At 42.0% G+C, this 121,896-nt stretch overlaps 1 protein-coding gene across 2 annotated transcripts; it reads right to left on the bottom strand.

Annotated features, from left to right (window-relative positions):
• Positions 1–330: 330 nt before the first annotated feature.
• On the bottom strand, positions 331–59,842 carry POLR3A (RNA polymerase III subunit A). Of its 2 annotated transcripts, XM_063434197.1 has the most exons (32): positions 59,689–59,842; positions 56,393–56,528; positions 55,107–55,244; positions 54,405–54,576; positions 54,063–54,217; positions 53,435–53,674; positions 49,623–49,785; positions 46,929–47,065; positions 46,429–46,532; positions 45,786–45,927; positions 45,395–45,535; positions 44,721–44,790; positions 44,487–44,614; positions 44,260–44,398; positions 41,749–41,913; positions 41,235–41,407; positions 40,841–40,952; positions 40,131–40,249; positions 38,936–39,073; positions 33,215–33,385; positions 28,989–29,102; positions 26,241–26,276; positions 19,541–19,627; positions 18,074–18,156; positions 17,817–17,987; positions 16,431–16,524; positions 14,897–14,989; positions 13,743–13,907; positions 12,925–13,089; positions 12,609–12,740; positions 2,391–2,523; positions 331–1,869 (listed from the first exon to the last, which is right to left on the bottom strand). In XM_063434197.1, exons 1-32 carry the CDS (start codon positions 59,727–59,729, stop codon positions 1,718–1,720), a joined length of 4,209 nt encoding a protein of 1,402 aa, XP_063290267.1. In that variant the 5' UTR covers positions 59,730–59,842; the 3' UTR covers positions 331–1,717. The 2 variants fall into 2 exon arrangements, with proteins under 2 accessions (XP_063290267.1, XP_063290268.1); XM_063434198.1 differs by lacking the exon at positions 26,241–26,276.
• Between the last annotated feature and the right edge of the window lie 62,054 nt (positions 59,843–121,896).

The raw sequence follows: 121,896 nt of genomic DNA, 5'->3' as shown, positions 1-121,896 counted from the left end.
TCCTTAAAAAACAAACAAAACAAAAAAACCCTATCCTTTATTTATACAATCTTTTTTTCATTGTGCTGGTTCCTAATATCTGATTCCTCTGACTGATGGATTAAAGGTAACTTAGCTAAGCAACTGTGCTTAAGCTTTACCTATTGCCAAAGATCATGCAACCCATCATACCATTTCTTATGTATAACTGAAAAGTGCAGGTGAATTTCCAAGTAATAAAAACAATGGAATGTAGAGGGAAAAATGATTTAAAAACAAAACCTGCAAAGTGACTCGTCAATAGAGAAATTAATGCTGCTCAGGTATCTCAATAAAAAAGGACAAAATGTTATTTTTATCTTACTTTTTATTTACAGTAACATAAGTTAACTTTGCACATCCCAAACCAAATTAAATAAAGAACTTTCCTTCCAAAGTAATCTGTCATTTCTATTAGCTGTCTAACCAAGGCACAGCCCTGTGACCTAGGAGGAGAATGAAATAAGTCCTACACTACAAGGCAAACTGAAAACATTCAGGTGATATAAGAAAGTCAAATGATTTACACCTTAATCAAGCTTACATGCCATTCTCTCCATGAATGGTTTGAAACTCTGTTCCGATCTGCTGTACAAGGGTTAATAACTTCAGTTCTCTAGTGCAATGATAAGGCAGTGCAGAACATAGGGATGATCTTTGAAGCACCAGTCATTAGTGGACAGGTCGGTTTACATAAATTATTTAGAATCACGTAGGTGGCAAATGTACTACTTTTCTGGGTGGGAGGCCATTCAGTGCACACACACTCCATCACACATCATCTTTGGAAACCCACAGGGCCTGTAAATATTGTTGCAGCATCACTGGGTAATTTATTCTGCCAAGGTTATCTGTTTAAGAACCAACGATGGTCTAAGCTATCATAACAATGTGGTTTTTAACTAGTGTAATCTAAAATGGAATGTTTAACTCAGTTACTGCAGGTAGTAACAGAGCTACCCCCAGTTTTAAGTATAGAAGGCAAGACACGCAATCCTTCAATGAGGGCTAAAACTCTTTCTCTGCCTTTTAAACAAGGTGCATTTAACAAGCTAGCTACTACTCAAGTGCTTCCAACAAAGGCTACTTTTACAGTTCTTAAAAATACGAAACGAACATTGAAGATTATCTCACCAACCCAGCCATCACTTTGTACAGTTTAGATAATAAAATGCCTATAAAGAGGGCGAAAGCGCACGGATGTGTTGTGTCCTGTATAAACACACTGTTAGGCATGGTCTAAATAGAAAGACCTGTTACAACACAGTTTTATGTATGTTTAGGTTACAGTGTGCCATTTATATTTTAACACACAGTAGTGTAAACAAATATATAATTATAGTTTCAGACGAATTGATTTGTTCCAACAACCAGTGTTCAGTCAGTTCCCTCCAACTCCATAACGTCACAAGTGTGAAACGGCGTATTCAAGATCCGGAGAGTGCAACTAAAGTTATGGGACAAGATATGTGCTCTGCAGCTTCTCATCAACAACCACAGTTTTGTTTGAAGCGTAGAAATACAATACAATATATTTACAACACAACTACATAGAATATAGTTTTTCATTTCACCATCACGTCATGCATCACAGGTTTCCTGGCATTAAAAGGGGCTCAAATGAAAATGTCACCCTTAGTAACCATAGTCTCCCAAGAACACCAGGGACAAATGTTGGTCTTCGATCACGATTGACCAGCTACGTGCTGATGACAGGGATGTGAAAATCCTTATGGTCAAAGATAAGAGGTCTTTTGGGAGGATTGGGGTCCTTGTCTGCTCTATGGAGAAGTTTGAAGAGGCCAGTTCCAATGTTCATTGGGATACCCATTATGATGCATTCTGAGACCCCTAAATAGTGAGAGAAGAGGGTCAGTGAGCGCTCATCAATGACAAATTGAAACACTTACCTCAGTACATAGAATTTAAATGCTGCAGGAAGAACATCTGTTATCGTATCAATACATTTCCTTTGGAATTAATCTGAGTAAGTGACTTCTCCCCTGCACCATGTGATATGTATCTACTGCTTAACATTATGAAGAAATGTTGTATCTAATAATATACACTTTTACTAGGGGACAGAGAGTGAGAAATGCTCAGGCATGGAAGGTTTAATGCACACGGACATTTAGCTTACAAATAAGTACAGAATTGTTTGGTTTTACATAGTTAATAATTTACTCTAATTTACTTGATATTGATTTTATTGTGCATTTGGCTAAGAGATTAAACATCACATTTAGGTGCTGAAAAAATGCAAAGAAATTAAACTTAAAAACACAATGCTTTACATGTTTACAATATACAATATTTAAGCAGCGGATATTAGAGTATAGTCCAATATAGGTAAAATACATAACCACACTCACCGCACACAGAATCCTTCTGTCCAAAATAGGCCGCATCAAAAAGATGATCAGCGGTCTTCTCAAAGGAAGCCAACATCAAGACGCTTTCCTTCATCTTTGCCAAGCCAAAGCGAGTGATGCCCAGGACTTCACCCTAAAAGAAAGAGGGCAGAAAAGGGAATGGTGAAATCTAGAAGCAAAATCAGAGTAGTTTGGGAGCATATATGTAGTAAAAAACAAACAAACCTGCAACCCAAGGGTTGAACAGATTCTACTGATGATGCATTATCCCACTGAGCTATCTAACATATGCTCTAAAATATGATTTTACCAGAAGGACACCTTACAACCAACCAATCTTTACTACGTAAGGAATGCACTTTACCTTTCGTGTAATTAAACCCATCCCCCTTAAAACTGTAAATCTGTTTGAGCAGGGTCTTCATCACCTTTTTCTTCAACTTGTCTTGTCCCAGCTGGTTGTTTTCCCCCACATCTTACCATTTATCCTGGTAGTCTAAAAAGGCATGACCCCCATCCACCGCTGATGTACATTCTATCCTAATAATTAGTAGATCTCAGTTTTCACCAGATGTGCTTTACTATGGTTCATAAAACATGAAGGGAATGTGTGTGTGTGTTTAAGGAGGCTTTTAAACACAACCCGATGTGGGATTTAACACTGCCATACTCCAGATGGTGCATAATTATCATTACACCTGCCCTATATCTGACAGAAATCCGCATTTTAACCACTTAACGCTGTGAGAGCGTTCTATGCCATCCTACATAAAGTAGGACTGCATAAAATACCCTGCATATTTAGTGTGAGCAGGGTTAAATCTCACACCAGGTAGTACAGACATCAATGGATACCTGGGACGGCTCCTCTGTCAGCTGGAATCAGTTTTAGTGGCACAGACTTTTTGATGGGCTGTTTGCTGTGCCTGAAGTTAGCAATACAAAGTGCTTTTTAAATAGGCATTTAAATGCATATAACTAGATTGCAGTGTGAGTAGGGTTAAAACCCTGCTCACACCAGGAAACCCAGGTATCAATAGATACCTGCGGCTCCTCTCTGTCAGCTGAAGCTATTTCTAGTAGCCCCAGACCAGGGGTCGGCAACCCGCGGCTCCGGAGCCGCATGTGGCTCTTTTGAACCTTTGCCGCGGCTCTGGGGCGGATACTAGGGAGGGGAGGAGGCGCATTGTGCGCCCTGACACTCCCCACTGTGGCGGGCGCTGTAGTTACGCACCGTCCTGACGTCTCCTTCCCGCCCGCTGTCAGATCGGAGGGCAGCGGCGCGCATGCAGGTCTACGACTGCGAGGAGGAAGATGACATCCGTCCAGACTCCCGTCAGCAGCAGCAGCAGCAGCAGCAGCAGCGTGCCAGGCACCAGTGTGAGGTAAGTGAAGTGATGCCTCAGGGGGGGAGGGGGGGGAGCCCGGCCCACACACTTACACAGACAGAACTTAAATACATTTTTATCCAATTTAATGTGCCACTAGTGTACAATGTATTTTTTTTTTTTTTTTTTGTTAAAGTGTAATTTATATCATATAATAAAACATAAATCCCAAGTATTCCTATTTAGGAGGAGAAGTCCCTATTTCCCAAATTCCTTTGTCACTCATTTCTATCATCATTGCCCCTCTTTTCTAGGAGCTCCATTTTGTTGGTGAGTCTACAGCAGAGCTCCACCAAAATAATACTGACAGTAGTATGTCTTTAAACTACAATAAATGTGTCTGAGTGTATAACAGAGCTCCACCGCAATAATACTCCCAGTAATGTGTCCGAGTTTGTAACAGAGCTCCACAGTAATAATACTCCCAGTAATGTGCCTGAGTTTATAACAGAGCTCCACAGCAATAATACTGCCAGTAATGTGTCTGAGTGTATAACAGAGCTCCATAGCAATAATACTCCCAGTAATGTGCCTGAGTTTATAACAGAGCTCCACCGCAATAATACTCCCAGTAATGTGTCTGAGTGTATAACAGAGCTCCATAGCAATAATACTCCCAGTAATGTGTCTGAGTGTATAACGGAGCTCCACCGCAATAATACTCCCAGTAATGTGTCTGAGTGTATAACAGAGCTCCATAGCAATAATACTCCCAGTAATGTGTCTGAGTGTATAACGGAGCTCCACCGCAATAATACTCCCAGTAATGTGTCTGAGTGTATAACAGAGCTCCACAGCAATAATACTCCTAGTAATGTGTCTGGGTGTATAACAGAGCTCCACAGCAATAACACTCCCAGTAATGTGTCTGAGTGTATAACAGAGTTCCACAGCAATAATACTCCCAGTAATGTGTCTGAGTGTATAACAGAGCTTCCCAGTAATAATACTCCCAGTAATGTGTCTTTAAACTACAATAAATGTGGTTAGAAATCGGTCTGTATAAATAAGATATATTGTTCTTCAAGTATTCCTTTGTCCATTTGAAATGTTAGGAGGCATGTTAATACTTGTTAATAGATACTACTTGAAATCTGCTGTAGTAAACTGTATGATCAGTCATAATAATGAAATGAAATGTGTTACGCATAACCAGCTTTTGTGGACAATTGTGACCATAATACATAAAGGGTAACTGAGCATAGCGCAGCCATAATCCTTAGTAGCTGGGTTACTAATACTTTGTTGTCATCTTTTTAAGCAATCAGAAGGAAAAAAAAGTGACAAAAAAAGTTCTTTTTATAATGACGAGGATGACATTGGGCCCTCATTATTAATTATTATTTACATCAGGCACTGATTATGATTTATAGTAGACTGGGGCCCTGATTAATTTTCTATGTCATTTTGGGGCATTGATTTTGCTATGGGGCCCTCTGATTTCTAATTACGCCCCTGTTTTGGACCCCCGGTAGGCCAGCCATGGATAAAGGCAAGAAAAGAAAAATTGTTTTAAATGTCGCAATGGTTTTGCGGCTCCCAGTTTTTTTTTTTTCTTCGGAAACTGGTCCAAGTGGCTCTTTTTGTCTTAAAGGTTGCAGACCCCTGCCCCAGACTGACAGCCTAGCTGCATGCAAAGCTCAAGATCAACAGTGAGATCAACATGCAGTTCTTCCAATGGGGATTTAAATCCCCATAGACAGCAATGTAGTGTGAGCAGGGCTAAACCCTGCTCACACCAGGAAAACCAGGTACCTGGGGCTTCCCTCTGCCAGTTGTGGCCTTTTTTGTGGCCCCAGACTTTTGATGAGCTGCAGGCTGAAAGTCAGCATATGTCACATCAAATTAAAGCCCTTTCTGTCCATATGTACTGGGGAATTTGAAGAGAATCCCTTAAAGGACCACTATAGGCACCCAGACCACTTCAGCTTAATGAAGTGGTCTGGGTGCCTGGTCCAGCTAGGGTTAACCCTTTTTTATATAAACATAGCAGTTTCAGAGAAACTGCTATGTTTATAATAGGGTTAATCCAGCCTCTAGTGGCTGTCCCATTGACAGCCACTAGAGGGCTTGCGTGCTTCTCACTCTGAAAATCACAGTGAGAAGATGCAAGCGTCCATAGGAAAGAATTGTAAATGCTTTCCTATGAGACCGGCTGAATGCACGCGCGGCTCCTGCCGCGCATGCGCATTCAGGAGAGGAGGAGGAGAGCTCCCAACCCAGTGCTGGAGAAAGAGGTAAGTTTAACCCGTTCCTCTCCATCCAGCCCGGCGGGAGGGGGTCCCTGAGGGTGGGGGCACCCTCAGGGCACTATAGTGCCAGGAAAACGAGTGTTTTCCTGGCACTATAGTGGTCCTTTAAATTGCAGTGGAATAAATCTATAGCTCAAATACAAGGTTTTGCTTTTGGTTCTAGTTAAGATGCAAAGTCAACTAAATTACAGGGACTTTATAGTCCCTGTACACCAGAACAAATATGGCTTAATGTTTCAGAGAAAAGGAGGTTTATATTATTACAGCCTAGGGACACTTCAACTGGCCTCAGATGGCTACTAGAGGTGCTTCCTGAGGAAGTGTTGCACAGTGTGCAGCACTGCCATTCAGTGTCTCCACCCTCTGCATGGAGACACTGAACTTTCCTCATGAGGAGATGCTGATTGGCCAGGGTGGCGTTTGGCTCCACCCCTGGCCAGCCACCCTGGCTGAAGTCATCAGAAATGACAATCTCAGCCAATCCAATGCTTTCCTAACATGATATCAGTCAAGGCAGCAGATCAGGAGCAGAGCCAACACCAGCAGACTGGAATAAAGGTAAGGTTTTACTAGATTTAGGGAGGCAAGAGAGGGCAAGGGGGTGGGCTAGGCAGTGATTTTAACACTATAGGGTCAGCAATACATGTTGGTTCCTGACCCTAAGGTGTTCTTTTAATGTATTCCTCCACTGCCACAGACAACATAACAGGAAAATGAAACTTACCAATCAGGCCCTGCACCCCATTGTGGCAAGTAAAGGCTCTCACTTCTCATTTCAATGACCCCTGTCAACAGCAATGCTCACTAAAAATTGCTGATATTCAGAGGATGTCCTCTTTTAGCTATCCTGATTAATCCAGTAGGATAATTCCTGTCTGGTACAGTAAGATGCATGGATATGTACAAGCACCCAGAGAGAGTAGGCATGCTTTACTACAATATTTACTGTGGTTTGTGAGAGATACAAGTACTGGTACCTGAATACTCACACTCTCCAGGAAATTTAGTTCCTGCAATGTCTAACTTAAAAAAAAAAAAAAAAAAAAAAAAAAAGTGACCCAACACAAATACCTATTCCTGGCTATTCTATGTCAGCATCACAACAGGGTTAGCTCTGCCCACTTGGCTGTGTAGGACGGGATATTAATTATAGATAAGACATTTTCCATAGGTCTCCATTTTTTGTTCCTGCTCTCTTGGCTGTGTAAATTTATTATTACCTAACTTTTTATTTGAGCTTGTTTAGGAACAGCCAATGGGAAGGGGGAGTTAAGGGCTATCCTTAGTTACAGGAAATCTATCAAATTCGTAGGGATCCTTCGCGTAGTGTTATCGGAGATGAACTTTTACTGCAACTTTGTTTTCGTTATGGAGACCTCCTTATTGGCATTATATGGCTTTACATTAATGCTCTATGGTTATATAAATGTTTGTCAACAGCAGTTTATTCTCCTCGTCTCTCCTGCGCTTTCCGATCTTGCAGCATCTTCAATTCTGTTCAGCAAATGCGCACATTCTTCTGATGTCCAAATGATTCTTGTTCTGCTGTCTGAGCATGTGTGCTGGCACTATCTGGATTGGAGAATTCTCGATCTCCTGCAGGGCACATTATTTTTTCAATCTCTTCTATAAATTCTGTTCCCAACATCTCCCGTTCTCCTGGTCCTGCTTTTCAGGCTCTTGGCTCATTTGTTTCTGGCGGAGTGTTGGTGGTAACCTTTTTTTCTTTTGCCAATGTAAGTTTATTCCCATAGACATTTTTGCTTATTCTATTTTTAGCTGTCCTTGGGTCTGCCTCTAGATCATCCATGGGGTCTCCTTCAAGGCACTAAAGGTAAGCTCCTTTAGCTTTTTAGCCAGGGAAAATAGTACTTATATCAGCTAATTCATCTCTGGACCATTTGCATTTTTTTGCAGTGTCCCTGAACATGTACCTCCTGGAACATCTAGAGGAAGAGGAGGTAAAAAGTCCCACAAGTCTGACAGAAGTGCATGCCTCCACATTAGAGGGGAATAAACTTAGCTCCTGTCAATATGATGCAGCAGGCCATGCTAAGGAATCTCAAAACCTAAGTATGGAACAACAATGGTCCCAACAAGTGTACTAGGTTTATAAGATATAGATAATGAAAAAATGCACTGATATTTCTGAGGCTGAACTTCTTATTGAAAAATATGAAGGGATGTATTCTCAAGATGATACAGATTCTGCAGAAGATCGAATGGATGTAAAAACTGAAAAAAATGATAAAGGCAGTGAGATACACATTAAAATTTTAAGAATCTGACCAGGAAAAATCGTCCTCATCCAACATTTTCCCAGAGTTGAAAATGAAGAAACCCTCATTTCCAGGCCATGAGGTACTTAAGGAGCTTTTTTCATTAGAATGGAAGAAACCACAAAAGCATGTAACCATTTAAGGAAAACATTAATCACTTTACAGAAGAAGAGGACTTCATGGGATTTAGCACACAAATTAATGCTACCATTATTAAATTGGTTAGAAACATAGCTTTACCCCTAGATGTGGGCCACATTTTGAGACCAAATGGAAGAATTGATATAAAAATGATGTACCAGCAGGTGCGGCCTGTAGAAGCCTTATCTTATGTGGCTAAAGCGCTTATAAGATGGCTATCCCTTCTAGAGGAAGATATTGAAAAAGGAGTTCGCAGAACCTCTTTGATGGAATCACTTTTTGAGCTCAAGAGTGCAGCAGAATTAATTTAATTTGCAGCCGTTGATCTGGTTAGTGCTCTTGCTAGAAACATAGCATGTAGGCCTCTGTGACTAAAGTCATGGAATGCAAATTTGTTTTTAAAGAACAGCTTGTGTGGTATGCCCTTTCAAGTACAACTCGTATTCGGAAAGCTTTTGGATGAAGCTATTAAGCAAGCTTCGGAAGGAAAGAAGGTTTTTCTACCTCAGTTTCGTAAGGACAAGAAAGTTTCCTGGACTTGGCAAGACTGAAGATCCTTTCATGGCAGACAGTCCTTTTGTGAGTCTAGATCATACAGACCAAAAAAAATTATTTTTCAGGACATCAGCTTGGAAAGTAGGACAGTCTTCCAGAGGTAAATCAAATTTTCACCAAAGCATCTAAATGTCCTTTCTAAAGATGTGGGTCCCCAGATTCCAGAAGTTGGAGGTCTTCATCACTTTTGAAAAATCTGGAGAAATTTATTTGGAAAGTCAAGAGAAATGCTCGGATAAGAGACATCTCAAAGCTTTTTAAGGGCAAAGTTATAGCAAGAATAACAATTGAAGAAAGACTCAATGGAATCTATTCCATCCTCTTTCTGGTTCCAAAGCCATCAGATGATTGGTGTCTATTTGTACACCTACACAGGCTTAACCTTTTTCTCAAGATCTGAAAATGAAGGATGAAATCCCTATCTCCAACCATCTCTGTAGAGCGTCAAGATGATTGGTTAATCTCCATAGACCTATAGGATGCCTACTTTCATATTCCTATTGCACATTATAAAAAAATTAAAAGGGTTCGCAATTCTGAGAAATCACTTCCAGTTCAAAGCTATGCCCTTTGGGTTAAGCACAGCCCCAAGGACCATTTCAAAAGTCCTACTAGCTCTAAGACAACAGTGTCCAAATCGTTTTTATAATTCGGATGACATTCTTTTGGTGGGAAAATCAAAACAAAATCTGCTCTTTAAAAGAGATAAGGCCTTTCTATCGCTCCAGAGGTTTGGTTGGATCAATTACTAACAGAACCAACTAGTTCAATTCCAGAGGATCTGCTTTCTACGAGCTTCATTTAGTACAGTTCTGGGTATGGTATTTACATCTCAAGAAAGGAGAGAACGTTTACTGCTGAAGGGTTGACAAGTTGTCTCAAGGAAACCAGTCTCAGCAGATGTATTCATTAGCATGTTGGGAAATTTGACTTCAGCAATTGGATTGGTAAAATGGTCTCTTTGGGACGTTTGCCCTCCCCAGAAGTCCTTTTTTCAGAAATTCAACCCAGTCAGGTATTCTTGGTCCAAAAGAATCATAGTCTCAGAAAGTCTTTGAAAATATTTGAAGTGGTGGCAAACTGCTTCAAATCTCAGTAAAGGTTTATCCTCTTAGAAAGATAAATTGAATATTCCTTGCCACATATGCCAGTGGATTAGGATGGGAGCTTATTTGCATTTTCATATGAATGCCCAAGGGAGATGGAACAAGAGGGCTTCTAAGATTACGGCAACCTTGTTAGAACTCAGAGCTGCCCAACACTGCTTCATTGTCAAGACTTCCTGAAGGGGACATGGGTGAAACTCAGGATGGACAATGTGCAGCAGTGGCTTACATAAACTGACAAGTAAGTACCCACATCATCGACCTGGATCTTAACGAATGGCAGCTACATCCTCAGATCTTCGATCGTCTGACACATCATTGGGAAATGTCGGAGTTGGATCTAGTAGCATCTAATACCCAGCTCCAAACATTCTTTTCCAGAGGCTCCACCCCAAAGTTATGGCCATCGATGCCTTATCCAACCCATGGTCTTTCAATATAGCTTATACTTTTCCTCCATTTCCCCTCACCTAGAACACCCTGAGGAAAATCATAACAGAAGGGCTTCAGGTGATTGCAATCATTCCGTATTGGCTTCAAGGGCCCTGGAATTTCCATGGGAACCTCACAGGCTTCGAAAGTTGCTCACCTTGACAGCACATCCATCTTAGTCAACAAGCATGGAGCTTGAATAGAGGAGCTTGATTTCAAAGGGATTTTATTTATTTTTTTTTTTTTTAGAAGACAGTCTTACTACAATCAAGAAGACAGTCTTCCACCTATTATTGTATTTTGATCGCCTTCGTGGACTGTTCACATGGTGAAGATGTCACTATATATTCTGCTATAGTTTCCCATATTTTACAGGAAGGCAGGCCTGGACAAACACCTCAGCTTAAATTCTATTCGTGTGCAAGTGCCTGCATTTGAACTCCTCTCAGATCTCTTATAGTTACACTTAAGTGTCTTTTATTGGTAACCATTACTTCTGGCAAAAGAATCGCTGAAATCCAGGTATTATTGGCAGAGGAACCTTTTACAGTGTTCCTCCCAGACAGAGTTGAGCTTTGCACAATTCATCTCAAATTTTCATCTCAATGAGATGATTATCTTGCTGTCTTTTTTCAGTCTCACAAAAATCTTGAGGAGGAAAGATGGAATACACTGCAGGTAGCTTGATGTCTATCTTTCATAAACCAATGGGTGGAGACAGTATTTCCTGAATTTCTCTGGACAACACAGGGATCTTGCTGCATCAAAACCTACATTGGGTGGTATTAGCAATACCAGCTGCTTATCAAGTTCAGGATGTTCAGGTTCAACCTGGTTTGAGACAGCACATTGCACTAGATCTATGGTTTCATCTTGAGAAGCTGTGACTAACACACTGATTGAGACCACATGTAGAGCAGCTACATGGTCATCAGCCAATAGTTTCATCAGGCACAATGCACTAGATGTTCATGCCCAGAAGTCTGCTGAATTTAGAAGACGTATTTTGTCTTCAGCCTCTTAAGTTATTTAGTGATTAACTTTTTTAGTGGCATTAGAATTATTATATCTTCTTGCCTCTTTTTCTTATTTATTTATAGTTTCCCTACCATTCCCCTTCTATTAGCTTGGTATTACCGCATTGTGATGATACCATGATACCCCACCGTGATGATACAAAACACATAAAATGTAGTATTTTTAACACTGGTTCAAATTACTATTTTGAGTTTATGAGACATGCATCAAGGTACAATCCTGCTTGCGTTTCCTGGTGTTCCTGACGGTTCTTTGTGCTATTGTCTGCTCAGGCAGTAAATATTGCACAACAGATGAAATATAAGATAGTAACCATTCTAAGAACGGAATCATTGTAGGTTTATTACAGTTCTTCTCATGAAAAGAAGGTTTACCACTAAATTCACTTTTTACCTGTATCTATATCAGAAAATTGTAGATTTTCATTTCTGCTCATATTAGTGGAAAATAACATTGAAAGGGGCTCTCAAGGCAACATAAAAACTATAGCGGTTGTAATTACTTGACACAAACAAAAAGTCCCTCAAACACACGCACGGCCCCCTGGCATGTCGCCTCACTGCTTATGCAGAAATTCCACACCTGCAATAAAAATGTCAATATCCAAATCTGGATTTGCTGACACGCTCAGCAAATCGATGCGGTCTAAATTGAGACAAAATTAACATTGCTAATAAGGAACTTCTGAATTAGCAAGTTGACGAGAGGGGGACTGCTGAGCAGACCTCGTGCCACATCCACTACATCAGCTTGCTTCGAATATGTATTGTAAATATATTTTGAGAAGCTGTTAAAAGAACGTACATTACTTCTAAGTGTAAACTAAATAAGGCAAGTTGGGCACCAGGTTGCAATAATAAATTATGTTACATTAGTACTGAGCTATAAAGATTCTTATGGCTTTTCATAAAACATACACGCAGACATATTTCTCGCTCTCTCTATTTTTATCTAGATATCTAATGACTAACCAATCATTTAGTAATATTTAAGGTACTGTTTTCATGACCCTGTCTACAATGCTCACCTTGTAAGTCATCAGGTCTCCCAAAAGCATAACATGGCGTCGATCAATACTCATACCGTGGTTCACCATTGTGTACTGTATTTCATTGATAATGGTGGAGCGGGAAGCTTCAATCCCCAATGTCTTTTCCACCTGGTTACGAGAGTAAAATATAGTTGGTGACTGTCTAATATGTATTTGAACCGTTTAATTTCCTGTTATCACAAGTCTCTTTGTTAATAAGAGCGGCTTGGTTCTCTCATATAGGAACCCGTCATGTAGGAATGGCAGCAGCTACAATCAGGGCTCGGAAAGGCAAACAGGTAGTTCAATGTACCTCATAGGTGTTGTTGGACGTTGTATGGGAACCTTTAACTCCATGAGTTGCCATAACAGAGCGAAGGTTGTCCCCTTCTACCAACAGCTTGTATTTTTCCTTGCCACTTTGCTCATCGATGTGTATTACAGCACGTGAAACTTCAGGGATCCCCTGCACCACCACCTTAAATAAAAGGACAATGAGATCACAATTATCAGAGCTTACATTAGCAAGGTACAGCTATACAGAGGCAGGCCTCCCAGAGGTAATGGTGGAATGGTACATTGAGTAAGTACCATGCTAGTCACGATACACATTATCCTTCTATTTTTTCAGCTTTAACATTTGGGTTCTGTGCTCTCTGCCTGCTGTGCCAAGTATGTATATAATTTAAATATTTTTTGCACTGTCCTAAAAAGGACAGATTTTCTTCTTCCCTTCATTTAGGGTGGAAGTTTGACGTACTTGTTATGCTTTACAGTTTGCGGAGGGTGACGATCCTCCCTCAACCATGTGAATGTCCTGCTGCAACCAAAGTAAACGCCAGACATATTTTCAGAAATGCGGTGGCATTGTGCAAGTGATTATGTGTTACGCCCGAGACCAACAGAAGGAATAGCATTCCAGCTTTTGACAAGCATCAATATCAAACAAGTGGTGGTGAATGCGGAAGTAATATGCAACAGAACAGAGGGTTAATTGCAAGAGAGGGAAATACCGGTAATGGTTGCTGAAAAATTATGATTAAATTGGTCATTGGGAAAATGCAGTGTTGCCCTTTGTATTGTCTCTGTATTTAACTATATGTCAATTATGGAAAGTACCCTCATACCCACCTTTGGGAGTTCCTCTTTCAAGGTCTGCAAGACATAGTACATCGAGCTCTTGTTGTTTTCTCGTGGGGTAACACACACTACAGCCTCCCCATGCACGGCAATATCCCCAGGTTTCACACGCAACTTGGACATGCATATGGAGTATCTGACAGTCTCAGCATTAACCTGGGTGGCAAATAAATAAATGAAGCACCAGAGGTTAGGTATATGTCCACTGCGTGGTGATGAAAATGTGGAAATAATGTGGACCATTGATGAAGACCAGAATGATGTGCTGAAGTAATGTTGCATATCTTGTTAAAAGTACATAAGCGGTTTTAGTACCACAAATACTTTGTCAGCATTTAGAATAGCAAAGCATGATGGAGTTCTAAAACATCTCAGAATCTTTGGGTACCTAAGTTCACAAAGCCTGCTTTGTTGTGACAGATGAAACATTTTACAAAAAGGCAAACTTAGGATCCACCAATGCTATCAAGGGGTACGTAGGTTGCAACGTTAAAAGGAACACAACAATTAAAAATAAATCAAAAGACTTTTATTGCAGTGCTGGGATAGTTTCCTCTCGGACGTTGTCAATACTGATGACTTGTATACAATTAGATGTTTCTCATAGAGAAGTATCTGGAAACACGGTGCTGGTGCAGTCTATCACCACAATCTGCTAGAAAGGCTTCTTTTAGAGGAGCATTTAAACTATGATAAGCATTCAAGTCAACTTCGAACTATAGTTTTAAAGCAAGTGAGGCAGGAAACCCTCCTGGACACCTGGTTGACATTTGTTTGAATGGGTTTATAAAAGTACTAATATCTCTTCAAATCTGGACTTTTATATATAAAAAAAAAGAATAATAAATAAAGGGACACTCCACTGCACAAATAAAAAATAAAATAAAAAAATAACTATTTAGTAGATATACCTCCAACGGAAAAAACATGCATGCATTTATTCATGAGCAATTGCCTGCATCTTGCGTGAAACTCTTCACACATAAAGCACGTCGTCCAGTTAAAGTGCTTTAGTTGTTTGGAGTGTCCCTTTAACCCCTAAAGCAGTTCAACAAGCTAAAGAACTTTAGGGAACTGTATTGTCCATTTAGGTGCAGGGTAACAAAGGCTATTAATCTCAGTTTTAAAGTCTCCGAATCCCTTACCTCCAGCCTCAACAACCTTATGCGTTCTAGAGAAAGCTTCACCAGCAGAAAGCAGTCATCAGGAAGAAATACTTCTTCGATGTATTCTGATATCTGTGAAAATAAAAAAAATGACTGTCATAAACTCCCAAAAGCCCCAAAAAGAAAACACTGAGTACCCCTGAGTAATAAGCAGTGAATTCCTTAATACGCATTTTATTTTAACGCAGAGCTTGAATTCATTTACTTTAGATGCTTTTCATCAAGCATTTTTCACATTCATTCTGTACAGAAGAACTCTGCTTTCATTGGATCGCTGCATTTATTTGACCTGTCTTCCAGTAGTAAGGAGCTAAGCCAATACTAGACGTGTCCATTAAAGGTAAATGTAGGATTCTGATAAGGTACTTGCAATGAGATTTTTCCATCTGTAGATCTACTGCGTCTATCGTGTTCAATCAGCTGTTGTGTAGGAAGATTGGCAATGATGTGCCTAACTATACAAATGGAATTCATGCCAAACAGCCTCTGTCTCCAGGAACCTATAAAATCTACCCTGAAAAAAACAGTTTTAATAGAAGGAGCCAACAATCTTTGCCCAGAATATTGACGAGCTACATTGGGACACCAAGAGGAGAGTTACAACTGCAGGCTTTTCTGACGGCCTTAGATACAATTAGAAGAGGTTTCGGACTGTTGCATTTCCTCATAAGATTTAACTTACTGCACTCTCAAGCAAAAAGTATATGACAGAAGTGAGATGGCCTAAGCTACCATCATAAATATTAACTTTTCAGAAAACAAAAACAAAAACCTCATAGACAGTTCTTAGTTTATCCAATGTTTTGTAAAAAGGAAGAACAAAGTGCAGGTCTTTATTTTAAAGAAGCACCCCTAGCACCATAAACACTACAGAGTGCTGGAGTGACTGTGGTGCCAGGATTAACCTGGCACCACTCTCAATTTAAATAGTGGCTTGTATAAATCACACAAATAAACCTCAAAAGAATGTATATTGTCCAGTCTCAGGCCATGGATAAATAGAAGTACTTTCTTCACACACGGACAGCCCTAACTCAGAGATTGTAGATTTCCCACTGCTCGCTCACTATCTCCAATCAACTAAATCATGTAAAAACTGCTCACGGCTATCTGTGTTTTATAACTTTGAATAATAATGTTGTATTGCTTGTGAATTCCAGAACGTACTTAAAACCAAGAGACATCTCCATGTACTTATCCCGGTAAAACACGGTCTAAATAAAACTAGGCAGGAATATGTAAATGGTCATCGTAGGGATATGGTCATCCTAGGGATATGAGCAGTTTGGACCAAGAGCTAGAAAGCAGGATTCATGAAGGCTATACATACGACAATATAGGATGATAATATCAATTGTATTAACTCTGAACTTTTCACTCCTTCACATAATTTATTTTTCCATGTCAGTGTACTAGGACGTTTATTGCAATAGTGTATAGCAAAACAGTCAAAAACAGGGGAAGAAGTAAATACTAACAGAATTTAGCCAGAGAGCTTATTTTGTCTGCCTACCTCCCCCAACAATGTCTTCTCGATGCGGCCTTTCACAAGACGGGCAAAGTCAGAATCGTCATCAACATCCAGGTGGGCTGTAATGATTGGCGTGCTGCAGTGAAATACTGGGTGTTATATATTAGCAGACCAGGTATGGATGACCTGACTACAGACTACAATTTTGAGTAAAAAAATAAACTAAAAATCCAGCTCCCTCTTCTTCAAAATTTAAAAACTCCATGTCTATTGGGTAAAACACATAGTAGAGGCAATGTCTTGAGCCCTTGCAGGGGTCTTTATCACATTATGGCTGGTCTCATATCTATTTTACACATACATAAATCGAGAGGTAACCTATAGTAGTAAAGCAGTTACAGGTACATGCAATGCTATGACATGGTCATACATAACTTGACATACTGCCATCACAAAGCGGCATTCAGCATAAAACATGTGCCTGTTATCAGCATGATGGCTCTGGCATCTGTATACAGTATCTGTTTTTGGGAGGCCTCGTGGAATCTACACACAGTGCCACAGCAGGTCAAACAAAGCTACAAGTCTCAAATAATGTGGGACTACCTACCAAGGGGGCAGCTGCCCTCCTGCAGATTTGGAATCTAATGAGGAGATATCCCTGGCTAGCGCCTAGCAAGGGTGGTGTGGTTTTTCTTTCGCTTAATTTTGTTGCATTTTTCAAAGGTGGACCCCTGATCCTTATTAGTTTATTCTCTTGAATTGCTGTTCAACTCGACACTCTATCCACAATAGTAGAAGCATTTCTCACATTTTAACAAGTCTATATTCTGACCTCCCTGTTATATATGCAAATGCCATGCATGGTTGTCTGCTTTAGGTTTATCTCAAAAGAAAATCGCTCACATTGCAAGTTTCATGCATGGATATTTGTTTCCTATTCTGACTCTGATAAAGTGTTGTATTATGTGAATTAAATCTATTGTGAAGTGAAAAAAAACAAAAAACAAAGAAGAAAAAACAAAAAACTTCCAATGACAGTTACACTTGACGGGAGGAGAAATATTCTGTAAGAAAAGTTCAAAAATATAATTTTAGGCTCACTGGCGGAATTTTTTTTAATGAATTACAGTAAGAAGAGTGTGGTTTTATGATTTATTCAAATATATGAAGCAGCCATATCAAGTAGCGGTATATTTCTATGTATATGTATGCATTTCTCAGGTGTTACAGTCAGAGAAGATAGATCTTTCTTCGACAATAACGATGCACCTCATTCTATAACAAATCTCAGCCCCTTTGAGTTTCTTTGACACAGGAAACCACTTCACTAACTTTATGGCCAACAGACAAAGATACCAAAACATCAACAATCTAGTTAAAAATAAGTTTACCACAATTCATTCAAAGAAATGTATAAGAACACACCTGATATTCTTTGAAGCATTTATGATCTCCTTAATGCGAGGAACTCCTAAGGTGATGTTCATGGAAGCAACTCCAGCAAAGTGAAAAGTTTTTAGAGTCATCTGTGTGCCTGGCTCTCCAATACTTTGTGCGCATAGGGCACCCACTGCTGAGCCCGGCTCCATCTGTGCTCTGAGGACACAGAAGAGGGTTGATTTGCGTGTTTTCAAGACTTCTTCAATCTACAATGATGGTTCGAGAGAAGCAAATGTGCTTACCTCATGTACTTATCTCGACAAGTCTCCAAAAACTTTTCAAGCTGTGTAGGGGTGATTCGATCCAGCTGGTACAAGACTCGTGGCTAAACCAAAATTATAAAAAGAGATCACACACTCATATTAAAACACAGTGAATGGGTATTCAAACCAAAAGAATAATGAACGTGTTTGGCATGGTTATTGAAGAGATTGGTGGTAGGTATTTAAAAAAAAAAAAAAAACCCCAAAAAACATCAACCTCTTTATTCAATATTACAAAAATAAAACAAATACAAACAATCTATAGAAGAGATGATTAAACAAATAAAAGCTGAATCAGTCTAAGAGTGCTCTTTCGAACTTTATATTTAAAGGGACAATAGGGCACTCAGACTATTTCAGCTAATTGAAGTGACCTGGGTGCACTCTCCCGGTCAGTTTAACCCTGCCCTTGTAATTATTGCAGTTATTGAGAAACTGCAATAATTACATTGCAGCGTTAACTCCACCTCTAGTGGCTGTCTAACAGGTCACTAGACTAATTTTGGTTGCCTAACTGACATTGGACATCCTCACGCTATGCACAATGACATCCAGCGTCTGCTAAAACCCCATAGGAAAGCATTGATTGTTCTAATGCTATCAAGGTACTCACAAAGTCGCGGGAGCGGAGAGAAATTAAATGAATTAAGGGTTTCTGCGCTGAGGAAGGGGGGCAGGGGGGGAGGTGAGCAAGGATTTCCCTTTAAATGCCCTTACTTATAATTCTGCAAACTAAACAACTATATTTAACCGATCATATTTATAAACATTTTCTGATGAAATTGCCAATTTCTGCAAAATATACATAAAATATCATAAACTACCGTATGTATGTACCAAAACAGTGCAATGCATCTGATCTAGATTATCCCCACATTGCACATATTAAATATCAGTTTGCAATGCAGTTTTGAAAGGAGATACCTTCCAGTTTTGACTGGCTTTCTGCCCCTCAGCTACCGCTAATTTCATCAACAATGTGTTTCAGAGTCACTTCTCATTTTTCTTAAGTTTAAGGAAAGAACAAATGTCACTTAACGCCTTTAGGTCTGCGTTAAAGCTTTTCGAAAATAACTTGTCTTATGTAAGGAGAGAATCTGGACGATTACAGCTTTTACAATGAACCCACATATTCCGAATAACTAAATTTACCAGTCCGACAATAAACACATCTAATGTCACATCCAGTTTTCTCTGTCAGATGAGAAAGACTAAGTGAAGTCATGCAGCGTATTTGCCCTCAGAAAGTGACCTCAAATACTTGGCAGCATATCCACCGAGTGAATTAAGCGTATTCACCTCCCTGCCAGCTGTGAAGACTGTCAATTCCTGGTTAAGTATTGAACTGTGAATATTAAATGCTGTGCCACTGATATAGTAATAGCAGAAGGAAATGTTACAGTCAGAGAGCCTGGCCTCTATGGTGGGGCCCCCTCTTGCACGTACCTCTGTGGTGCCGTTATCATTGATACCGTATTTATCACGGGTCTTCTTAATTTGTTCGGAAACTCCCTTCACAAATTTCCTAATTTCCTGGAGGAGAACGGAGAAGAGGAGATCGGAATTAAACCATCCTGAACTAGCCCACTGTCAAGAATCTCATACACAGAATAAGCAATATGCTTTCTCTTTATGTACGCTTACATTTTACCCATTATGGCATTACGTGTATTAAAAGTCTAAGTTTTTGTACCTGTGGATTTTTTCCCCCCCTATGGATCAGAATTACCTACTCGTCACAGAAAAAAAAAATTAAATAAAAATTTCTGCCATAATAATTTTTTATTAGTCAAATGTACAAGGTCCAGAAAGAAATTGTGATTGCATCTGTATAGCTTGCAAAAGCATGTTTAGTTAAAAACAAAACAAACAAACAAACAAAAAAAAGCATTAGAAAGCAAACATGCAGCCGGTTTAAAGCGTAGCATAGACATCTATAAATATATGTTGACGCTATAGAAAGATGGTGCCTCGAGGCAATATCTGTTTAGCACACAGAGAATGCTGAGAGCCTGGTGTTCTCACAGGAGATCAGTTAATGGTAAACAAGCAGAAACATGTTCTGGTCGCAGTGGTTTGAGTGAAGTTAATCACTTTCTTATCCATTCTTAAAACTGACAAGATTCAGTATGGGGGGGGGATATAGCTTTTTTTTTTTTTTAGGTAAAAGATCTTCCACGTCAACAGCTTTCATCTTAGTTACTCAAGGAAATGATAACCTAAAAGCTAATTAGTAATTAAATAAAACAGCCTAGGCAACTAATTACTACGGTTACTTAGCTACAACTTCACTGCACGCTCTCTGATTGCATCTCATTCGCTGCCAACACCCAGTACACACATATGCAGTCATATCCAAACCCTGTATAAAAACACACTTTATTTTGATAAACATAACTCCAACTTTTTGTTTTAAATATTATCCTTCATACAGTGAGTTTTTAAGGGACACAGAACGAAAATAACTTTTAATGAAGTGGTTTTGGTGACATGCCTCTGCAGTCTCACTGCTCAATGCTTTCCCATTTAGGAGTTAAATCACTTTGTGACTCATACAGCCTCTCTACTCGCTTTCTGTAAAGAGATCTAATTGTTAAACTTCCTGTATTGCAAAGTATATTTAAAGGGACACTTTAAGTTCAAAAGAAGCCCAGGCACATCCAGTAGTTTCCTCAGGTAGGCAGACTTTATTTGGGGAAAAATGCACAACAACGTTTCCACTCTCAAATGGGCCTTTGTCAAACCTTGAGGAGGTGTGACCAGGCCTGCATGGACAGAAACAAAAGCAATAAATACAACTCCTAAATGGCAGATAATTGAGCAGTGAGACTGCAGGGACGTGATCTATACACAAAAACAACTTAAGCTAAAGTTGTTTGGGTGCTTGCCTTAGCATATTTAATAAAAGACCTACCAATGCATAGCATGTTTTCAGATTAATGTGTATATTATGCTGATAAACCTGTTCACTGCCTTGATAGGGAATCATTAGAAACATCTGACAGCTCACTGCGATTGATCCTGTGGTTGATCCAGAATATTCCTGTATATACTACAAGCAGTAAGGTTTTCTTTTGTTTGGGATACTGCTTTTCTTTCATACCTAGCCTGTAACCGACTCCAGTCTGTCAGATAATGTATTGTTCTTGCAAAAACTGCCTACCTGAAGGCACTTACCCAGCATCAGCCAGCTATACACACTGTGAGACCCAGTGGATTATACTTGGATAAGTTCAGGTTGCACATTAAGGAGGTGGTAAGTCAAGGCTACTACACCACCAAACTTTAATTTTGCTCCAAATTCTCTAAGAATGTTAATTCTGGTGAATGGTGTCGGGAGCAAGGATTTGGCTTTATTGCTCATGGTAGCTCTGTTTGGAATGGAAATACACTGTACAATAAAAAGGTTTGCTTCTTTCTTAAAAGGGAACAAATGTTCTCAGTGAGCAGTTCAGAGGTTTTGCTAGGATGTATTTAAACTAGGAGTGGGGAGGGGGCAAAAGGATGATAAAACATCAAACCAATTGCCCCCCAAAACAAGGACAGAAGGTGCCTGTAGCAAGTGTGTTGAAAATGATAAGCTTAGAGTCATGTCTACAAATGCTTGTAGTTTAGGGAAAAAGATCCATGAACTTGTGGCTATAATGGCAACTGATGGTGTAGATTTAGTCGCTGTTACTGAGACATGGTATAATGAGAAAAATGACTGGGACATAGCAATACCAGGGTACTCTTTATATAGAAAAGACAGGGAAGGCAAGAAAGGGGGAGGGGTGGCCCTGTATGTGTTAAGGATAGCATAAAATCTAGCCTAATAAAAGTTAGTGAGGCGAACATAGAGTCCATTTGGGTAACATTAGAATTTGGTAATCACACAGTAATTCGTGTAGGTGTGATTTATAGGCCCCCGGGACAAATAGAAGAGTTAGATATTTTACTAGTTGAGGAAATAGCTAAAATGACAATGAAGGGGGAAGTTATCATCGTGGGTGACTTTAATCTTCCTGATGTGAATTGGAAAGCCAAAATAGCTGCTTGTGCCAGGAGCACACATAATCTAAACTCCCTACAGGGAGACTTTTCTAAAATTAGAATATGTGTAAAGGAGTCATTATCAGACTGGAGCAATTTAAGTGTCCATGAGAAATGGGATTATTTAAAAGTTGCACTACTGAAGGCAACAGAAAATTGCATAAGGCTTGTCAGTAAAAGCAAAAAATTCAAGAAACCACTGTGGTACTCCGCAGATGTGGCCAAAATAGTAAAAAAAAAAAAAAAAAAGTTAGCATTTAGTAATTATCAGAGTGAGGAAGACAGAATGATCTATGAGATTAGGCAGAAAGAGGCTAAGCAAGTTATAAGAGCTTCCAAACCACACACAGAAGAGAAAATAGCACAGGGGACCAAAAGGGGACAAAACATTTTTTAGATACATAAATGAGAAAAGGAAAGTAAAACATGGATTAGTTAGATTAAAAACAAAAAAAGTAAGGTATGTAGAAGAGGATAAAGGTCTAGCTGACTGCCTCAATGAATATTTTTGTTCAGTATTTTCAGATGAAAATGAAAGAAAGGGGCCTCAGTTAGGAAAAAGGGGCAAATGAGTTTACAGAGGAAGAGGTTCTATTTCAGCTTCTGATTTTAACCACAAACACGAAATTTATTTTATTCGGCTATATACATTAATAAAGGCTAATACCACAAACATTAAATTTTTTAACTTTTTGTAGGTTCTCCTTAGTGGAGTGTGGACCGCACACCTCAGCGTGAGTGGTTATTCCCACCCCACCTCATCATTTACTTTCCTCTGAGGTTCTATTTCAACTGTCAAAAGTAAAGACAAATAATTTAATGGGACCTGGTGAAATACACCCAAAATTATTAAAAGAGCTTAGTGGTGTACTAGCAAAACCATTAGCAGATTTATTTAACCAATCATTGTTAACAGGAGTAGTCCCAGAAGATGCAACGTTGGCAAATATTGTGCCCATTCACTAGAAAGGTAGCAGGGAGGAGTCGGGCAACTATGGGCCTGTAAGCCTTACTACACTATTGGGGAAAGTAATGGAAACCATGTTAAAGGATAGGATTGTTGCACATCTAAAAACACATGGATTTCAAAATCAGAGGCAACATGGGTTTACTTCAGGGAGATCATGCCAAACTAATCTTATTGATTTTTTTGATTGGGTAACTAAAATAATAGATCAGGGTGGTACAGTAGACATTGCTTACCTAGATTTCAGTAAGGCTTTTGACACTGTTGCACATAGAAGGCTTATCAATAAACTGCAATCTTTAAGTTTGTACTCCAATATTGTTGAATGGGTAAGGCAGTGGCTGAGTGACAGGCAACAGAGGGTTGTAGTCAATGGAGTATATTCGAAGCATGGGCTTTTCACCAGTGGGGTACCTCAGGTATTTGTTCTTGGACCCATTCTCTTTAATATTTTTTATTAGTGATATTGCAGAAGGCCTTGATGGTAAGGTATGTCTTTTTGCTGACGATACTAAGATATGTAACAGAGTTGATGTTCCAGGAGGGATAAGCCAAAAGCCAAATGATTATAGGTAAACTAGAAAAAGGGTCAGAGTTGTGGCAACTGACATTTAATGTGGATAAGTGCAAGATAATGCATCTTGGACGTAAAAACCCAAGGGCAGAGTACAGAATATTTGATAGAGTCCTAACCTCAACATCTGAGGAAAGGGATTTAGGGGTGAATTTTTCTCATGACTTAAAGGTAGGCAGACAATGTAATAGAGTAGCAGGAAATGCTAGCAGAATGCTTGGTTGTATAGGGAGAGGTATTAGCAGTAGAAAGAGGGAACACTGGTGAGACCTCACTTGGAGTATTGTACTCAGTACTGGAGACCGTATCTCCAGAAGGATATTGATACTTAGAGAGAGTTCAGAGAAGGGCTACTAAATTGGTTCATGGATTGTAGGTTAAAACTTACAAGGAAGGGTTAAAGGATTTTAACATGTATAGCTTAGAGGAAAGACGAGACAGGGAGATATGATAGAAACATTTAAATACATAAAGGGAATCAACACAGTAAAGGAGACTATATTTAAAAGAAGAAAAACTACCACAACAAGAGGACAGTCTTAAATTGGAGGGGCAAAGGTTTAAAAATAATATCCAGAAGTATTACTTTACTGAGAGGGTAGTGGATGCATGGAATAGCCTTCCATCTGAAGTGGTAGAGGTTAACACAGTAAAGGAGTTTAAGCATGTGTGGGATAGACATAAGGCTATCTTAACTATAAGATAAGGCCAGGGACTAATGAAAGTATTTTAAAAATTGGACAGACTAGATGGGCCGAATGGTTCTTATCTGCCGTCACATTCTATGTTTCTGCGCATGCACTCTCTTGGAGTATTGGTTTATTGGTTACAAAACTTTTCAGTAACTTTCAAAGTCATTTCAGCTGCTGGATTTAAGTCTGAAGGGTATGTAATGTATTGATAAATCTTCAGAAAGAAGACAAATTACTCCAATTCGACTGTTTGATATAAGATATAAAGGCGTTTATATAGTCTATGTTTCTATGTTTCTATTCTGCCATCATTAGACTTCAGTTATTGCATTATCAAGCAGAATAAAAATTAAGCTGCTAAAAGTTGTCTGTCAGTGTGGGTTTCTTCCATTAGAGAATATCTTCTATAGTGTGAATATAGCAATAAACCAAAACAAACATTAAAAAGGACAGTAGTCACCAAAACAACTTTATAATGAAGCAGTTTTGGTGTATAGATCATGCCCCTGCAGTCTCACTGATCAATTATCTGTTATTTAGGAGTTAAATCACTTTGTTTATACAGCCATAGTCACACCTCCCTGCGTGTGACTTGCACAGCCTTCCTAAACACTTCCTGTAAAGAGAGTAATCTAATTTTTACAGTTTAATTAAGAATTTCCTATCTACTGCACTGTTAATAGCTTGCAAGACCCTGCAGGAGCCTCCTGTATGTGATACAAGTTAAACTTACAGAGCAGGGAATAAAAACTTTTAAAGTAATTTATATCTGATTGAAAATAAACCTTTTGTTTACGTGCAGGCTGTGTAAGTTACATGCAGCGAGGTTTGCCTAGGCTTCACAAACAGAAACAAAAGTTAATTAACTCCTAAATGGCAGTGAATTGAGCAGTGAAACTTGGGGGGCATGATCTATACAGAAAGCTGCTTCATTAAGCCAAAGTTGTTTTGGTGCCTATAGTGTCCATTTAACCCCTTAAGGACACATGACATGTCTGACAGATCATGATTCCCTTTTATTCCAGAAGTTTGGTCCTTAAGGGGTTAATGTGCTCTATAGTGTGCATTTACATAAAACATACAAATTATACAACGAGCAAACAAATCGTGACTACATACATCTTACAGGTAAAACTCATCCAATGTACTAACATCAGTACGGATTTCTAAACTCATCTGCATTGTTATGCTTGTTAACCAGATAATTTCATTTTTAAGAAAACTCTTTTGTTCATTTGTTGATATGACATGTGGGAGTGCCAGTTCATATATTCATGTGAATTACAAATCTGTAGATGCATTTCTTGTTAGGGGACATACGGCAAAACACATTGCGCTTTCAATAAAGCACCTACACATAATTACAAAAAATAAATTTAAAACCATTTGACATGCTCTCAATATCTGTAATTTGGATAAGTAACACAAAATGTAAATATAACACAATCTTGGTGCCAAAGTGAATATTCAGTTGCCACATCAACAGAAAACACTCATGACTGACTCAGTGGTTGCTCATAAAATATAGAGAATGCGTAGGTGGATTCATAGTATCACAACGCATTATTAAAGCAGTGTATAAAGCCATTAAATATAATAACAAGTCGGACAACGTCAAACATTAGCTGCTGTTGGCGTGAATGTGCTGGCATGCATTAAGATGTGGAGATGGTGAACGCCATTTTTGTAGCCTCAAACATGTAAGGGGTTGATTAATTGCTGCCCAGTTGTGGCTCCTGAGCTATTAAACCACAAATCCCACAAACCTCCAAGGCCTTAAAAGCTTGCAGTTTAATTTCGGAATGTACTTTAAAGTCTGAAGCCGCGCACAGATGTAAGCAAAGTGTAAGTACGCAAGTCTCAGTCTCATGCTGCCGTTACCTCGTAGTATCTTCTGTACCCTGTATCAGTGAACGACTTACAACGTGGGAAATGGTGAGAAAGACAAAATAGAACAAACACAAAAAAAGTGTAATGTTTAAACAAAAGTGATAAATATTCAGTGCTAGTTTACACATTTCAGAACATTGTGAAGATTTGCAGCTATTTTTTTATTTTATTTTATTCACCTGCCTAGGAGATCAGTACTGTTGACCCTTCTGGACATGAAATAATGATATAACAAATCCTTTAAATCCTCACTGTTGAGATGCTTGCAAAATCACTTGTGTACATTTAAAAACGTAACTGTTAACCCACTGCAGAATGCTGGCAATTTGTCAACAAGGGACGCATTGCCTTGTTTTCGCATAGTATAAAGAGTAGAGTGACCACAATTCATGTACAAAAAGGCTGATAAAACATAATATTGGTGCATTCTTAGACAGTCATTCCTCACAGTTTAGCAGCTTACACAGTCATGCACTGCAGCCATAAATATCATAAATGACATTCTACCAAGCTTGCGAGTGGAAAATCCATGGGCCATCAAGCCGGTTTCTTCTACTATGCTACTTATAGAGGTAATGAATTGTGTTTCCACAATCCCATCTTGCATTGTATTGTATTACACACAGAGAATAGGGGAAGTAAATCAAGCAGGTTGTTCAGTTTGTGTTAAACCTCTGATCTGCTAAGGTGAGGCTAAAAAGGTTTGGACATTGAAAACAAAAATGTGTGATACAATGGTTTTCATTGGTATTAATAGGCTAAACACACCCATCTTTTTAAGAACAGTTCTGAAGAATGCGACGGCCGTAAAAAATTTTTTCCAGACGTTCTAAATTAAGCCATACAATCTAGTTAGATCGAAAAATATCTCTTTAATCCCAGACAGTGGAAATTTGAGTCAAATCAGTGTACTGATTCATCCAAGATGAAGTTAGGACTACTTCTCAGTCAATGTTTGAGAGGAATGAGACTTTGGGTCAAACAGCATTTTCTTGATATTGAACCAGGATAGGTCCTTCCATGGACACATACCTTTTACTCAAACTCTTTTGAATGAAGGAAACAATTTAAATGACCGTGGCTTGTTGTCCGTGGAATACAGTCATTCAAAAGAGTTGTACTGGAATTGTGTTTGACCTAGCACACCTTTTCCAAGGAACCTTCCCATTGTAATTAGGCAAATCTTTTTAGACCTGCCTGACTACTTACCTTGTGTCAGGCAGGCACTGCTTGCTGCCTCCACTATATCCAACAGAGCTGAAAGCTCTCTGTCTGGGCTACATAAAGTGGTGAAGGGTAAGTAAAATAAACAAAGACAAAGCCAGGTAAAATACCAAAAATGATTGGATACAATGTAATGTTCTACTGCGAAAAGAGGGTACTTTTATGCAGCCAGGATGAATGGCTTTCCTTTTAACCAGTCTTAAGTTTCCTGCAATGTCAGGAAAAATGTAACTTCCTAAACGGACTTTCTTTATAACTTATGACGTTATGAAAACCGACCAGCCAATTTCCCCTAAATAATGTCTTGTACGAACTAAACAATTAAAAACCTGATTCTCTAAATGTCACTTAAGGCAATATCATGCCTGTGGTGGGCTTCAACAATGATCACAGTGCTAGGGAGTCAAATTGGTGGTTATTACTGAACTGGCTTCACTAAGCAAGCAATAACTCAATACATGTTGAATCCGGGCATGCATCAGGTAGAAAGATTGCTTACTGCCCTGTAGCATGAGTGGAAGCATTCAATCACTGTGAAAGCCTATCACAGTGATACGAAACATGAAGAAACATTAAACATTGTAATGCAGGACTGATATAGGATATAGATCTGCGCTCACTCCCATCACTCCTGGGCGGCAGCAACGACCACAGTGTACAACAGCCCCAATAGACAGTAAAAAACAAAGAAAAAATGACCTGCGCTCTCTCCTGAATCCCTATGCATGTTTAAATAAATGGAGGTCATTTAGTTACTCCAATGGCCATTGGAAGGAATGCCCGCCTGCCAACGTTAAATGACCTCCATTTGTTTAAATATGCATAGGGATTTTCAACGGAAGCATTAAAAAAAAAAAAAAAAAGAACCGTGTCAAGGATTCTAACCCATTTTGCAATACATTTGAAAATTGTAACAAATGTGATGACTTCACATAGGGCTTTGACGGTCAAGGTAGAAAAAAAAGAGTTAAAAAAAAAAAAAAAAAAAAAAAGTAGAGAAAATAAAGTGTACATTTTGCAGTAAATATAGTCATTCTCTTGGTTATTAGTCCAAAACCCAGTCAACCCATATTCATAACATTAGGAAGTACAGCATCATATAAGCATTGGATGGCTATACAGCATTAACCTCAATGAGTTATTAAGAACTACGTACAAGAAAACATTAAAATGACTAACCTACTTATAAGTAGCCTAAACAGGGATGTATAAAACATAAATACACAAATGTTGCAGAATGACAACTCCCATACTGCCAGCCACCAAAAGGGGTACACCATCATGAAAAGTTTTTGTTTTAGAATGTCCAGGGAAACAAAAGTGCCCATGCTGCTCAGTAATCTTGAGCAGGTCCTTAAAAGATTAACAATAATGCAATTAGGAACATCTAACAGCACAAGTCCCAAATGCTGACCTCATGATGAATCAAAAAAAAAAAAAGTGTGCATTATGCAATATGAAAGCAAATGAGAAAAGATGAAAAATGCTTACAAATAGGTCAAAAGGATAGATTACCTGAAGGTAGGCATCCTGACAGCAGAGGAACTCTGACTTCTTCATTATGGACTCCGTGGTGAGAACAAGCTCATTTCTACTAAGTGCTGGTTCATCTGAACAGGGGTACACAGCCTAGTGAAAAGGAAGACAAATAGAGCACTGTTACTCCATATTACATAGTTTAAAGAGGCACCGTTGCCACCCCCCTGAAAAAACGAGTATTTCATAAAGATATTATTGCCAGTGGAGTTGTCACAGTCGAAAGGTCTTTGCGAAGTCTGCCATGTCCCTGGACAGTGACAGTGCTGCTTTAAGGTATTTGAAATAGTTATTCTGCGATTGTACTTGGGTATTTGCATGATTTTCTACTGCTTTTCTGCTAGTATGCCTAATTATATAATCAATAAAGTGTACAACCCATCATCTGAAATGTTGCTGCATCTGCCTCATGGATTTCCATCATGATGGTCACTAAAACCCCTGAAGATGCAAATGTTTCTCGTGCACCATACCTTGGCTGATTGCATACTCTAGTCTCACTGATCAGGACCCACTGTAGCCTTAGCCTTGAGAGTTTGGCACTATGTGACTTCTGACACAATATTTGCAAAATGACACAAAACCAACAGTGATTACATTCGATCCACTCTTATAGTAACTTTAGCCATTCTAACGCTGCTCTGTCCATGCAAGGAGTTTCTTTGATGCTATAGGTAGGGGTCGACTACCTTTTTGTGAAATAGGATCTACATTACTGTTAGTCATGCTAATATAACCAATCAGAAAAAGAGAGGGCGTATACCGCGCTTATTGTTTTAAAAGTAAAATATACAAACATACATACATATGTTCTTGGATATTCCAATTAATCGTGACCTCAAAGAGAAATAGAAATAAAAAGATAATAGCGCAATACAGCAAATATAGTTTAAGAAATAGATGATAAGTAACTAAGTACAGTCCACTCACATGAAGTAGAGCTATAACAGAGCTCTACTGTAAAGCGCTTGGACGGTACAATCCCCGTCTTTGGATTTGTGGTGGTTGCCGCAGATGTTTTCAAGGTGCCAAGTGTATAGTTGGTATAAAAAGAAAAGATAGCAGCAATATGGTGAAGTAAGTCCAAATGGTAAAATAAATAGTAAATAGTAATGTACTTACACTTTCCAGAGCATGTAACCTGCTCTAGTGTAAACAGCTTAGGTGGTATGATCCCCACCAAGGATATACAGGATACCAGGAAATGAAGATTATAAAAAAAAGTAACTTAAAAGTATACTTTAATATAAACAAACTAAACAATGAAATCTAAAATATAGATAAAAATATAGATATATAATATAGTCCCATTTAACGCGTTTCGCCTAATAGGCTTCTTCAGAAGTGTGGTGTGGAGTTCAAACAGTCCGTTTTTATATCTTCATTGATGAATAGATGATTTCCTGGTGAGATGACTTCCGGGTCTCGGCTTTGTGCTGATACGCATGCGTCAGACCGGAAATGGCGCGACATCCGTGTCGCACCGGAAGTGATGCGTTGTTCAGATTCAGGCCGGATTTAGTGACAATAGCTTATACAGATAAGGCTAGTTATCATACACAATTCACTGGATACAAATATTGGGAATAAGTGCACCCAATTTATAGATATTGGAGCATATTCTGAGAAAGGATGGACAAATAATAGTGGAGTGAGGACAATATGTGGGCAGAACGATCAGACCACTAAAAAACAGAATTGCAGAAATATAGAAAAAGGTGTACAAAACCACTCAATACCAGCACACTTCTGCATGCACAACAATGACCCTAAACACCTTACTTTTATTGGAATTAAAATAGTGAAAAACCACTGGAGAGGGGGAGATATTATAAGAAAGATTGGACAAACTGAAATGCAATGGGTATACCAACTAGATACCCTACACCCCAAGGGGTTGAATGTGGACTTTGATCTGTTTCATTTTTTATAATTATATTCCTAATTAAAGTTTTTAAAGATAAAGTTTAATTATATATTTTTTATATTCTATATATTTTTTATGTTTATACTTTTTATCTTTTTATTTTTTCTTATCAGATATTTATAAGTATACCCGTTTTTATAAAATACACAGTTTTAACGAATATTATTTTTTATTCTATGGTTTTAAGCCATATGTTTTGATTTGTATACTTCTCCTCACTCCACTATTATTTGTCCACCCTTTCTCAGAATATGCTCCAATATCTATAAATTGGGTGCACTTATTCCCAATATTTGTATCCAGTGAATTGTGTATGATAACTAGCCTTATCTGTATAAGCTATTGTCACTAAATCCATCTTAGAGATTTTCACCATTTAGTGAGGCTGCCCCTTTATCCCTGTGTACATTCTAATTATGATTCTTGCTTTTATGATTTTTATCAATGTTAATATACATTATTATAGTGTTTACCGCCCTTGTAATCATTGCCTGTATCACTACTACCATCTAACATTGTGTTATTATGTGTTTTCTTTATATATCCACGGACTATTGCCCTTATCCAATATGGCCGCCACGCCATAATATTACTACAGCCCATACTCTCTTTTAGATTGGACTTTGAGGTGAGTGACGTCTGGAACGCTACGCACACCACTTCCTGGTAATGCGTGCGTCCCAAGAGCGTCACGATACCACGCTCCCCCCTCCCCTTATGGATACGCCGCGGCCATTCCCGGCCTGAATCTGAACAACGCATCACTTCCGGTGCGACACGGATGTCGCGCCATTTCCGGTCTGACGCATGCGTATCAGCACAAAGCCGAGACCCGGAAGTCATCTCACCAGGAAATCATCTATTCATCAATGAAGATATAAAAACGGACTGTTTGAACTCCACACCACACTTCTGAAGAAGCCTATTAGGCGAAACGCGTTAAGTGGGACTATATTATATATCTATATTTTTATCTATATTTTAGATTTCATTGTTTAGTTTGTTTATATTAAAGTATACTTTTAAGTTACTTTTTTTTTATAATCTTCATTTCCTGGTATCCTGTATATCCTTGGTGGGGATCATACCACCTAAGCTGTTTACACTAGAGCAGGTTACATGCTCTGGAAAGTGTAAGTACATTACTATTTACTATTTATTTTACCATTTGGACTTACTTCACCATATTGCTGCCATCTTTTCTTTTTATACCAACTATACACTTGGCACCTTGAAAACATCTGCGGCAACCACCACAAAACCAAAGACGGGGATTGTACCGTCCAAGCGCTTTACAGTAGAGCTCTGTTATAGCTCTACTTCATGTGAGTGGACTGTACTTAGTTACTTATCATCTATTTCTTAAACTATATTTGCTGTATTGCGCTATTATCTTTTTATTTCTATTTCTCTTTGAGGTCACGATTAATTGGAATATCCAAGAACATATGTATGTATTTTTGTATATTTTACTTTTAAAACAATAAGCGCGGTATACGCCCTCTCTTTTTCTGCTATTTCACTCACAAGGTTGGGGAATCCTTGTCCTGTATACTGCTGCCTGGTTACTATAGTGAGCGCCTATTACCCTTCCTTTTTTAATATAACCAATCACCTTATCTTCTCTGACAAATCAGTAGAAAACAGTCCAAAGAATGGATTGAAGCCTCATGGTCATGGATATGAACAGCCACATGTTTCATATATCCATGGGCCTTCAATTAATTGCTTGAAATACTTATTTCACAAACGTGTTGTTTATTCTGCGCCCATAGGAAATCATTAATCCCATGGAAAATCTTGGATGTGTGTTTGGCACATGCCGCGCGTGTACATCAGGTCCTCCATGCTCTTCTATGAGGAGAATTGGATTGGACCATCGCGGAGGTGACCAGGACATTGTGGGAGAAGGAGAGTAAAGCAGCGCTGACTGAATCATGTCGCAGGAAAAGGGTTTATAAAAATGATTATTTCATAATAAGGGTCGGCGCACCTATATGGCTAGGGACAGGGACACCTAAGTATTAGGAATAAAGATTTCTATTTCTTAACATTTTAGTGTTGCTTTAACCAACTGGTACTCTAGCATAAACTATTGCTCTTTTCTCTATGTTTTTTCTTAAAAGTACAACAAATAGAAATTTCAATTGACATGCATCAGCAAGTAGAACTTGTCAATATCAAGTTTCCTACAGAACATTAAATACAAACGGTATCATTTACAAAAGTTATATAAATTTGTTGTTTTGTCATTTTTTTCACTTATTACAACACTTACTTTAACATTCTCAAGGACACGTTTAAACTCCAAAGGTTCATCTTTTCCTTCCATGGCAGCAGGGTCAAGCCCATCTCCCCCATAGATAAACTGGATGACATCACCAGTGGAACTCCGGACAGTGAGGTCATACTGGGAGCAAAGGTCTTCAAGAGATTTCACCAGACGCCTCTGGGTATAATAAGTACAAAAACAGTTAAGCTGGTAAAACTAATAGAGTGTGATTATGTCACTATCAGTTCTCTGATTTTGATTGATTAAGAGATTCACGTCTTTACCAAGTAGTACATTTAAGAAATTAGTGACTTAAAGAAGATGCAAAGTTTACAAACAAAATAAAAATATATAATAAATAAAATGTCAAAATAATGTATACACATGGCTCAATGTTTTCCATTTTGAGTTACTTGTAAACTATCACTAGTTGTTTTTTTTTCAAGTATCTCTACAACTTCACTATATGTACATGAAGGTGTGGATTCGTATGAAGTGAACATGTGAATGCATGTACATATTTGTATGTAGTGTCTTGGTATGTATGAAAAGGAAAGGACAGTGTATGTAGAGTGGCATACGTAAGGAGAGAGAGAGAGAGAGAATATATATGTATATACACACACACAGGGAAGTATGTGTACGTGAGACATGCATGTAAGGAGGGTCATTTTATGTATGCCTGTGTGTAGGCAAAGGCGTATTGGCATGAAGTATCTGCATGAACACAATGGCATATTGGTATAAAATATCTGGGGAAGGGGGTGGGGGGTGAATGTGGGGACATACTGGGGGATGGGGAGATTGAATTTAAAAGTGTATGTGGGCTTCCGGTTGGCGTATCGAGGTGAACAGTCGCACATCTCAGGAGCTTAAATCGTTAAAACTTACCACCGCTGACCGCAGCCTGCACGCAGGTATCCCACACGACAAATGGGTCGCAAACACAGGAAGAAGGCGACAGAAATGACAGCCCCAGGACTCACAATCAGGGAAATGTGGAGGCGAGCACGCGGCCCGAGCGAAGCCAATATGGCGGCGCTCCACGGAGGTTGTACGGACTTCTCGGACGAGTATTCCGATGAAGCAGAAGAAGACTACCCCCTAACTCCTGACCCGAAGCCAAAGCAAACCCCAAGCACTGCAAAGAAGGACCCTGATGCCGAGCTTGTGACCACTGGGGTGCTAAAAGCCCTGCTGGCGGACCTACAACATAATATCCTCACTGATACCGCGGCCTTGAGGGGCGAACTACAAGGCCTGACAGGCCGTATCATGGTGCTAGAGGCCTCCACCCAAAAGCACGAGAGCACTATCGCCACGCTGCGGGGCGAGCTGAAAGAGCTGCACCATAAACACGCATTGCTGGAACGGCGCTTAGATGCCCAGGAGGATACGAAAAGGCAATGCAATGTTAAAATCAGAGGGCTTCCGGACGAGCTGCCGGAGACAGAAGTCCCGCGTAAAATCGATCGCCTCCTAACCAGCATACTCCCTTCAGGTAACCGTACCTCTGTCATACCCACAAACATCTTCCGGATCCCAAAACCAGCCAAAGCCCCTAAATCAGCCACCAGAGACACTATACTTACCTTTAAAAATGGAGCAGACAAGGCAACGGTCCTAACCGCCCTCCGGGGAAAAACCCCCTTACAATTTGAGAGCGCAAAGCTGACATTCTTCGAGGACCTGTCAGGGGGCACCCTGGCGTGGCGAAGATCACTCCGACCCCTCACTACCACACTCCAGCAACATAACATTCCATACCGCTGGCGGTTCCCCAGCTCACTCCAAGTGCAGCGTGGGGAAACAATCCACCAAATCCACGACCCACAGGATGCTGCAGACCTGCTACAGACTTTGGGCCTAACATGCGACTCACTTCTCCAGGCGGGCCCCAAAGCCACTACCACTCCGACTCACAGTTGGAACCCGGCAGCCAGCGCCCCGTTCGTTCCTCGGAACCTCACGCCAGTCACATATGCCGCGGTCACCACCTAAACAGAGGACATTTATGGGGTACAACCTTGAAGCCTCTTTTTCTATGGACGCTGTCCATGCTACACTGCAACCTCTTAAAAAGAGACTTTCCGACGAGATTGAACTTTCACGTAATATACACTGTCAACTAAATGTTTACTGCTAACTGCCAATTGTTTCAGCACCTCCATGAGTCATTATACATTAGTATAGCGCCCCAAAGCACGCATCAGACCTGCTCTTAGATTACCTGCCACCTATTTTGCATGCCTACATGGCACCCAACTTGTTTCTCCCTCATGTTTATTTCCTCTCCCTCTCTCATGTAGGCATAATTTGTGTTGCTCTCAGCCTAATTCACACGTTGTATATACCTAATATTGGAGCATAGACTAGGTGGAATTCCTGTCATACACCTGCCGTTACTGTTAGAACAGCAACCATGATCGGCGATGCCAAGACCCCAGGGGACTTTTCGGTATGTGCCCGGCCAGAGCCGAACATTGGTGTAGGCTGACACTCACTAACTCTCCCTGCCGCACGGCGGCCTGGACTGCTGTCATGCTATCACATCAATGCAGCCATTGAGGACTATGTCCTGCCAATTTTTAATTTTAATTTTGATTTTTCATGCCCCACATCCCCACGACAGGCGAATGATAGAAAGTTTATGATCTGTTTTTGTAACGTACTGTTTAATTAGCCTACCCACACATAACGGCTTAGCTATATCACACTCCGGCTAGACACCTCTGCAGGGGACCCGTTCAGATATACGCTGATTTTTCATGGGCTAGGTGATAGGTGTCCGGCTCCTCTCTGAGGGTTACCTCTGGGCCTCGCGCACATCGCTACTATAAACTTGGCGCTTAGCACTAGCCTGGGTAATCAACTAGTGTTACCTGAGTAAGCCTGTCTATCCCATGATATTACCAAATCGACGAATAGATCTAGCCGGTTTGCAGCTTAATAAAACACTTTAAGCCGAAGTTATGCTGCATAGTAGGGCTTCGCCTGTTAATATTAAATATTACAGAATTGACATGTACACTTATAATCACTCAGGTATTGTTTAGCCTGCCTAGCTTGTTTAGCCTATGTAACACTGTTTTGTCTTCCCTAGGCCCATTTTGTGTGAGGTCTCAATCGTGCATAGTGGACAGTATGCCACAAATGTAGGCAATAGGTTTCTTATTTGGGTTTTATTTTCTGTGTACCGTACCTACTCCACCTGAATATCCTGGCCTAACCTACTTAACCATCATCACACTCAGACCGCTGCTGTGCTTAAATATGTTTGCAGATTGGATTCCTCAAAAATTGAGTGTGCCTGATTATTAGCTACTGGTACAACTATGAAAACCTGCATGTTCATAGCATATCTACTAACATAATCGAGGCAGGACAGATTAGGAACTAACTGAACATACTGTGCTAACTAGCAGCTCTCTAAACACCATACTGCCGGACTGTCTGACCTGACGTATTTACTTACCTGCCCTCAACACAACGTCTAAGTTAGTGTATAACATTGAATTTATAAAGCCTATGACTCTTAGCATATATGATTGTTTCTACCAATGTTGTGAGTTCAACTTTTGAAATAAGCCTGTAATCACAAAAAAAAAATGCGCTAATGCCCATGCCACTGTTTTGAATGTTTGGTATACACGAGTGCGCTGTTGTGGCGTCTGTATTGTTATTGTACTCACCTGCGCAACCAAAATAAAGAATTAAAAAAAAAAAAAAAGTGTATGTGAATGCAGGATTGTATTTGCAACCCTCAAATCTGTAGCCCATATTCCCACCTCCCCATGGTCTGTAGTCCATTCTCACTTGAATACCCAGTGATATACATTGTATAGTCACACTGAAAGGACACTAATCAGTCCACAGGATTGGGGGTGGGGTGGGAGGGGAGGGGACATGGGAATTTTCTGTCGTGTGATGGATACTAAATTTAGATTTTATCCTTATTATGCATGTTCTGACAAGTTTATTAACCTCTAAAGGACATGACAGAAATATTCCGTCATGATTCCCTTTTGTTCCAGAAGCTGTGTCCTTAAGGGGTTAAATAAACACATTTGATTAAAGTTACACTGTTTGCAACTATTTAAATCCTAGGTTATTAAAAACAAAGTGGAAATGTATGCTCTGAAAGTAAAGTTCAACTGTAACTTTGAAGTGTTCCGTCATTAAAAAATGATTTAACTACAAAGTTCCACTTTTTTGCGATGTGTTTAACTGCGCACCGTGTTATGTTAATATCTCACTTTCCTGTCAGAAGCAAAGAGGCCCTTTTTAAAAATAAATAACGGTATTAGAAGACTTCATTTTTCCCCAAATGGCACACGTATTTCTAAATAAAATAAAAAACAACAAAACATAATGCAGCCAACTCTAAGAAGGGTTGTCAAAAGTTTATATATTATTAAAGCCAGGCATACAATTTTAATTTGAAACGTGTCCATGGAAATGTATGTTAAACCATCAAATGGATTGGGTCCAGCAATGCAATTATAGCAGAGTGGTGCTTGTCCAAACATGACCATGTTTAACCTACACTGCCCATTTAGAATTATACTGAAAACCTGTAGAGATGTAAGCCCCTTAGGGAATGAAATTGGACAGTAATCTTCTGAGATGGGATTGTACATTGACAAGTTCATGTCATCCCTGAACCAGTGCTGTAAACAATTATGCAGCTGTATTCCTTAACAGGAGAATTTACTTGGCTCCACTATGAGTTAGGCTTGCCAAAACAGACATTTAAAAATGGACCCTTGTGAATTTTACACTGTATGTGGTAGCACAGAATATACACAGCCCCGCTGATTTGAGTCAAACACAGCCAGAATGGAGTAATAAAGTTATTCATAAATTATATATATACTGCTGCCCTGCACTTGGTTTACTTCATTTAGCACATATTCATTTGCATTGTGAGTATATTCATCCACTTTAATTGTATAGTCTTGACACGGTTTTTAATTGCTTTACCACATTAATTTTGTATACTCACAGAGCTCTTCCAATAGATTAACTTAATACACTTTGGCTTATTTTGTACTATTTAATTTGTCTGCCACATTAGGAATTAGTATAGGACCCACCGATATTGGGTTTACTGTGACATAGTTGTGGGCTTAACACAATATGGCCACGTGGTGGAAGTGAATCCCCATATTTGTTTTCTTAGATGGGCGAATTAAGTAGCCTGATAACATTATTAGTGTATTTTTATGTGTGTGCCGTAACTTAATTTGTATCACGTATGAATATTGGCCACAACGGCAGCACCATTCCTGTAGAATGCCTTTTTCGGGTGTGCCCCCAATCTTTTTTGTTATTGCTCTGCACTTGGTTTATGACATCTCGTACTGGGTGGAACATACAATTTAATATGGTCGGGAATCATTCTAAAGACCACTTTTCAGCTCTAGAATTTCGTTACTGAGCCGAAGGGATTTGAAAGTGGAAAAGAGGCCGATAATTTGAAAACAAAAGCATTTTCAGCACCAAATTTAAGGGAATGGTTTCTTTTCTTTTTTTTTTAATGATTTTTATTGGTCACTGTGCTTGAAGTAGAACAAGTGCAGAGTATGCAGAAATTTACAGTGAAACCGTTTTTCAGGAATTACATTGGAAAGTAGACCACCAAGCAGGGTTGAGTAGACATAACATGTAGATAAATAAGGACTCCAAAGTCCGTAATCCAATTTAAGGGAATGGTTTCTATCTTACCTGCATGTATCCAGTTTCTGCTGTCTTGACAGCAGTGTCCACCAGACCCTCTCGTCCAGCCATGGTGTGAAAAAAGAATTCGGTAGGAGTCAAACCTGAATAGAAACTGTTGGCCACAAAACCTTTGGCTGCTGGAAGCTACAAATTAAATAAAAGTAGGTTTCAAAAACAAAGAAGCAAAAATAAAATCCTCAGGTGCGAATATGGAATAAATGATTACTTCAAGCCCATTCATTAACAAACGGAGATTAAATCAGAGCTTGCTGAACGTGAAACTTCCAGTTGCTAAGGTCTATGACTAATATTCAACACTATGGCTCATTGAAGTAGTCTAGGTGCACTGTCCCTGTCAGCTTAAGCCTGCAATGGCAATTTTTACAGGTATTGATAAACTGCAATAATTACCTTGCAGGTTTAACTCAACCTCAGGTGGCTCTCTACCAGAGAGCCACTAGAGGCACTTGCAGGTGGCTAGGCGACTTTTTGTCACCCAACACTGGACCTTTTCTTTGTGTAATTTTTAGACTGTACTACAACAAGATAAGGGGAGCATAGTATGATGTACCTTCTAAGGGTAAATTATGTCAGAAAGTAGACAGTAACGTGAATATGAACAAATGGTGTCATACATGCTACAAAACAACAGCTGTTATATGAAAGATTAAGTGCCCCATAAGATGGTGTATAAAGAAGTCTCCCAAATACTATATACGAACAATGTTAGTCAAATAAATTGTAAACACTGTAAAACTGTGAGGTTATTATACTAGATATCAGGAACCATGAACTTGAATGAGATTGGGAGGAAACCTCACAGGTAAGTTACAGGTAGACTAGAAAATATGTGCTGATATTCAAATATGAATGGGAGCTACACGTGTCTGTATATATTCTGCCATGATTGAAGAACTTCTAAATTCCAAATGGTCCAAACAGCTAAATGTTATCATATCTATGACGGATTATAGAAATTCGCTCCACCGGTTTTCTAATCTCTTCTACACAAAGACACCACTGAATTATAGTAGAGGGTTGTGTATGTATAAGTATATCACTTTAACACTATTATATACACAGCTTGAGGCTTACCAGACCAGATTTATCCTGATCTCATTCTAGATTTTTTAACAACAACAAAAAACCAAAAACAAAACAGCTGTTTTAAAGAACACATTAAGCAGTGTTATTGTGTCACCTTTGAATGTTTCTCAAAGTGTGGGAGGGATCGGTTCTCAAAGCCATCAGGGACACGAAAGCCACTGATGGCCTGCTGGCCAACACAAGCAATCATCTGGGATATGTTAATGAAGGAACCTGTGGAGAGAAGACAATGATATCGTCAAAGTGAAGACAATGACATCCACATGCGAATTTAAATAAAAATGCATGCTATAAAATGTATATAATGAGAAACTATTTACAAAGAACTAAAACTGCACCGTGATAATCCCCGATACGAATGATATACATGTGAAACTTTTCAAAATGTTTTACCCTACAGTATTCTGTTAAGTTGTATCACAGATACCTTAACCATCATATAGGGTTTAGTCCATCACACCTTATGATGCCAGTGATTCAATTGTTAAATGGAACCTTAAGTTAACCAACTTCAAATTTTTTTTTGAAAATCTGAGCATAGATCCCACTATAAATCGATAGGCACTCTGTTCAGGCAAAGGCATGAAAGATTTGGAACAAAATACGTATGGTATCCTTAGTTTTCAAATAAATCTATCAGGGGCATGCTTTAGCTGACATGCGCAAAAGTCTGTACAATCAGTACAATCATAAATGGTCCGTTGCAGTTATTCATAAAGGATTCGTTTTTCAGAAAACTTCAGTTACGTTTCTATCTTACCACAAAAGCTGTGCATTTAATTGAAGAAGAACCTACGATACTACCTTTGGAGCCACAGAGGGCCATGATGAGTGGGCTGTTGCTCTTATCCAGTTCCCTTAGACAGGCGCTACCAGCATGGTCTCTGATTACTGATAACTCTCTCAAGATCAGGGCCTAGGATAGAGGAAAGAAAAACACAAACAAGCAGAGCAAAAATTATTCACTTAAAAGACTTGCAGGAGTAAAAGGTAAAACACACACAATATTGCAACACAGTAACTACTAACTACTATGCTCTAGTAACATGGCAGGAAGACTGTAACAAAACATTTCCCTGGAATCCCCCCAACATAAACAACAAATATATTTTAATTTAATATATAGGTTGTCTTAAATGCCAGACCTACACTGAAGAATGGATATTGGATCTGTAATGTTATTTAACAAATCACGTACCTCCAAAGTTTCCTCCGCACTGCACCCAGGTTGCTGTTGCAATTTGCCTGTGTTTAGAGCCTCTATATATTCATCACATTTCTTATATCCAGCATCTAGAAGATCCTGTTTGGCCTTCAACAGCCCCTGTCCTGGTGTGACATCCCCAATACCAATAGAAAAACCACGGTTGGCTGCGGGATCATCAACAATGACATCATCAGAGCTTTTCCAAAGTGAACGAATCTACTCATTGGTGTATGTAAACACTTTCAAATTTAGCAACACTTCAAAACACAGTTACATCGTTTTTGAAAAATTCTTTCATTGTTACACAGATCTACTGGTAAAGAGCCCTTATAATAGTAAATAGAAGAGACTTCCACTTATACCTTATCACTGAAATATTAGAATGTAAGCTCATTTGAGCAAGGCCCTCAACCCACTCTGTTCCTGTCGTCCAACTTGTGTTGTTGCAAATACTTGTCTGCAGAATGCAAGGAAAAAAAAATTAAACATTCTATTGCATACTCACAAAGGTAAACTGGTGCCAGTCTTGCCAAGCGTGACATTGAATTGGCAGCTTCCATCTGCCCCCAGTCTCGCAGAAGGATGTAGAATATGTTGTTCTTGGAGCCAGATCCCAGCGTTCCCTTGTCCATGGTGCCACACATCAGTTCACTGTTATGAATATTCACGTCTGCAGAAACATAAAAGACAACCGTGAACAGATCTGTTCCAAAGGCATTTCTAAATTCATATCAATGTGAAACGTGTCTGGTTCAAACCATACCTAGATTGATTCATCCTGTTTATCAAATAGAATAAGAAAGAAGAGAAGAGAAAGGAGCAATAAGGTAAATTTCGGGAAATGTGGTACAACTGATGTATAACTCAAGATATCAGCATCCAAACAAAACAAGTACAAAAAAAAAAAAAAAACAGAAAATGTTTTTACTGCCAAGTATACAATTTTTTCCTCTAATTTAAATGGTCATCAATATCCAAAACGTTATTTACACACATGGCATTAAGTACTTAAAAGGATACTGTAGTCACTAAAATAACTTTAGCTAAAAGGGAAAATGTAGTGTTAGGATTACAAATCTGTATCCCCAACACAATAGTGCCCTCTGGCCCCCACCATCTGGCTGATTCCATCACTGATTAGATATCCGATGGCTGGGATCTAATGTGCATGCGTAGCGAGGGTCGCGCACAATTAGGCCTTCCCTTATGGGAAAGCATTGCCTCCTACGGGGTTTTCTCTGACGCTGGATGTCCACATGCAGGCTCCAGGAAGAGCCTCTAGTGGCTGTCTGTAGTACTAAGAATTCCACTAGCGTTTATCAATGCAAATATTGCAGTTTCTCAAAAAAACGCTATATTTACATTGCAGGACTAAGAGGGACAGGGTCACTGCACCCACACCACTTCAATGAGAAAGTGGTCTGGGTGCCTATAGTGTCTCTCTTTAGTGAAGCAGTTTTTGTATATAGATTATGCCTCTGCCATTTATGAGATAAATCACTTTTTGTTTTGGTTTATACAGCCCTAGCCATGCCTCCCCTGGCTGTGACTGACACAGCCTGCATGAAGACGAAATGGTTTCATTTTCAATCAGATGTAAACTTACTTTAAACATTTTTATCTCCTGCTCTGTAATTTGAACTTTAATTACATACAGGAGGCTACTACAACATTTAGTTAGCTATTAACAGAGCAGGCGATAAGAAATTGAACTTGAAGAAGAAATTTAAGAAACAGAACTTGCAATAAAGGAAGTATAAACATTAGATAATATTTTACAGAGAGTGTTTAGGAAGGCTATGTAAGTCACATGCAAGGAGGTTTGGCTATGGCTGTATAAGCAAAGTGATATAACTCCTAATAGCAGAGAACTGAGCAGTGAGACTGCAAGGTCCTGATCTATACACCAAAACTGCTTCATTAAGCCAAAGCGGTTTGTTGACCATAGTGTCCCTTTACACCGAAAAAGGTCAAATGGGTGGATTTAGAGCACGTCTATACAAAGAGAAAAAAAGTGGAACTTTTCCAGGCAAAGTAATGTAACAAACATAACATTAAACACATTGCCAAATGGTTGATAGATCTATTCAAAAATGGAAAGTGCAGAAAAGTTGACAGTACTCTAGTAGAGTGGGCCACAGTCCTGTCCAATAGTGGCTTATCAAAAAAAAAAAAAAAAAAGTCTATAGTTTTCTTGTTTGAGTAAAGATGTTAATAATATTGTCTAATTGCCAAACATATTTTACCTTGCCAAGCTATGCACATGTGGGCCATACTATAAAAGACAGGATCTCAAGATTCAGATCTTGAAGTACAAAGTAAAGCTCAAGAGAATGTTGAAGGTTTTCACTTGGGCATCCTGATCATATCCAAGTGTCAAGAACTGTGGGGCTATGACAGAGTAATAAAGATAATCAGATTTCTGGTGGTTCCATGCCATGAACTGAGTGAGTTTTTAGATAAATTAGCCTGAAGTCCCATGGAACCATTACGGCATCTATCGAAGGGTACCAACTGATCCAGCGAACATTATCTGGCATAAAACTATGCTATGAGTTATGTCCACTGTGGCCCACATCTGGACAAACATGTTTGGGTGGTCACTCCACTCCCTCATGTTACACTATTGGCAGCCTGACATCTGCGTCCCAATATTCCCCTTGAAAGCAACAACCTGAAAGAGTCAGAGGTTTCATTCAGAAGAGGATTACTCAGGCTGGTAAGTAAAAATAATTTGGAAAAAAATATATCCCTTAATCCCATGTCACCATTCTTGCCAAAGATGGCACCAAGCTAGAAAACTATAATCAAACAATCTCACTTAATGGAGAAGATATTTGGGGGTCCAGCTTGTTCAAGCACCTTTATAAAAGGACAAAACTAAACTGGAAATTCCAGTAGGAGAAAATATTTAGTGAGTGTGTTTTGTTGCAACAGATTTTATGCAATAAAAGTATATCAAACATACCTGCATATTAAATGTTAGGTTAAGAACAAGTAGCTAATGTTCACTTACATGAATCATTGTAACAAAGATCCTCTCCTTTTCCGCAATACTGCTTGCCTTTAGTCCGTAAATTGGCACGGACAGGATTATCAAGGCTGGGTTGAAGGATAAGACCAAAAATCTGCTTCCCCGTCCACAGTGTCACAGGCTAAAGAAATGGAAATCAATGAGAGAAAAATAAAATTCTCTCTCTAGCACAACTTGCTACACCTATATGTTACTTGACAAAAGCATACCTTGAGAATGGTAGGAGGAGGGAGTCGAACTTTAATCTTCTCATCTTTCCCCACCAGAATAGAAGCAATGATTTGACAGGTCTTTGAGCGGTCAAAAAATGTGTCCTTTGATGTGATGAGGTAGGCAGCTGGTGATGGAGAGGTTAGTAGTGTGATAGATATTATCTCTTAACTTATTGGATATTGCATAGAGAACTACAGAATATGAATTATTAAATCATTAATTGCACAGACCTGTGAGAAAATCCTGGATGGCTGCTATCAGAGGTTCTCCATTTCTTGGTGTTACAAGGTTGGCTTTAGTCTGAAACATAAGTGTAAAAAATTAATGTTAATGTCTAATTTTGATTACCCAATACTAAAAAAAACAAACCAAAAGATAAAAATCACACTAGTGAGAGGAAAAAGAAGACATTTAGTCCTAAAAGCTTATTATAGTTTGCCAGAAATTACTGAGCAAAAAACCAACAAAAAACAAAACAAAAACACAACTCTCACCATTAAATAAACAAATAAATTAAAAGTACAACTACAATCATGACTGCCCACTTACAACATCCTGTATGTCTTCTAATACCTACCTGGTATTAGAGACAAAGTACAGTCTCAATCATCTATTAACAAATTTTACACTCGCGTTGTAAAAGGGGTTTCCCATTATACAGACTGACATTACTGCACAGGAGCCTTAATACTGGGTCAAGAGCTACAGATATAGACCCAAAAACCTCTCTGGCGGTAACCCCCTACAACTCCACTTTCACTACTGCCCATATGAATGCACAGATACAAAAGGAATAAAAAGGGAAGAACTGACCAGTTTTAGAAAGTGCCTTTAAATTCAACAATCAATTTTCTGAGGAACATACTACAATCTACTCTGTAATTATCTAGTCAGAATTACTTACTCCCATTAACACGTAGGCTTCGGCCTTGGCTTCCTCTGTCTGGGGCAGATGTAAATTCATTTCATCTCCATCAAAATCAGCATTGTAAGGGGTACAGACACATTCATTGAAGCGGAATGTCCTGTGTGGTTTAACACGGGCCTGCAAAGATCAAACAAAGTGCACAGACGCAGACAGTTTATGCATTTGGCGTGTTTTCCCCCACAAATTGCAGTGTTTAAAAGAGCCCAATTCAGAACTCAAACAATTGAAAAGGCTTGCTTCATATATCGCCCTAGTAAGCGATACACTGACAGAGCATTCTCAAGCCTTCTGCCATCACTTCTGCAAAAAGTGCAGAATATATTAATTATATTAATATTAAATATGCATATTCATTGCGGTCACTCACAATATGAGCCATGATGCTGAGCTTGTGCAGAGAAGGCTGTCTGTTAAAGAGAACTATATCTCCATCTATAAGGTGCCTCTCCACAATGTCTCCGAACCTCAGTTCCTGAGCAATCTTCTCACGATTTCCATACTTCAAGAATCTACCCAATAATAATGGACAAGAGAGAACAGTCAGTGTTTATGTATTCACTATATAAACAATCCGTTAAAACCAAGTCAATGGGGATTAATATGTCCTTACTAACCATGACATTGAGGCATATGTTCTGGTGCCCTGATGAGATTAAGAGTTAAATAGTGGCCAGCATATCTCAATTACTCACAGGTGGCTCGAACTATAGAACTCTAATTCCAAACTGTGGCAGCAGGAATATATAGGCTTAGAACGTGCTATCATCACCCAAGCACGTCTATTTGTGCCTTTAGATACATCACAGACCAGGCCACATCTGACCACCCAAAACCAGTCAAGACTAATTGTCCAAAACAGTATAATTATTAGATTAGTCCCAAATTGTAAAACCTTGGACCATAGTAAAGCATGTCTAGCAAGGGGAATTACATATAAACATGTTTTCAATTTCATAACACTTTTGTATAGGAGTTTACACAACTGGATATAACACAAATAAAAAAGGAACCTCTTCATCTGGGTGTGTCTCTGCTGAATGAAGTTGGCTCCCGGATGAACATCTGGCCCACTCTGCACTAATTTCCGCATAAAGTGGATATTTGCCTTGTTTACCTATACAAAGCAGAAAGGAGAAGAATGAAAATCTCATCCACATTATCCATTTTTGTCTAAAATAGAGTAACTAGTGGCTTGAAGTAAGTGATGGTTTTGTAGGGATTCTCAAACTAGAATCACTTTAAAAGGACATGGTTAGCAGTAGTATGATTGAGCACTAGGAAACTATTTAAATGTAGCCTTAACAGGAGAGTAAATGTGTATTCTACACCCCCAAACACGCTTGCGTAAAGAGTGTGACTTTTCTTGATGGAAAAAAAACCAAAAACACACCTACGTTTTAGCTTCTGGAAGTGTATAAGCTACATGCGGTTTTTATTTTCCATTTTCGCCATTATGTTATCTCGATATTTACAATTACAGACTGAAAGAAAAAGCCCTGTCAGCACTAACCTTTTCGGGAAAGGTCAATATTTTAGCTACATGGACAGGAACAGCAACTTCGTCAATTCGGAGATTTGGGTCAGGAGAAATCACAGTACGTCCAGAGAAATCTACTCTCTTACCAGAGAGATTTCCTCTGAATCGACCTGAAAGAGAATGGGTGGTCAAAGTGACACTGTAAGGAACAGGTTTGTTTTTCCCCATAGTTTTTAGTTTAGCTTTTTTTTTTAATACCATAATTTATTTACTAGAAGTGAAAGCCATGCAGAAAAGAAATGAATGCTGTTTTTTTTTTGTTTCACATGGGTAAATTTTTCAGGGGATGTATGAACATATTTAAAGGAATTAGGCGCAATATTTCCATCCATTAATCGACCACGGGAAGGATAAGTTATATTTTATTTTGTCCACACAACCCCTACAGCCACCGGATGACACCAATGCCACATCAGCTCATCTTGCTGGACCCTTGCATTGCATCACTGCAGCATGGCAACAAGGATGTACTTTTTGAAATTTATGTTCTACTTCAAGTTTGTAACAATTCTTCAAATTACAAAAATAAAAAAATCCCTGGCTCTGGGCTCTACATGGTACCTTTTAACTCATTACACTTTCTCTCTCCCTTATTTTTTTTTTTAACTAAAGACAGGGGTTCATAAACTGCTTATAAAAAAGAATTAGATTTATTATTTGCAAAACTGTACACTTTACTACATAATGGAGATAAACCAGCATGGTTGTTGTAACTTATAACTAGGAGGCTATACGTACATGTTATTTTAATTACTGGTTTTGGTTTTAAGCTATGTGTCACACTGGATATGTGTGCGTCTGTTTCTTCACAGAATTTAAATGAAGCATCAGACAATGTTGTAGCAGACAATTATAGGGAGACAGATTAACATCAAGCACATCTACAGCTGTAGAGATGGTGACAGTCTTACAAACAAATGTTTAATGAGAATGTCTGAATGTTCACAAAACATATGTTTTATTTGAATGTGACCACGATTTACATGTTTTGCATGTTTACTGTGGCAAGGTGTCCGGCACCAAAATCAAGCATTAACCCCTTAAGGACACATGACATGTGTGACATGTCATGATTCCCTTTTATTCCAGAAGTTTGGTCCTTAAGGGGTTAAAGCATCAAAACAGTTTAATCCCTAAATGAAGACACCCCTGCCCTCAAAATAGCTTGATTAAGCTAAAGTTATTATGAGGATGGGGTGTGCCGTTAATACCATAAGTGCACTAATATGTTTTGCTTGTAGGTAGTAAAAAATAAAAATAAAAATAAATTATAGAATGCATGCAAGCCCATGTTCACCTAAAAATTCTACAGTTTATTATTAAATGGTGGGGTGCGGAGGTGCAGAGAGTGGTTGCATATCTGCGGATTCATTGGCTAAAATACCTAAAATCATTACCAGCACTGCCGCAATCCGACTCCCAAGGGGTCCCAGATATCCAAAAAGCTTAAGACCCTCTCGGGGACGGTAACCAGAGAATGTTCAACTCTTTCAAGCGAGGCATAGGCCAAAGACGTCAGAGCAGCCTGAAAATCCCAGCTCATCCTCCTCCGAGGAATTGTTGGATGCTCTTGACCCTATACCAGAGGCTGCACAGCCGGGAACTCACCTACAGACAGAGCACCAGATGGCCCCAGCTACATAAGGCGACATCATGGACCTTATGGTCACTATCCAGGACTTTTTTTCGAGCAGATCTGGCGGTGGTCCAGGAGGAGGTAGCTATTGCTGACTAGGTTAAAGCTATTGCTGACTAGGTTAAAGCAACAGAGGAGGACATCTCCTCCTTATCGCAATGCTGTTGCTGTGAAACAAATAACATGAAACAGCTGCACATGTCATACACGGCCATGAAGAAACGGCAGTACAATCAGTGACAGCGCAATAATCTTAAATCTGAATTGTTCCTCAGTGAGCGAGCTTATAAAACAAAAGGCCTCTAACACAGCTACAAACACCTTGTGGACATGTGGAAGGTAGCCTCCTTCGTCTCCTGCTCAGAAGTGGACAATGGCTGACTTTTCATTATATTTTCTTTGGTTTTCTATTTTTAGGCCGTATCTGGCCTTACCTTAATACATATAGTGGTTCGATTGTTTCCATAGCAATTGTAGGATTTTATGATCCAATCTGCTGTTTCATTGCAATATGTTCTCACCTTACTACACAACTAATCTTATGCCCCCCCCCCCCCCAAGCATTACATAGTTGTGTATCACCAGGTCAGGATAATTACTTGCATATTATTAATAGCTATTGTGTCTTGCGTTATCACTTATAGGTATAGCAAGTTAGTATCCCGAGATGCGCAATGTCATACCTTAGGTTTTTCAACATTAATCGTATTGTCACAAGCTTAGCTTCAGTACAACGTGTACCATGTCCAAGACCTTGCATAGCCTAGTATTACTCTTAATAGTCTATTTAGACAGGCACTGCTTCTGTTTATAATATGTTTTCATTAGACATAAAACCAAAAATGAGGCATTACTAAACAGGAAATGTAACTCATCAATGTTAACGATGTATTAACCCTATATTGTTTACCACTCGTACATTTCCCACTCTTTATTCTGTAACCCATTTCGCATGCCTTAATAAAAGAAAGATTGACAAAAAAAATGTTTTTTTAAAAAAATGTTGTAACGATGTAGTCAGAATAGCTCACCTTGCTTTCCCTTCAATCTCTGGACAAACCCACGCGTCCATTTCTTGGGAGCCATATTCATAGGGATTCCTGAGAGTTCGCTGTTGATGTACAAAGCACACTGCAGCTGCAGAAAATCCCAATCCTCCATAATCATTTGGGTCTTGGCACCCGTCATCCTGTGCTACAAGGAGATAAATGCAAAAAAAAAAAAAAAAAAAGCACTTCAGAAAGTAACTAAAGGTTCTCCTGTCTTATTTAACAAAAGTAAAACATGGACAGAGAACAGCACTGAAAAAGGCAAGGGAACACACGAACCGAGAACTAACCACCAAGACAGTGAACCTGACACAGGCACACAAACAAACACTGGATGACACACTCCTAGGGGAACTCATGGTAGCACGCGAAGAATTAGCACGGGTCCTGCGACAATCGTACACTAGGGCACCAAATCCCTTTTCCACGCGGAGGGAGACAAATGTGGCAGGTTACTTGCTAGAATGATCAACAAAAAATGCTCCATGACATATATTGCGCGCATGGGCGACACCTCGGGCCAGCTATGCCACATGCCAGACCAAATAGCCACAGCAATAACATGCTTTTATACAGACCTATATGCACTCCCCTCACACACCCTCCGAGCTGACCTGAAATCGAGGGCATCTTGCATAAGTTCATACCTTACTAGATACACAAAAGCCAAACTTTCCTCGGATGCAGCGGAAGCCCTGGAGGCACCACTGACTGAGGGGTAACTGGCCCTTGCCATCAAAACCTCAAAGACGGGCAAAAGCCCAGGCCCTGACTACCTCCCGATCGAATACTACAAAGCCTTTTTGGCGACCTTGTCCCCCCAATTTATCTCGGCCTTCAACTCCATACCAGAGGGAAATGCAATCCCTCAGCAGACATTGGCGGCCAACATCACCCTGTTACCAAAGGAGGGGGGAGATACCGAATGGTGCATTGGCTACCGGCCCATCTCGTTGCTTAATTGCGACCTACGCTTGTTCGCCAAAATACTAGCAGCGAGGTTGGGTCCGCACATACCAGACTTGATCTCACCTGATCAGGTAGGATTCGTCCCACACAGAGAAGCCAGGGACAGCACGGTACGAGCCTGTATTACCAAGCATGCCACATGCAACGGGCCCTGGAATGGGCAAAGGAGGGGATATGCAAACCCTGGAAGGCCATCGAAGCCCATCATGCGGGCCGGCCCCTCTCAGCCCTCCTGTGGCTTGACCCCACCATCGGCAGACGGCTAGTCTCCCAACAACCGTTCGTTACAGCCACTCACTCCACATGGCACTCACAAGCGAGAAAACTACGTCTCTCCTCCTTCCCATCCCCACTACTACCCCTGGCGTACAACCCTGATTTCAAACCGGGGATAAGACCAAGTAACCTCCGCTGCGTCCTCCCACAAGACATACCCAGACTCCGAGACATAACCACTAACGGGAAAATCCTGCCACTACAGACACTCACGGGCACATCCAATCACACCTTCATGACGGGCTTTAGATACACCCAAATTAAGAGCTGTTACAGTCTAAGCCTGCTAACTGCATGACCTTATGAAGAGCTGTTACAGTCTAAGCCTGCTACAATAGGCTTTGGAGATCGTGAGTGACCCAATACCAGACCATATCTATTCACCATTTTGTTATACAGTATTATGCTATGTACATTATTTGTTTTTAGATCGATCCGGCAGATCTTTGACAGAATTACCTATGTACAGATATAAGTATATCACTGTGGTTTTATATATATAGCACCCCCCTCCTGTTTTTGTTCTTTATCACTGTTTACACCCAAATTAAGAACTACATTGCCGCCATACCCCAACGCCCTGACATCCATTTGAACAACTGTGCCAGGACCCGGATCCTATGCCCCACAGCATCTCCTACCTCTACTCAATGCTACAACGACAACAGGGGCACCCCCCTTCATGTCCAAATGGAAACCGCCATAGGTTAAACACTCACCGAGAACCAGTGGCACAAGACACCGGAACGCCTACAGAGAATGCACATAGATACGGATGGTCTCTGCTGGAGGTGCGGGGGAGGGGAGGGATCCTTCCTCCACATATGGTGGGAATGCCCACTCATAGTACCGTTCTGGGAAAAAATAGCCTCCATAGTGGCCCTGTTCACAGACAACACACCACCCTTTAAGCCAGCCCCCTACCTCCTGCACCACACGACAACCCCTACACCACGATACAAACGCTCCCTGTACCCCTGTACTGGGAAAAGGACACAATCCCAACACTTTCCCTCTGGTTTACTAAAATGGAGGAGCTGCGAGTTACAGAGCTCTGGTACACTGCCCAAGACCGAGCACAGACACACATAGATGCCCTGGCTGGTGCGAGTGGGCACAGAGGCGTTTCGGACCACGTATCTGACCATGGGGGGGGGAGGGACTGTCAACCGTCAGCAGGAGACACAGGGAGACTAACTGGACGACCCACACCCGCTTCCTGTGTACGGCACCCCACTCCGCCCTCTTATCTCCTCCCCCCCCGAAAGGTCCTGAGCAGAGCGTGTGCCCTGAAGCCCGGGGCGTGGGACGGAAACTGACCCCGCGGGGGCATACTGCCGTGCACAAGATGCAGAGCGCATGCCCAGCCAGATTGCTGAGGTTAAACCATTATACTCGTCAGGGAATAGTCACCTGCAATACCTAAAATGGCTTATGGCCACATGCATTCACATTATCTGTGTGGGGACAGGCGGGTACCCTCCCGAACACGCAGGAGTCCCCAGTTCTACTGCAAGTCCCCAGTTCTTCCCCCTGACTGGGGAGATGGCCCGGTCGGCAGACAGGAACCTAAACGCCACAGCAAATGGGGCGGAAGCCCATTGGTTTAGCCTGTTACAAAGTTTATTAGTTAAAATGGGATCGCAGGACATTCCCTATGTTATCTTCATCAACACTGTACGTAGTGCAAAGCAGATTCTGATAGAATCATTGTGGGGAGGCAACACCTCATTCCACCGTCACATAGGACACTAGGCACGATACCACCGGGTACATGCGTGTCTAGAGGGGATCCTGAACAAATGGAGACCTGCAAGTCTCACTAACACTTAACGGTCCTGAGGTGGGTGCTGGAAAAGGGAAAAGAAAGGTACAGAAGTGAACCTTAGGGATCGAAAACCCAACGTAAACATGGTACCCCATCAGACATAAGAGTATTGCTTATATACGCCTATGTACCACCGGACCTGCGAGTACATTATGCACATGTTATACATCTCATAATGCGACCCGCTACCGCATACCTAAAGGATTGTACCTTACAGTGTATATGCGATAACAAGTAAACAAGGGGACCTGCGCGTCCATGTTGAAATACTATGTGTTGAAAAATATTAAATAAAAACATATTTACAAAAAAAAATAATTATAAGATCAATGATGTTACTCAGATATTGAGTCAAGGCAAAGTGAGTCTAGAAAGTACTATCTTGAAGATATTTGGTATATAGATTGTTACATGTTTTAGAATCAGAAATTACTCAATAAGATGATGCATGTTCTACATGGTGGTTTCCAAGGATTTTCTTTAATTCGGGATTTAAAGAAATCATTAAATAAGCATATGTAGGGACACCAAATATGGCTAAAACATTTTACTGGGTGGTCAGGATTGGGGAGTGTGTGCAGCAATTTCATGCAAAACAAAGCAACTAGCTGATGCAGAAAAAATAATACATAAAAAAATGTTTTAAAATAAAAATATATATATAAAAAAATACATTAAAAAGTCTATGTAAAAATAACAAGAATTGCACTGGATGACTCACCTTCTTAATTACATCATTTAAAAATATGATCTCTGTCAGTTTCATGGTGAGGTCATCTTCATTGGTGCCAGATTTGAGGTCACTCACAACAGATGGGCGAATGCAAAGTGGGGGAACCAGAAGTCGAGTCAGGATCAGGTCACAGGGCCTGGCTGCGTCTGGATTCATGAGCAGTAATGGAACATCTTCAGCAGGAATACGTCTCAGTATGTTAAGCACTACGAGTGGGTTCAGGTTCTCCTGTAAGAAACAAGACAAGCTTCAGATGTTAGTATCTAAAGTGACAAATTATTTGCCAGTTTAATCCTATATACATTATTTAAAACACATGCAAAAATAAATAGAGTAAAATAACAACTGAATTGATTTTCACAGTCTGTATTTTTGTTAATTTAATGAAATGGAAAAAAAATATGAAATTAGAAAAATACATAAAGATTTTCAGATCCAGGAATTAGATCGATAGAGGTCCAGAAAAGTTTTGAATCCGGGCAAGGGAGTGGGTGAGAGGTTGCACAATATCAGTTTTGATTGCTGGATAGTGCTGTGTGCTCTCCTCTTTCTCTAGCCAGCCTAATTAAAGGGACCTTGTAACTGGAGTGGCAAGAAAACAGACAGACAATCTCACCTGTGCCCGTGCAAGTAGAGGCTCCACTTCTTTGTTATGCTCTATGGCAGTCTCAAACGACTGCAGAAAGTGAGAAACGACTGAATCCACCACCTTTTTTGTGCTCTTGTACTTCTCATGAATGATCTTTAGCAAGCCACACTTCTTCACTGAACCTGATAAGAGACCAGAGATTAATTTTAACATTAACAAGAACCGACCTACAAATGTAGAATTAGAAAAAAACAACTCAACAGGCAAATTTAACCAAATTAGTGTTGTTGTTTCCATAGTTTCTTCGAACTCTGGTAAACACTATTCTGTGAAAATAAAATTACAAATAACTTCCACATAGTTTCTCACCATTGAAAGTCCCGCAGAATAGACAAATTGTTTTTTTACGGCATTTTTCAGAAATTTTCTTCTTCAGACCTCTTTTCTGAAGGTAAGTAAGACCAGGTCTCTTCAAGTTGTCAAGGAACTGTTTCCGCTCTTCTACAGTCAGCATGATATGAGAGCATGTCTTGCATATCATCTAAGGGAAGATAGTAACATGAAAACTGAGCAATCTATTCACCATCAGTATAGGTACATGCCATAAATATTCTAGTCACTTAAAGCATTTATGTACTTGGGAAATAGCCTATTCAAACTCCTAAAAAAAGACTGGACATACCCCATTTTAAACACCCTGGGTTGTCTACTTTTGCAGATGGTATGCCATGATGGGTATAATTTTAATTCCTGGGCTGCCATAAGGTCTCAAAGGCAATATAGGCAGGCCCAGCAAATTAATATGGCAAATTTTAACGTGTAAAAACTGAAATGGGCAAGCTCTTTATTTGACCCTGTAACTTTCCAAAACACAATGAAACCCGTACATCGGGGGCATCACAGCATACAAACGTGTATTTTTCGCACTAAAAGCGTACAGCATTATAACTTTCACAGTTAAAATGTACAATTATCTCTGTCCTTAAGGGGTTAATGCTGAATGGAAGGCTGACACCAGGGACTGCAGACACTATACGCTTTTACGTATGCAAGAATAGTGAATGTACTTACCTGTAATATGCCAATCACAGCTTTGAAATACCCAACATGGAAGCAAGGTAATTCAAGGTCTAGATATCCATAGTGCCCTAGGCAATCTGCCAGGTTCTTCCCACATGTTAGACAGGGTCGGTCCTTTTCACTTGTTCCCTGAATTCCAAAAAAGGTATACAAAAACACGTGTTTTTCACATATATACAATGACTGAGCACTGGTGTATATATAAATGTCCCAGTGCTGTCTGGGATTGGTGAGCATTAAAATGTGCCAACCTACTGCTCAGGAGTTTAACTCCTACTCATCCCAGGCAGATTGGAACATATCGTGTTTTTGTGGGAAATTATAGAACCTAAATTATACATTGGTAAACTAATTATTTTTGGGGAATACATCTGTCTAATGAACTAATGCACAGATCAGAAAACACACACACATCCAATAAGGTTTCTCAATCGTATCTCCACATTAAAAATGCTGGTCAACTTTTAAAAGGTATACAAACCTGCTATTTGTGTTTAAAAAAGTCAGTAAGCACAGAGCTTTATCCTACATTTAATTTTAATTCAGATTCCATTCTTATAGTTCTTTCTCTAATAATTCTCCACACACTTAAATCTTCACTTCCCTGAAATCTTAAAACACATCAACACAGCTGTTATCCATTTGGCAAACTCTACTATGTTTTCATAATAACATGACCCTTGGCATACTTCTCATTATCAATATGGTATATCTGAGTCGTGTCAAAACCTGAAACCCGGGATACTGAAGGCCTACAAATGCCATAGATGGCGAGAGAAACATGGGAGTTGTAGTTCAGCTAAATCAGGGTTGCCAGAGTTAAATATGCCTGCCCTAAGGGATTTCTGGTTGCACAATGCCTGCTACTGGGGTCGATGGTCCTAAAATATACTCAGGCCTCATACCACTATTGGGATACAAAAGGTTTACGTACTACAGCTATAAACCAGGTTCATAGGAATACAAAAAAAAAAAAATATTGAGATTACAAGCAGTAACTCTTTTCTCATGTGTATTAGTGTATCTCTGTCAAATTGTGGTTTAAATACACTATTAGGTGTAAAATATAGTATAGACGAATAAAAAAAGAGCTTAGCAACAAACAGAATGATCACCATCTAGTGGCTGAATAAAACATTACATAAACATAAAATAAAGCCCAACCAAATTTAAACAAAGTCAGTCGAAACACAGGTTAGATCTTTTTCTTTAGAAATCAATATTTTCAGACATTTGCTACATAATGATCTATTATAGCATAATTTAATAAGGCTTACCATGCGGTGATCTAGAACGCCAAATGGAAGGGGTGAATGGTTATTGTCTTGGCTGTACAAACTCTTGCTCACCACCTGAATGTGAGCCTGTTGTCGCATCTGCTCTGCAGACTTCACCCCGAAACAGATGTGGCTTCTGATGTACCATTAACAGGAGAGACAATCAAATTAATGACAGAAGCTTTTCAATCATCACATCTACAGAAGATTTTGAAAGTAGTAGAAACCCAATCCAGATGCCAATTTGACAAGGAACTGACAGTCAGTCAGGGACTGGCTAATGTGACTGCCGTTGGTAAAGTTACATCTCCAGCAGCTATGATGTTAATTTCTATATGTGGAACATTCCAAAGCAAAATGCTGCACATACAGACTCCAGTCACCATGACCACTTCATACAGCAAGCAATACATATACATTGCACACACACTACACACAACAAGCATGCATATCACATTATGGGAGCAGATTGAGAGACACTAAGGGGACAGTGGTTGAGAACACAACATCCACGATCTAGGAAGAGGCCTTAGTCTAGTCAGAAAAAGAAGCTTAGAGGGCCACTTGAGATATATTTGTTTGTTTTAATTCCCATGCCTCTGATAGCAGTTCTCCAAATTCTGAGCAAAGCTGTAAAATTGTGTGAATTTAGGACCAGTAGTCAATCAAATACAAAGTAGTGGTTTTTGAAGGGTTACTCCAAACTCCATGACCAATTCAGTGGTTTGAAGTTGTCATTGTGCCTAAAGTCTGTAGTAGCAACCTTTCGCAATTAAACACTACACATACCAATTAAAATCCCTCTGCTGTCAGAGGTGTAACTCCACCTCCAGCAGTATCATTGGGGTGTTATTAGCCAGCCCAGAACAAGAGTTTAGGGTTGGATAATATCAATTCTGTGCATAATGGATGCCTGTCATCAACATGGATAGCATGCCATGTCCTCCTCCGGCTACATCCTTCTCCTGGCAGCTAGGGAGAGTGACATCAGCAGAGGAGGATTGGGCTGAGTGGAGAACTTGGCATTGGAACTGGAACAGAGGGAAGTTTATGGTTTGTTTATTTCTTTGTTGGAAGTAGGGATGGACACATCAGGATAACAAGGTAACCAAAACAAGTAATTTGTTTTTAAAGGGACACTAAGCTAAAAAAAAAAACAACTTTAGCTTAATGAAGCAGTTTCAATGCATAGATCATAACCCTGCAGTCTAACTGCTAATTTCTCTGCCATTTAGGAGCTAAAACACATTTACTTTTGTTTATGCAACACGTCCTCTGGCTGTGATTCACACAGTCAACATAAAAAATGGTTTCATTTCAAACTGTAAGTCACATGCATGTGAGGTGAGACTAGGGCTGAATAAATAAAATTATTTAACTCCTAAAGCGGCAGAGGATTGAGCTAAGACTGCAGGGGCATGATCTAAGCCAGGGCTGTCCAACCTGCGCCCCCCCCCCCCAGATGTTGCTGAACTACAACTCCCATGATTCCCTGGCTATCTTTTTAATTGAAAGAATCATGGGAGTTGTAGTTCAGCAACAACAGGGGGGGGGGGGGGGGGGCGCAGGTTGGACAGCCCTGGCTTAGTGTGTCCCTTTAAGACACTGGATTTTGGTTGGAGTTAAGCATGGTGACTGGGGTCTGTATGAGCAATATTTCTCTTTGAAATGCTGCACATTTGGAACTTAACCCATCCGTTGGTAAAAGTGTAACTCCACCTCCCGCAGTGTCATCAGCCAGCCTGAAACAAGAAATCCCAGCAGGCTAATGTCAATTCTATGCAACATTTATTGCACTAATTGGCTGAGAGTAGTTACCTGAGGCTTCTGCAGCCCTTCAGAAGTGCATCACTGGACCACCAGGGAGCATCACACCCCAGATAAGTGGGGAAACTGTTGCTAAACAGTTTGCCACATTAACAGGGAACTGGGCCAGAGTACTCCTCGCACCGTAACGACAACAGCGGGCTGGAATGATTATGATGCTCGGAGTAACACTTTAAAGAAACACTATAGTCACCTAAATTACTTTAGCTAAATAAAGCAGTTTTAGTGTATATATCATTTCCCTGCAATTTCACTGCTCAATCCACTGTCATTTAGGAGTTAAATCACTTTGTTTCTGTTTATGCAGCCCTAGCCACACCTCCCCTGACTATGATTGACAGAGCCTGCATGAAAAAAAACTGGTTTCACTTTCAAACAGATGTAATTTACCTTAAATAATTGTATCTCAATCTCTAAATTGAACTTTAATCACATCGCAGGGTCTAGCAAGCTATTAACATAGCAGGGGATAAGAAAATCTTAATTAAACAGAAATTGCAAAAAAGAAAGCCTAAATAGGGCTCTCTTTACAGGAAGTGTTTATGGAAGGCTGTGCAAGTCACATGCAGGGAGGTGTGACTAGGGTTAATAAACAAAGGGTTTTGACTCCTAAATGGCAGAGGATTGAGCAGTGAGGCTGCAGGGGCATGTTCTATACACACAAAACTGCTTCATTAAGCTAAAGTTGTTCAGGTGACTATAGTGTCCCTTTAACATTCCATCAATGTAATCTCTGATACCTGACAAATTATTTCAAATCAACCAATTGCCAATCTGGATATTGCACTGCATTCTATTCTTTTTTGACAAATTTCATAACCATCAACAAGAATATATATATATATATATATATATATATATATATATATATATATATATATATATATTCTTGCAAATATTAGCAACCTACTAAATCAAGTTGAATTCAAGTAAATTTGCCATACTGTTTGTGTTTTATGATTAGAGTCTACCATAGTTATTTGCATTCAATACCATCAGTGTATTAATCACTATGTACTTGTCAGTAGTATATTGCAGTATTCATCATTCACCACTCCAAACATGCCACATTCATCACACATCTTTGCTTTATAAACTATAATAATTACTTTATTTGGTACATTAGTTTCATTTCCAAGAATTGTGATGTGTACCTTAAAAAACATATTTTGTAAAGGCATAGGAGCTTTTACCAATTAAACCATTATAAAAGCACCTAAAAATACAACTTGCATTTTGGATTTAATGGTCCAGATCCTGAAGAACATCACTGATTTATTTATTTGTATTTATATATTAATCTTTCCATGAAGATACCATGCACATATAAAATACGGTCAGTCTGGGACCCAATTAACAAATACTATTAAATATTGACTGTGGTGTTTCAGCATAATAGCATGCAGTGTATGAAGCTGTCACCTGGTTTATTATTATTTAATAATTGCATTAGGTTTGGAATCACTCACATCTTTTTGGCCACATCCGTCTCCCTGAATTGTTCCTTCATATTGCTACTTGCCACTATACACCTATTACAAAATAAAGTCAAACAATCCTGATACACGTGAACTTCACAGTTTCCTTAGGATCTGCACTTATTTTGCCATGCTGTATGTGTCACTTCCGGGACACCTTTCAACTCTACCAGTGAGTACGCAATTTGTGGTAGAAAGCAGGAGCTGAGAATCATAGAGTTCTACTGATCACAGCGCCACCTTAAGGCAGAGTTATAAACAACAATACTTGATTATATTAACCCCTTCAGGACGGAGTCAATAGTGCACGTTCTGATCAAAACAAAACGTAAACAAAAACTGGAATTTGCGCTATATGTCTGTTCACCCGTAGTTCCCCTCTTTCATATTATATGCACCCACACCACTTATATATCATTTTGTTCAGGAGAAACAGGGCTTTAATTTACAATTAACTATTCATATATGGAATATAATTTATTATGAATAAAATAAAAAAAACTGTGAGAAATTTATTTATTTTTTAAAAATGTGTAGTTCCGCCTCACATTTTAGCTGTAAATGTCATAATACTGTTAGGTTTTACTGCAACAAAATGCACATATTTGTAATCAGCGATGTCTCACGAGTACAACAGTACCCCCCATTAACAGGTTTTATGTTGTTTTGGAAAGTTACAGGGTCAAATATAGAACGTTCCATTTTCAAATTGAAATTTGCCAGATTAGTAATGTTACCTTTGAGACGGTGTGGTAGCCCAGGAATGAGAATTACCCCCATAATGGCATACCATTTGAAAAAGTAGACAAGCCAAGGTATTGAAAGTGGGGTATGTTTAGTCTTTGTTAGTAGCCACTTAGTCACAAACACTGGCCAAAGTTAGCGTTCATATTTTTTTTTGTGTGAAAAAAGCAAAAAACGAATATTTGGCCAGTGTTTGTGACTAAGTGGCTACTAAGAAAGACTGGACATACCCCACTTGCAATACCTCGGGTTGTCTACTTTTGCAAATGGTATGCCATCATGGGGGTAATTCTCATTCCTGGGCTACCATACGCTCTCAAAGGCAACATAACCAATCTAGCAAATTTCAATGTGAAAAAAATGAAACGCAAGCCTTATATGTGACTCTCTAACTTTCCAAAACACCATAAAACCTGTACATGGGGGGTACTGTTATTCTCGGGAGACTTCACTAAACACAAATATTAGTGTTTTAAAACAGTAAAACATATTACAACAATAATATAGTCCATAAAAGTGCCGTTTGTTTGTAAAAAAATGCAAAAAACATCACTTTTACTTAAAATATCATCGTTGTAATACAATTTACCAGTTTGAAACACTAATATTTGAGTTCAGCGAAGTCTCCCGAGTAAAACAGTACCCCCTATGTACAGGTTTTATGGTGTCGTGGAGTATTACAGGGTCAAATATAGTGCTTGCAAATTAAATTCTCTGCACTTTCTCCCTGTGTTGTCAGGCATGTCAATCAAATTTTAATTAATCAAATCACATAATTATGTTAAAAGATTATTTAAATATACATGTAGAATTTTAATATATATACATATATATGTATTTAAATTCTACGTGTATACTAATGTAATCTTTTATGTAATTATATGTATTTATCTATATATATATATATATTTGCGGTTATTTGTATTTTATATATAGATAGATATATATAGAATGTCATTCTAAGTGTATTTTGTTACCGATATATATATATTAATAACAAAATACAGTTAGAATGAAATTACATATGAATATATAATTTATATTAAATTTTGTTTCAATATTTTATTTATTTATTTTATTATTTTATTTATTTATTATTTTAATTATACGTATATATATATAATATATATATGTACATCTATTATATATATAATATATATACATATTATATATATGTAACATCATTCTAAGTGTATTTTAATGCTAATATATATACTTATATTAGTATTAAAATACACTTTGTATGACGTTACATATATATAATATGTATATATATTATATATATAATATATATACATATTATATATATATAAAAATATTTTCAATTTATTTTTTAACATGTTTAATTTCTTTTTTTATACTTTCTTACCAGCAGGGGGACTGTCTGATATTTTAGACAGTCCCCCTGCAGGCAGATCCACAGCCAGCTATAGAGGGCCATGTGATCGCTCTTTGAGAGCGATCACATGGCCCCCGGGGGCCTCATTTGCCGTGGGCGGGCTGCCTGGGCTGTCAGGCAGCCCCCCAGAAGAGGATCGCGGCGGAGGTAAGTATAACTTACCTCCTGGGGCTCAAAGCCGTTACGGCGTTCCATGCCGCCGCAACGGCTTTAAAGCCCATTATAATGGGGACGGCATGGAACGCCGTAACGGCGTTAACGGGTTAACCCCTTCAGGACGGAGTCAATAGTTCTGATCAAAACAAAACGTAAACAAAAACTGGAATTTGCGCTATATGTCTGTTCACCCGTAATTCCCCTCTTTCATATTATATGCACCCACACTTATTAGATATCATTTTGTTCAGGAGAAACAGGGCTTTAATTTATCATTAACTATTCATATATGGAACATAATATATAATTCATTATGAATAAAATTAAAAAAAAAATGTGAGAAAATAAGATTTTTTTTTTAAATTTGTATTTCCGTCTGACATTTTAGCTGTGAATGTCATAATACTGTTAGGTTTTACTGCACAACAATGCAAATATTTGTAATCAGCGATGTCTCACGAGTACAACAGTATCCCCCATTAACAGGTTTTATGGTGTTTTGGAAAGTTACAGGGTCAAATATAGAACGTTCCATTTTCAAATAGAAATTTGCCAGATTGGTAATGTTACCTTTGAGACGGTGTGGTAGCCCAGCAATGAGAATTACCCCCATAATGGCATACCATTTGAAAAAGTAGACAACCAAAGGTATTGAAAGTGGGGTATGTTTAGTCTTTTTTAGTAGCCACTTAGTCACAAACACTGGCCAAAGTTAGCGTTCATATTTGTTTTTGTGTTAAAAAAGCAAAAAACGAATATTTGGCCAGTGTTTGTGACTAAGTGGCTACTAAGAAAGACTGGACATACCCCACTTGCAATACCTTGGGTTGTCTACTTTTGCAAATGGTATGCCATCATGGGGGTAATTCTCATTCCTGGGCTACCATACGCTCTCAAAGGCAACATAACCAATCTGGCAAATTTCAATGTCAAAAAAATGAAATGCAAGCCTTATATGTGACTCTCTAACTTTCCAAAACACCATGAAACCTGTACATGGGGGGTACTGTTATTCTCGGGAGACTTCACTAAACACAAATATTAGTGTTTTAAAACAGTAAAACATATTACAACAATAATATAGTCCATAAAAGTGCCGTTCGTGGGGGGCGGGGCCGGGCCGCCGAGCTGAGCGGTCGCAGGACAGCTCAGCTCCTGCAAACAGGGCCACAAATAGCCTACAAATCGCACTTTTGGTGAGAAATTCCGGCAATTCCCTGCGACCCTCGATGTACCCGGGCTGCCCGAGCCGAGGAGAGGCTTGCTCTCGCAGTTTTAGTCCCTCGGAGGATGGGGCCCGCTGCACCAGACGGGACCTATACTGGCGGTGAGTGAAGCGGACGGCCGCCGCAACGCTATCCCGCCCGACGGAGCCCAACACGCGTGAAGAACCTGCGGACCCGGTCCTGCTTCCCCCCCACTGGACCGGGGGGGTGATCCCGGTCCAAACAAAGCCATGCCAGACTCCACAGCTCTCTGAGACACCGCTGTCGTGTGGCCTGTGGCCCGCACACAAGATGGCGGAGACCATGTGCGTACTACACGCAACCCCGAGCACAGGCCTACCAACCGCCTTCACCCATGCCTGCACGCGGGGATATACTGATACCGGAGAAACTGACGGAAGCCAAGCACAGAGAGATGGACACAGGTTTCTTCAGGAAGGAAGAGATTCTTTATTGGATCACCGATCGGGACTCAGAGGGACTAGCGTCACCAAAATACAGCAAAGTCTGAGTACTGAATACATAGAGTACATTCCTTATATAGCACTGTAGCTCCTCCCACAATTAACTACACCCACACATACCCTTAACCTATTTAATAAATAGAGTCTAAACTCATCCATCCGGTCTAACCACGTGGCTCATCTGATACAAAGGAGAGGGACGCGTAATTCCAGTTCTTACATTCCTGCACCTGGTCAGTACAGTGATAACAGTATCTTAGCTACGTGTAATTAACTAACTGATACTACAAACACATATACATACATATGCCTTGTGGCAATCTTAGCCTGCTAAACTTGTATTTTACTGGAATTACATCACATTCCCCCCTTTGATGCCTCTGATATTTCACAATTACTTGAGGCATCACTTAACCTTGGTTTGCATATACCTCAGGTTACCATGAACCAGACCAGACTTATCTTATGATGTGAATCTTTTAACACTCATCTTCCTGCATTGGTTCTCCTTGATCTAGAGCCTTATACTTATATATCGCCATTATCTGTGCAGCAGCCTTCCTCTCTGCTATACTTCCTATCAGGCTTTGCACAGACCTAACTACTAAGGGTATAAGACACGGTAGGAGTAGACACAACAGTAAAATCAGTAGGACTCCACCTACCACTGCCTTAAGCCCTCCAAACCACTCATACCAGCTACCAAACCAACCACTTGGATCGTACCCTTTCCATACCTGAGTAGGCACATGCGCTAGTTTAACCATATGGCTAGTAAGCTCAGCTATTGCTTGCCCTTCGTCATCTATTTGAAGACAGCAATTGCTCAGGTTAAACTTCCCACATACACCTCCCTCTACTGCCAAAAGGTAATCCAAGGCTAATCTATTTTGGTACACTGCTGTCCTCATCCTGGTATTATGCTTCGCTAGAAGATTGAGTGCTTGTGATGTCTCATTTGTGATAATCTCAACCACCGCCTGTAATCTTATAATACGGTTGAGCATATAAATTGGGGTTCTATAACCAAAGGTACCATCCTCAGCCCACGTGGCTGGCCCATAATAATCCATGACACGCTGGGGAGGCCATTCATCATCTTCCCAGGCGCCTATCTCTATGGGTCCCCTTTTCTTCCTATGATTCACATCATACACTTTAACACCTAAAGTCTCACCTGTTTCAATCGGTAACAAGAAGAAGGATGGTTTGAGCATACCCAACACACATGCCCCTTCCCAGTCCTGTGGCAACTCCGAATAGGCTTTCTTACCACAGATCCAGTACAAATTTGCTGGGGCTCTCCAGGTAGATGTGATGGATAGATCAAACCACACATCCTTTAAATTGGCATATCTAGCAAACGGGTTAGATGGTTCTGAGACATTTGAAGCCGACCACCAAGTTGTATTTTTAGTATCATCATCATAAGCTTTTTGCCCTAGACAAGTTAATTCTCCTACAGAAGTATTATACATTATTCCTTTCCTTGCTATGCAAACATAACCTATGATGGAGGTCTTTAATCTCCACTCAGATCTACCTCTAACACTCAAATGATAATCGGCTTGTGTAGATATTAGTTGGTCAACTGCCTCAGAACCGGACATTACCTCCTTTGCTTCCCAAGGCCATTGGTCTCCCATGTTAGTACCTCCACACACATAGCAGTTGGTAACATTAAGACTACCGGCAATACTTTCAGCTAGGTCAATGAACAGGTTTTTAGCGTTATGGGGGATCTTATTATCTATACTCATCTCTTCGTAAAAGGAATGGTATACTTGATGAGTCTGGGAGGATACCGTATCAGTCTCTATTCCTATAAACAATAATGTCCCAGGATCTAAACCCGTCCCGTATATCTGAAACTTATCTAAGAACTTGTCGGGGTTATTAATGAGTATATGGACTGGGTTGCATTCCATAGACTTACAATAAGGGCTAGTCGGCAACTTAGTCACTATCATGTCTTTATCTACTGTCTGTCCCCAAGTCGCCCACCCCACACAAGACCAATATGGACAAAAGTTATAGTCTTTATTTGGGCATCTAGGACTCACATATTTATTTTTACCACTGGGACAAATATATTTATCATTAGACCCATACGTCCTCTCCCATCTAAGATCCCCACATACATTCCACGGCTTTCTACCACTCGATATCGCTTTACACGCATCAAATAGCAGAACACCCGAAGAATGTACGGATTCTAACACCGTCTTATTAATTAGGGTCCCCTGAGGATCTCCATTCCTGAGAGTCAACCAAATTGTACGAGGTTGATACTCTGGACTGAAGCACTTAGGTTCTCCTACTCCTAAATGGCACACACTATAATCTATATTTAAGTATCTACATCTCGATACATCTCCTTTACATTCGTATTGTGAATGCCAAATTAGGGTTTGGGAAATATGGTTACCTGTTCTCGTAGTCTTAATGCATACCTCACAGCTAGGAGTGTCGGTACCTCTACCTTCCTGAATATAAAAACACATATAAATAAACACTATCAAAAGCACATCTTTCGCCGTCATCCTCAGTCTTCGTCCGTGCGATGGAACCTCAGCTTCCAGGATGTGAGGGCTGCAGGGAATGGAGTTCTGCTCATCTTCACAGGTGTCCCTTCGAGACTTTCCTGGCTTATACACTATGTGTTGGTAAGCGGACAGGCTTTATTATGGCCTTCTCACTCACACCTGTAACAATAAAATTTGTAATCCACAATAATTCCTCGTTACTCCGACTGAGTAGTGCGTTTCAACCGGATCTTGCAGGGATTCTCTGGATCTGCTGTAACTTGCCAAGAATCGACTGCTGCTGGTTTAACCCTGGAGTGATGTATCCACGGAGTTACTTCGGCTACTTTTATCGCTGTAGGGGTAGACAAAAGAACAACATAAGGACCTCTCCACTTGGGCCCTAACGGTACATTATTCCACTCTTTAATCCACACTTGATCTCCTGGATGATAACTATGAACAGGGGGATAAATATTCACAGGTAATCTATCTTGTACCCATTTCTGTACCTCCTCCATAGTCTTACCCAACTCTACAACCTGCTGCCGGGTAATTCCTTCTCCCAACTGACTCAAGTCCCCCCTTAAGTTACCAAGTACGGGAGGTGGTCGCCCATACATGATTTCAAAAGGAGAGAGGCCCATCCTTCTGGTAGGGGTACTGCGGATTCGCAATAAAGCTATGGGTAAGAGAACGTTCCACTTAAGTTGGGTTTCCTGACACATTTTAGCCAACTGGTTCTTTATAGTTCTATTCATTCTCTCTACCTTACCAGAACTCTGGGGTCTATATGCAGTATGAAGCCTCCACTTTATACCAAGCATATGAGTCAGTTGTTGTAGGCACTGATGAACAAAAGCTGGACCATTGTCCGATCCTATAGAACAGGGTAGTCCATATCGGGGTATTATTTCTCGTAGCAGGAATCTCACAACTTCTCCTGCTTTCTCTGTACGAGTAGGACATGCTTCTACCCAGCCTGAATAGGTGCACACAATTACCAGCAGGTAACGATGTCCACCCGATTTAGGCATCACTGTAAAGTCTATTTGTAGATCGGACATGGGGAGTCCCCCCATAAACTGGACTCCTGGTGGCTTTACTGGTCCTTGTCTTGCATTATTCTTAGCACACGTTACACATCTGCGTACAATGGCCTGAGTCAAGTTGGACAATCTTGGTATGTAGAAATGTTTTCTAAGAGATTCTTCAGTACTGTCTCTCCCAGAATGTGTCCCGTTGTGATAATTTTGGACAATTTCTACCGCTAGCGATGCTGGTATAACTATTCTTCCATCTTCTAGCTGATACCACTTGTTCTCCAGATACTTTCCCGGTTCAGTCTTTAACCACTCCTCTTCTTGAGCTGTATAAACTGGAGTCCATTGGGACAGTGGAGTTGGTATAAGAGCAGCTATATGCCCCACATACTCCTGTCTTCCTGATTTAGCAGCACGCTTAGCTGCACTATCTGCCATCCGATTTCCCTTGGTTACATCACCATCTCCTCTCAGATGCGCTCGACAATGTATGATACCGACTTCTTTCGGCTCCCACACTGCTTCCAATAGTTGTAGGATTTCAGCTGCGTACTTGATTTCTTTGCCTTCTGAATTCAGTAGTCCTCTTTCTTTATACAAAGCTCCGTGGGCATGAGTGGTTAAAAACGCATACTTAGAGTCCGTATAGATATTTACTCTTAAACCTTCAGCCAATTGTAACGCTCGTGTTAGTGCTATTAATTCTGCCTTTTGTGCTGATGTTCCTTTCGCCAGTGGCCGAGCTTCTATCACCTTGTCTATTGTTGTCACTGCATATCCTGCATAGCGGATCCCTTCTTTCACATAACTACTGCCGTCGGTGTAATATTGAACATCGGGGTTCTGGATGGGAAAATCACGAAGATCTGGTCTACTTGAGAATACTTCATCCATTACTTCCAAACAATCATGTTGACTTTCAGTAGGTTGCGGCAAAAGGGTAGCTGGATTTAAGGTGTTTACAGTCTCTAAATGCACTCTTGGGTTTTCACACAACATTGCTTGATACTTGGTCATACGGCTGTTACTAAACCAATGATTTCCTTTGTAATCCAACAACGTCTGTACTGCATGTGGGACTCGTACATAAAGTTCTTGACCCAGAGTGAGTTTATCGGCTTCAGCTACTAGCAGGGCGGCTGCAGCTACGGCTCTTAGACAAGGTGGAAGTCCGCTGGCCACTGCATCCAGTTGCTTAGACATGTAGGCAACAGGTCTTTGCCATGATCCCAAGTACTGTGTCAATACTCCCACAGCCATTCTTCTTTGCTCGTGTACATATAAGTAGAATGGTCGTGTGTGATCAGGTAGACCTAATGCTGGGGCACTCATCAAAGCCTTCTTCACATCTTCAAATGCCGTTTGCTGTTCTTGGGTCCATAAGAAGGGGTCGTGCTCTGTACCTTTGATGGCTGCGTACAGAGGTTTTGCCAGTATCGCATAGCTGGGAATCCATATCCTACAGAAGCCTGCTGCCCCCAAGAATTCTCGCACTTGTCTTCTATTCTTGGGTATTGGTATTTGGCAGACAGCTTCTTTTCTCTCTGGCCCCATAATCCTTTGACCTTCAGAGATATGGAATCCCAGATACTTGACAGTTGGCAAACACAACTGAGCCTTCTTTCTAGACACCTTGTATCCTGCCTTCCAGAGAATGTGTAGTAGATCGTGCGTTGCTTGCTGACAGATTTCTTTTGTAACTGCTGCTATCAACAAGTCATCTACATATTGTAACAATACACACTCTCCTGGGATGGACTCGAAATCCAATAGATCTTGACTTAGGGCTGAACCAAATAGGGTAGGTGAATTTTTAAACCCTTGGGGCAGTCTTGTCCAAGTCATTTGGCGTTTTGAGCCCGTTACAGCGTTCTCCCATTGGAAAGCGAAAATACATTGGCTTTCTGCGGCAATTCGGAGGCAAAAGAAGGCATCTTTGAGATCTAAGACTGTGAAGTAAGTAGCCCCGCCCGGAATTAAAGCAAGCAGGTTATATGGATTGGGTACAACTGGATGTATGCCAACAACCGCATCATTGACTGCTCTTAAGTCCTGCACAGGTCGATACTCATCTGTGCCGGGCTTTTGAACAGGCAGCAATGGGGTGTTCCAGGGGGAAGTACAGAATTTTAGGATACCATACCGTATGAACTTATCCAGATAGGATTGGATGTTCTTCTTAGCCTTCTGCGGAATGTGATATTGTCTTAGGCTCACTGGATAAACCCCATGTTTCAGTTCAATTTTTATTGGTGGAATATTGCGGGCCAGTCCTGGTGGGTTGTTCTCTGCCCAAACTCCTGGTATGTTAAACAATGTCTCATCACTCCTAGGGTTTTGGCTAGTCAACACTGTATAAAGTCGCCACTCTTCTTCCTTTGGTACGGATAAAGTCATAATACCTGAAGGTCCATTAAACTTTAAAGATGTTGTTCCATTTGGTAGGAACGTAATCTGCGCTTGTAATTTTGATAGCATATCACGTCCCAGCAATTGGACTGGACATTCAGGCATATAAAGGAATTGGTGTTTTACTACGTGGCCTCCCAATGTACAGAGTCGACTTTTAAGAACCGGTCTTTCAGCACTTCTTCCAGTTGCTCCTATCACAGTAATAGTCCTTCCAGATGGAGGAGCAACTAGATTAGTCACCACTGCAGTCATGGCTTGTGGTTTCTCAGTATACGAGGAATTATGGGTCTTCCAGTTTAAAAGGTCGGTAGTGGTGAAAGGGACATATACGAAGACAGGGTCAGCGTGTGCCATTTGACCTGCGGCATCGATATAAGCTGACCCGGGATTTAAGCGAAGAGGCATCTGATAGTGCTTTAATTGTTGGGCACCAGTCAACTGTCGGGTTTGGATGGGGCTACGTAGGGAAGCGTCAGTCATGGGTTCCGGTCGGGGAGAGATAGGGTATGGGGATGTGGGAGGTTGGTTTTGGGAAAAGGTAGTGAATAGAACACTTCGGGCCGAGCTAGATGAAGCTTGACCGGAAGTCTGAAGTGGCGCCAAATCAGGATATTCGTTTCTAATGGGGGTGGATTCTGGTTCCGGAAGGGGAGATTTAGTACGAGGGGGGGTGGATCCTGTACTGGAGGAGGAAGCGGAAGTGGATGAGGGTAATGAGGGGAGGGGTGCAGGACTTCCTGCGTTTGCGTCACTTCTTCTTAACGGAAAGTAAGGGGGCGGCAAAGGGATCTCGGACTCAGGGGGCGTGTCCAAAATGGGCCTAACACCAGTCCTAGTGGACGAGCAAGTCCTAGCTACCATGAGGCGACACTGCTCCTCGTGGCATGTCTGGAGCCATTTTGGCGAGTCATTTACGGCCTGTCTCCAACAGTCAATATAAGGAAACTGGCCGTAAAGTTCAGGCCTACCTGATACAGCCACGTGTAAGCGCTGTACCAGAGTTGGATCCAAACTGCCACGTGGCGGCCATGCCGCAACCAAAGTAGGCCACTCCCTAGTACACAAAGTGACCAAACGTACAGGAGACATCTTTACCCCAAAATCACAAACTTTGAATCCCTTTTTAAAATTCTTAACCATACATCCTAAGGGATCCGGAATCGTTGACTGCGACGCACCCATACTTAACAATGGAACGTCGTCGACAACGAATACTATACACGCGTACTATTCAACAGTCACACCCGTTTCCTCTGGCAACAGCACCACGTGGTACGGTTACCAAGTGAAACGTACACAATAACAATAAACACTCAGGGAATTCCCGTACACACACAGCTGTTACACCAGTCACTATATAATCAATATTATGCCCTTTGGCGTAACTATACAGTCACCCACGCTATAATTCTCTATATACGAATTACCCGTCTATAACACACCCCAGTAACATCGTCTTTTACAAATAGCGGTTACAGTACGGTTAGCATAGGTCAAAGCACAAGTTAAGGTCACAATACAATTATTAGTGGTTATGGTGTTAAACATGCAATGGACGACAATGATTAGTACTTATTATATAATGTCAGTAAATATACAGGGTTATGGTACCGTGCACTATAATACAGCAACACACTATTAACACTCTCGCTAGACGGCTGAGCTCGCGCTATCTAACAAGATATACACTTTACTAAAACAATCGTTAACACATTTACAATTCCCAACTAAACTATTGGCCAGTACCTTGAATGGACTACCTAAAACTATATACACCCGTTTTGGTTAGCCACACTGCCCAATCACCACATATATAGCGAGCTAGAGAACCGAATTTACACAGGCGCCTCTTAGTCGCACTATCAAAAGTCTAGTGGGTTCCAAATTTACACGCCTTCCCACTTAGCCCAGATAGGATGAGAACTAGCGAACCGAATTTACACAGGCGCCGCTTAGTCTCCCGGTCCCTCCGACCTAGCGAACGTAATATACACCCTAGAACGCTAGTCTAGACAAGACACCGGTGTCCGGCTAGGGCTATCTTACACCTGGACCCCGCCTGACTAACCAAATCAAACGGTCTGACTAAAGAGCGTTCGATCGAGCGGTGCGCCTTCGCTCCTTCCCTCCGACAGAGGGGGCAGATACAGATTCAAAAACCCCTTTGGGCCTACCGCACAATCGGTATACCCCTAGCGGGTCCTGCCGTCTAAAACAGCAGTTATCTTACCTCCTCGTTCCTGAACCTGAGTTCACACTCATCGACGGGGACACCCCAGCACTTCTCACGTAGAGGCCGATGATCTCCTGGACAACAGACCAGTGGCGCCGAGACGAAGGGAGGTCCACGCAGAAGTTCAGGGGTGCAGCCGTAGAGAACGTGGGCAAAGATAGACCGTCTCACGCCTCTGCCTCTCAGCTACCGTTGAACGATGAGCTTCCCGGCCAATGCACCAAATGATACCGGAGAAACTGACGGAAGCCAAGCACAGAGAGATGGACACAGGTTTCTTCAGGAAGGAAGAGATTCTTTATTGGATCACCGATCGGGACTCAGAGGGACTAGCGTCACCAAAATACAGCAAAGTCTGAGTACTGAATACATAGAGTACATTCCTTATATAGCACTGTAGCTCCTCCCACAATTAACTACACCCACACATACCCTTAACCTATTTAATAAATAGAGTCTAAACTCATCCATCCGGTCTAACCACGTGGCTCATCTGATACAAAGGAGAGGGACGCGTAATTCCAGTTCTTACATTCCTGCACCTGGTCAGTACAGTGATAACAGTATCTTAGCTACGTGTAATTAACTAACTGATACTACAAACACATATACATACATATGCCTTGTGGCAATCTTAGCCTGCTAAACTTGTATTTTACTGGAATTACATCACAATACCACACGGAGGCCCTCACACCCGGAGATACCCCTGGCATCTGACACCCACCAACTACCATACCTGGGGATGCCACTGCCAAGAGGCCCGCTCACTCTTCTTCTGAGCTGGGCGCTCACAGGGAGGGAACCCCCCCCCCACAGCCTGCCATACACCCAGGGAGAAGCTTGGGAGCCGGCGGAACCCTGGGCCCACGGACCTGATGATGGGCCCAATGGCTAAAGGCAAGAGCACCCACACAGGCCTCAGGCCGAAGACCAGCGGCCCTCGACCGCAGAGAAGCCACCACGGCGTTGCATCACCCGCCCACAGCGAACGCCAGTGGACTCGGGGCGCAGAAACTCCAGACCCCAGTGGCAACCGAGCTTACGGCAAGTCAATACAGACCTCCTGACCAGCCTGGGCCTAAAGAGACACCCTCTCCATCGCCTGTCATGCAGCAAACCACTGCAGCCCAGCGACGGACACACACCGCACGCACATCAGCGGGCTGTTACCGCAAACCTACAAGCCAGGACCCGGCATGGGCCAAAGGGGACTGTTCTGCGGACTTATGGTACCTTTACTCTCTACGTCTCCCTGCAAGGACTCTCTCCAAATCACGCTCTGGTCAGCCAGAATATGCCATTCCTCACTGGTTATGAGAGGGTTAATATGAAGAAACCTGCTACCACTTATGTCTCCCTACTTAATGCATGGTATATGGGTGTCTATGTTGAAGAGTTGCTGTCACTAGCTAGCCTAACGTGATCTTACCTATTAGCATGTCTTTAATTTGATGCATAGATTATACATCTCACCTTATTATTTGTTATGCATTTACATCTCATAACTCTCGTGACATGTTAAAAAGATTAAGCCTATTTATAATGTGCAAACTAATCACACATATCCAACTTGAACGTATGCATGTCCTATTCAGCTTGTCTGGCAACTTGTAACTATTATAACGTGTGAGAAGCCTCAACATGTCTATAACCTACAAATTAAGCTTACCTACGCAAACCCGCACGCACACTTGTCCCCCTCATCTTACCACCCTATTCTTTAAATCTGTGACATGTGAGGGAATATGAGCCTGTTTACAATATGTTTTCGTTGAACAACCTAAAAACAAAAATGAGGCACTAATATATCGGAAATGGCAATCACTGTTAACGCTGTAATAACCCTATATTGTTTACCACCCGTACATTTCCCGTTCTTTATTCTGTACCCATCTCGCATGCCTTAATAAAAGAAAGATTTACAACAAAAAAAAAAAGTGCCGTTCGTTTGTAAAAAATGCAAAAAAACGTCACTTTTACTTAAAATATCATCGTTGTAATACAATTTACCAATTTGAAACACTAATTTGTGAGTTCAGCGAAGTCTCCCGAGTAAAACAGTACCCCCCATGTACAGGTTTTATGTTGTCTTGGAGAGTTACAGGGTCAAATATAGTGCTTGCAAATTAAATTCTCTGCACTTTCTCCCTGTGTTGTCAGGTATGTCAATCAAATTTTAATTAATCAAATCACCTAATTATGTTAAAAGATTACTTAAATATACACGTAAAATTTTAATATATATGCATTTATAGGTATTTAAATTCTACGTGTATACTAATGTAATCTTTTATGTAAATATATGTATTTATCTATATATATATTTGCGGTTATTTGCATTTTATATATAGATAGATATATATATATATATATAGAATGTCATTCTAAGTGTATTTTGTTACCAATATATATATATTAATAACAAAATACAGTTAGAATGAAATTACATATGTATATATCATTTATATTAAATTTTGTTTCAATATTTTATTTATTAATTTTATTATTTTATTTATGTATTATTGTAATTATACGTATATATATATATAATATATGTGTATATATCTATTATATATATAATATATGTATATTATATATATGTAACGTCATTCTAAGTGTATTTTAATACTAATATTTGTACTTAAATTAGTATTAAAATACTCTATAAATTATATATGAAATTCATAAATTATATATATATATTAATAACAAAATACAGTTAGAATGAAATTACATATGTATATATAATTTATATTAAATTTTGTTTCCATATTTTATTTATTAATTTTATTAATATATATATATATATTAATAACAAAATACAGTTAGAATGAAATTACATATCTATATATAATTTATATTAAATTTTGTTTCCATATTTTATTTATTAATTTTATTAATATATATATATATAGTAATAACAAAATAAAGTTAGAATGAAATTACATATGTATATATAATTTATATTAAATTGTGTTTCAATATTTTATTTATTAATTTTATTAATAACAAAATACAGTTAGAATGAAATTACATATGTATATATATTAATAACAAAATACTGTTAGAATGAAATTACATATGTATATATAATTTATATGAAATTTTGTTTCAATATTTTATTTATTAATTTTATTAATATATATATTAATAGCAAAATACAGTTAGAATGAAATTACATATGCATATATAATTTATATAAAATTTTGTTTCAATATTTTATTTATTAATTTTATTAATAACAAAATACAGTTAGAATGAAATTACATATGTATATATAATTTATATGAAATTTTGTTTCAATATTTTATTTATTAATTTTATTATTTTATTTATTTATTATTGTAATTATACGTATATATATATATATATACATATAATATATGTGTATATATCTATTATATATATATAATATATGTATATTATATATATGTAACGTCATTCTAAGTGTATTTTAATACTAATATATGTACTTAAATTAGTATTAAAATACACTATGTATGACGTTAAATATATATAATATACATATATATTATATATATATATATAATATATATACATATTATATATATATATATATATATTTATTTTAATTTTACACATGTTTAATTTTTTTTTTTTACAGATCCCACCAGCAGGGGGACTGTCTGATATTTTAGACAGTCCCCCTGCTGGCAGATCCACAGCCAGCTATAGGGGGCCATGTGATCGCTCTTTGAGAGCGATCACATGGCCCCCGGGGGCCTGATTTGCCGTGGGGGGGCTGCCTGGGCTGTGAGGCAGTCCTCCCGAAGCGGAGCGCTGGGATAGTATGTATCCCGGGCGCTCCAGGGCTCAATGCCGTTACCGCGTTCTATGCCGTCACAACGGCTTTAAAGCCCACTTAAAGCGTGACGGCATAGAACGTCGGAACGGCGTTAAGGGGTTAAAGACACTAATGTTTCCTGTTGTTGTATAAAGAAGTGAAATGTTCTGTGGTTTCTAAAAAATGAAATGGTAGATCTTAAATTGATTTTACACGATAAAGCATGTTTTGCAAGAATGTAATAGGGTGCTAAATTGAGAATTCATAGTGAATTTCAAAAGAAAGGCCAGATTAGCGAACTGAAAGCATTACTGACAGAACTTTTTTCAGTTCAGCTAAAACTTTGAAATTACGTTGTTATGGTGTCAGGAGGTCCCCAGACGCTTTCTTACCTTAAGGGGTCAAAACGATCATAATTAGTTTGACCCCAAAGGTTGCCTCCACGGTCCACCTTTGGATCTGACTCCCCCAGAGCCAAACTGGAAAATGTCACTTAAATCAGCTATGTTTTAAGTTTGGCTACTCTGTGTCAGGATCGGGACAGGGATCCAACACGCAGAGTACAAACAGGTACAGGATACGTATACCGGACCTTAGAATGGCCGGACTAACGTACGGAGAGAATAGAGAATGGTCAGAGACAAGCCGAGGTCGAGGGAACGAGAGGACAGGTAAGCGAGGAACAAGCCGGGTCAAGGATAACAGAGGTAAACAGAGTAAGTCAAACAAGCCGGGTCGGAACCAAAGGGATAACAGAAAATACCAGAGCACTGTGTGACTAGACAGGCTAGAACCACGACAGGGCAATGAGCAAATGGGAGAAGCAAGTTTAAATACCCTGGCTCGGAGGGAGAGACACGCCTCCGACGAGATCTGATTAGTCTCTAAAGGATTGAGTGACAGGTCGTTCCGGGCTGGCATCATGACGTCGGTTTCCGAACGTCCTGCTACAAAAGGAAGTGACTCCCTCGCGGCCGGTGTTTACGTGACCGGGAGGGCCGCGAGGAACAGAGGAAACAGCCCGTCCGGATGGATAGACGTCTAAGTCTCTGCCTCTCTCGGAGGTAGAGACCTCAGGTACCCTGACAGTACCCCCCCTCTCAGATACGCCCACCGGGCGGAAGGAACCGGGACGAGATGGGAAGCGGGAGTGAAACGCCCTGCGGAGACGAGGAGCATGAACATCCTCTTGAGGTACCCAACTCCTCTCCTCAGGACCATATCCCTTCCAATCGACCAGATATTGTACTCTCCCCCTGGAGATTCGAGAATCGATAATAGAGTTAACCTCATACTCCTCCTGACCCTCCACCTGAACAGAGCGAGGAGAGGACGTTGTGGAGGAAAATCGGTTGCAGACTAGTGGTTTCAGCAATGAAACATGAAATGAGTTAGGGATACGTAAGGCAGTAGGAAGAGCTAGACGATACGCAACAGGGTTAATCCGAGTCAGCACCCTGTAAGGTCCAATATAACGAGGAGCGAATTTCATGGAAGGTACTTTTAGACGGATGTTTCTTGTACTCAACCATACTCTATCACCTGGAACAAACACCGGAGCCGCCCTTCTACGTTTATCGGCGTGTTTCTTAACCAGCATAGAATTGTGCATAAGAATTTGTCGAGTCTGATCCCACAACTTCCTCAAATTGGCAACATGAACATCAACCGACGGTATCCCTTGGGAAGGGGAGGCCGAGGGAAGAATAGATGGATGAAAGCCATAATTCATGAAGAAGGGGCTTGAATGAGTAGAATCACAAACGAGATTGTTGTGTGCAAACTCCGCCCAAGGAATCAAACCAACCCAATCGTCCTGGTGTTCAGAAACAAAACAACGTAAATATTGTTCAATTTTTTGGTTGGTGCGTTCAGCAGCTCCGTTAGACTGAGGATGATAGGCAGAAGAGAAATTCAATTTGATACCCAGTTGAGAGCAGAAGGACCTCCAAAAACGGGAAACAAATTGGGAACCTCTGTCAGATACAATTTGGGAGGGTATCCCATGTAAACGAAAAATCTCCCTAGCGAATATCTCAGCCAATTCGGGTGAAGACGGGAGTTTAGGCAGAGGAACGAAGTGAGCCATCTTGGTGAATCTGTCAACCACGGTGAGGATGACAGTCTGTCTTTTAGAGATAGGCAAATCGACAATGAAGTCCATAGCTAAACAGGACCATGGTTTCTCTGGAACCTCTAAGGGATGCAGAAATCCACATGGAAGCGTATGAGGTTGCTTAGTCTTAGTACAGACCTCACAAGTATCGATGAAATCTTTAATATCCTTACGCAAAGCAGGCCACCAGAAATCTTTGGAGATTAAAGCATACGTCTTGCGAATGCCAGGATGCCCAGCTACCTTGCTGTTGTGGAAACACCGCAACACTTCCAGTTGGAGAGCAGGAGGAACGAAGTGTCTATCCCCAGGAGTCTGTTTAAGAGCCAGATGTTGTAACTCCATGATCTCGGCAAGCAACGGAGAATGAATCCTGAGATTCGTGTTAGCGATGATCTTACATTTAGGAACTATCGAGGAAAGAACTGGCTCAACTATAGTGGACGGTTCATATTGGCGAGATAAAGCATCGGCTTTGGAGTTCTTAGAACCAGGTCTATAAGTAAGCACATAATTGAAGTGAGTCAGGAATAGGGACCAACGAGCCTGCCTGGCGGATAGGCGTTTAGCCTCCCCAATATAGGACAAGTTCTTGTGATCCGTTAAAATAGTAACAGGATGTAAGGTCCCCTCTAATAAATGCCTCCACTCCTTAAGAGCCATAATGACCGCTAACAGTTCCCTGTCACCGATGTCATATCTGCTTTCAGGACCAGATAGTTTCTTAGAGAAAAACCCACAAGGGTGTAACGGTTTGTCCACCCCTAACCTTTGTGACAGAACAGCCCCTACTCCCGTCTCAGAGGCATCAACCTCGAGTAGGAACGGCAGAGTCGTATCAGGATGAACCAAAATTGGGGCAGAGGCAAAAAGTTCCTTGAGCGTCTTGAAAGCAACAAGAGCCTCAGTAGACCAGGTCTTAGTATTAGCCCCTTGTTTGGTCATATTGGTAATAGGCGCAATAATAGAAGAGTATCCCTTAATAAAGCGCCTATAATAATTAGAGAAACCAATAAACCTCTGAATAGCCTTGAGTCCCTTAGGCAATGGCCAATCTAAAATAGATTGGAGTTTGTCAGGATCCATCTTAAAGCCTTCCCCAGAAATCACGTACCCAAGAAAGTCTATCTGAGACTGGTCAAAACTGCATTTCTTCAATTTACAGTATAGGCCATGTTGCAGAAGTTTGAGCAATACCTTTCTGACTTGTCTGTGGTGGGTCTCAATCTCCCTAGAGTGTATAAGTATGTCATCCAGGTATACAATGACACAATCATGTTGAAACTCCCTAAGAACTTCATTAATCAAATCCTGAAAGACTGCCGGAGCATTACAAAGACCAAATGGCATAACCGTGTATTCATAGTGACCATAACGGGTATTGAACGCTGTCATCCACTCGTGTCCATCCTGGATTCTCACCAAGTTATACGCCCCTCTGAGATCTAACTTGGTGAAAATTTTAGAGCCCTTTAAACGATCAAACAGCTCGGTAATCAAAGGAATGGGATAGGCATTTCTGATGGTTATCTTATTCAACCCTCGGTAATCAATACAAGGTCTCAAAGTGCCATCTTTCTTTTTAACGAAAAAAAAACCAGCCCCGGCGGGAGAAGAGGATCTCCTAATGAATCCTTTTTCTAGATTCTCACGAATATATTCCTCTAGAACTGAGTTCTCTTGAGTGGATAGAGGATATACATTGCCCCTGGGAGGCATAGTACCAGGTAAAAGCTTAATTTTACAATCAAATGACCTGTGTGGAGGTAAGGTATCGGCATTCTTCTTGTCGAATACTGCTTTTAAGTCCTGGTAGATGAACGGTATCTGTCCCTCTGTAGACTGAGTGGAACTACCCGGTGTGTTTATTACAGCCAATGGGGAAACCCTGCGTAAACACTTCTCCTGGCAGCCCTGACCCCATGAGAGTATCTCCCCTAACTCCCAATCGATAATAGGGTTATGTCTTTTTAACCATGGGTACCCCAGGACTATGGGGACCGAAGGGGACGAAATGAGCATAATGTCAGGGTACCTGTGGTCTCTACCTCCGAAAGAGGTAGAGACTTAGCTGTTCCTCCATCCAGACGGTCTGATGGCTCCCTTCCCCGCGGTCTATCCGGTCATGCTAGGCCGGCCGCGAGGGAGTGACTGCCTTTTACAGCATCTAGGCAGGAAGTAGTCATCAGGACACTCCCCCGGAACAACCTGTCAGTCAATGGCTGCAGGACCAATCAGGACGCCTTGGAGGCGTGGTTACTGCTCTGAACAGGGTATTTAACAGAGCTTCTTTCATTAGCTCATTGCCCTGTCGTGGTTCTAGCTTGTTCTAGTCACTCAGTGCTTGTGTATTCTATTATCCCTTTTGGTTTTGACCCGGCTTGTTTACCTTACTCTGCTTATCTCTGTTACCCTCGCTTACCTGTCTTCTGTTACCCTCGACCTCGGCTTGTCTTTGACCATTCTATACTGTACTACTTACGTTAGTCCGGCCATTCTAAGGTCCGGTATACGTATCTGGCTACTGTTTGTACTCTGCGTGTTGGATCCCTGTCCCGATCCTGACATTACGACAGGGCCAATGGATCCTGCAAGTACAAACAGTCAGCTGGCTGCTCCTGATCCTAGGTTTGAAGCCATGGATCACAGAATGGATCAGATGGCGCTTGCGCTACAGGCTCTATTAGCTTGTGCCAATAACCCACCAGAGGAGATACGTAAGACCCCTGTTTCTCCTGTCTGTTCAGGTCTAGAGGTAACCACAGTGGGTGCTTCTTCTCGCATTACCCCCCCCAGTACGCTATGGTGGGGCTCCTGAGAAGTGTCGTGGTTTTTTTTTTTTTTTTTTTTTTTTTTTTTTTTTTAAATTCTTTATTTTTGTAGTGCACGCATATAGTACAGACAGGCTCGAGGTACCCCAAAGGCAATCCTCAGGCTTTTTCCACGCGAGCATGCGGGGTGTATTCTTAACTGGCACAATTTTTTGTTTTTTTGTTATCAGGCTTAACAGGCTTAACAAAACATATATAAGTAAGTTATCGCTTTACATAAGTATAAGTAACATGCTAAAACAAAGTGGCTTATTTCCTTGTAGGAGGTACAATCATAGTGTGTACATTAGCAGATTAGGCACGTGGTAAGGAGGCCGATACATGACAGGTAAGCTGGCATATCTTTAGTTATCAGCATACAAGTAAGTTATCGCTTTATATGAGTATAGGTAACTTTAAAGATGATTGAGGTGTACACTTAACGTCTTAATTTCTGGTAGTCATCTAAGCTGAAAAAGTAATGTAACGTTATGCGTTGTTGTTAGACCGCTAGGTGTGCGCTGTAAACATTGTTAGTATAGCTTGGACAAGGCTGCTGAAGTATTAAGACATAATAGTAATAGAGTTTTCACAGTTCAAGTAGGTGCATAGAGAGCGAGGTAGGTGACCGGGCTGTAGATTGTTGCCAGTGGTAACGGTGTCACTTAAGTTAGTCCCTTCAGCCTATGCCCACCTGGCGTACCGATCTGTCCAGCCTGAGGGTGTAGAGCAGGGACTCTGTGCGGTCAGGAAAGGTGTTAAAGTCCTTCAGCGTAGTCAGAGGTACCAGCAGCTGGGGGTGAGTCACGTACTTGCATGTGCTGGTCTGCCATGGCTCGTCCGGTCCCTGCCTGTTAGGTTGGAGCTTGCACCTTGCTGTTGTTAAGGACGTTGTTCGCTGCTGTGGCTTCTCTGGTGAGGTCTTCACCCTGAGTTTGTGTTTCTGCGTGGTCTTAAGTTTGTGGGGTGAGTGGTGCATGTTTTGCTGTCTGAACGGAGTTTCCGCCGCCGGTGCCTGTAAGGGCTGTGTCTGGCGACCTCCGGGTAAGCGCTTACCCGGTCGTGGGAGGGCGGTCGTGTTTCGTGTGGCGGTTTGGGTCGGCATACCTTGTACCGGACAGGTGGGGCTGCCTGAAGCTTTACGGCTGCCCCTTGCTCCCCTTCTCCGTGGGGTCCGACAGGGCCCAGACTGTCTCGATCTCGGCGCCATAGGGACGTTACGTTGAGGGAGGGAGGCAGGTCGTCGTGGTGCTGTGCTTTGTCCAGCTCCGAGTGCCAGTTTCTCCTCCAGCCTCTTCCAGAAATTTGCAAATAATTTGTCGATGCGGGCTGGCAGGTCATCGCTTAGTAGTTGTGGGCCAGTGTGGTGCCCTTGTGTCATTCCCCTGTATGCAGCCGCCATTTTGGGTAGGTGCTGTAGCAATGTGTGTTCGGCTTGTGCTCCTTTGGGTCTGGAGCTGGACCGGGATAACCCCCTCCGGTCCGGGGGGGGGGGAGGAGGGCAGCTGCGTTGCATCAGTTGCTCTGTGGCTCCGAGGGCTGAGAGAGCGGCCGCCTCTCTACAGCAACACGCGGTGTAGGCCGCAAGCCTCGGTCCGGGGATTCCAGTGGCTTAAATACTCGTGAGGGGTATCCCCCGGTAGCCAGATGCCTACAGAACCTGGTTCTGCCGGTTCGGGTCCAAATCGCCAGGTTGGCCCGTGTTTAGAGTCCAATCTGCTTGGTTAGGCCCAGGAGCTCATACAGCGTGCGTCCGTTCAGCTCCACAGCCAGGCTCCGCCCCGTGTCGTGGTTTTTTAAACCAAATTAGTATCCACTTTGAATTGCAACCTCGCTCTTATCCTACAGATAGGGCAAAAGTAGGATTTATTATCACCCTACTCATTGAGAAAGCTCTGAGATGGGCCAACCCACTATGGGAGAACGATAACCCATTAGTTTATAACTATAACGCATTTGTAGCTGCTTTTAGAAGAACATTTGACCCTCCAGGTAGAAAGGTTAATGCAGCCAGATTACTGTTGCGCCTGAGACAGGAGAACCGAACACTGGTGGATTATGCACTAGAGTTCAGGTCTCTGGCGGCAGAAATCAAGTGGAATGAGCAGGCGTATATGGATGTATTTTTGAATGGCCTATCTGATGTAATCCTTGATGAGGTTGCTACCAGAGAACTCCCTGTGAATTTAGAGGATTTAATTTCGTTCATCTCTCGTATAGATGAACGTCTAAGAGAGAGACAGAACACTCGAGAGAGGAACCAGAGACCTTCTTTTAGGTTAGCTCCTGCTTTTCCAAGTCCTGACTCCACGATATCTTTGCTTACTGAACCTATGCAGATAGGGTATACCCGCCTCTCTGAGGAGGAAAGACAGCACAGGAGAAGAGAGGGTTTGTGTATGTATTGTGGAGCCAAGGGTAATTTACTCTCGAACTGTTCTAACCGCCCGGGAAACGCTCGCACCTAAGTCCCTCTAGAGGACAGGCCTTGGGTGTTTCTATTTTGTCCTCTACTCCTAATTATAAGGATCACAGGCTTCTGCTACCAGTTTCCTTAACTTGGGGGAAGGAAGTAGTAAGGGCTATGGCATTGATAGATTCCGGTGCTGCTGAGAATTTTATCGACCAAGCCTTTGCTAGTAAGAACAATTTTCCATCCCAGCTAAGGGAGACACATTTGGCCGTTGAGGCCATAGATGGTAGACCACTACTAGACCCTGTTATCTTTCGTGAGACCGTACCCATTGATTTAAATGTTGGTATCCTACACGTGGAGAATTTATCTCTTCTGCTCATTTCGTCTCCTTCCGTTCCCATAGTTCTGGGGTACCCATGGTTGAAAAAACATAACCCTATTATCGATTGGGAGTTAGGAGAGATACTCTCGTGGGGCCAGGGCTGCCAGGATCGGTGTTTGTGCAAGGTTTCTCCATTAGCTAATATTAACATACCGGAGAATCCTACTCAGTCCACAGAAAGACAAATACCAGACCTTTACCTAGACTTAAGGGCAGTGTTTGACAAGAAGAATGCCGATTCTTTGCCTCCACACAGGTCATTTGACTGTAAGATTAAGCTGCTACCCGGCACTATGCCTCCGAGGGGCCATGTATATCCTTTGTCTGTTCAGGAAAACTCGGTTCTAGAGGAGTATATTTGGGAGAATTTAGAAAAGGGATTCATCAGGAGGTCTTCTTCTCCGGCCGGGGCTGGGTTCTTTTTCATTAAGAAGAAGGATGGCACGCTGAGACCTTGTATCGATTACCGAGGCTTGAATAAAATAACTGTCAGAAATGCCTATCCTATCCCACTGATTACCGAGTTATTTGATCGTCTTAAGGGCTCCAAAATCTTCACCAAGTTAGATCTCAGAGGGGCTTACAATTTGGTGAGAATCCAGCAAGGTCACGAGTGGATGACGGCATTCAATACCCGGTATGGCCATTACGAATACACTGTTATGCCATTTGGACTATGCAATGCTCCTGCAGTATTTCAAGATTTGATTAATGAGGTACTTAGGGAGTTTCAGCATGATTGTGTTATTGTTTACCTGGACGACATACTAATACACTCTAAGGAGATTGAGACTCACCATAGACAGGTCAGAAAGGTATTACACAAGCTGCTGCAACATGGTCTATATTGCAAATTGGAAAAGTGCAGTTTTGATCAGTCTCAGGTAGACTTTCTTGGATACGTGATTTCTGGGGAGGGTTTTAAAATGGATCCTGTAAAACTCCAATCTATTTTAGACTGGCCCTTGCCCAAAGGACTCAAGGCTATCCAAAGGTTTATTGGTTTTTCCAACTACTATAGGCGCTTCATTAAAGGATACTCCTCTATCATTGCGCCTATTACCAATATGACCAAACAAGGGGCTGATACTAAGTTCTGGTCTAAGGAAGCTCTTGGTGCTTTCAAGACTCTCAAGGAACTTTTTGCCTCGGCTCCCATTCTAGTCCATCCTGATACGACTCTGCCTTTCTTGCTCGAGGTCGATGCCTCTGAGACAGCAGTTGGGGCTGTTCTGTCTCAAAGGTTAGGGGTGGATAAACCGTTACACCCTTGTGGTTTTTTCTCTAAGAAATTTTCTGGGCCTGAGAGCAGATATGACATCGGGGAAAGGGAACTGTTAGCAGTCATTAAAGCCTTAAAGGAGTGGAGACATTTGTTGGAGGGGACCCTACACCCTATTACGATTTTGACGGACCACAAAAACTTGTCCTATATTGGGGAGGCTAAGCGCTTATCCTCTAGACAAGCTCGTTGGTCCTTATTCCTGACTCACTTCAATTATGTACTGACTTACAGACCTGGTTCTAAAAACTCTAAAGCCGATGCATTATCTCGCCAATATGAACCTTCTACTGTACCTGAACCAGTTTTTTCTTCTATAGTTCCGAAATGCAATATCATTGCTAATACGAATCTCAGGATTCATTCTCCATTACTGGCCGAGATCATTAAGTTGCAACATCTAGCACCTAAACAGACTCCTGCGGGCCGTCATTTCGTTCCTCCTGCTCTTCAACTGGAACTTTTACAGTGTTTACATAATAGCAAGATGGCGGGACATCCTGGTATTCGCAAAACTTACGCGTTGATCTCTAAGGACTTCTGGTGGCCTGCTTTACGGAGGGATATTGAGGAGTTCATCGCTGCATGTGAAGTTTGTACTAAAACCAAACAACCCCATATGCTTCCATGTGGATTCCTGCACCCCTTGGAGGTTCCAGAAAAACCATGGTCCTGTTTGGCCTTGGACTTTATTGTCGATCTACCTATCTCTAAAAGACAGACTGTTATCCTCACCGTGGTTGACAGGTTTACTAAGATGGCACACTTCATTCCCCTGCCTAAACTCCCGTCTTCTCCCAAATTGGCAGAGATATTCGCTAAGGAGATTTTTCGCCTACATGGGATACCCTCTCAAATTGTATCGGACAGAGGCTCCCAATTTGTTTCCCGCTTTTGGAGGTCCTTCTGCTCTCAACTTGGTATTAAATTAAACTTTTCTTCTGCCTATCATCCTCAGTCTAACGGAGCTGCTGAACGTACCAACCAGAAAATCGAACAATATTTACGATGCTTTGTCTCTGAACACCAGGATGATTGGGTCGGTTTGATTCCTTGGGCGGAGTTTGCACACAACAATCTCGTTTGCGATTCTACTCATTCAAGCCCCTTCTTCATGAATTATGGTTTTCATCCGTCTATTCTTCCTTCGGATTCCCCTTCCCAGGGGGTGCCGTCGGTTGATGTTCATGTTGCCAATTTGAGGAAGTTGTGGGATCAAACTCGACAAATCCTTGTGCACAACTCTATGTTGGTCAAGAAACACGCTGATAAACGTAGAAGGGCGGCTCCGGTCTTTTTTCCAGGTGATAGGGTATGGCTGAGCACGAGGAACATCCGTTTAAAAGTGCCCTCCATGAAGTTCGCTCCTCGTTATATTGGACCCTACAGGGTGCTGACCCGTATCAATCCAGTTGCGTATCATTTAGCTCTTCCTAATACCTTACGCATCCCGAACTCGTTTCACGTCTCATTGCTGAAACCACTCATATGTAACAGATTTTCCTCCACAATAGCCCCTCCTCGCCCCGTTCAGGTGGAGGGTCAGGAGGAGTATGAGGTTAACTCTATTATTGATTCTCGAATCTCCCGGGGGAGAGTACAATATCTGGTTGATTGGAAGGGATATGGTCCTGAGGAGAGGAGTTGGGTACCTCAGGAGGATGTTCATGCTCCCCGTCTCCGCAGGGCGTATCACTCTCGCTTCCCATCTCGTCCCGGTTCATTCCGCCCGGTGGGCGTATCTGAGAGGGGTGGGTACTGTCAGGGTACCTGTGGTCTCTACCTCCGAAAGAGGTAGAGACTTAGCTGTTCCTCCATCCAGACGGTCTGATGGCTCCCTTCCCCGCGGTCTATCCGGTCATGCTAGGCCGGCCACGAGGGAGTGACTGCCTTTTACAGCATCTAGGCAGGAAGTAGTCATCAGGACACTCCCCCGGAACAACCTGTCAGTCAATGGCTGCAGGACCAATCAGGACGCCTTGGAGGCGTGGTTACTGCTCTGAACAGGGTATTTAACAGAGCTTTTTTCATTAGCTCATTGCCCTGTCGTGGTTCTAGCTTGTTCTAGTCACTCAGTGCTTGTGTATTCTATTATCCCTTTTGGTTTTGACCCGGCTTGTTTACCTTACTCTGCTTATCTCTGTTACCCTTGATTCGGCTTGTCTCTCGCTTACCTGTCTTCTGTTACCCTCGACCTCGGCTTGTCTTTGACCATTCTATACTGTACTACTTACGTTAGTCCGGCCATTCTAAGGTCCGGTATACGTATCTGGCTACTGTTTGTACTCTGCATGTTGGATCCCTGTCCCGATCCTGACACATAAGTGATAAGTTCTCCTCGTGTAAGATACCAACAGTTAAGTTAACGGGTATAGTCTCACGGGAGATAACAGGCTCAAGTAAAGGTCTACCATCTATGGCCTCAACGGCCAAGGGTGTATCCCTTAACTGGGATGGAACAGTGTGTTTAGTAGCAAAGGCTTGGTCGATAAAATTCTCAGCAGCTCCGGAATCTATCAAAGCCATAGTCTTTAGTACTGAGAAACAAAGCAAGATATACCTATACCTAAAAAATACAAAAGAAAATACGCTCATAGGGGATTAACGTTGATATAATAAAATGCCCCTTATTTATATATCACACTCACAAGATTGAGGTTGTTTTCAAGCCCATCAAAATTATGTAGATTCTCTTGGATCCCTCGTTGTTAAAGGAATGGATATTACATGCAAGAGATAAAAGATGACATAGTGTAACACTGTTTTGAAAAAGTATAAATTGGCTTTAATGGTTGCACTTACAGCATAAAAGGTGTAAAAAGGCCCATCAATACAAATCTGTCGTCCAGACAATGCAGGGAACAAAATCCTTGTAGAGATCTCAGCCAGATAGACAAATATAAAATCAAATAAAATTAAATAAAAGTTCAAATAACTCTACGCGTTTCGTCTGTCTTAGCAGACTTCCTCAGGAGTGATGAAGTGCTTCAAATCTTCTGGGTACTTTGTCCTCCATTTATAGGTCCTCCCGCCGTTTTTTCGGATCAGAATCAGCTGTAACTCATCTGTTATATTTCGGTCCGTAATGATTTCCCATATATGGAGTTCCGGAGCGTCTCTGTGGAACGCACGTGCGTTCCACCAACCCGGAAACGTCCACCTTCATATCGGCTGGGCGGAAGTCATCGGCTATAGGACGCAATGCGTCTCACTGGAACGCACGTGCGTTCCATCTCACCCCCACGAAGCAGTCATCATGAAATAAAATTAAACAAATACATGGTATTAGAAATTTGTTCAAATCATTGTCATTATTAGCCAATGTAAAGGTATGTACTAAAACTCCAGTTATACTCTAAAATATATTCTGAAGGAGTAAGGCACTCATAGCGTTTCGTGGTCTTAAAGTGGTATCAGTATTTATCACACATAGTGGTATCAATATTTTTCACATATAATGATTCTGTACTCATTCTTCACATTCCTTGTTCACAATCTATTTTTGGGGAGTATCTTTTAGATGTAAAAAGATATCCAAGATTAAATCAAGTAGAACATCACAATACAGGAATTAGATACAAAAAACAAAGGTAGTAATAGAGTAGAAAAAATAGGATACAGCAGCTGGAATAAGTGCACGGTGGAGAACCAGAGAGAGGGATTCTGGACTACAAAATAAGCCTAATGGAAGTAAAAGTAAAAATAAATATAAAAATAAAAATAAAAATAAAAATAAAAATAAAAATAAAATAAAAATAAAAATAAAATCAAATACCCGTAAAGGGTATTATACTATTATAAAAAACAAACTAAATCAAAATCCACATTCAGCCCTAGGGGCTGAAGTGTTTGCAGCTTATGAATCCAGAATCCCTCCCTCTGTCTGAGTTTCATCATAATATCCCCTCCTCTGATGTCCAAATTCACCCATTCGATAACAACCCAGGATAAATTATGGGTCTTAAATGCTGGGCATACATTGCAATGTGTGGGGACTGAGTGGTTCCTAACCCCCTTCTTTATGTTGTTTAGATGTTCTAAAAAACGTATTTTAGCCTTGCGTCCTGTTCTCCCCACATATTGCGCTCCGCAGCCACAGCTAAGTAGATATACTACGTTGGTGGATAAGCATGTGGTATGCCCCTTAATTTTGAATTCCTCTCCCGTTGTTGTACTTTTAAAGCCTGAGATATGACTTGGCATGAATCTACAAGCTTTGCATTTTCCGCATGTGTAAAAACCCTTTCTGCTGTTCTTTTCCTCCCTAGTTTTGTTAGAAGGTTTAAATAGACTAGGTGTCAAGTGGGTTGAAAAATTTCTCCCTTTTCTATAAATAACTTTGGGGATGTCTGGTAGTTGACATTTCAGAAATTCGTCCTGTTGTAAAATGGACCAATGTTTTTTTAAAGATTTTATTGATGTGGAATGCTTTCGAGTTATACTGTGTGTTAAATGAGAACTCAAAGGGATTCTTTTTATTCGGTAATTCTTTATTCCTATCCACCAGGAGGTCTCCCCTGTTGACATTTTTAATCTTTTGCACCTCGGCTTGTAATTGATCTTTTTTATAACCCTTTTCTACGAATTTTCTAGTCTTTCGATAAAGATCGTCAAGTCCAGGAAGTCTATAGTAGTATGGTTAAAGATGGGTGTGAATACCAATGAAAATGTGTTATCATTTAGATAAGAAAAGAAATTTGTCAATTGTTCATCAGATCCTTTCCAGATTACAAGGATGTCATCGATGTACCGACGCCAGAGCACCAGGTTCGCCCCAAATGGACTATCGGCCCAAATGAAGGCTCTCTCCCAATAGTCCATAAATACGCCAACATATTTATGGACTATTGGGAGAGAGCCTTCATTTGGGCCGATAGTCCATTTGGGGCGAACCTGGTGCTCTGGCGTCGGTACATCGATGACATCCTTGTAATCTGGAAAGGATCTGATGAACAATTGACAAATTTCTTTTCTTATCTAAATGATAACACATTTTCATTGGTATTCACACCCATCTTTAACCATACTACTATAGACTTCCTGGACTTGACGATCTTTATCGAAGACCTGGAGATTAGAACTAAAACATACTTCAAGCCTACGGATATGAACAGTTTCATCCAATCGGATAGTGGACATCATCCCAAGTGGCTTGCAGGTGTTCCGAAGAGCCAGTACACCAGATTGAGACGAAACTGTTCAGACGTGAAACTATATACAGAGCAGGCAGAGTTCCTCACTAGAAAATTCGTAGAAAAGGGTTATAAGAAAGATCAATTACAAGCCGAGGTGCAAAAGATTAAAAATGTCAACAGGGGAGACCTCCTGGTGGATAGGAATAAAAAATTACCGAATAAAAAGAATCCCTTTGAGTTCTCATTTAACACACAGTATAACTCGAAAGCATTCCACATCAATAAAATCTTTAAAAAACATTGGTCCATTTTACAACAGGACGAATTTCTGAAATGTCAAGTACCAGACATCCCCAAAGTTATTTATAGAAAAGGGAGAAATTTTTCAACCCACTTGACACCTAGTCTATTTAAACCTTCTAACAAAACTAGGGAGGAAAAGAACAGCAGAAAGGGTTTTTACACATGCGGAAAATGCAAAGCTTGTAGATTCATGCCAAGTCATATCTCAGGCTTTAAAAGTACAACAACGGGAGAGGAATTCAAAATTAAGGGGCATACCACATGCTTATCCACCAACGTAGTATATCTACTTAGCTGTGGCTGCGGAGCGCAATATGTGGGGAGAACAGGACGCAAGGCTAAAATACGTTTTTTAGAACATCTAAACAACATAAAGAAGGGGGTTAGGAACCACTCAGTCCCCACACATTGCAATGTATGCCCAGCATTGAAGACCCATAATTTATCCTGGGTTGTTATCGAATGGGTGAATTTGGACATAAGAGGAGGGGATATTATGATGAAACTCAGACAGAGGGAGGGATTCTGGATTCATAAGCTGCAAACACTTCAGCCCCTAGGGCTGAATGTGGATTTTGATTTAGTTTGTTTTTTATAATAGTATAATGCCCTTTACGGGTATTTGATTTTATTTTTATTTTTATTTTTATTTTATTTTTATTTTTATTTTTATTTTTATTTTTATTTTTATTTTTATTTTAATTTATATTTATTTTTATTTTTATTTTTATTTTGATTTTTATTTTTATTTTTATTTTTATTTTTATATTTATTTTTACTTTTACTTCCATTAGGCTTATTTTGTAGTCCAGAATCCCTCTCTCTGGTTCTCCACCGTGCACTTATTCCAGCTGCTGTATCCTATTTTTTCTACTCTATTACTACCTTTGTTTTTTGTATCTAATTCCTGTATTGTGATGTTCTACTTGATTTAATCTTGGATATCTTTTTACATCTAAAAGATACTCCCCAAAAATAGATTGTGAACAAGGAATGTGAAGAATGAGTACAGAATCATTATATGTGAAAAATATTGATACCACTATGTGTGATAAATACTGATACCACTTTAAGACCACGAAACGCTATGAGTGCCTTACTCCTTCAGAATATATTTTAGAGTATAACTGGAGTTTTAGTACATACCTTTACATTGGCTAATAATGACAATGATTTGAACAAATTTCTAATACCATGTATTTGTTTAATTTTATTTCATGATGACTGCTTCGTGGGGGTGAGATGGAACGCACGTGCGTTCCAGTGAGACGCATTGCGTCCTATAGCCGATGACTTCCGCCCAGCCGATATGAAGGTGGACGTTTCCGGGTTGGTGGAACGCACGTGCGTTCCACAGAGACGCTCCGGAACTCCATATATGGGAAATCATTACGGACCGAAATATAACAGATGAGTTACAGCTGATTCTGATCCGAAAAAACGGCGGGAGGACCTATAAATGGAGGACAAAGTACCCAGAAGATTTGAAGCACTTCATCACTCCTGAGGAAGTCTGCTAAGACAGACGAAACGCGTAGAGTTATTTGAACTTTTATTTAATTTTATTTGATTTTATATTTGTCTATCTGGCTGAGATCTCTACAAGGATTTCGTTCCCTGCATTGTCTGGACGACAGATTTGTATTGATGGGCCTTTTTACACCTTTTATGCTGTAAGTGCAACCATTAAAGCCAATTTATACTTTTTCAAAACAGTGTTACACTATGTCATCTTTTATCTCTTGCATGTAATATCCATTCCTTTAACAACGAGGGATCCAAGAGAATCTACATAATTTTGATGGGCTTGAAAACAACCTCAATCTTGTGAGTGTGATATATAAATAAGGGGCATTTTATTATATCAACGTTAATCCCCTATGAGCGTATTTTCTTTTGTATTTTTTAGGTATAGGTATATCTTGCTTTGTTTCTGTGTATTTTGAGGATTAAGAGGAATCCTTTTGCTATACCTTACCATACGAAGGGAAGTAATTATCCTTTTGCATATTCTTCACATACTGCACTTGGGTGGTCTAGAACTTGCATTTCTATAGTCTTTAGTACTCCCTTCTCCCAAGTTAAAGAAACTGGTAGCAGAAGCCTGTGATCTTTATAATTATGAGTAGAGGACAAAATAGAAACACCCAAGGCCTGTCCTCTAGAGAAACTTAGGTGCGAGCGTTTCCCGAACGATTAGGACAATTCAGGCGTAAGTGACCTCTGACTCCACAATACATGCATAATCCCTCTCTTCTCCTGTACTGTCTCTCTTCTTCTGAGAGGCGAGTATTGCCTATCTGCATAGGTTCAGGAAACAGTGAGGTAGTGGAATCAGGACTTTGAAATGCGGGAGCTAATTTAAAGGAAGGTCTAAGGTTCCTCTCTCGAGTGTTTTGTCTCTCTCTTAAACGCTCATCAATACGAGAAATGAACGAAATTAAATCCTCCAAATTTTCAGGGAGTTCTCTAGTGGCAACCTCATCAAGGATTACGTCTGATAGCCCGTTCAAAAATACATCTATATAAGCCTGCTCATTCCACTTAACTTCTGACGCCAGAGACCTGAACTCTAGTGCATAATCCACGAGAGTTCGGTTCTCCTGTCTCAGGCGCAACAGTAATCTGGCTGCATTGACCTTTCTACCAGGGGGGTCAAAAGTTCTTCTAAAGGCAGCTACAAAGGCATTATAGTTATATACTAACGGGTTATCGTTCTCCCATAGTGGGTTGGCCCATCTCAGAGCTTTCTCAATGAGTAAGGTGATAATAAATCCAACCTTTGCCCTATCAGTAGGATAGGAGCGAGGTTGTAATTCAAAGTGGATACTGATCTGGTTAAGGAAACCACGACACTTCTCAGGTGAACCACCATAACGTACTGGTGGTGTAATACGGGAAGAGGCACCTACAGTGGCTACCTCTAAGCCTGAGCTCACAGGAGAAATAGAAGTAGTACGTGTCTCCTCTGGCGGGTTATTAGCACGGGACAATAATGCCTGTAGTGCTAGCGCCATCTGATCCACTCTGTGCTCCATGGCTTCGAACCTAGGATCAGAAGGACCAAGCTGACTGTTTGTACTTGCAGGATCCATTGGCCCTGTCGTAATGTCAGGATCGGGACAGGGATCCAACACGCAGAGTACAAACAGGTACAGGATACGTATACCGGACCTTAGAATGGCCGGACTAACGTACGGAGAGAATAGAGAATGGTCAGAGACAAGCCGAGGTCGAGGGAACGAGAGGACAGGTAAGCGAGGAACAAGCCGGGTCAAGGATAACAGAGGTAAACAGAGTAAGTCAAACAAGCCGGGTCGGAACCAAAGGGATAACAGAAAATACCAGAGCACTGTGTGACTAGACAGGCTAGAACCACGACAGGGCAATGAGCAAATGGGAGAAGCAAGTTTAAATACCCTGGCTCGGAGGGAGAGACACGCCTCCGACGAGATCTGATTAGTCTCTAAAGGATTGAGTGACAGGTCGTTCCGGGCTGGCGTCATGACGTCGGTTTCCGAACGTCCTGCTACAAAAGGAAGTGACTCCCTCGCGGCCGGTGTTTACGTGACCGGGAGGGCCGCGAGGAACAGAGGAAACAGCCCGTCCGGATGGATAGACGTCTAAGTCTCTGCCTCTCTCGGAGGTAGAGACCTCAGGTACCCTGACACTCTGGCCTTAAATTTGAAATAAACTTTAGATTCTCACTTTAGTTAATAACCCTGTGTGTAATGTCATGGGAATTTCTGTATATCATTCCACTGCTGGATGGACACTCTAGCACCAAACCCTTTCTTCTGAAGATATTGTTTTAGAAACACTCTAATAAAAAAATATGAACATAACATTAAAAATCATTAAAGGAACACTCCAAACTCCATAGCCACTACAGCAAGTTGCAGTGTTTAAAGGGTTCCATTAAAACACCTCTGTCACCCTGATGGTAGCATTGCTGCTTTGTGAGCGGGGGTGCAGGGGAAAGTGGGTTTTACTTACCTAAAGCTGTCCCACGAGAACGCCACCATCTCTCTCCAGGAGATCCTATTCAGCTACTGACACTTAATCTGCCAGGAGCCCAAGTCAGTACTGCAGACAATGTACTTTTCCTCACAGGAATTGACAAAAGTCAACTGTGGTAGCTCTGTCCTTTGTTAAGTTTTGTCAAGTGTAGGGAAAATACACCAAACAAAGTTGTTCCTACTTTGTTTTACAATATATTTTGACAGTGTTGGAATTTCAGTGAAATGTTTTGAGGGTGACCTCTTTAAACCCTATATGAAACATACCTTTATTCCAGTACCGTCCTCTCATGGAGTCATCAGTCCTGATAACATTTCCCCAATCAGATGCTTCTCATAGCGATTCATTGACGATGAAATGATAACATTATTCTCTAATCTAATGCTTCTCTAGGAGAAACATTGAATCCTATAGTTCTCAGTGGCGTACACACAAACCATGGGGCCCCGGTGCGAAAATGATCAGTGGAGCCCTCCTCCCCATCCAGGGGAGGGCTGGCAGCCTTAGGCCTGGGGGGCAAAACCAGTCAAGTGGCCCATTGCGCCACCAAATCGGTTCACCATCCATGCCCACCTTTTTCTGGTTTTATAACGGATATTGATGTTATGCTAATCAGTAGCTCTTTGCCATACCCGCTCCTTCACGGCTCTGACTTTCAATGTTGTCAGAGCACAGGCTGAGAATCTCTGAGCCTGTGCTCTGACTCACTAACTGAGCGCCGGAACCACAAGGGAGAGGATATGATCTGACTGCACCTACTGCTGGTGCGCACCAGTGGACCACCAGCGAATCGTTTAAATTAAATATGCTGGTGTACCCAACTTGTGAGCTGTGTTGGCCGCCGGGCGCCTCTGTTGTCATGGCACCCTGCGTGACCGCACAGCTTGCCCACCCCAACGGCTGGCCCTGCTGACACACACTGATGTTACTACTTAGACATCCCTCAATATTAATACAGAGATGAGAGTAAACACCAATAAACTGTGGAAACAGAGCTGATCCCCCCAAATTTATAAAGGTTTGCTTAGAGGATTTATTGTAAGATTAAATCATGCCTCCTCCTCTCTCCCCCATGCGCTGCTCTGTAGGCTGGGAGGAAGTGAAGAGTAATCACAGTCTCCCAGCACAACGCCACCTGTGGCTGCATGGGGAACAGCTGTTTAATGGAATGCTTGCAGGACGGCCAGCTGCCGCAGAACCTCTTTGTTTCCGTCTCTGCAAAGGGCTCCAGGCACTGCTTGTTGTGAGTGTGAGCCACTGTAAATTAGGGGCAGAGGGCACTTGCACTGCGGTCAAGACGGGTCTGGGCAGGAGGAGAGTGCAGTGCAATCAGTGAACTCCCCTCCTGTGGGTCACCAGTAGACTGCCCAGGATCAGAGCCGGTGCAAGGATTTTTGCCGCCCTAGACAAAATATAAATTTGCCGCCCCCCCCCCCATGTGACATCACAATGCCCCACCCATATGATCTGCCATATGAACTAACGCCAGTGCTGCACACAGTGTGTGTTTACATTAAAAAGCCTGCAGGGACCAGCTATAGACACCAGAACCACTTCATTAAGCTATAGTGTCCCTTTAATGTGAGGTAAATTATAGATTAGTGTCACTAATAATATACTAGATTGCCTACTTACAATTAGATGAGGATGATGGTGGGCTGCAGTTTGGCTCCACTGGTCTGGTGTAGAACAGGACCTCTGGAGGCTGTTTGCAACTGTGGTCACAAAATTCAACGTTCTGGGAGAAGTGGAAGCAGCTCCATTTTTTGGGGGCCTCTTACACAGCTCAAGGTCTGGGCCCCAGTGCCTGACAGTGAGTATGCCCATAAGGCCCACTCATAAGTCCACTTATATGTTCCACCCACCCATGAGCTCGCTCACAGGGAGTGGAGTGTGTAGGGGATGTGTTATGTGTTATCTAATATGTGTGCTTATGGTATGTAGTGTATAGGGATACTAGTTTGTGCAGGTGATGCAGTGTGTTTGTGTGTAGTGGAAGCAGTGTGTATTTGTGTATAAGTGTCAGGATCGGGACAGGGATCCAACACGCAGAGTACGAACAGGAGAGGAGTACGTATACCGGACCTTAGAATGGCCGGACTAACGTAAGGAGAAAGCAAAGAATGGTCAGAGACAAGCCGAGGTCGAGGGACCGAGAGAACAGGTAAGCGAGAGACAAGCCGAGGTCAAAGGACACGAGAGGTAAACAGGAACGATAGTACAAGCCGAGTCAAAACCAAATAGAACAATAGACATAAGAGCACTGAGGAACCAGACAAGCTAGAACCACGACAGGGCAATGAACCATTACACACATCCCTCTTTTATACCCTGGTTCTCTAATTGATGACTCCGCCCTTGCCGAGCCCTGATTCGTTGTTCCGAACTAGATTGACAGGTCGGGATGTGATTGCCGTCATGACGTCGGCTCCTGAGCGTCGTGTCATAAAAGGAAGCGGGGCTATCGCGGCCGGCGTGGGAATGACTAAGAGAGCTGTGAGGATTGGATGAATCAGCCCCCCTGAGAGAACGGCCGTCGGGAAGTCTAACCTCCTCCGAGGTAGAGACTTCAGGTACCCTGACAGTACCCCCCCCCCTCAGAAACGCCCACCGGGCGGAAGGAACCGGGGCGAGACGGAAAGCGAGCATGAAAAGCCCTGAGAAGGCGAGGAGCATGCACATCCTCCTGGACCACCCAAGATCTTTCCTCAGGACCATATCCTTTCCAGTCAACAAGATACTGCACCTTCCCCCGAGAAATCCGAGAATCGAGGATGGAATTGATCTCATACTCCTCCTGACCCTCAACCTGGACAGAACGAGGGGAAGGCACAGTGGAGGAAAATCTGTTACACACCAAAGGCTTTAATAAAGAAACATGAAAGGAGTTCGGGATGCGTAAAGCAGGCGGAAGAGCCAGACGATATGCAACAGGATTTATACGACACAGAACCCTGTAAGGACCTATGTAACGAGGAGCAAATTTCATGGAAGGAACTTTCAAGCGGATGTTCCTGGTACTCAACCATACCCCATCACCCGGAGAGAATACCGGAGCCAGCCTTCTGCGTTTGTCAGCGTGTCGTTTGGACACCATGGAATTATGAATAAGAATTTGTCGAGTCTGATCCCACAACTTTCTCAGATTGGCAACATGAATATCAACCGACGGTATCCCCTGGGAGGGGGAGGCCGACGGAAGAACGGAAGGATGAAAGCCATAATTCATGAAAAAGGGGCTAGAACGAGTAGAATCGCAAACACTGTTTAGTCATGTTGGTAATAGGAGCAATAATAGACGAGTACCCCTTAATGAAGCGCCTGTAGTAATTCGAGAATCCGATAAACCTCTGAATGGCCTTGAGTCCCTTGGGCAATGGCCAATCCAAGATAGATTGGAGTTTAACAGGATCCATCTTAAACCCCTCACCAGAAATAACGTAACCAAGAAAGTTTACCTGAGATTGGTCGGAGCTACACTTCTCCAATTTGCAATACAACCCATGCTGTAGGAGTTTGTGCAATACCCTTCTGACTTGTTTGTGATGAACCTCAGGCTCTTTAGAGTGTATTAATATATCATCCAAATAAACTAGAACACATTCATGTTGAAATTCCCTAAGAACCTCATTAATCAAGTCCTGGAATACAGCAGGGGCATTGCAAAGCCCGAAGGGCATTACCGTGTACTCGTAGTGGCCATACCGGGTATTGAAAGCCGTTTTCCATTCATCGCCCTGCTGAATTCTCACCAAGTTATAAGCTCCCCTCAGATCTAACTTGGTAAAAATCTTAGAGCCTTTAAGGCGATCAAATAGCTCAGTAATTAGGGGAATCGGATAAGCATTTCTGATAGTTATCTTATTCAAGCCCCGATAATCAATGCAAGGCCGTAGTGTACCGTCTTTTTTATCTACAAAAAAGAAACCGGCTCCGGCTGGAGAAGAGGATCTTCTAATAAATCCTTTGTCTAGATTCTCCTGAATGTACTCTTCTAAGACTAAGTTCTCCTTAGTGGATAGAGGATATACATTGCCCCTCGGAGGCATAGTACCAGGTAGGAGATTAATCTTACAATCAAAGGACCTGTGTGGGGGTAAAGTATCAGCCTTCCTCTTATCAAAGACTGCCTTTAAATCCTGGTACTGGGAAGGTATCTGTAATTCTGTGGGCTTGTTAGAGTTACTAGGTGTGTCCACTACGCACAATGGTGAGACTTTCTGTACACAACCTTTCTGGCAACCCTGACCCCAAGAGACTATTTCACCTTGCTCCCAATCAATAGTAGGGTTATGCTTTTTAAGCCAGGGATACCCCAAAACTATAGGAACTGAAGGGGATGAGATAAGCATGAGATAAATCTCCTCCTCGTGTAAAATACCAATGGTTAACTTAACTGGTATAGTTTCACGAGAAATCACAGGATCTGATAAAGGTCTACCATCTATGGCCTCAACGGCCAATGGAGTCTCCTTTAGCTGAGATGGGATAGAGTGGTTTTTGACAAAAGTTTGATCAATAAAGCTTTCAGCTGCTCCGGAATCTATTAATGACATAGCTTTAAGTACTCCCTTTTCCCAAGTTAAAGAAACCTGTAGTAGTAACCTATGATCCCTGTAATCATATGTAGAGGACAAAATAGAAACACCCAAGGCCTGTCCTCTGGAGAAACTTAGGTGCGAGCGTTTCCCGGACGGTTAGGGCAATTTAGGCGTAAATGCCCGCCTACTCCACAATACATACACCGACCCTCCCTTCTCCTATATTGTCTTTCATTCTCTGAAAGGCGAGTGTTACCAATTTGCATAGGTTCTGGGAGAGCTAGTATAGTAGATTCAGAATTCTGAAATGCGGGAGTTAGTCTTAAGGAAGGTCTATAACCATTATCACGAGTGTTCTGCCTCTGTCTCATACGTTCATCTATACGAGAAATAAATGAAATTAATTCCTCTAAATTTTCAGGAAGATCCCTTGTGGCAACCTCGTCTAAGATCACATCTGATAATCCGTTCAGAAATACGTCCATATAGGCTTGTTCATTCCACTTGACCTCTGCCGCCAAGGATCTGAACTCTAGCGCATAATCCACAAGGGTTAGATTATGCTGTCTAAGACGTAATAGTAATCTAGCTGCACTGGCCTTTCTCCCTGGGGGATCAAAAGTCCTCCTAAAAGTAGTAATAAACGCATTATAGTTATAGACTACTGGATTATCATTTTCCCACAGAGGGTTAGCCCATCTAAGAGCTTTGTCAATGAGTAGCGAGATTATGAATCCAACCTTCGCCCTGTCAGTAGGGTAGGCGCGGGGTTGTAATTCAAAATGAATTCCTATCTGGTTTAGGAAACCTCGACAGGTATCCGGAGCACCGCCATACCGTAAAGGGGAAGTAACACGGGAAGAAGTTCCCACTGTGGCTACCTCTAGGCCTCAGTTAGCAAGAGAGATAGATGGAGTACGCATCTCCTCTGCTTGATTACTCGGATGGGATAGTAATGCTTGCAGCGCTAGGGCCATTTGGTCCATTCTATGGTCCATGGCTTCAAACCTCGAGTAAGGCGGACCAAGCTGAGCGTTTGTACCTGCAGGATCCATGGCCCTGTCGTAATGTCAGGATCGGGACAGGGATCCAACACGCAGAGTACGAACAGGAGAGGAGTACGTATACCGGACCTTAGAATGGCCGGACTAACGTAAGGAGAAAGCAAAGAATGGTCAGAGACAAGCCGAGGTCGAGGGACCGAGAGAACAGGTAAGCGAGAGACAAGCCGAGGTCAAAGGACACGAGAGGTAAACAGGAACGATAGTACAAGCCGAGTCAAAACCAAATAGAACAATAGACATAAGAGCACTGAGGAACTAGACAAGCTAGAACCACGACAGGGCAATGAACCATTACACACATCCCTCTTTTATACCCTGGTTCTCTAATTGATGACTCCGCCCTTGCCCTGGTTACCCTGGTTCTCTAATTGATGACTCCGCCCTTGCCGAGCCCTGATTCGTTGTTCCGAACTAGATTGACAGGTCGGGATGTGATTGCCGTCATGACGTCGGCTCCTGAGCGTCGTGTCATAAAAGGAAGCGGGGCTATCGCGGCCGGCGTGGGAATGACTAAGAGAGCTGTGAGGATTGGATGAATCAGCCCCCCTGAGAGAACGGCCGTCGGGAAGTCTAACCTCCTCCGAGGTAGAGACTTCAGGTACCCTGACAATAAGGGATGTATTATGTGTTTCTGGTTGTGTGTGAGGGATGCATTGTGTGAATCTGTGTTTGTATGCATAAGGGATGCAAGGTGTGTGTCTGTATGTGTGTGCATTGAGTGTAAGAGATACATTGTGTTTCTGTGTGTATGTAAGAAAACAGTGTGTGTGTTTGCATGTGTGTGTAAGGGTTTGCATTGTATGTTTCTGTGTATGTGTGCAAATGATGCATTGTCTTTGTGTGTAAGGGTTGCATTGTGTGTGTGTGTAATGGATGCATTGTGTGTTTCTCTGTGTGTAAGGGAAGCATGTTCTGTTTCTGTGTATGTATAGGGATGCATTGTGTGTTTCTGTGTATGTATAGGGGTGCATTGTGTGTTTCTGTGTATGTATAGGGATGCATTGTGTGTGTGTGCGCGTAGTGTTAAAGAGCTCCCTGTCTTGCCCCCTGTCCTATAGAGCTGTCCCTTCTGTCCCTTAGAGCTCTCCCCTGCCCCTTAGTGGTCTCTCCTCTCCCCCACCCTCCCGTAGCAGTCTCTTCTCACACTCACCCATCCTCATGTGCTCTTCTCATCCCCCCTCCACCCTCCCTGTGTTCTTCTCACTCCTCCCTCTGTGTGTTCTCACCCCCCCCTGTGTTCTTCTTACCCCCCTCCTCCCTGTGTTCTTCTTACTCCCCCCCTTGTTCTTCTTACCCCCTTCTTCTTATTACTCCCCCCTTCTTCTTACCCCCCTTCTTCTTCTTACCCCTCCTTCTTCTTCTTACCCCATTCTTCTTCTTACCCCTTCTTCTTCTTACTCCCCCCTCTTCTTCTTACTCCCCCTTCTTCTTCTTACTCCCCCTTCTTCTTCTTACCCCCCTCTTCTTCTTACCCCTTCTTCTAATTACTCCCCACTCTTGTTCTTACTCCCCCTTCTTCTTCTTACCCCCCTCTTTTTCTTATCTCCCCTCCTTCTTCTTACTCCCCCCTCTTATTATCCCCCCTCCCCTCTTCTTACTCCCTCTCTTCCATCTTCTTACTCCCTCTCTTCCCTCTTCTTACTCCCCCCTCCCCTCTTCTTACTCCCCCCGCCCCTCTTCTTACTCTCCCCCCTTCCCACTTCTTACTCTCCCCCCCTCCCCTCTTCTTACTCTCCCCCCTCCCCTTTTCTTACTCTCCCCCCTCCCCTCTTCTTCTTACTCTCCCCCCTCCCCTCTTTTAACCCCCCCCCCCTTCTTACCCCCAACCCTGTAGGTGGCCGAGCTGCACTCCGGTCTGCGGTCCCGGCCGGAGTGATAGGAAAGTGCTCAGTGTGCACCTTCCTGTCAGTCCGGCCGGGTAACGGAAACAGAAACTCCTGTTCCGCGTGGAACACACACACACATACATAAGACACATAGACACATACACACAGACACATACATACAAACAGACAGGCACACATATATACATACAGACAGACACACACAGACATACATACAGACCGACACACAGACAGGCACACAGACACACATACAGACCGACACACAGACAGGCACACAGACACATACATACATACATACAAACAGACAGGCACACATACAGACACACACACATACAGACAGGCACACATACAGACACACTCATACAGACAGACACACACACACACACAAGACACACATACATACATAAAAAAACAGACAGGCACACATACACACAGGCAGACACATACAGACAGACAGACACATACACAGACAGACACACACATACAAACATACAGACAGACAGACACACAAGACGCACAAACATACATACAAACAGACAAGCACACACACATACAGGCAGACACACACACACACACACAAGACACACATACATACAAAGACACATACATAAAAAACAGACAGGCACACATACACACAGGCAGACACATACAGACAGACACACACACAGACAGACACACACATACAAACATACAGACATACACACGACGCACATACATACATACATACAAACAGACAAGCACACACACATACAGGCAGACACACAGACAGACAGACACACACATACAAACATACAGACAGACAGACACACACACACAAGACGCACATACATACATACATACAAACAGACAAGCACACACACATACAGGCAGACACACACACAAGACACACATACATACAAAGACACATACATAAAAAAACAGATAAGCACACATACACGCAGGCAGACACATACAGACAGACACACACACACACAGACAGACACACATATATACATACACAGACAGGCACACACACACAGACAGACACACATACATACATACATACATACACAGACAGGCACACACACACACATACAAACAGGCAGACACACACAGACACACACACAAAATGTTTAAGTCACACTCCTGTTTCCTACCGCGGTATGTACGCCGCTTCTGGTCATACACTGTGTAACAGATTCCTTACCCTTCTACGTACCCCTATATTCGTCTTCCAAATGGATTGTGTGTGGTCCCCCTTTTATACCTCCCAGAACACCGACCACCCCTGGCTGTTAATCGCAATTAAGTGATTAATTTGAGTGCTTTCCCTGGGTGGCGCCATTCATATAACCGAACACACATGCTCCAGTGAATGCCATTTTGTCTTCCGAACACAGGCAGCGGTACATGGTTGTCGAATGCCTGGAACTATTTTCAGCCAAGGCAAGTCCACGAACCAGGGCAAAGATTGTACCGCTGCCCATCCCACATCCCGACCAGCTAGACGAACAATGTTCGGGAGATAGGAACTACCGAATGGGGGGAGCATTAGTTCTCTAAAAGCCAGGGGGAGCGTTCATCAGTGTTCACACAGGAACCCCCGAAAGTAGACCGGCCATTGCCCTCGTTTCTCTGGAACTGTTTTGGTCAGAACTTTACCTGAATGGCGATTCCAGTCTACCAAACAGATCTGAGCACTATTTGCACAACTTCGGCACTCACATCTGGGCTATTTGGGGATATAAGACTTGTCGGGTTCCTGGAAAATATGACTCTTTTTGAGGAGTTTTATGTATATTTCCTGTATTTCCCTGTAACTGAGATATAATTGAGTTACTTAGTTTTGACTCAATTATCTCCCAGACACAGGGATGCCTGGGAAGGGCTTGCGTATATTTTGAATAGAGACCCCATGCTGGGGGTCTGTGCATAAAAGGCTGAGTTTGTGTAGAATAAATCAGTTGTACTCCCAGAACTGTGTGTTGTCCAGTTACTGGGGAGGGATAGAGCTATTCACATTTCAGCGCCTTGTTCCTGAGTTCCTGTCTCCCCGAATCCAGCAGAGGAAAAGTCCTTGTCAGGACTGTGTTCTGCTACATTCGTTGGCAGCTTCGGGATCCACAGCTCTCGACTATTCTGATTTCTGGTTTCTTTGACTCGGCTTCATTCCTCGTTATTGTGTATTTCTGGCTTCCTTTGACCTTGACTTGTTTCTGACGATTCTTGTAGTTATCTCTTTTATCCGGCCATTCTAAAGACCGGCTTAGGGACTTTCTTTCTGTCTCTATTTCTACTGTGGGTTTTCACTCTGCGTGTTGGGTTTAGTATTATAGAAAGTATGCTTAAGGAGATTGAAGAGATGCTCTGACTGGGGGTGCTTGAGTCGTCCGATAGCCCCTGGGTCTCCCCAGTAGTCCTAGTCCCGAAGCAGGATGGTATGACCCACTTTTGCATGGGTTACCGGAGGTTAAACGACAAGACTGTGTCGGACGCCTATCCTATGCCTAGGATAGATGAGTTATTAGATAGGATGGCTAGGGCAGTACCTCACTACAATTGACTTTTGTAAAGGGTTCTGGCAGATCCCGCTAGCTACCGAAGCCATCCCTAAGTTGACATTCGTCACCCTGTTCGGCTTGTACCAATTTCGAGTCATGTGGTTCGGGATGAAGAACGCTACAGCTACCTTCCAGATGATGGTAGACCGGCTCCTAGATGGGTTCCAAGACTAAGCCTGTGCATATCTAGATGAGATTGCCATCTTCAGTGATACCTGGCAGAAGCACTTGGCCCATATAGTAGCGGTCTTGGACACGATAAGGGAAGCAGGTTTAATGCTTAAGCCTAGGAAGTGCAACATGGGTATGGCCGAGGTACAGTACCTCGGTCACAGAGTAGGCTGCGAGCAACAGAAGCCTGAGCCCACTTAGATCTAGGCAGTGGCCCAGTGGCCTACCCTCTGGATGAAGACCCAGGTATTAGCCTTCTTAGGGACAGCGGGGTACTATAGAACATTTGTCCCCAATTACAGTGTCATGGCCAAGCCCCTTTCTTACCTGACCTGTAAGAATCTTCCCAGACAGGTAGTCTGGGCCCCGAAGTGTGAGCAGGCATTCCAACAGTTAAAACAAGCACTTGTAAATGCCCCTGTCTTGGCAGATTCCAATCCAACTAAACCTTTTCTGGTTCATACAGATGCTTCTATGTTCGGATTAGGAGCTGTACTGAGCCAAGTCGGCCCCGATGTTGAAGAACATCAGTCGCAAGCTTTTACCTCGAGAAATAAGCTACACCAGAAAAAGCTGCGTCCCTATTTGTATGGACAACCATTCTCCTTGCTCACGGATCACAACCCATTGGTCTGGCTGAACCAAGTGGCGGGGGACAATGCCAGGCTGCTGCGCTGGAGTTTGGTGCTGCAGCCCTTTGACTTTACAATCCATTACGCCTCGGAAAACAAAATGGAAATGCTGACGGGTTGTCCAGACAGACTGACCTTGAAAAATGATCCGTGAGCACCCCAGGACATCCCCAAGCCGATCCGTCGGGATCAGACTGTGTATGCCGAATTGTAGTTACGGGGGAGCATTGTAGCAGATTCCTTCCCCTTGTATTCTGTTGTCCATACCCACTTGTTCGTCTCCCAAATGGATGGTGTGTGGTCCCCCTTTAAAACCTCCCTGAACACCGACCACCCCTGGCTGTTAAACACAATTAAGTGATTAACTTGAGTGCTTTCCCTGGGTGGCCGCGATATGTATAACCAAACGCACGTGCTCCAGTGAATGGCATCCATATTGTCTCCCGAACACAGGTAGCGGTGGTCGTCGAACGCCTGGAACTATTTTCTGCCACGCGAGTCCACGAACCCGGGCAAAGATTGTACCGCTCCCCGTCCAACTTCACGACCAGCTAGACGAACGACGTTCAGGATATAGGAACTACTGAATGGGGGGAACATTTGCTCCCTAAAAGCCAGGGGGAGCGTTCGTAGGTGTTCGCACAGAACACACCAAACAGATCTGAGCGCTATTTGGATAACTTGGGCACTCAGATCCTGGCTATTCAGGGATATTAGACTTGTGGTTTTCCTGGAAAATATGACTATGTTTTTGAGGTGTTTTATGCATATTTCCTGTAACTGAGAGATAATTGAGTTACTTAGTTTTGGCTCAAATATCTCCCAGACACAGGGATGCCTGGGAAGGGCTTGTTTATATTTTGAATAGAGACCCCGTGCTGTGTGTCTGTGCATAAAAGGCTGAGTTTGTGTGGAATAAGTCAGTTGTACTTCCAGAACTGTGTGTTGTCCAGTTACTGGGGAGGGATAGAGCTATTCACATTTTAGCGCCTTGATCCTGAGTTCCTGTCTCCGTGGATCCAGCAGAGGAAAAATCCTTGTCAAAAACTATCGTGAACATAATTTGCATGCTGATGCCAGAAGTATAATAGATTTAGGTCAGAAGCCCTTAGTGGCTGTCTGCCTGACACAAATTATAAGCCAGCAAATGTTGCATCATTTTTGACACTGTGTGCACTGATGCCGGGTGTCATTCTGATGTCAATAATGGCACAGAACACTTCAAATCGAACTCTATTTGTATACTACAACACCCGCAGAGCCAATTAGTGTCGATTAAACGGTGTGTATAGTGATGTCCCGAACGGTTCGCTGGCGAATAGTTCCAGGCGAACATAGCTTGTTCGCGTTCACCACAGACAGCGAACATATGCGATGTTCGGTCCGCCCCCTATTCGTCATCATTGAGTAAACTTTGACCCTGTACCTCACAGTCAGCAGACACATTCCAGCCAATCAGCAGTAGACCCTCCCTCCCAGACCCTCCCACCTCCGAGACAGCACACAATTTAGATTAATTCTGAAGCTGCATTCTTTTTTATTTTATTTTTTTTGTATTATTATTATTATTTTTTTTAGACAGAAGTGTGTTATTTGAGCATGCTAGGCTGAACGTGCGTATATCATGGCTAGTTGCACTGAGGGTATGAGTATATAGCAGTACATTGTTGTGAAAGATGGCTGTCATGTTTAGGGTGTAGCTTGCACGTTATCAACTGTGTATTTTAATCAGCAGCTCCACCACTAGTTATAAATCAAGTGTGAGTCGCCCCATGAGATGAGACTAGTGAATAACATAATACATGAACGGTTAAGGTAAAGGCATGTAGGGAACTACGACAATAAACTCTTTAGGAGGTGAAATAATGACATGTTTAAATGCTTGCTACTTTATGATTAGTTAATGTGCAGAGAGCAGTTCATGTGATCAAAGGCATGGTGTGGAGGATCGGCTATAGTGGGACATGCTTGGCAGGCTGCTGTTTACTGCTTGTGCTCATCTGATCCCTTCTGGGCGCCAGGTGAAGACCCTAGGAGTCCCTGATACCTGGAACAACAAAGGCAAGTCTCTGGCTGAGTGCCGGGTTCGCGGCTTGAGGTGGTGGAAGCTTGTTTTGTCGGGTGGTCGGATCTGTCCTGGTGGTGCTTCACGTCCGGTGCGGGATTGTGGTGGCTTAAGGTGGAGGCGAGTGCTTGACGTGGGGCAGGCTCTGCATTTCTGTTTGTGCCTCCGGTCCCGTCTTTGACGCCTTTTGTGTTGGTGGATTTTAATGTGCTTCGCTTAGCTATGGTGGTGCTTGTTGGGGCTGTGGTGGAGCTTGTTGTGGCTTCCTGCTTGTTATTTGCTTCCAAAATTGATTAAAGAGTCTGTCCAGCTTAGACTCAATATCCTGCCATGCTTTGCTGGTACCAGGAGGACACGCAGCTCCCGCTATATTGGGAGATTCGCAGATGAGTATGTCAGCCTGCGCAGCTGTGCTCTGTGCGTCCATTAGCTCCAGACAGATTCTCAGGGGTGGACCGGGATATCCCCCACCGGTCCGAGGGGGGGGTAACGGAGCTCCTGCCGGGAAGTAGCTGCTCCTGGGCATCCCAGGATCGGGAGATCGGCCACCTCTCCCGCCCGGTGAGCACCAGGCCACACTTGCCACACGGAGGTAAGTAAGACTCTGTCGAGTTGCTGACTGCTATTAAGCATGTCGGGTCGGTCAGGTAGGAGCAACATTGCTGGGTCATCCCCTTCTAGGGTGAAATTCGCTTGTTGATAGCTGCTTAAAGTGAGATATTAAGGGAGCTCACACGAAGTGCGTCTTTCCTCCATGACAGCTAGGCCCCGCCCCCCGGAAGCTGCATTCTTAGTGAGAGGAGGGACAGTGTAGCTGCTGCTGATTTAATAGGGAAATCGATCGCTAGGCTAATGTATTCAGTGTCCACTACAGTCCTGAAGGACTCATCTGATCTCTGCTGTAAGGACAGCACCCCAAAAAGCCCCTTTTAGGGCTAGAACATCAGTCTGCTTTTTTTTTTTCCTGTGTAATCTAATTGCAGTTGCCTGCCTGCCAATGTGTGTGTCAGGCTCACAGCGTATACTGTGCCCACTTGCCCAGTGCCACCACTCATATCTGGTGTCACAATAGCTTGCATTTAAAAAAACAACAACTTTTTTGACTGTAATATAATAGCAGTCAGTTTCCTTCACACGTGTGCAGGGGCGTATTAGCCGCGAGGCAAACAAGGCATTTTCGAGGGGGCGGCAAAAAAAGCCACCCCCAAATGCCCAAGGCAAATGTCTTGTTAGCCTTGCGGCTAACAGACATGCCGGCGGGCTGCTAGGCTGGGCGGGCGGCGCTGGTGGGCGGCTGGCGAGGGAGCACTTCCTCTGAGCTGTCTGCTCAGCTCCCTCGCGTGCCGCAGAGTGAGGCTGGGAGCCGGAATATGACGTCATATTCTGGCTCCGCCTCCCAGCCTCACTCTGCGGCGTGCGAGGGAGCTGAGCAGACAGCTCAGAGGAAGTGCTCCCTCGCCAGCCGCCCACCAGCGCCGCCCGCCCAGCCTAGCAGCCACTGGACCACCAGGTAGTTAGGTCTGGATAAAATAAACTTGCATAACATTTTTCTACTTGATGAAGCCTATTGTGGCGAAACGCGTATAGAAACCCTTTTTTTTTTTAAATCAAAGTGTTATTAAAGGAATATTTGGCTATTATACACTGGTTTGCCACATTCCTCTTTTCACTTCAGTATTATATTATTTGCTATTTTATTCTATGCAAGTTTATTTTATCCAGACCTAACTACCGTTGGTTTTTCACCATATTGGAATACTAAAGAATCCTCAAGGTGGGGATTATACCACCCATACGCCATCCACCGAGCAGTACGTCTGCTCTATATACCGTGAGTATATTTTATTTCATTTTTATTATTCTATCACTATACAGTGAGCAATATATATTTTTTATTTTCTTATCCCGAGTTGGACTACTCCATCATTTTACTAAAGGACCAAAGAGGAGCACCACATATCCTTGAGTGGGGATCAGGGCCGGATTAAGAGCCCAGTGGGCCTGGTGCTGACAATTATGATGGGGCCTAATTACAGAATCTTATCGACGAAAAATACTAAAACAGTCATACCTCCCAAGCGTCATGTATCTGATGGTGTTGGAGGGAAACTCAAAGGATGCAGCGATAAGAAAACACATACTCTATGCTAATCTCTTTATCTAATTTATGCTTTCATCTTTCAAGTAAATCCATACCAACAGCAGTGTCCAGTAAAGCAGGAATTCATATATCAATGAAAGTAAAGAAAATGTGAATAATAATGAACATTATAACTATATACAGTGCTGGTCAGTGATGGTATGTGAAGTCATGATGTGATGGGCCCAATGAGCTCGAGGATGCCTCAAGTAGTGGCTGCCTCATACGCTTCGGAGAAGGCCTTCTGAGGGATGAATGTAGTAACCTTTGCTGGGTTCCATGTGTGTGTGGCTGCAGAGGCCACATGTGGCCCATGTATTTGCAAAGGGATCAGAGTATTCATCGAAGTCAGCGGCCATCTTGGGCCCAAACGCACCATGTGCTTGGCAGAGCATTTCCCCTATGTACATGTCCGGCCTGGGTTTATCGGGTTTTTGCTTCTTATTTTTCTTTCCCATGGAGACCACACCTGTATTTTGTGCATTTTTTGGTTGAAATTCCAGGGAGAAATTGGGATTTAATGCTTTAATGCTTTTTCAAAACGGAGCTGTTCACATACATGTATGTCCACCATATGTGCTTAGCTCCGCCCCCAAGGGTTTGACTTTTTACTCCTTTTTTTCTTATAAAAAGGGGGTGGGGAGGGCTTTGCCTAGCCTATACTACTTACCTCTTTGTCCTACCTTACAATTTCAAGTTGTACTAATAGAGGTTTTAGGGTGGCTTGTGGTCATAATGACACTGATTTTCCATGTGTCAGGTGGAGACTGATTGCCATATACCCCCATATAGCACCTTAACAATTTTTCAATTTTTTGCATATGTTTTGGACTTTTAAAATGTATTTTCCTATATATTACCTTAGATTCCAATAATGGTAGGGCTTTTTTTATTCTAATTCATTCGTATTCAGAATTCCCTACTATTAGCATAGGGACCTTGTTGCCTTCTTATGGTTATATTTCCAAGGGTTATGCCCTCATTTTAAGGAGCTGGATAGTGGACGACTTAGTTTAGGGGGACAGCCCATTGGCCCTTGACTTAGGTCCGGGCTCCTGGACTGCCTTCCTGGTTATTCTAATAAATATTTACTTTGTACTATTAACTGGACATATAGCATCTATGGAGAAGGTGATTGGAGATCTATATGTTAAAAAGGAGTGCTGAATTATGCACCCACCTACAGAAATCCTTTGAGGATCTCTTCACCTGAGATGCAGCATTGGAATATCATAGTAGAAAAATTAGATTATTTCCTACTCCAATTATTATTGGGAGGGGCTGGGGATGACCCGGCTTTCATGGTCCATATTGGTACCAATGACAAAGTTAGAGAAAGGACCTAAAAGAATGAATTCAGTGAATTAGGTATCAAACCTAAGAAGGTGGTATTTTCAGAGATATTACCTGTGCCACGTGCTACAGTGGAAAGGCAGCGGGCGATTAGAGAGGCACACACTCACAGTCACTCACAGACACACATACACACATACACTCACTCACGCACAGTCACTCACAGACACACATACACTCACTCACACACTCACACACTCACACACAGTCACTCTCACACACACAGACAGACACTCTCACACACACAGACACTCACACACACAGACACACACACACACTCACACACACACACTCACACACACAGACACTCACACAGACACACACACACACACACACTCACACACAGACACTCTCACACACACTGACAGACACACACATACACTGACACACTCATACACTCACATGCAACACTCATACAATCACTCACAGACACACATACACTCACTCACGCACACACTCCCAGTCACTCACAGACACACATACACACATACACTCACTCACGCACACACTCACAGTCACTCACAGACACACATACACTCACTCACACACTCACACACAGTCACTCACAGACACACAGTCACTCGCAGACACACATACACTCACTCACGCACACACTCACACACAGTCACTCACACACTCACAGACACACATACACTCACTCACACACTCACACACAGTCACTCACAGACACACACACATACACTCACTCACACACACAGTCACACACAGACACTCACACACAGACACTCACACACACAGTCACACACATACACTCACACACAGTCACACACAGACACTCACACACAGACACTCACACACAGACACACACACACTCACACAGACACTCTCACACACACAGACACACACACACTCACACACAGACACTCTCACACACACAGACACTCTCACACACAGACACTCACACACACAGACACACACACACACAGACACACACACACACACTCACATACAGACACACTCACACACAGACACACTCACACACAGACACTCACACACACAGACACACACACACACTCACACACAGACACTCTCACACACACTGACAGACACACACATACACTGACACACTCATACACTCACATGCAACACTCATACAATCACTCACAGACACACATACACTCACTCACGCACACACTCACAGTCACTCACAGACACACATACACACATACACTCACTCACGCACACACTCACAGTCACTCACAGACACACATACACTCACTCACACACTCACACACAGTCACTCTCACACACACAGACAGACACTCTCACACACACAGACACTCACACACACAGACACACACACACTCACACACAGACACTCACACACACAGACACTCACACACACAGACACACAGACACACACACACTCTCACACACACAGACACTCTCACACACACTGACACACTCATACACTCACATGCAACACTCATACAATCACTCACAGACACACATACACTCACTCACAGTCACTCACAGACACACATACACACATACACTCACTCACGCACACACTCACAGTCACTCACAGACACACATACACTCACTCACACACTCACACACAGTCACTCACAGACACACAGTCACTCGCAGACACACATACACTCACTCACGCACACACTCACACACAGTCACACACACACTCACAGACACACATACACTCACTCACACACTCACACACAGTCACTCACAGACACACAGTCACTCACAGACACACATACACTCACTCACACACACAGTCACACACAGACACTCACACACAGACACTCACACACAGACACTCACACACACAGTCACACACATACACTCACACACAGTCACACACACAGACACACACAGACACTCTCACACACACAGACACACACACACTCACACACAGACACTCTCACACACACAGACAGACACTCTCACACACACAGACACTCACACACACACACTCACACACAGACACTCTCACACACACAGACAGACACTCTCACACACAGACACTCACACACACAGACACACATACACACACACACTCACACACAGACACTCTCACACACACAGACAGACACTCTCACACACAGACACTCACACAGACACACACTCACACACAGACACTCTCACACACACAGACAGACACTCTCACACACAGACACACACACACACACACACAGACACTCTCACACACACAGACAGACACTCTCACACACAGACACATCACATACATTCAGAAATTATTTTAATAAATAAATAATATCCACCCAGCCTCCCTACCTGGAGAGCTGGTGTGGATCATTCCCTGGGGTCCAGTGGGGCTGCTGGGCGGCAGTGCTGCGATCAGGTGCGGCGAGGGAGCTCTAACCTCTCTGCTCTGCTCCCTCGCGGGCTGTCTGCTGATGCCGAGGGAGCTGGAAGATGACGTCATATTCCGGCTCCCGCGGCATCACTAGACAGCGCGCGAGGGAGCAGAGCAGAGAGGTTAGAGCTCCCTCGCCGCGCCTGATCGCAGCACTGCCGCACTGGGGGCGGAGATGGTGGCTGGCAGGAGGGAGAGCTTCCCTCCTGCCGGTCACTGAAATCTTCCGCCCCCGGAGCCGGTGCGCCCTAAGGCGGCCGCCTGTGCTGCCTTATGGACGCGCCGGCCCTGAATGTGTGGCTGAAATCTTGGTGAATGAAAGAGGGTTTGGGGTTTTTAGCATTGGGACGATTTTGCGCTTGGGTACAATCTTTATAACCGTGATGGATTGCACCTAAACATGAGAGGGTCTGCTGTGCTGGGGAATAGGATGGCGGTAAGGTTGGAGGAGATTTTAAACTAGTGGTAGGTGGGAAGGGAAACCGTAATCTACAAAATAGAGATAGGAAAGAAAGGGGATGGGCTTTAACTCGGCACAAGGGGGGGTAGAGATACGGGAGGGGCAAGATCAGAACAGAGGAGGTATGTAATCATAATAAAAATAAACATAAAATACAAATGACTAATGATAATATTAAATGTAGTGATACCCCACTACCTATGCCTTGTATTACTCTAAGTATAAATACCAAAGAGAACCAAGACCCTGGCATTAGAGGGAGGCTTCCACATCCCCAAATTAAGTAAGGCTCAGCTCAGCTTTCTTCAGCTATGGCTATCCAGTTGCTCAAAACCGCATCTAATTAGGGATAATATGAGACAAGTATTGTCAGCAAATTTTACAAGATTTTTACAATGGATAGTCTATGTAAATTGTCGTGGTTAGAGTGCCAAGAGTCCCCTAGTGAAGTCTGATAAGGAGTCAAACTATTTTGAACGGTCCCCAGGCACCTGTGGTCCTTTTGTTTCTCCTCTTCATTTGCAATGTTTGCTGGGACTTTGCCTTGTCGTAACTGGATTATGATGCAATTTGCTAAATCTTTAAGACAAGTTTAAAATAAAACTGAGCATTTCACAAAATCTTCCCTTTAATTTATTGGTCTAGGACAGGGGTAGGCAACTTTCGGCACTTCGGATGTTGAAGACTACATCTCCCCTGATGCTTTGTCAGCATTATGGCTGTAAGAATATTATATGGACTGCCGAAATTTGCACACCCCTGGTCTAGGACATCAGCTGACTGATGATTAATTTCCAAATAAGGACAAAATTGGTATTGATGAAGTGGAATGGGAACTTTCTCTGAAACAATTTCACAGTATAGATAGTACACAATGAGAGGGACTCCTGGCACCATAACCACTACAGCCTGCTTTAATTAGCTACTGGCTTGGATGCTTCACATAACCTAAATAAAGGTTGTGATAATCATTTGAAATTATAGATAAATGCTACAAATTAGAAGAATTTTGTTCCCCAAATAATGTGTTTTAATTGTAAGTAATGCTGTCCCTTTAACCCCTTAAGGACGGCGGGCGTTCTATGCCGTCCTCACCTGGCATCCCAGGGAGTCCCCCTGCTTCCGATTCAGCCCTCCTGGGCCATGTGATTGCGAGGTCCTTGCGAGGACCTCACGATCACATGGACGGCATAGCCGTCCACAGCATTGCCAGCAGGGGGACTGCCTGGAATGACAGGCAGTCCCCCTGCTAGCTGTAAAATAAAAGTTTAAATCAGTTAAAAATGTAATAATATATACTTAGATCATATATATATATATATATATAACTACCAGATCTAAGTATATATATATACATTTACACATACAGTACATACACTGTCTAAGTGTATTTAACGTAGAATGATATTGATTAAATATATATATAATTATGTAAAATGTAAATACGTTAAAAAATTAAAATAAAAAAATTATAAAAAATAAATAATTAAAAATAAATATATGTGTTATTTCGTTCTAACTGTATTGTGATATTAATATATATATATTGATTTCAAAATACACGTAGAAAGAAATATTATATATCTATATACATAAGTATATACGTTGATGTAGAATTATTAAAAATCTTTATTGAACCTGCATTGAATTATTGTACTCACTCCATTTTAACTTCATATTATGACAAATCCTCCATTTTAACTACATTACATGACAGAATTTCCTAACAGCATTTAGTATAATGAATAGAGACTGTATTTTCTAGAAAGACATGACTAACCCCGGAATTATTGAATCTCCTGTAACATGCAACAAAGTATAGCCAAGGCCATGGGAAGCTGGCCTAATGAAATGTTCTATTCATAAAAAGAACCCTGAACCTGACCACGAGTCTGACATCACTAACTACGCAAAATGACGCCCAAGCTACCCTTCCCACCGAGTAAGCCTCGTACTGGGTAAGATGGCGCTTGAGCCATCTGTGCACACCCATGTCCAGAACAATACCACCTCCCGGTGGGAGGACACCTAGCTAACCACTTAGTTCTTGAGCCAATTAATAATATTGATGGGTGGACATTGACATAGCCACTTAACATTTAATCCAATTAATGATGTTTATTTACTGATATCTTGATATTCAATGATGATGTAATTTTGCTCTTATAAGGGTCTGCGAGCCCGCTTTTAATCAGATGCTATTAAATTTTCTCGAAGTTATTTTAACCTGAACTCCGTGTGTCAGTGTGAATTTACTTCTGCGTATACGCAATTTAATCATCTCAGATTTGGACAGGAACAGATAGATATTTAAACATATTTGTTTATTTCTAAATTAATCTACATCAATTTGGCGCATCCAACGTGGGGCACCGGGCTATGGCCTCTGGCCGGTAAGCCGTCCTAAGGAAGACGCTGTTGGACGGAGGAATCCGGGGGGAAGGAAAGGAGATTGATCACCTCCCTGTACACGGTAGAGACTACTGCAGAGCCTATCCGGTATGTTCCAGCCCCTTTGATTGACCCGTCCACGTGTCTGTGACTGCTACCGAGAGGACATCAAAGACAGGTAATATCTTGCCCGGTGCCTTATTGTTACCCACTTGTTTACCTGCATTTAGTCTATCTGTTGCCTGGGTGTGTTTGTATTGGCCTGTCTCTAGCTTAAGTGCCCGGGTAGAGTGTTTATCTGTGTACCCCTTTTGGGATAAAGGGGGGTGGACCTGTGGTAGTTTGCCTGGGGGTCCTCTGTTTGTCTGTTTACCCCTTTTTGGGATAAAGGGGGGTGGACCTGTGGGTGTTTGCCTGGGGGTCCTCTGTTGCCTGTTTACTCCTTTTAGGAGCCACGTGGCTGTGGCTGTAGGGAAAAAGGGGGGTGGACCTGTGGAAGTTTTCCTGGGGGTCTTCTTTGCCTGTTTACCTCTTTTAGGTGCTGGGTAGCTGCAGCAGTAAGGAAAAAGAGGAGGGGGGAATCTGTGGAGGGGTGTAGACTCATTGCTTCCTGGGGATTCCCCATGTTGTCACTTTGATAGCCTAGCTAGCCTCATTGTGCACATAACGCTGCTTGCAGAGAGGTGGTACCCTCCAGCTTCGAGCGCTGAGGCTGGTGGAATTCCAATTTTATTTGTGGCGGGTGGATTCAAGCAGGCATTGCTGTCTCCAGCACCACGTGGTAGTGAGACTTACGGGTGGATCCGTAGGGGCGCTACGGGGGTGAGGATAGTGGTGGCCACACTTATTGGACTGCTGTAACAAGGGAGGCTATACAGGATTCGGGTCGGAGATGGTTGCTGTTTCCTGTGGCCGCTGGTAGTGAGACTTGAGGAAGTCGTTCTCCGAGCGGGGACACTACGAGGTTGAGGGAGGTGGCTTTAGTCACATGAGTAAAGGAAAGGGATTACTGTTGATTTTATTTGAACTGTGATGCATGCACTGTATTTCAATTGAATTGTTGTTTTTTGTTTAATTGGGAGTCATTCAAACTCCTGTGTCTGTCTCTAAATTTCACTTTACTTTTACTTTTACTCTACTTCCTGTGTTATTTACACTTTCCACTCCTATTTCTCTTGTGAGAGAAGTGATTGGTCACACACTTCTCACCCCGCTCCAATCCGTGACTACCACCTCGGGTAGGCGGATTTAGTGACTAGTCTACGTTTTGGGAAGACGCACTTGGGGGGACCCACCCTTCCGAGTGGCAGTCGAGCATTGTAGACGCTCTGTTTCATTTTCCTTTCCCTATATCTGGGACGCCTTTTATAGGGGGATATGGGACAGGGATTGAGTAAGCCCGGTAAGTGCTGGTTAGCGTGTGATCTAGTTGAGGATAGAGAGGGTGAAGAGATGGTTAAAGGAGTTGAAAAGATTGCTAAAGTGTGTAAAATTGCTGTGCCTTCATGTGGTAGATTGCAGCCAGAAAGCTGGCGTAGATTACTGACAGAGAAGAAAGGCAAGCTTACAGATAATGATTTATTGCGTACTGCTGAAGCATGGTACAGAGTAGCGAAGGCTATTCAGCAGGAAGGTTGGGTTGAGGAAGAAATAGATCACAAAGGTGTAAAATTTTTGTGTATCATAATAATTGTGTTGCTGGGGCATTCCCTCAGCCAGCGCCCCAAAATGGCGCCCAGGGGATGTCCATCCCCAAGGTTCAGTCAGCAATAAGTGACAGCCAGCTGACCATGTTCCCCACTCCCAATCCTCCCATCACCCATCCCGTCATTTCCCCTGTTTGTCCGGTCCTGAATTCTGATGGATCATTATTTTCCCCATCATCATCCCTAACATTCCCATCATCCTCATCCATCCCTGCGCTACCTTCTCTGCCTAATCCAAGCATTTCATCCGCCATTCCTTCTCTACGCTCTCTCTCCGTCAATAATCCTACCCTCCCATCTGCATCCACCCAGCTCTCTAACCCCTCCTCATCCGCTGCTGTCATTCCTACTACACCAGCTCCGGCCCCTCCTACTACACCCACCTCTGCTAATCTCTCTCCGCTCTCTCTCCTTCCCACTCCTCCCACAGCCCAGGTTCCCACCCCTTCAGTTTCATATCCGTATCTCGGATGTCCCACCTCCTTCCCTAATCCCTGCCCAACTAACCCACCCTCCCCAGGTTCCGCCCAAAACCCTACCCAGTTGTCTTGGCCCTACCCCTTCCCTTATCCCTTGGCCCTGCCCTATCCAAACCAAGCCTACTTCCTTTCCCAAGCCACTCCCCAGACCCCGGTCACGCCCAATCCGGCACAGTCTGCCCCGGATGTGCCCACATCCAACATGGCCGCCACTTCTTCCCTTAACCCTAACGCAGCTTCCTTTCACGCCTCCAATATGGCGGCCCCCAGTCATCCAGCACCCCTAATGCCGGTACTTCCCGGTGATTACTCACCCCAAGCTCATAATCCACTGGCCACTCCAGCTTCTGGGATTCCCTCATTTCCCCCGGTTCTGACACCTCAAATGGCCCCATTACTCAGAGGGGGCCAGGTCACAGATGAAGATGAGTATGAGGAGGGATCCCAGGGCTCACAGGATGCCACGGGGCCCCCACCCCGCCGTTCCCTCAATGATCCTTTCGGACATACGGACCGGGGGGATCGGGCCACTCCTAAATATGAAGCTTTTAATCCTACTCAGGCTAGTGCCCTGATGAAATCACTCCCTGACCCAGAAAAACAACCTATGCCTTTTTACCGAGGAATAGTTCAGATTCAAAAGACTTATTCTGCAGCATGGCGTGATTTACTGAGCATTTGTGCTATTAAAGCCGGGGATGCATACTGGCCCAGCATGGCCCGCCACCTCAGTACAGATCTGCTTATAAGTGACATTGATTACCCCTCCGGAGTAACTTTTTGCAACCAACTAAAGGAGTGGGCAAAGGACAAACTTGCAGATCAGGCTGCTGGCCTTACTGATATTGTGCAAGACAAAGGAGAATCAGTGGAAAGGTTTCATGCAAGACTGTTTCAAATGTTTACAGATTTGGGATTTGATCTTACAGACAAGATCCATTCTCAAATGCTGTCTGGTGCATTTGTCCAAGGTGTTAAAGACTCCATACGCAAGGGAATCATTGCTGCACGCCCTGAATATAAGGTAGTCCCTCTGGATACCTTCTTCTTGGTTGCTAGGGGTCTGGAATCTGCCCAGACTCCTAGAAGGCCCAGTTCAGCTCCTCTCATGGTGTCCCGCACCGGACCTGTCCCAAAAGGCACCAAACCCGAGGATGGACATTGCTTTAATTGTGGTGCTAAAGGACATTTCAGAGGTGAATGCCCAGAGCCCAAGAAAGAGCCCAAGAAAGTGACAAAGGCTGCACATGTCCCCAAAGCCCCAAAAACAGTTCCAATTGTTGAGGAACCAGAAGATTAGGAAATTGGCAAGCCTGTTTCATTAACCCCTGTCATGGCAGTGTCTTCAGGGGATAAGGGGGGGGCAACTTGCCACTGTGACTCTACCCATTGAAGGACAACCTACTAAATTTCTTGTTGACACAGGTGCAGCCCGAAGTGTTCTACGAGAACAAGACCTGCCAGACCCATCATTTCTGTCAAATATCGATGTCTCTTGTGTAGGAGTGGATGGCCAACCAAGACACAATCCCTTAACAACTCCATTACGAGTTGGCAACTACCCTAGCTTGCTTGCTCGTTTTGTGGTATCCTCCACATGCCCAATTAACCTGTTAGGTGCTGATGTCCTCTCACGCCTGCAGGCATCTATCATCTTCACTCCAGATGGACAAGTAGAACTATCTACCCCTCTATCTGTATCAGATACCTCAGCCTTGTGCTCCCTGCCTTTGATGCTCCATTTAGAAGAACCCCATGGGGAAGCAAAGGAACAGAGGTCCAATTTCCCGGATTCACTAAAGACAAAGGTACCTGCAAAATTATGGTCCTCAGGCCCAGAGGACATAGGTCACCTAAAAGTTCCACCTGTGGTGGTAAAGCTCATTCCAGGAGCAAAGTTACCAAGAAAACCACAATATCCTTTAAAACCAGCTCAAGCTGCAGCTATTTCAATTCAAATCAAAGCACTCTTGGAGAAGGGTGCTCTCGTGAAATGTGAATCAAAATGTAACACCCCATTATTTCCTGTGAAGAAGAAAACTCCAAAAGGTGAACCAGAGAAGTATAGAATGGTTCAGGATCTCCGTGCAGTGAATGAAGCAACAGTCCTGGACACCCCTATTGTGCCAACCCCACACACTCTGCTCTCTGGGGTCCCACCCTCAGCAAAATACTTCACAGTCATTGATCTGGCCAATGCCTTCTTCAGTGTACCACTGGATCCAATTTGCCAATACCTGTTTGCCTTCACACATGAGATGCAACAGTATACATGGACTGTCATGCCCCAAGGGGCACAAAACTCTCCAAGTCAGTTTGCCAAGGCCATGTGCTCTATCCTTGATCCATGGCAAGCAGACCATCCAAAAGTTGTCCTGCTCCAGTATGTGGATGATTTACTGCTCTGTGGAGATGACATACCAACAACTGAAGAATGTTCAATTAGTCTCCTTTGCTATTTAGCAGAACAAGGATGCAAAGCTTCACTTCTCAAGCTGCAATTCTGTCAACCTACAGTTATCTTCCTTGGACATTGTCTATCTCAAGGCACCAGACATCTCACTCGTGACCGAGTTAGAGCAGTACTGGATATTCCACCTCCAAGGACTTCAAAATCTCTGCATGCCTTCTTAGGCCTCATTTCCTACTGCCGAGCATGGATCCCAGAAGCCTCTCTGCTCATGCAACCACTCTATGATGCACTCAAGTCAGACCCATTCTGTCTGACCAATGAAGCACTGGATAATTTCAATACACTAAAACGTGCCATTGCATCTGCTCCTGCTCTAGGCCTACCAGACTATACCAAACCCTTCAAATTGTTTGTCTCTGAAAGACAAGGCCATGCTACAGGAGTCCTTACCCAAACAAATGACTTAAGAGGCCGTCAAAGGCCTATTGGATTTTTCTCCTGTCAGCTGGATATCGTGGCCAGAGGGACCCCTTCTTGCCTTAGGGCCGTTTTTGCAGCAAGAGAACTCATTGAAAGAACTGCAGACCTGGTCCTTGGCCACCCTCTAGTTGTCTTGGCCCCTCATGACATTTCTGCCATCATCAACCAAGTACAATTCAAGCATGTGTCTCCTGCAAGACACCTACGCCTCCAATGTCATCTCCTGTTACCTGACAACGTTACCATACAAAGATGTCAAGTTCTCAATCCGTCCACTCTTCTCCCACTACCTGAGGGAGGTATCCACTATGGGTTTATCATGGATGAAACCTACATCTACCTTCTTACTGGTACCATTAAGAAAATGCATCCTGATTTATCCTTTCATGATGGACAAACACCTCTCTGCGAGGGAGCAGGATATGCCTTCTGTACCATGTGGCACAAGCCAAACATCACTCCTGAACCTTGCTATGAAGATGAACTCTATCATCTGGTGGAGGTGAAACTCACTGCACAAGACTTCTACTGTGACTCTGAAGGCAATAGCATGGTCTTGATTCAACTGCCTTCATAACTCAAATACTTGTACCATCATTGGGATACTGCTATTCCACATGTCCCTGTCACCAAGTTGAAAACAAAATCATGGAATGATCTTGGGCCCATGGCAAAATTATGGGCCACCATGGATGAATCACAGCTACAGGAAAATGGCATTGTCAAATACCCAACAACTGACCATCTTGAAGCATGGCCACGCCACTTCCTGGAAAATGAATTTCAAGATCTGGTCATAGTGAATGATTATGACCCAGAGACACCTCATGACTGTTTTGAACAGATGAAAATGGAGACAATACACTTACCAACTGTACATGAGAATCCATTAACAAATCCTGATTTCACTCTGTTTGTGGATGATTCAAGGTATGCTGATGAAGAAGGAAAATACCACACAGGATATGCCGTAACCACAACAGATGAAGTTATCAAATCATCATCTTTACCACCAGCAATGTCTGCACAAGAAGCTGAATTGCAAGCCCTGACTTCAGCATGCAAAATCTCCGAAGGAAAACGTGCC

This window comes from Pelobates fuscus, chromosome 10 (genome assembly GCF_036172605.1).
Source record: "Pelobates fuscus isolate aPelFus1 chromosome 10, aPelFus1.pri, whole genome shotgun sequence".
Taxonomy (NCBI): Eukaryota; Metazoa; Chordata; class Amphibia; order Anura; family Pelobatidae; genus Pelobates; species Pelobates fuscus.
The sequence above is the reverse complement of the archived record's forward strand: the minus strand, read 5'-3'. Positions and strand labels throughout refer to the sequence as shown.

What these genes read in the sequence shown, in the direction of transcription:
- POLR3A (XM_063434197.1), bottom strand. Translation starts at nt 59,729, where the DNA reads ATGAAGGAACAATTCAGGGAGACGGATGTGGCCAAAAAGAT. An exon ending in TCTTTGTTACAATGATTCAT is followed by an intron (nt 41,914 to 44,259) that starts GTAAGTGAACAT and finishes ATGTTTCTGCAG; the next exon opens with ACGTGAATATTCATAACAGT. An exon ending in GAGACCTGATGACTTACAAG is followed by an intron (nt 2,524 to 12,608) that starts GTGAGCATTGTA and finishes TCTTTCTTTTAG; the next exon opens with GGTGAAGTCCTGGGCATCAC.